Raw genomic sequence first — 144,179 nt, forward strand, 5'->3', positions numbered from 1 at the left:
GTGGCCCATGTTAGTTGTCGTTCGTTTCCTTTAAATTAAAGCTCCATAGCGGGTAATGATGCTGTAGCAGTCACAGGGTTCCATATCATTAACTGAATAACTAATGATGAAAACATTGTGAGCTGTTAGCAACATAGGCTTAAAGGGCACCAGTGTGTGGTGATGTTACTTGGTTGTGAGATCTTAATGGTAAATGTCAGCAGTATCACCTGTAATCTCCCTATTGAGGCTCCAGAAAAGGTGGGTTGTTAAATTGTGCCATTGTGGGCAGTGATGACACAAAGGGCTTTGGCCCTGTTTTTGAGCACCAGACCAGAGCTACCAGACAGCATGATTTCTGCAACTAGTGCAGTGAGACCCCTAGAGGGAAGGCGTGAGGATGGAGAGGCTGGGAATGGTGGTGGAGGCCCCTATGGTGGTTGTGGTCCTCACAATGGCAACCCTTCTCCAGCGCTCCCAGAGACCGCACGTGCAGTGGTTGGAGGGGCTCAACCCTTCTTCATCTAAGGGCTCACCCTGGACTCTTATGGGGCTTCTGCCTGGTGGTGTCCAGGGTGCCCTTGATGTTAGGTAGCTGGGTACTAGGCAGAAGAGCAGCGGTAGGGGCTGGTGGATGGATGATAGAGTCAATTGCCAGGCCTGTTTGGTTGCAATAAACCAAGACTTTCTTTACTGAATAGATAATGGGACTTGCAGTACATATAGCAACAATAGGCGCAGTTCTGAGGTATATCACAGAGTAAGCTTTTTCCAATAGCTGCGTATAGGCAGCAACGATGATGGTAGTAAGTCTCTCTTTAAATACACTTTGTAATCTTCTCAAATAACCACAGGTGTGCAATTCCATTCTGATTTCTGCAATTTCCAAACTGCAGGGTGCAGTTCTCAGTTCAGGTGGCCAGTCCATCTCCAAAGTGTGTTGCTGAAACAATATACCCTTTTACTAAAGTCCTTTGTCATAAAAAAAAAAAGTGTGTTACTGTACCTTACTGTCTTTCTTCTACGGCCTTGATGGTTCTAAACCTTCTGTTTGAATTTCAGGCTTTCTTTCTCTGAGGGTTAGTCTCTCAGTTTAGTTGCATTTCTCTGGCAGCTCTTCCGAGACTAGGTTTCTCCTTGAGGCTACTTTGTAATAGCTCACACATACACATGTTGCCTCTAGTTCTGCTGGCTAGACAGTCTCTCTACTCTACAAGCCAGGGGCAGGCCCAGCATGTCTCCCGGAAATCCAACCCAGACTGACAGTGTTAATTATTTACTACCCACAAGCAACCATTAGAGATACATAGTACAAAAAGAAATGATTACTTTAACCAACATTTAATCACAACATTAACTCTTTAGCATAAGGTTAACTCTTTAGCAATGAGCCCAGATGACGTTAACCCTTTTGCAGTGATCCTGTGGGTCACTGCTCTGGGAACAAAGGTTAACTGTTATAGAGTTGTGGTATGTTGGGGTTAATGATACTATTGGTGTGAGATTACCTCCTCCTCAGATGACATCATAACTGATGACATCATAGTTAGCCATCAAGGAAGTCAATACAGAAAGGGGCACTACTAGCCCTGATAACCTGAGTACCCAGGACTTGAACCACTTGGTGCTTGCATCTATGAAAAATCAGCTGCACAGGGTACAGCTTCACTTCAAAGCTCATTTATTGGGTAGTGCTATTTGATCACTTTTATGGACAATGTGGGCACTATATGCCACATCAAAGTCACATTATCAACTACCAACAGTTGTCTTCTCCAGTTTCCCCATTAACATTTCCATTCTGTCTAGCCAAACTGGAACCTTATTTCTAGAGAGGTATTCCCAGCTTGAATGGAGTTCTGGTTTGTGGCTACACATGTCCAGCTCTCTTTTTTCACTTCTGATTACTTATTCAGAACTCTGATAGAAGAGCGAGAACGACGCATGCACAGACACCTCTCAATTACCAGTGGTCTAATACATATATAATATAAAGCTGCTTTGTGGTCCCAGATAATTTAAAGATCACTTTTGGAGTAAATGACTCTGCCTGTGCCCCCTTCCACCCTCCGCAAGACTGTGGTACCCCGCCCCCATTCACAGACACACCCCAAATAAAGGTTCGACCATTCACCCTATATGTCTGTCAAACAGGTCACCAAAACAAGATACAGTTTAACACCTTCTACACTATAAATATATGGCACTGGTGCTATATCGATCCCAACAATTTAACTCCACAGGTGCCATGATCAACAGTGACCACTGCATATAGCAGTTAGAAGTAGGAGTCTTCCTCTGTCACTCCATTGATGCCCTACGATGTGACTGTGAACAAGTATTGCTGTACTATAAAATTAACTCATTATTTATCCCACAGGATAAATACCATGAAACAGTGCCAGAATTGCTGTTTGCTGTTTATCCCATCTGCCTAAAAACAGAATAATGGTAAAAAAAAAAATGTGTACCACAAAATGACAAAATGGTACCAATGAAAACTGCAGCTCATCCCACAAAAAAAGCCTCACACAGCTCAACAGAATAATAAAAAAAAAGCTTTCGCTTTCAGAATAAAAATCAGGCTTTCTCTAAAAAAAGAGAAACATGCAAAAAATGGAAGGCTGGCATGGCAGTGGATCAGCCATCAGATTTATTTCTTGTTACCCATCAATAAGGCCTCTTTTGCACGTCAGTGAATCACAGATGTGGGCTGTCAGTACTCTCCAGTATATATATATCCATTGACTTTAAGGTGTGTATTAAAAGCAGGGGCGTTACTAGGGTTTTAAAAGATCCGGGGCCCAAGACCCAATGAATATGGCCCAGTTCTCTAAATCGACCCTCCTCCCGCACTTTCCTGTACTATACAGCAGCACATACCTGTCACATCCAGTGCCTGATATGAAGATAAAATATAAAAAAGTGTGCTGTGGGGCTTGCCCAAGGGTAGTGGGCAGTTGCACAGGGGCGCCAAGGTGAAGTGAAGAAAAAAAAAAAAAGGTCAGGGCGGCGTAGTCTATGCAGGGTTGATACTTTGCTAGTTGGATTAGTGCTTCTGCTACACAGTATCGATATATTGCGGGGGCATATATATCACTGTGTCTGTATAGTTAGCGGTTCTATTACGCAGTCTCAGTGTATGGTAGGCCTATATATCACTGTGTCTCTTTATATTTTGTTATGATGGTTCTATTTCACAGTATCGATATATGGCGACACATGTGTCACTGTACGGGTATTTAAAAGATAATAAATAATATGAATAGTAATAAATAATGTTAAAAGGTTTATATGAGAAAGAAACGGAAGGCGACTTACTTCACCAGGGAGGGAGATATAGGATAAGCAAAATACACCTATACCTGCTCCTCCCCCGCCGAGATCGCTTGTCAGGTAGTATAAACTTTCCTCCACGTCCCAAATGATGGTAGTCAGGGTTCCAAATGGAGAGTTTTTTATTGCATAAATAGATAGAAGCTCAACGCGTTTCGGGGTGTCTTCCCCTTTCTCAAGAGCAGTGTTGGTTAAAAACACATAACATAAAGTGCATGTAGCCAGGAATATATATAGGTATCTTAATTAAACAATCAAAAAACAATTTACCAAGAGTTTTGGCGGGGACCGGAAGTAGGCGGAGCGTCACCTCCGGTCCTCTGATCCCCCCCAGTCATCCAAAATACATCGTCCGATTAAGTATAGTGCTTTAATGCATTTCAGAGTATTTTAAGAAGGAAGTTATGAAGTGCCTAGCAGGGTTCTTGTAGCCTGAGAACCTCTAACATGCTTAGATCGCTCCTGGTGCGTTCCACTGTGGAACGCAAACACCCTGGTGAGGAGGCGGGGTCTCGAGCGGATGTGCGCCATGCGTTCCACCAGTGGAACGCATGAGCAGGAGGAGGGGAAGGAAAGGTGCCGGCCGGAGGTGGGGCCGTTTGAAGATGCTGTATGGAGCGCACCAAGGGGCGGGGCGTTCGAAAGGGCAGGGAGGAGCAAACGTCTGTGCGTTCCAGGCTGGGACGCAGAGGCATCGGTTGGGGTCAGGAAGAGAAACCCGAACGGGAATGGAGAATGGGGAGTACATAGGGACTATAGGCATTTAGGGATGGGCTCACATGGAGTCCTTATATTAAATAGAAAGCCAAATATGTGTAAATAAAAGTCTGAATATGTATAAAAGGACAAATGACATGAGTTCTATACCAAAGGATATTATAAAGTATTATAATGGGAAGGGTATAATAAGTATTCACATATGGAATGTTCCTGGGAAATTACATAGTGGATGGTGGTTGTATGAGTATAGTTACAATATAATGAATATATAATTATTGAGGAAAATTGTAGAATAATAAAATAAATAATATGTAAATATATATAAAAAAAAAAATATATATATGTATATATATATAAAAAAATAAATAAATAAATAAATAAATTACTGAAATATATTAAAAATATATATATATATATATATATATATATAAAGAAGGAAGTATATATAAAAAAATAAATAAATATATAAAAAAAAAAAATATATATATTTTTTAAAAATAATTAAGAAAAAATAAAAATAAATAAAAAAAAAAAAAAAAAAAAAAAAAAAAAAAAGGATTCCCAATTTCCCAATGTTCACTAATAATTATTATGTTCTAGACATTCATTAAGGCCGAGGGGGGTAAGAGAGTTAAAACGGAAAATCCAATACATTTCTTTGCGGCACAGTAGTGAAAAGGAGTTGGGGACCCATTCGATAGGGGTCAATTTCAGAAGGGATGCATCGCCGGAGTGGATTTCTGCAAAGTGTCTCGATACACTATGTTTTGTATATTTTTTGGTGATGTTGGAGCGGTGGGAGTTTATCCGGTCCCTCAAGTTCTGGGTTGTCCGGCCCACATATTGAAGTCCGCAGGGGCACTCGAGCATGTATACTACATTGGATGTGCCGCAATCCATGTAGCTCCGAAGTGTGATTTTTTCCTTTTCGGCAGTGATCTCAACTTCCTGCAGCCCGTCACTAATTATTAAACAGCATTTGCACCGTTTATGCCCACATTTAAAGGAACCCCTGCTCTTGGCCCTCATGGTGGTAGTAGTATCAGTGGGTACATTAAGTTTGGGGCAGGATGGAGCCACCATCTCTTTTAGTGACTTCGCTCTACGAAAGGTTAAATTTGGTTGGCTGGCCACTGTTCTGCCCAAGATGGGGTCCTTCTGTAGGATGGACCAGTGACGGTTTAATATTTCCCTGATTTTGTGGTGTGCTGAGTTGTAGCGAGTTATGAAGTTATATTTATATTTATTCTCATCCTCTGTTTGTGGCGTTGTAGACAAGTTATTACTTTTGGATTGTTTGTTCCTAGGTATCAAACAGTCGGCTTGATTTTCTTTTTCTATTTTTTTAAAAAACTTTCTACACTATAAATATATGGCACTGGTGCTATATCGATCCCAACAATTTAACTCCACAGGTGCCATGATCAACAGTGACCACTGCATATAGCAGTTAGAAGTAGGAGTCTTCCTCTGTCACTCCATTGATGCCCTACGATGTGACTGTGAACAAGTATTGCTGTACTATAAAATTAACTCATTATTTATCCCACAGGATAAATACCATGAAACAGTGCCAGAATTGCTGTTTGCTGTTTATCCCATCTGCCTAAAAACAGAATAATGGTAAAAAAAAAAATGTGTACCACAAAATGACAAAATGGTACCAATGAAAACTGCAGCTCATCCCACAAAAAAAGCCTCACACAGCTCAACAGAATAATAAAAAAAAAGCTTTCGCTTTCAGAATAAAAATCAGGCTTTCTCTAAAAAAAGAGAAACATGCAAAAAATGGAAGGCTGGCATGGCAGTGGATCAGCCATCAGATTTATTTCTTGTTACCCATCAATAAGGCCTCTTTTGCACGTCAGTGAATCACAGATGTGGGCTGTCAGTACTCTCCAGTATATATATATCCATTGACTTTAAGGTGTGTATTAAAAGCAGGGGCGTTACTAGGGTTTTAAAAGATCCGGGGCCCAAGACCCAATGAATATGGCCCAGTTCTCTAAATCGACCCTCCTCCCGCACTTTCCTGTACTATACAGCAGCACATACCTGTCACATCCAGTGCCTCCCAGGTGACGTCTCCTCCACTATAGATCTTCTCTGTCATCATCTTCTTTATTTGGTCCATACAACTTCTTTCAGCCGCTCTTCGTCTCTGCAGAGTGTGACACACAGACATCTTATCTTCCTCACTTTTCTATCATCCCCCAACTTCGAGTCCCAACAGTGTTATCCTGCTGCTCGCTGTGCCCCCCAATACCCCAAATACTATCATGAAGAAATAATAGTACTCCCCATAGTAATAGTCCCACCAATAGTAATTCCCTTATAGAATGCCCTCATTAGTAATACTTCCCCCCCACAGTGCCCCCAACAGAGATAATGCTTCCCAAGAGTGCCTCCATTAGTGGAAAAGCCCTCCAGTATTAATAATACCCTCACAGAGTCCCCACTAGAAATAAGGCCCCCTATTGTTCCTCTAGTGGTAATAAAGCTATCTACAGACCCCTAAGTAGTAATAAGGCCCCCATAGTGCTCTTAGTAGAAATAAGGCAGATCGATAAGTTCCTCCTTTAGAGCCCCCAGTAGTAATAAAAACACCTCTAATGTCCCCTGTATTTATAATACCCCTACAGTGCCCCCAGTATTTATTCTGCCCCCTGCAGTGCCACCTGTAGCTATATTCCTCCCTCCACCATACAGTCCCATGTAAATAACATCACACCATCTCTCCTGCTCCCTCCAAAATACAGTCCCATGTAAATAACATCACTCCGCTCTAATATATAGTCCAATGTAAATAACACTATTTCACTCCACCGTAGAGTCCCATGTAAATAACATCACTCCGCTCCAATATATAGTTCCATGTAAATAACACTATTCCCCTCCCTCCACCGTAGAGTCCCATGTAAATAACATCACACCATCTCTCCAGCCCCCTCCAATATACAGTCCCATGTAAATAACATCCCTCTCTATCTACAGTCCTCTCCAAAATACAGTCCCATGTAAATAACATCATCTCCTCCCCAGCCACTTCCAACATGCAATCCCATGTAAACATCACCCCCTCAACTTTCAGTCCCATTTAAATAACATCACTCCCTCCCCAGCCGCCTTCAACATACAGTCGCATGTAAATAGCATCACTCCCTCCCAGAGCCACCATCAACATACAGTCCCATGTAAATAACATCACTCCCTCCCACAGCTTCCTCCAACATACAGTCCCATGTAAATAACATCATCCCCTCCCACAGCCGCCTTTAACATACAGTCCCATGTAGATAACATCACCCTGCCCCAGCCCCCTCCAACATTCAGTCCCATGAAAATAACACCACCCCCTCAAACACACAGTTCCATGTAAATAACATCTGTCCCTTCAGCCCTAACATACAGTCCCAGTTAAATAACCACATCTCCCAGCATTGCTCTGCCTCCCCCTTCACTTACCTCTCCTCATGTACAGACCTCACCACAGGACTTCCCCAGCACTTCTCCTCTTCACTGCTGTCCTCTCCTGCACTGGTCACATGATGGTGACATCATGGCAGGTCCTTCTCAACCTCCTGTTTTACTGGTCACATGACCTGTGATGTCATCACAGGTCCTTCAGATCTTCCAGTGCATTTGATTCAATTGTATTGCCGTCCTGAGGACAGCAATACAGTTGTATCTAGCAGGCAGGCAGGACATTCGGGGCCTGGGAAAAACCTTAAGGGGCCCAGACCCCGAATGTTTTAACCTAGCAATACACTTGATTAAAAGATTTAACTATTTGTGTCAGTGATTATGGAACCCTCTCTCATGTTATGCATGCGCACATGGAACACAGATGCCATCTGAGTTTAGTCCATGGTTAGGATAACTGTCACATTTAGACCCTAATTTCAATTTTCATATATGTAGTTACTAATAACATGATATTCCAGAATCAGTTACTATTAGACTGAGTTACCCCATATTTAGCAACCAGTCTGCATAAAACTGCAATTTCACTATTCAGTTAAAATGGCCGCCACTGCCCTCACCCTGAGGCTAATCCCGCCTGCCCTCACTAGCCAGTAACAATACCCCCCCAAAAGTGTCAGTAACCAGAGCCCTCCCCCCTAAAGGGTTAATCTCCTGCAGCACAAAGGGGTCCTCTTACCACATGTTGCTTTCATTTATACACTGAGCAGATGGCAGATCTCCCTTCCCTGGTCTGCGCTGCTTCCACTCTGCATTCTCCAGCTCTGCTGAGTGAGGGAGCGTCTGCTAAGCGCAGGGAACTGGGAGAAGTGCACACAGCCCAGGCACTGTTATCAGCTGCTGGGGAGGACCTGGCTTTAATCATTTACTTACAGTCCCTGGCTGTCAGTAATGTGACCCTGCACGCTGTGTGCTCCGTCCCTCAACAGATAGACGGACCATGCCTAGCAACCCTATTTTAAGCACAGGTAAAAGTAGGCAGTACAGTGAACAAAAATTTGAAATTAAGGGGTAATTGAATACACAGTGAAAAGTTGAAATAGGGCCACCAAGGTGATATTAATCACCACAATCCAATACTCAAAAAAAATAAAAAATACGACAGTTATCCTTTAAAGTTATCAGAACATGCTCTGGAAACTAATTTTCAGCCTAGCATTGTCCATTGAATACAGACAAAAAAATGAAAAATTTGGACCAAACATGGATTGTTTTTGGACATCTTTGCAGATGAACCATTGACCATCCGATCACTGACGTCATCATGGACATGTGAAAGAGCCCATGTACTCTCAGCTGAGCGTTCGTCGGTATGGAGGAGTTGAATGAGAACATCTGGTCGACAATATGTAAAGTCTATGGGAAACTTTAGACTACATTTACACTAAAAAGACAGCAAAACGGTCCCCATAAATTGTATGGGGGCTATCAATCTGTGAAATCAGGCAAAATAGAATATGTCATACTGTATTTTTTGATGGTCGATATTCATGGGCTATAAAAAAAAACATCTGTGTGAATAACCCCAAAGATAACCATTGTTATCAAATCGCCGTGCGACAGATGTTTAAAAAAAAATTGCGTGAATGTAGTCCTACATAGTCTACTTTCACATTAGTGCTTATATTGTCCAGCAGTCTGTTCTGGCAGAAGTACAGCCTGCCGGAGATTATCACTTCTGGCATAGCCAGAAACTTCCGGAGTACTGCAAGGCCCCATTGACTATAATGGGACCCAGTGGAGATCCAGCCTGTTTCTGGCATTAGCGCCGAGATATGGCCGGACAAATTCCAATGCAAGCAGAGGTCTTTGTCCAGCCAAATCTCGGCACTAATGCTGGAAACAAGCCGGGTTCCGGCGAGAAAAGGTAGTATGCCGGATACGATCATCTCCGGTAGGCTGTTCCTACTGCCATCCGATGTAAGCGCTAGTGTGAAACTAGCCTTAGCCTGACTCACGAATCGGGAATATGAGTATTCAGGCAGCAGTACTATGCTGGTTGTTAATAAAATATGTTTTAACTCCTTTTTCAGAAAAATCATGTAGGCATTATCAATCAGCAATGAGTGAGCACTTAGTACACTGCGCTTTTGTCCAAATCTCAAATGCATTTGGGCTGTGGCCCACCATATCACAGTTGTGGAGTGGCCACTATGTTGGATGTCACCCTAAGGTATGTTCACCTGTCCGACTTTGTCCATGTCAAAATTCACTGCAAATCCCATGGCAGAACTGCTGCACTTACTGCAGTAGTTTTTCATTTTCAATGGTGCACTCCCAGCACAGCTTCCCAAGGTGTCCATGCGGTAACCACGCTAAGAATGTGCATGTACATGAAAAATCCTCGGCTGCATGAACTGCAGCGCGGCCTCCCATTGAAGACAATGAGAGGCAGTCTCATCACAGATTTGGCGTGATTTTCTGTGCCAAATCCGTGCTGAAACCCTTGCCAAAAATTCAGCATGTAAACGTTACCCTAAAAGTGCCTAGGGCAGCATGAACTCTAAATATGCCCTGATGGAGCATAGTTTTTAAAGATAGGTGTGGATCCTAGAACTGAGACCAGCACCTATTGGACATTTATAGCATATCCTGTGGATATGCTCTAAATATTCAGATTGGAATGCATAGGTTCTGGGTTCAGTTTAAATAAGCTTTTCTTTTGTGTGAATGAGATTTTTCTCTTTGAGGATACCAGAAAGATGTTCTCATCCAAAAGTGTTTTTTTTTTTCCAGGTATAGACTACTTTTTTTAATCATGTTTTATGTACTGATTGGTGAGACATAAGTTACGTGCTGCTATCTGTACATCCCCATATTTGTATTAAATTACTCCTACATAGGAATTCTTCAGGGCTTTAGGTAGATTTATTTCCCTTAGAGATATGACCATAAAAAACAATAAATCTGAACTCTACAAAAACATGGGTTCTCTTCTGCACAATTTCTGTTTTGGTTTTTGTGCTAGTAATTTGTGGACTACTTTGACAGATACACACTGATTTATGTACAGTGCACAGTATTAAGAGAGTCCAAAAATACTTCAGACACAGGGAGTAAAGGTATTTTGATAGCTCTCTCCCAGAATATCTTTACTTCTGATCATAAATGTTTTAAGGAATTTTTATAGAATCTCTGCTACATGATTGTCCAATAAAGAAATGTCTAATGAAAATGGTAAAATCTATGGTAATTATTACAATATGTGTGGTGAGGATGCACTAATAAGTTTAATTAAACAAGGAAAATGTTTGTACTACTAATGTCTCTAAGATGCAGCACGTTCCAGAACTTTAACTTGAGGCCAAATAACACATCATATGAAGAAATAGCATAAACTATCTGCCTAATGTTGTGTAGGTCCCACTTTGGCCACCAGCAGTTGTGACGTGTCAAGGCATGGACTTTGAAGGTGTCCTGTGGTATCTGGCACCAACACTATAGCAGCAGATACTTTAAAGGGGTTTTCTAGGTTTAGGTAACCATGGCAGCTTTCTTACACAGCAGAGCAAGATCTGTCCATAAGGTGTTTCTGAAATTGCAGATTAGTGATGAGCGGCAGGGGTAATATTCGAATTTGCGATATTTCGCAAATATTTTGTAGAATATTTGTCATATATTTTGTAGAATATTTGTCATATATTCGTTAATGTGAGATTATATTCTTGATTGCGAAAATCGGCAATGTATAATTCACGTAATGCGCGCGAAATTCCGGCGTGGAGTAGGCAACTTTCTATTGGTTGCTAGGGATGTTGCTAAGCTATGACAAAGCCTTCTCATTGGCCCACAAGCTAGAAGAAGGGAGGGATGATCACCTGATGTGTACTGTGTTAAAAAACAAAACAAAAAAAACAAATATTCGTCATTACGAATATATAGCACTATATTCTAAATATTGCCGATATTCGCGATAAAAATTCGCTATTCGAATATTAGCGTTTAACACTAGAGTTGAGCGGACACCTGGATGTTCGGGTTCGACGGGTTCGGCCGAACTTCAGAAAAAAGTTTGAGTTCGGAACCCGAACTTGAACCGAACTTGACCCCGAACCCCATTGAAGTCATGGAATGTCATGGAAAGGGCTAGAGGGCTGCAAATGGCGTCAAAATGTGGTTAAGAGCATGGCAAGTGCTCTGCAAACAAATGTAGTTAGGGAAATGACTTAAAATAACATTAAATACGTAAAAACTAAAAATAATAATCGTGATCTAGGAGGACCAGGTCCATATGGAGAAGGAGGTTGAGGAGGCGGTGGATGTGGCGGTGTAGGTGGAAGTGGCGGTGGAGGAAGAGGAGGTAGCCTACACTGCTTTTTGGTTTTAAATTTATTTATATATTTTTTAATTAGGGTACACCCCAAAACATTGGGAAATATAACCCTCCAGTAGTGCTAAACACACGTTCAGACAATACACCGGCTGCAGGGCAGGCCAGCACCTCCAAGGCGTAAAGGGCAAGCTCAGGCCATGTGCCCAATTTGGAGACCCAGAAATTGCAGGGGCTGACCCCTGTCAGTTAGTTTGTGTAGGCGTGTGCATACTTACTGCCCCACCCACCATGTCGCACGTCCCTGTGATGTTCACGATCCAATTTGATATCTGCTCTATCAACTTTCGATGTTCTTTTATGCGCCTACCATGGTGATTACGGGTGGCGAGGAATCAGGGTTCCAGGTCGGAGAGGGAGCGTGAGAAAAAGAGACCAAATTTAAGGGAGATTACTTTTATTAAAAAAATGTGGGATCAAGAAGAAATGTGGGAAAAGTTATTGAGGCGCAAATTTGGGACAAATTACAGAAGCCCAAATGTGGGCCAAAAGAGTCAAGCGGAATTGTGGGAAAAGCTATTGAGGCGCAAATGTTGGCCAAAAGAGTATAACGGAAATGTGGGACAAACTATTGAAGCTTAAATGTGGTACAACTTGCTTAAGTTTAAGCATTGAATCAAAGGAGGTGGCGCGCATCAATTTCAGAATCATTTCATAAATTTTATTCCCTGTCACCTATGCAGAGCAGGGGTTTATTCACGTCTAAAATTGTATAATGTCAACCCAAGAATATAACAGAAAAATTACAGAAATTAATTGACCTGTCTACTTGGTAGAGCAGGGGTCTATGACAGAAAACAATTGTTTATTGTCACCCAAAAATGTAAAATAAAAATTATTGAAATTTATTAAGCTGTCAACTAGGTAGAAGAGGGGTATATTACACCCAAAAATTTGTGAATTTGACCCTAAAATGTAACTGACAAATGTTTTTTTTTTTACTTGTCTAATAGGTATAGCAGTGGTACAAAAAAATTGCTGAATTTCACTATAAAATGTAACTGCTAATTTAGTAATTTTTTACCGGTCTACTAGGTATAGCAGTGGTACTTCACACAAAAAAATTGTTGAATTTTACCAGAAAATGTAACTGACAAATATTTTTTTTTTTGTTAACCGGCCTACTTGGTATAGCAGTGGTACATCACACCCAAAAATTTGTGAATTTCACCATTAAGTGTAAGAGACAATTTTTTTTATTGTTTAACCCATCTACTAGGTATAGCAGTGGTACTTCACACCCAAAAATTGTTGAATTTCAACTGAAAATGTAACTGACAAATATATTTTTTTTTTGTTAACCGGCCTACTAGGTATAGCAGTGGTACTATACACCCAAAAATTGGTAAATTTCACCAGAAAATGTTAATGACAATTTATTTTTATTTTTTTAACCGACCTACTAGGTATAGCAGTGGTACTATACACCCAAAAATTGGTGAATTTCACCCGAAAATGTTAATGACAATTATTTTTATTTTTTTAACCGTCATACTAGGTAGGGCAGTGGTACATCACACCCAAAAATTGGTGAATTTCACCATAAAATGTAAGAGACCAATTTTTCTATTGTTTAACCTGTCTACTAGGTATAGCAGTGGTACTTCACACCCAAAAATTGTTGAGTTTCAACTTCAAATGTAACTGACAAATATATTTTTTTGTTAACCGGCCTACTAGGTATAGCAGTGGTACTATACACCCCAAAATTTGTGAATTTCACCAGAAAATGTTAATGATAATTTTTTTTTTTTTTAACCGTCATACTAGGTAGGGCAGTGGTACATCACACCCAAAAATTGGTGAATTTCACCATAAAATGTAAGAGACCAATTTTTTTATTGTTTAACCTGTCTACTAGGTATAGCAGTGGTACTTCACATCCAAAAATTGTTGAGTTTCAACTTCAAATGTAACTGACAAATATTTTTTTTTTGTTAACCGGCCTACTAGGTATAGCAGTGGTACTATACACCCAAAAATTGGTTAATTTCACCAGAAAATGTTAATGACAATTTTATTTTTATTTTTATTTTTTTAACCGGCCTACTAGGTATAGCAGTGGTACTAATGTTAATGACAATTTTTTTTTTTTTTTTAACCGTCATACTAGGTATAGCAGTGGTACTATACACCCAAAAATTGGTGAATTTCACCATTAAGTGTAAGAGACAATTTTTTTTATTGTTTAACCCATCTACTAGGTATAGCAGTAGTACTTCACACCCCAAATTTTTTGAATTTCACCATTAAGTGTAAGAGACAATTTTTTTTATTGTTTAACCCATCTACTAGGTATAGCAGTGGTACTTCACACCCAAAAATTGTTGAATTTCAACTGAAAATGTAACTGACAAATATATTTTTTTTTGTTAACCGGCCTACTAGGTATAGCAGTGGTACTATACACCCAAAAATTGGTTAATTTCACCAGAAAATGTTAATGACAATTTATTTTTTATTTTTATTTTTTTAACCGGCCTACTAGGTATAGCAGTGGTACTAATGTTAATGACAATTTTTTATTTTTTTTTAACCGTCATACTAGGTATAGCAGTGGTACTATACACCCAAAAATTGGTGAATTTCACCAGAAAATGTTAATGACAATTTATTTTTATTTTTTTAACCGACCTACTAGGTAAAGCAGTGGTACTATACACCCAAAAATTGGTGAATTTCACCCGAAAATGTTAATGACAATTATTTTTATTTTTTTAACCGTCATACTAGGTAGGGCAGTGGTACATCACACCCAAAAAGTGGTGAATTTCACCATAAAATGTAAGAGACCAATTTTTCTATTGTTTAACCTGTCTACTAGGTATAGCAGTGGTACTTCACACCCAAAAATTGTTGAGTTTCAACTTCAAATGTAACTGACAAATATATTTTTTTGTTAACCGGCCTACTAGGTATAGCAGTGGTACTATACACCCAAAAATTTGTGAATTTCACCAGAAAATGTTAATGATATATATTTTTTTTTTTTAACCGTCATACTAGGTAGGGCAGTGGTACATCACACCCAAAAATTGGTGAATTTCACCATAAAATGTAAGAGACCAATTTTTTTATTGTTTAACCTGTCTACTAGGTATAGCAGTGGTACTTCACATCCAAAAATTGTTGAGTTTCAACTTCAAATGTAACTGACAAATATTTTTTTTTTGTTAACCGGCCTACTAGGTATAGCAGTGGTACTATACACCCAAAAATTGGTTAATTTCACCAGAAAATGTTAATGACAATTTTATTTTTATTTTTATTTTTTTAACCGGCCTACTAGGTATAGCAGTGGTACTAATGTTAATGACAATTTTTTTTTTTTTTTTAACCGTCATACTAGGTATAGCAGTGGTACTATACACCCAAAAATTGGTGAATTTCACCATTAAGTGTAAGAGACAATTTTTTTTATTGTTTAACCCATCTACTAGGTATAGCAGTAGTACTTCACACCCAAAATTTTTTGAATTTCACCATTAAGTGTAAGAGACAATTTTTTTTATTGTTTAACCCATCTACTAGGTATAGCAGTGGTACTTCACACCCAAAAATTGTTGAATTTCAACTGAAAATGTAACTGACAAATATATTTTTTTTTGTTAACCGGCCTACTAGGTATAGCAGTGGTACTATACACCCAAAAATTGGTTAATTTCACCAGAAAATGTTAATGACAATTTATTTTTTATTTTTATTTTTTTAACCGGCCTACTAGGTATAGCAGTGGTACTAATGTTAATGACAATTTTTTATTTTTTTTTAACCGTCATACTAGGTATAGCAGTGGTACTATACACCCAAAAATTGGTGAATTTCACCAGAAAATGTTAATGACAATTTATTTTTATTTTTTTAACCGACCTACTAGGTATAGCAGTGGTACTATACAACCAAAAATTGGTTAATTTCACCAGAAAATGTTAATGACAATTTTTTATTTTTTTTTAACCGTCATACTAGGTATAGCAGTGGTACTATACACCCAAAAATTGGTGAATTTCACCAGAAAATGTTAATGACAATTTATTTTAATTTTTTTAACCGACCTACTAGGTATAGCAGAGGTACTATACACCCAAAAATTGGTGAATTTCACCCGAAAATGTTAATGACAATTATTTTTATTTTTTTAACCATCATACTAGGTAGGGCAGTGGTAGATCACACCCAAAAATTGGTGAATTTCACCATAAAATGTAAGAGACCAATTTTTCTATTGTTTAACCTGTCTACTAGGTATAGCAGTGGTACTTCACACCCAAAAATTGTTGAGTTTCAACTTCAAATGTAACTGACAAATATATTTTTTTGTTAACCGGCCTACTAGGTATAGCAGTGGTACTATACACCCAAAAATTTGTGAATTTCACCAGAAAATGTTAATGATAATTTTTTATTTTTTTTTTAACCGTCATACTAGGTAGGGCAGTGGTACATCACACCCAAAAATTGGTGAATTTCACCATAAAATGTAAGAGACCAATTTTTTCATTGTTTAACCTGTCTACTAGGTATAGCAGTGGTACTTCACATCCAAAAATTGTTGAGTTTCAACTTCAAATGTAACTGACAAATATTTTTTTTTTGTTAACCGGCCTACTAGGTATAGCAGTGGTACTATACACCCAAAAATTGGTTAATTTCACCAGAAAATGTTAATGACAATTTTATTTTTATTTTTTTAACCGGCCTACTAAGTATAGCAGTGGTACTAATGTTAATGACAATTTTTTTTTTTTTTTTAACCGTCATACTAGGTATAGCAGTGGTACTATACACCCAAAAATTGGTGAATTTCACCATTAAGTGTAAGAGACAATTTTTTTTATTGTTTAACCCATCTACTAGGTATAGCAGTAGTACTTCACACCCAAAATTTTTTGAATTTCACCATTAAGTGTAAGAGACAATTTTTTTATTGTTTAACCCATCTACTAGGTATAGCAGTGGTACTTCACACCCAAAAAAAATTGTTGAATTTCAACTGAAAATGTAACTGACAAATATATTTTTTTTTGTTAACCGGCCTACTAGGTATAGCAGTGGTACTATACACCCAAAAATTGGTTAATTTCACCAGAAAATGTTAATGACAATTTATTTTTTATTTTTATTTTTATTTTTTTTAACCGGCCTACTAGGTATAGCAGTGGTACTAATGTTAATGACAATTTTTTATATTTTTTTAACCGTCATACTAGGTATAGCAGTGGTACTATACACCCAAAAATTGGTGAATTTCACCAGAAAATGTTAATGACAATTTATTTTTATTTTTTTAACCGACCTACTAGGTATAGCAGTGGTACTATACAACCAAAAATTGGTTAATTTCACCAGAAAATGTTAATGACAATTTTTAATTTTTTTTTAACCGTCATACTAGGTATAGCAGTGGTACTATACACCCAAAAATTGGTGAATTTCACCCGAAAATGTTAATGACAATTATTTTTATTTTTTTAACCGTCATACTAGGTAGGGCAGTGGTACATCACACCCAAAAATTGGTGAATTTCACCATAAAATGTAAGAGACCAATTTTTTTTATTGTTTAACCTGTCTACTAGGTATAGCAGTGGTACTTCACATCCAAAAATTGTTGAGTTTCAACTTCAAATGTAACTGACAAATATTTTTTTTTGTTAACCGGCCTACTAGGTATAGCAGTGGTACTATACACCCAAAAATTTGTGAATTTCACCAGAAAATGTTAATGACAATTTTTTTTTTTTTTTTTAACCGTCATACTAGGTAGGGCAGTGGTACATCACACCCAAAAATTGGTGAATTTCACCATAAAATGTAAGAGACCAATTTTTTTTATTGTTTAACCTGTCTACTAGGTATAGCAGTGGTACTTCACATCCAAAAATTGTTGAGTTTCAACTTCAAATGTAACTGACAAATATTTTTTTTTTGTTAACCGGCCTACTAGGTATAGCAGTGGTACTATACACCCAAAAATTGGTTAATTTCACCAGAAAATGTTAATGACAATTTTATTTTTATTTTTTAACCGGCCTACTAGGTAGAGCAGTGGTACTATACACCCAAAAATTGGTGAATTCCACCTGAAAATGTAAATGAAAAAGTAGTGAAATGATATAAAACACGTACAAAAAAAAAAAATGGATTTATGAGGTGGAGTTCCATATGGAGTAGGAGTTTGAGGAGGCGGTGGACGTAGCAGAGTAGGTGGAAGCGGCGGTGGAGGTGGACGAGATAGCCAACACAGGTTTTTGGTTTTAATTAAATTTTGTAAAATTAAGGTACACTCCAAAAGAGTGGGAAATATCAAAAATACAAACATGAGCAATTGCGCTGCAGTATAACAATGGCTGCTTAGTGCCGGTATACATGTCTATTCTGCACAAGGTACGGACAAGTCCTGAGGGATCCATGCCTGGTTCATTATAATGAACGTGAGCTTGTCCACATTGGATGTGGACAGGCGGCTGCGCTTGTCTGTGATGACGCCCCCTGCCGTGCTAAACACAAGTTTAGATAATACACTGGCTGCAGGGCAGGCCAGCACCTCCAAGGCGTGAAGGGCAAGGTCAGGCCATGTGCCCAATTTGGAGACCCAGAAGTTGAAGGGGGCAGACCCGTCATTCAGTATGTGTAGGCATATGCACACATACTGCTCCACCATGTTGGTGAAATGCTGCCTCCTGCTAAGACGTTCCATATCAGCTGGTGGTGCTGGTTGTTGTGGCGTGCTGACAAAGCTTTTCCACATGTCGGCCATGCTAACCCTGCCTTCTGAGGTGCTGGCGGTGCCCCAGCTGCGTTGGCGACCTCTTCCTCGTCCTCTGCCTAAGCCTTGTGCTTCCACTGTGCCCCCGCTGTCAGGTGGGAATGCCACCAGCAGCACGTCTACCAGCGTGCGCTTGTACTCACGCATCTTATGATCACGCTCCAGTGATGGAATTAAGGACGGTACATTGTCCTTGTAACAGGGATCCAGCAGCGTGGCCATCCAGTAATCAGCACAAGTTAGAATGTGGGCAACTCGGCGGTCGCTGCGGAGACACTGCAGCATGTAATCGCTCATGTGTGCCAGGCTGCCCAGATGCAACGAAAAGCTGTCCTCTGTGGGAGGTGTATCGTCTGTCCTCTGTATCCCCCCATCCACGTACCAGTGATGGCCATGAACTGGTCTAGTGACACCCTGCTGTGAACATGGTTCCTCCTCCTCCTCATCCTCCACCTCCTCATCCTCCAGAACTGTGTCCTGGCTGGACAATTGTGTACCTTTGGGTTTGTGGGTGCAGGAACCCACCCTCAGAGCCACTTGGGAATGACTGGCCGGAAACCCTACGAAATGATCCCTCTACCTCCTCCTGTGCCACATCCTCTTCCATCATCGCCAGGAGCGTTTTTTCAAGGAGGCATAGAAGTGGTATAGTAACGCTGAGAACGGCGTTATCGGCACTGGCCATGTTGGTGGAGTACTCAAAACAGGAACACAGGTCTCGCATGGAGGCCCAGTCATTGGTGGTGAAGTGGTGCTGTTCCGCCGAGCGACTCACCTGTGCGTGCTGCAGCTGAAACTCCACTATCGCCTGCTGTTGCTCGCACAGTCTGGCCAGCATGTGCAAGGTGGAGTTCCACCTTGTGGGCACGTCGCATATGAGGCGGTGAGCGGGAAGGCCGAAGTTACGCTGCAGCGCTGACAGGCGAGCAGCAGCAGGGTGAGAACGCCTAAAGCACGCACAGACGGCCTGCACTTTATGCAGCAGCTCTGACATGTCGGGGTAATTTTTAAGGAATCTCTGCACCACCAAATTCAGCACATGCGCCAGGCAAGGGATGTGCGTCAAACCGGCTAGTCCCAGAGCTGCTACGAGATTTCGCCCATTATCGCACACCACCAGGCCGGGCTTGAGGCTGACTGGCACAAACCACGCATCGGTCTGTTGTTCAAGGTCCATCCACAGCTCCTGCGCAGTGTGTGGTTTGTCCCCCAAACAGATACGTTTTAAAACTGCCTGCTGTCGTTTACCCCTGGCTGTGCTGAAGTTGGTGGTGAAGGTGTTACGCTGACCGGATGAGGAGCTGGTAGAGGATGAGGAAGCAGAGTAGGAGGAGGAAGCAACAGGAGGCAAACTGAAGCGCCCTGCAATCCTCGGTGGTGGAAGGTCATGTGCCAAACTGCTATCCGCCTCAGGCCCAACCGCCACTGCATTTACTCAGTGTGCTGGTTTGGAGATATAACGGCTGCTGGGCACGACGTACTGTGGGACAGCCACCGCCATAAGGCCTTTAAAACTATCCGTCTCCACCAGACGGAATGACAGCATTTCAAATGCCAGTAATTTAGAAATGCTGGCATTCAGGGCTAGGGATCGCGGGTGGGTAGGGGGGTACTTCCTCTTCCTCTCCAGCGTTTGGGATATGGAGAGCTGAACGCTTGCGTGGGACATTGTGGAGATGCTTGGTGACACAGGTGTTGGTGTTGCTGGCAGATCCTCTGTTTGCGGGGTGCCAGGTGGCACTGTCACTCCAGAGGTGGATGAAGAGGCCGCGACTGCAGCAGAAGAGGAAGCAGGAGGAGCCAGAGACCTTTCTTGGTTTTTGATGTGTCTACTCCACTGTAGCTCTTGCTTTGCACTTAAATGCCTGGTCATGCAGGTTGTGCTCAGGTTGAGAACGTTTATGCCTCGCTTTAGGCTCTGATTGCACAGCGTGCAAACCACTCCTGTCTTGTCGTCAGCACATTGTCTAAAGAACGTGGCAGTGGCCAGGGAACTCCTTGGAGCTGGCTTTTGTGTGCTCGGTCCCTTGCTGCGGTGGGCAGTAGCAGGCGTACTGTCTAGAGGACGGCCGCTCCACTTTTGCACCATGCTCCCTCTTCTGCTGTGCTGGTGGCTCTGTGTGACCACCGCCTCTTCCTCCGAACTACTTAGGTCACTCGCATGACCTTGATTCCATGTGGGGTCGAGGACCTCATCGTCCTCCACATCATCTTCCACCCAGTCTTCACCCCTGCCTTCCTTGTCAGTCTGCACACTTTCGAAAGCCCCAGCAGTTGGCACCTGTGTTTCGTCATCATCCGAGACGTGCTGCGATGGTTCTCCCATGTACTCATCTTGACAGAAAAGTGGTTGGGCATCGGTGCACTCAATCTCTTCCACTTCTGGGGCAGGGCTAGGTGGATGTCCCTAGGAAACCCTGCTAACAGAGTCATCAAAAAGCAGAAGAGACTGCTGCATGACTTGGGGCTCAGACTGCTTGGCTGATTTGCAAGGGGGTGAGGTGAAAGACTGATGGACATCGGCTGCAGGTGCCAACTGTGGTCTTTCAGCAGGAGACTGGGTGGGAGACAATGTGAAGGAACTGGATCCACTGTCAGCAACCCAATCTACTATCGCCTGTACTTGTTCAGGCCTCAGCATTCGTAGAGGAGCATTAGGCCCAACCAAATACCGCTGTAGGTTTTGTCGCCTACTCGCACCTGAGGCAGGGGTTTCACTTGTGCGTGTAGCTGGCACAGATCGACCACGTCCTCTCCCTGCAACAGGAGCTCCACCAGCAGCACCACGACCTGGGCCACGTCCCTTATTTGACGCTCTCCTCATATTATTTTAATTTAGGATCTTGCCCTAAATGGGTGTTTAATTAATAGTAGAACAGAACGACAGTATGTAAAGGGTGTATCTCACACGGCCTGAACCAGACTAGGCCTCAATAAAAGATTGTTTTGCCCAAAATGGCTGTATTTTAAATGCCTAATTCAACCCCCTGTATGAGTATCTCAGAGGGTCTGAACCTCTGTAGGCCTAAAGTAAATATATCTTTGCGCAAAAAGGCTGTATTTCAAATAGCTGTATTTCAAATGCCTAATTCAAACCCCTGTATGTAGAGGTGGTATCTCACAGGGCCTGAACCACTGTAGGCCTGCAGTAAATATATCTTTGCACAAAATGGCTGTATTTCAAATGGCTGTATTTCAAATGCCTAATTCAAACCCCGTATGTAGAGGTAGTATCTCAAAGGGCCTGAACCTCTGTAGGCCTGAAGTAAATATATCTTTGCACAAAATGGCTGTATTTCAAATGCCTAATTCAAACCCCTGTATGTAGAGGGGGTATCTCACAGGGCCTGAACCAGTGTAGGCCTGAATTCAATATTAGTGCACCAAATGGCGGTATTTAAAATCTCTGAATGTAACCCAAATGTATTAAGGGTGTATCTCACAATGACATCTGCATCAAAGGCTGCCAACTAAATTTTTTGTGCCCAAATGAGTGTTTGTTTAAAAACTGAATTTGACAGAAGTATATAAGCCTGTAATTTCACACGTGCTGATGCTGCAAGGCCTGAAAATAGTGTTTTTTGTCAAAAGAGTGTGTTTTTCAAACCCCAGAAAATGGTGGGTGTATTAATACCTTAAATTGCACACTGACTAATACAGATGTTGTAGATTGCCAAAAAAGTCTTTTTTTGCTAACAGAATATGAAAGCTGTATATATTAAACTCGAATTTAACACTTGCAGATCTGGAAAATACTGTTTTTTGAAGAAAGAAAAAGTGTTTTTTTCAAACCCCAGAAAATGATGGGTGTATTTCTACCTTAAATTGCACACTGACTAATACAGATGTTGTAGATTGCCAAAAAAGTCTTTTTTTGCTAACAGAATATGAAAGCTGTATATATTAAACTTGAATTTAACACTTGCAGTTTTGGAAAATACTGTTTTTTGAAAAAAATAGTGTGTTTTTAAAACCCCAGAAAATGATGGGTGTATTTCTACTTTAAATTGCACACTGACTAACCCAGGTGTTGTAGATTGCCAAAAAAGTCATTTTTTGCTAACAGAATGTGAAAGCTGTATATATTAAACTTGTATTTAACACTTGCAGATCTGGAAAATACTGTTTTTTGAAAAAAAATAGTGTGTTTTTAAAACACCAGAAAATGATGGGTGTATTTCTATTTTAAATTGCACACTGACTAATCCAGATGTTGTAGTTTGGCCCAAAAAAATTGTGATTTGCAATGTCCCAAAAACTCAGATGCAGTGCTGGAGCACTGAGCATGCATAAAATGTCCGCCGCCGCCACCCACCTAACTAACAGAATTCTAAAAGTTTGTATTTTTTGGTCAATGAGCTCAGGGCAGGGTAAAACGATAGTGCCCTGCACCCACACAACTATTTGTCTGTAGATCGCTGAGTTAGATTCTCTCCTATGCTCTCCCGGAAATCACAAGTCCAGCAGCATCCTCTCCCTACACTAGTAACAGCAGAGTGACGTGCAGCGCTATGTGACTCAAGCTTATATAGAGGCTGGGTCACATGCTGCTCTGGCCAATCACAGCCATGCCATTAGTAGGCATGGCTGTGATGGCCTCTTGGGGCAAGTAGTATGACGCTTGTTGATTAGCTGCTGTGCAGCCTTTCAAAAAGCGCCAAGAAAGCGCCGGACACCGAACCCGAACTTTTACGGAAATGTTCGGTTTCGGGTCCGGGGTCCAAAAATCCTAAAGTTCGATACGAACCCGAACTTTACAGTTCGGGTTCGCTCAACCCTACTCAACACTATTGCAGATCCATTGAAGTGGGTCGAGCTTAGTTCCAATAACACACACAATTTGTGGCAGGGGCGGACTGGGAAATTAAAGTGGCCCTGGAAAAAATCCTAAAAGTGGCCCCATATTGTAGGCAGGTCCAAATTGACAGAAGGCAGGGCAACACAAATAGGCAGGGTCAGCAATACCATAGCGCAAAATACCATCCCACTAGAATCATATACCACAAAGCAGCACAATATATTGCCCTAAAATGTGTCCCTCAATATTTGCCATTTTCTGTCCTCCTCCCCCAGTTCTCTCTTTTTAAGATATGGAGCAGGGGGCTTTATAGGTTAGAATTGGGCCAGAACAGTTAAATTCAGAAGGACATGGCGGTTGTGGCAGAGAGGAGGGCTTCAGCGGCCCTCTGGGCATCAGCCCACTGGGAAATTTCCCTGTAAGGTCTATGGCCAATCCACCCCTGACTTGTGGACAGGGTTGGCACTGTTTTTGGAAGAAAGGAACCATGTTTTTTTTTTAATTCTGAACAATTCTTTAAAGGTGTTGTCTCACTTCAGCAAATGGCATTTAACATGTAGAGAAAGTTAATACAGGGCACTTACTAATGTATTGTGATTGTCCATATTGCTTCTTTTGCTGGCTGGATTCATTTTTCCATCACTTTATACACTGCTCATATCCAGGGGTTATAAGGATACAGGAACAACCATCCTTCGGTGCAAACGAACCGACCAGTTGGAGGTAGTAGTAATTTTCAAAGTTTTTATTGCAGAATCACTTCACAATGCGTTTCGGGGAACACTTCCCCTTCTTTAGGTGAACACAGTTGCTTAGCTTATAGAACATACATACAGCTATATATACACATGAAAAGGCGTCTAAAACAGAGGTCACAGAGAGGAGTAGGGTCGCCCCTAGGGTTTAGAAGTAACCCCAGGACAAAACCCCTAGAAAACAACACAAATTAAATATTAATTAATAGAATTGAAGATCTCTTGGACAATCGGATGTTATGCATCTATTTGCACCCTATTATGGAAGAATTCAATGATGGGAAACGTCTTTTTTAGCCCTGGCGATTGTCAGGGCATTTATTCCACAGAGCGGGGTCACATGATCACACTCATGAGTCACGTGACCGCGATGCGACCATGTGATGCCGCTAGCTCCATTGAAACATGACGCTCGAGTGTCGGGAGACACAGGAAGCCCGCCGCTCGAGTGGAAACAGTGGCAGAGGATGCAGAAAGAACGGAGCATCCTAGGGGGCAATTGCACAGAAAAATTATATATACATTATTAACTAAGATTAACTAAGAAAAACATAGAAATGACATCAGCTCCATAATAGAGCCCCTATCTATTGAGTATTAGAATGCTACCACAAATAAATAGGGCAGAAAAATCCCATATACACATATTTTGACATATTATGAAATAAATTATTTTAAATATTATAAAAAAGGAATTATTAAAAATATGATTATATGAATGGACAAGGAATGACTTAATTAAAATTACCTAAATAAAAAATTATGTTGATAAAGTTAAAAAAGTTAATAAAAGTTCCTAAATATATATATAAAATGATATATATAATGATATCCTTTGATTGCATCATTAAATAAACAAATAAGCACTTGCATCGTAGAACCAATGTTTTCCAATGAGACTAACGTTGTGTCCCATAAATATAAAAACCAGAGAGAAACACCCATTCACTTGGCGGAGTATACACTGCGTGCAGAATTATTAGGCAAATGAGTATTTTGACCACATCATCCTCTTTATGCATGTTGTCTTACTCCAAGCTGTATAGGCTCGAAAGCCTACTACCAATTAAGCATATTAGGTGATGTGCATCTCTGTAATGAGAAGGGGTGTGGTCTAATGACATCAACACCCTATATTAGGTGTGCATAATTATTAGGCAACCTCCTTTCCTTTGGCAAAATGGGTCAAAAGAAGGACTTGACAGGCTCAGAAAAGTCAAAAATAGTGAGATATCTTGCAGAGGGATGCAGCACTCTTAAAATTGCAAAGCTTCTGAAGCGTGATCATCGAACAATCAAGCGTTTCATTCAAAATAGTCAACAGGGTCGCAAGAAGCGTGTGGAAAAAACAAGGCGCAAAATAACTGCCCATGAACTCAGAAAAGTCAAGCGTGCAGCTGCCAAGATGCCACTTGCCACCAGTTTGGCCATATTTCAGAGCTGCAACATCACTGGAGTGCCCAAAAGCACAAGGTGTGCAATACTCAGAGACATGGCCAAGGTAAGAAAGGCTGAAAGACGACCACCACTGAACAAGACACACAAGCTGAAACGTCAAGACTGGGCCAAGAAATATCTCAAGACTGATTTTTCTAAGGTTTTATGGACTGATGAAATGAGAGTGAGTCTTGATGGGCCAGATGGATGGGCCCGTGGCTGGATTGGTAAAGGGCAGAGAGCTCCAGTCCGACTCAGACGCCAGCAAGGTGGAGGTGGAGTACTGGTTTGGGCTGGTATCATCAAAGATGAGCTTGTGGGGCCTTTTCGGGTTGAGGATGGAGTCAAGCTCAACTCCCAGTCCTACTGCCAGTTTCTGGAAGACACCTTCTTCAAGCAGTGGTACAGGAAGAAGTCTGCATCCTTCAAGAAAAACATGATTTTCATGCAGGACAATGCTCCATCACACGCGTCCAAGTACTCCACAGCGTGGCTGGCAAGAAAGGGTATAAAAGAAGAAAATCTAATGACATGGCCTCCTTGTTCATCTGATCTGAACCCCATTGAGAACCTGTGGTCCATCATCAAATGTGAGATTTACAAGGAGGGAAAACAGTACACCTCTCTGAACAGTGTCTGGGAGGCTGTGGTTGCTGCTGCACGCAATGTTGATGGTGAACAGATCAAAACACTGACAGAATCCATGGATGGCAGGCTTTTGAGTGTCCTTGCAAAGAAAGGTGGCTATATTGGTCACTGATTTGTTTTTGTTTTGTTTTTGAATGTCAGAAATGTATATTTGTGAATGTTGAGATGTTATATTGGTTTCACTGGTAAAAATAAATAATTTAAATGGGTATATATTTGTTTTTTGTTAAGTTGCCTAATAATTATGCACAGTAATAGTCACCTGCACACACAGATATCCCCCTAAAATAGCTAAAACTAAAAACAAACTAAAAACTACTTCCAAAAATATTCAGCTTTGATATTAATGAGTTTTTTGGATTCATTGAGAACATGGTTGTTGTTCAATAATAAAATTAATCCTCAAAAATACAACTTGCCTAATAATTCTGCACTCCCTGTATAAAACAAAACTCAAAGATGTATAGTACACACTGAAACAAGTTATGACGCCATTTTAAAATCGCCACTAAAGGATTAGATGCTTTATGTAAATATATATTCATCCAGACCTCATTATCACAAATTTATTTCAAAGGCTTCATTCAGGCCATTTGGATTCAAACAATTCAGCTTGAAAATCCAAAACATCTCCCGTCTCATTAGGGTCTGGCTAATATTACGACAATCATTCACTATTTGTTCAATGGGCGTCACTTTGAAGCCCAAGAAACTCCCCTCATGTTGTTCAGTGGCGTGGCGGGAGACACTGTGTTGTAAAAACTTTTTCTTGATGTTAGACCTGTGTTTATGTAGCCTATTTCTAAGGGTCTGTATCGTGCGGCATATATATTGCAATCCGCACGGGCACTCCAATAAATATATATTATTTTGTGACCCGCAATCATGGTGATTTTTAATCTGGAAGGATTCTCCAGTAGAATTGCTGGAAAAAATGGGAGACAAGCTTATAGTAGTGCAACAAAGACATCTGGATAGGTTACATTTGAAGCTACCTACAGTCATTAAAATCTGGCCCCCTCAATAGATCTTAGTAATCTGGCCCCTTACAATAGAGCGCAGTTGGGCCGGTAGAATTTTCCTCAAATGGGGGTCCCTTCTTAATATATACCAGTGTTTGGATAATATACTTCTGATGGTGTTATGGTTATCACCATATGTTGTTATAAAGTTCATATTATAACATCTCTTACTGGTATTCAGTGTGTCTTTTTTTGTTTTTGTGAGTTAACCTTCTTGGGATAGGCTACTAGCCTTTTTGTAAGCGGCTTCTATGACCATTGGGGGGTATCCCTTTTGAAGAAACCTAGTGCGGATGGTCTCGCTTTGAGATATGAAGTCACTGTCCAAAGTGCAATTTCGTCTAATCATTTTGAACTGGCTAAAAGGAATATTAACTTTCCATTTTTTATAGCGTGTACTCGAAAAATCTAAATAACTATTACTGTCCACTTTTAAAAAAAAAAGGATTGTGTAATTATTTTGTGTCCTATGGATCCCAATTCAAGGTCTAAATATTCAATTTTATGTGTGTTGTGTGACCCTGACAGTTTAATATCCCAAACGGTGCTATTCAAATCCTCCATAAAGGAAGTAATAGAGGTATCATCACCATTCCAAATGAACATCAGGTCATCAATGTATCTCCGGTAAAAAATTATATTATTTGTTCAATACTTGGATCCGTAGATACATTGGTCCTCAAACCGCCCCATGAACAAATTAGCAAAACTTATTTTGTAGATACAGTGTGTCCTCAAAAGTAAATATATTGTCCGTCAAAATAAATCTGATGCATTCAAGGACAAAAGACTTTTGTTCCTCTGGTATTACAGGGTCATTTTCTAGGTACCATTTTGGGCACTCAATGCCCAACTCATGCGAGATGTTGGAATATAAAGCTGTGACGTCCAAAGTGACCCAACGATATGTGTCCCTCCACTCAATTTCTTTCAAAGATTATATCAAGGACATAGAATCTCTTAGATAAGATGGTAATTCCACCACATATTTTTGTAAAAGGACATCCACATATTGATATAAGTTGCAGGTGAGGGAGGAGATACCCGAAATGATTGGTCAGCCAGGGGGATTTTTATTGTCTTTATGGATCTTTGATGAATGATAAAATAGCGCTGTTACTAGATCGGATATTTGAATAAATACTTTCTCTTTTTTATCTAATATATGGGAAGCGGATTCAATTAGCGCCCTAAATTCAGATTTATATAGTTTTTTGAATCACTATCCCCCCTCCTTTGTCAGCACTACGGATAATAATACTGGTGTTATCTTGGAGTTTTCTGATCGCTGTTTGCTCCTTGATGAATACTATGAAAATCATCCATCACCACATTAGAAAAATTGTCAATAAAATTCCCTTTATGTTGCACAGTATACTAGTTGGAAAGTGGTTTTAAACCTGTGTGTACATATGGGGGGTGCAAATCATCAGCAGTGTCAATCAAAACTGTTTTTTTTTTCTTTTCTTTGAGATTTCTCCAATATTTCAAAATGCCTTTTTTTTTTTTTAACTCGTTTTATTGAACGAATCATTCGAAAAGTACAGACCATGGTATACATGAAGGTCAATGAAACATTCAAATGCAAAATAAAACAAGAACAGTACCATATTCATACTGACATCAGTTGCAATAAGTTACACTTCACAGTTGTAATGAATGTACAGAGCAATCGTGACGGGCAGGACACATGTTTACAGTGTGTACACAAGCATTTTACCCTAACACTGCATTAAGATTATCTGAAAATCTGGGAGCTGAATACATCGTATGTATGGATGAACACCAAGATCCCCATACTTTATTGAACTTCTGGGGACAACCTCGGTTTTTAAATACAATATTCTCATAGGACACCACGTTGTTCACAAGTACTTTCCATTGATTAATAGAAGGTCGTCTATCACCCATCCAGCGAATCGCAATAGCCTTTCGTGCGAGAAATAATGTTTCTCTTAAGAATATTCTACAATGGTGGGGATATACTTCCTCATCCAGAATACCAAACAAACATACCTGTGGAGTCAATGCCACAGAAGGATGCGTGAGTGTATTAAGGAAATTTATAATGTCAGACCAGAAGTTTTGTATATATGGACATTCCCATATAAGGTGCCAGAAATTTGCCCCTTCCGCGTCACATCTGTGACATCTAGAGTGTGTCAATTTGCCTATCCTTTGTAGCCGCACGGGTGATAGATAACTTTGGTGAACAATACATAACTGTATAAATTTATTATTAATAGATGGGGAAACCAATACAGAGGATTCTAATATATCATTGATTTCCTCATTAGTAATACCTGGCATTAGTGTTTCCCATTTAGATAACACCAAGAGGGGGGTTCCATGCATTTTAGTATTCAGCATGTGGGTATAGAGAGCAGAGATGAATCCCTTGGGACCTTGGGAGCGTATGACACCAATCAGTGGGTAATCAGAAATAGATATTATAGTATTTCCAAAGTGAGTGCTCATTGCATGTCGTACCTGAAGATATTTAAAAAAGGATGTTCTAGGGAGATCATGGCGTTCCTTCAGTTGCTCAAAGGAATTAAACACATTACTGGTGTATAAATCTCCCAGAACACCAATCCCATGATCCCTCCAGAACCGTCCATCTATTCCTGTGCGAAGGGAAGGAAACATAGGGCTATCCCATAAAGGTACCTCAGGTGTCAGTCCTGTGTGAGAATGCAGTTTCTTGCCGGCTTCCCACACTTGTGCGGCTAGCTTGTGTATAGGTAGGAGCAGTCGACCAAACAGTTTTGGTTGTTCCAGCACTGACCATAATGATGGAATATCTAAGAACACCGCTAACTGCTTTTCCGCTCTGGTCAGAGTACCTTCCGAGGAAATCCATGACTTTAACTGCCTCAGCTGCCCCGCCAGATAATACAGATATAGATCAGGTAAGGACATACCTCCTTCACCTCTAGGTCTGCACAGCACATCAATGGACAATTTACGTCTATTATTACCCCATATGAATGGAGATAGAAGAGACTTGAAGCGTTGAAATATTTTTTTAGGCACTATGCAGGGAGCATGCTCCAAAACATATAACCACTTAGGCAAAATAATCAGTTTAATCAGGTTAATTCGCCCCGGAACAGACAGGGGGAGCCCACTCCAAATCCTGAATTTGTCTGCACTGTAATTCAAGAGAGGCTGTATGTTAAGGGTGTGGAAAGATGTTACGTCTTTGGTAATATGAATTCCCAAATATTTAAACTCAGATACTATAGGGATTTCTGTATTCAGAGAGGATGAGGATAAGGAATACAGTGGAAATAGAACAGATTTAGTCCAATTAATCTTGAGACCAGAAAACTGACTAAATGTTTCAATGAGATGAGTGGCTCGAGGTAGTGTGGATTCCACATCTGACATGAACAGTATCATGTCGTCCGCGTATAGACCCACTCTGTCCTCTTGATCTCCTATATATATCCCCTGGAACAGGGCATCAGATCTGATTCGAATAGCTAAAGGCTCAATCGCCAAGGCGAATAATAATGGTGACAGCGGGCATCCCTGTCTGGTCCCACGGCCCAGGTCAAAGTTCGCGGAGCACATACCGTTCACCAGAATACCAGCCGAGGGATGCTTATATAGCACTGAAATCCATTTAATAAATGCTGGACCTATCCCAAAACATTCTAAAGTCGCCAATAAGTAGGGCCATTCCACTGAATCAAATGCCTTAGCTGTGTCTAAAGAAGCAAGGGCCCAATGCTTCCTCCATTGAAGGCCAATCTGGGTGACCACCTGTACTCTACGTATATTATCTGTCGTAGATCTACCGGGCAAGAAATCAGACTGATCGGGGTGAATAAGATTTACTATGACCCCATTCAGCCTCTGTGCTAAAATCTTAGCTAGAATCTTATAGTCTAGATTCAATAATGATATGGGTCTATATGATCCGCAATCAGTCGGATCCTTGCCCGGTTTGAGCAGTATTACAATAGTAGCCTCATACAGTGAAGGTGGTAGGACACCCTTTGAGAAGGAGTCATGGTACATTTTCAATAAGGGATTTACTAACTGATCAGCATATCTAGAGTATATTTCTAATGGTAGCCCATCCGGACCAGGGGATTTTCCATTCGCTAAAGATTTGATGGCGTCCACTATTTCCCTTTCCAATATTGGACCTTCCAAAGATTGAGCTAGGTCCTGTGAAAGCTTGGGGTAATCTAACTCCTGCAGGTAAGTATTAACTGTCTCTGCAGTATAATCAACACAAGCCTCATACAGATCTTGATAGAATTCCCGGAAGCGCTGAGCTATAGCCTCTGGCTCCACTACTATAGTACCCCCCCATCTCTAATACGCAGGATAGCAGGAGACGCTTGGTTCTGGTGAACGATATGAGCCAGCAACTTACTAGACTGATTGCCCAGTTCAAAAAAAGATTGTTTAGTGAAAAACATTTTGCGCTGAGCCTTTTCCTGTAACAACGTAAGATAACGCCTCCCAACTTGTAGCCACTCCTCCCTATTCTGAGACGTTGGGTCCGCAACATACAGCCTCTCCTTCCCAGCACATTCCTCAGCCAGGTCTTTTTCTTGTTTAGCAGAATTCCGTTTAATAAACGAAATAGACGATCTCAGGCACCCCCTCAAATAGGCCTTCAACGTCTCCCATACTATCGACCTGTCTGTATAAGCGGTATGTTCAGACAGGAACATAGATAATTGGTCTGGGATACGATCTGAGGGCGGGAACAATGTTAGCCAGAAGGGGTGCACCCTCATGGAACGACCCACTCCCCTAGCAGACATTAGCAAGGACAACAGGATAGGGTTATGATCTGATACCCCTTTGGCACCATACTCCACCTGATAGGAGAGTGAACTCACTGTGGAGCTACCAAAGGCGTAGTCAATGCGGGACAGGGAATGATGACTTGCTGACTGGCACGAGTAGACCCTGTCATCTGGGTGCTTAAGGCGCCACAGGTCCTCCCACCCCACTTCCGTCATCAATTTGGACAGCGGTGATTCTGTCTGAGATACCCCGTGGGACTGTCCCTGCCCTTGAAATCGATCCAGCAGGGGATGTAGGGTCATGTTAAGGTCCCCCATACATATGACTCGTGCTGTGGGGAATGAGGCTGCGAAACATATCGCCTGGTGTATCACTTGGAGGGAAGAGGGGGGAGGAATATAAATTCCCAGTATAACATATAATATGCAGTTAATGTATGCTGCCACAAAAATGAACCTTCCCGCATTGTCCACCTGTAGCCTCTCCACCTCCCATCTCAGAGATTTATGAACCATGAGAGAAACTCCCCTTGCCAAGTTGGAATAGCATGAGTGGCTAGACCATTGGACCCATGGCCTACATAATCTTCTAGTCTTATCATGGAGTAGATGGGTCTCTTCTAAACACAGGATATGAGGATTAAACCTTCCAATCGCTGAAAACACCATCTTGCGTTTCCTGACACTCCCAAGGCCCCTGACATTCCAAGACATCAACCGTATTTCTGCCATTGTGACATAGTGAAATATACATTTCTCCCCCCACCCTCTATCATACACATCCGTCTCCCGCCATATCTCTGCAGATCATTCACATAATGTAATGGTACATAGATAAGCATGAAATGGTAGCTATGAACTAGTAAAGACCAAACAATTAACATTGGTTTCAAAAAGAACATCATAAAGATGGATCCAGCGCCAAGCATCCAGGGCATTGTAAGTATGCAGCGAGATGCTCGGCGGTAGATCCTGTGTGGCACACAAGTACACGGGGTGTGCTACTGGTTAGCTTAACCTTTCGCACTGTAAATATGTAAAGAAGGATAGGAGCTTATGCCCCAACTTTGTACTATATAGGCACAACTATCTGAGAGGAAGGCCCCTCAATCTTGTACCAACAATCACACCACCTTTTTTCCATAGTCAAGGGATTATAGGATACTGCATATCACCACTAAGATAAACGCTGCGTACAGCCACTAGAAGACCATAGTATTACACAGCAGTGTCATGCTGTGAGCACATGTGACGCAGAGAGTAATACATAGCAAGTGATAAGAGAGAAAAAAAAAACTAACATGAATAGCATTACTATAAAATGAGTAAGGCACATAAGCGATGCATAAGAAAAACCTGGATAAGTAATAGCATCGAAAAGGAGCAGAGAGTGTTCATCTCTGAGGTCTTGCTGGGCGCGGTTGTCCGTCCAACCAGGCCGCGGCTTCAGCAGGATTGTTAAAGAACTTAATGGAGTCCCCATCCACTACCCGTAGCCTGGCTGGGTAGGCCATAGAATATGGTATGTTTAGATCACGAAGACGCCTCTTGATCACTGTAAACGTTGCTCTGCGCTTCTGGAGTTCTGCAGAGAAGTCCGGAAAGAGCATGACCGTTACATTCTCAAAGCGGAGCTCCTGCTTGCATCGGGCCAACTGCAGAATGTGGTCACGATCCGCCGATGTCAGGAGGCGCGCCAACAATGGCCGCGGCGGTGCTCCAGGCGGCAGAGGTTTGGCAGGTACCCTGTGCGCTCTCTCTACAATAAAGGCAGTAGAGAAGACGGCATCCGGGAAAGTGGCTCGCAGCCATGTTGCCACAAAATCGCATGGGTTATTACCCTCCGCACGTTCAGGGAGCCCCACTATGCGCAAATTGTTGCGACGTGAACGATTTTCGTAGTCGTCACACTTTTGCTGCCAATAATCCACCTTCTTTTCCAATTCGGTTAAACGAGCTGGTAGTGGGTTCAGTTGATCTGCCGTGGATACACGGTTCTCCACCTCCGCAATACGATCTCGCATGTTCTGCATGTCATGTCTCAGGAGGCCGATATCTATCTTCACCTCCTCCATCTTCCCAGACAGAGAAGAGCGGCAAGTAGCTATCGCCTGAAGTAACTGATCGGTCACTTGTTTGAGTGAGGGCTCAGCATCCGGTGAACCGTCCTCACTAGGAGCAGGTGAAGTACTCCGGGAGGCAACCGCTTGTGCACCCGGTTCAGAGCCGGCGCCATCTTGGGAATCGGCCCTGGCAAATTCTCTGAGCCTTTCAGTCGCGGACTGCGCCTTATTGCGTGCCATCCCTGTTTTACGGGGACGTCCCAATCTCCTCTCCTCCGTGGGTGATATGATTGCGGTCAGTAAGTTCAGGATAATGACAAAGTCAGGGCTTCAGTGACGGAGCTCAGTTACACACTCAGTTACACACGTCCGTCCATGTTGCGCTCAGGCCACGCCCCCTCAAAATGCCTTTTTAAAGTCAACTTTCTAATGAAGTTATGGAGGTCCAGAAACAGATCATTTGTCTTGGGCCCAAAGGGTGAAAGTAGTTGGTAATTGTTACTGTATTTGGGCTCTTTAATATTGGATATACCGAAGTAGGGGTCAATATCGAAAGTAGGGATAAAAAAGAAATTGGGTCAGTAGTGGATAAAGTAGTGTTATTTGATGGGTCCATGAGACCAGGACCCATCTGTAGCTTAATTGATCTGGAGGCGGACTCTCTTATCACAATTCATGCCATCTCACCAACTCAGTCTCCAGCACCATCTACAAAACATTCCATGGATCCATACGATCTCAATACATTATCTCCCGTTTGCCAATACATTATTCCATATGTGAGTGGGTAGCAACGGAATTCTTTGCAGGTCATGTACCTGAAGTCTTCCAGCGCTTTGGCCGGAAGCCACTCTAGCACTGTTGCCGGAAACTCCTACCACGTTGATGCACATGGAGGGGAGACGCCGACTAGTGCGGCCATACATCGCCCGCCTCTGAACGATCTCCTTCAGCCCTAAGTAAGTGAATTATATGTTTAACATTGGTTATTGTTTTGTCAGTATTATGTGTTGGTGATGACATCTTTGCAGGACATATGGGTTAACTCATAATGGGAGAGGGGGGGGCACCCTAGGGATAGACCGCCCACCCATTTAACTTTAGGGGATGTGTATATATTCTGTTCATGTATTGTATCACACTATGCTTGATAAAGACACAGTGGAGTCGAAATGTTGCACGCTGAGTGAAAAAAAAACACGGACTTGATTTGAGAAGTTGGAGTGCCGCAGTTTTTCCTTTTATTTCTGCATCCTGGGATCCCTAGAGGCTAGGATCCGACACCGCAGGCACCGCCACTGAATGGACTCAGTGAGACAACTCAGAAGGTAGTGCTGTTCTACTTCATTTTTTCCATACGATAAATCCATTAAGCTACAGATGGGTCCTGGTCTGGTGGACCCATCAAATAACACTACTTTATCCACTACCGGCCCAATTTATTTTTTTAGACCTTGATTTTGGATCCGTAGGACACAAAATAATTACACAAACCCTTTTTTTAAAAGTGAACAGTAATAGTTATTTAGATTTTTTGAGTACAGTCGTGGCCAAAAGTTTTGAGAATGACACAAATATTAGTTTTCACAAAGTTTGCTGCTAAACTGCTTTTAGATCTTTGTTTCAGTTGTTTCTGTGATGTAGTGAAATATAATTACACGCACTTCATACGTTTCAAAGGCTTTTATCGACAATTACATGACATTTATGCAAAGAGTCAGTATTTGCAGTGTTGGCCCTTCTTTTTCAGGACCTCTGCAATTCGACTGGGCATGCTCTCAATCAACTTCTGGGCTAATTCCTGACTGATAGCAACCCATTCTTTCATAATCACTTCTTGGAGTTTGTCAGAAATAGTGTTTTTTTGTTTGTCCACCCGCCTCTTGAGGATTGACCACAAGTTCTCAATGGGATTAAGATCTGGGGAGTTTCCAGGCCATGGACCCAAAATTTCAACGTTTTGGTCCCCGAGCCACTTAGTTATCACTTTTGCCTTTTAGCACGGTGCTCCATCGTGCTGGAAAATGCATTGTTCTTCACCAAACTGTTGTTGGATTGTTGAAAGAAGTTGCTGTTGGAGGGTGTTTTGGTACCATTCTTTATTCATGGCTGTGTTTTTGGGCAAAATTGTGAGTGAGCCCACTCCCTTGGATGAGAAGCAACCCCACACATGAATGGTCTCAGGATGCTTTACTGTTGGCATGACACAGGACTGATGGTAGCGCTCACCTTTTCTTCCTCGGACAAGACTTTTTACAGATGCCACAAACAATCGGAAAGAGGCTTCATCAGAGAATATGACTTTGCCCCAGTCCTCAGCCGTCCATTCACCATACTTTCTGCAGAAGATCAATCTGTCCCTGATGTTTTTTTTGGATAGAAGTGGCTTCTTTGCTGCCCTTCTTGACACCAGGCCATCTTCCAAAAGTCTTTGCCTCACTGTGCGTGCAGATGCGCTCACACCTGCCTGCTGCCATTCCTGAGCAAGCTCTGCACTGGTGGCACTCCGATCCCGCAGCTGAATCCTCTTTAGGAGACGATCCTGGCGCTTGCTGGACTTTAATGGACGCCCTGAAGCCTTCTTAACAAGAATTGAACCTCTTTCCTTGAAGTTCTTGATGATCCTATAAATTGTTGATTGAGGTGCAATCTTAGTAGCCACAATATCCTTGCCTGTGAAGCCATTTTTATGCAACGCAATGATGGCTGCACGCGTTTCTTTGCAGGCCACCATGGTTAACAATGGAAGAACAATGATTTCAAGCATCACCCTCCTTTTAACATGTCAAGTCTGCCATTTTAACCCAATCAGCCTGACATAATGATCTCCAGCCTTGTGCTCGTCAACATTCTCACCTGAGTTAACAAGACGATTACTGAAATGATCTCAGCAGGTCCTTTAATGACAGCAATGAAATGCAGTGGAAAGTTTTTTTTGGGATTAAGTTAATTTTCATGGCAAAGATGGACTATGCAATTCATCTGATCACTCTTCATAACATTCTGGAGTATATGCAAATTGCTATTATAAAAACTTAAGTAGCAACTTTTCCAATTTCCAATATTTATGTAATTCTCAAAACTTTTGGCCACGACTGTACACACTATAAAAAATGGAAAGTCAATATTCCTTTTAGCCAGTTCAAAATGATTAAACGAAATTGCATTTTGGACAGTGACTTCATATCTCAAAGCGAGACCATCCGCACTAGGTTTCTTTAAAAGGGATACCCCCCAATGGTCATAGAAGCCTCTTACAAAAAGGCTAGTAGCCTATCCAAAGAAGGTTGTCTCACAAAAAACAAAAAAGACACACTGAATACCAGTAAGGCTTAGTTCACATCAGCGTTCAGCCTTTCCATTCTCTTGCTCCGTTATAGGAGAAGGAGAACGGAAAGGACGGATTCTGCACATAACTGATCCTACGGACCTCATAGACTATAATGGGGTCCGTTAGGTTTCCGCTCAGAAGATGATTTTGGAGCGGAGACAAAAGTCCTGCATGCACAACTTTTGTCTCCGCTCCAAAATCATCTTCTGAGCGGAAACCTAACGGACCCCATTATAGTCTATGGGGTCTGTAGGCTCCGTTCGGCTCAGTTATGTGCCGAATCCGTCCTTTCCGTTCTCCTGCTCCTAAACAGAGCAGGAGAACGGAAAGGCTGAACGGTGATGTGAACTCAGCCTAAGAGATGTTATAATATGAACTTTATAACAACATATGGTGATAACCATAACACCATGAGAAGTATATTATCCAAACACTGGTATATATTAAGAAGGAATCCCCATTTGAGGAAAATTCTACCAGCTCAACTGCCCCTTACATTCAGGAGGGCTAAAACCCCAAAAAGTTTTTTGGCACCTAGTAAGCTAAGATCTACTATGCAAAATAATAAATATAAAAAAAGATCTATTGAGGGGGCTAGATTTTAATGACTGTGGGTAGCTTTAAATGTAACCTATCCAGATGTCTTTGTTGCACTACTATTAGCTCGTCTCCCATTTTTTCCAGCAATTCTACTGGAGAATCCTTCCCGATTAAAAATCACCTTGATTGCGGGTCACAAAATAATATATATTTATTGGAGTGCCTGTACGGATTGCAATATATAGGCCGCACGATACAGACCCTTAGAAATAGGCTACATAAACACAGGTCTAACATCAAGAAAAAGTTTTTACAACACAGTGTCTCCCGCCACGCCACTGAACAACATGAGGGGAGTTTCTTGGGCTTCAAAGTGACGCCCATTGAACAAATAGTGAATGATTGTCGTAATATTAGCCAGACCCTAATGAGACGGGAGATGTTTTGGATTTTCAAGCTGAATTGTTTGAATCCAAATGGCCTGAATGAAGCCTTTGAAATAAATTTGGGATAATGAGGTCTGGATGAATATATATTTACATAAAGCATCTAATCCTTTAGTGGCGATTTTAAAATGGCGTCATAACTTGTTTCAATATGTACTATACATTTTTGAGACTTGTTTTATATACGCCTTCAAGTGAACGGGTGTTTCTCTCATTGGAAAACATTAGTTCTACGATGCAAGTGTTTGTTTGTTTATTTAATGATCCAATCAAAGGACATCCTGATAAATATCATTTTAGATATTTTTTTATGTACTTTTATTAACTTTTTTAACTTTATCAACATAATTTTTTTATTTAGGCAATTTTAATTAAGTCATTCCTTGTCCATTCATATAATCATATTTTTAATAATTCCTTTTTAATAATATTTAAAACAATTTATTTCATAATATGTCAAAATATGTGTATATGGGATTTTTTTGCCCTATTTATTTGTGGTAGCATTCTAATACTCAATAGATAGGGGCTCTATTATGGAGCTGATGTCATTTCTATGTTTTTATTAGTTAATCTTTATTTCCCCCCGGTCTACAGAATGGTAATGCTAATAATGTATATATAATTTTTCTGTGCAATTGCCCGCTAGGATGCTCCGTTCTTTCTGCATCCTCTGCCACTGTTTCCACTCGAGCGGCGGGCTTCCTGTGTCTCCCGACACTTGAGCGCCATGTTTCAATGGAGCTAGCGGCATCACATGGTCGCATCGCGGTCACGTGACTCATGAGTGTGATCATGTGTCCCCCGCTCTGTGGAATAAATGCCCTGACAATCGCCAGGGCTAAATAAGACGTTTCCCATCATTGAATTCTTCAATAATCGGGTGCAAATAGATGCATAACATCCGATTGTCCAGGAGATCTACATTTCTATTAATTAATATCTAATTTGTGTTATTTTCTAGGGGTTTTGTCCTGGGGTTACCTCTGAACCCTACACCTCTCTGTGACCTCTGTTTTAGGCGCCTTTTCATGTTTATATATAGCTGTATGTTTGTTCTATAAGCTAAGCAACTGTGTCCACCTGAAGAAGGGGAAGTGTTCCCTGAAACGCATTGTGAAGTGATTCTGCAATAAAAAGGTTTGAAGATTACTACTACCTCTAACTGGTCGGTTCGTTTGCGCCGAAGGATTGTTGTTCCTGTATCTGTAAAATAATTCTCTGTGAGTTTCCAGGCATAGTCATTCAAGGAGATCTACATCCGTGGCTGCACATCGAATGCTCTCTGGGGCAGGGGTGTTGCTAGGGTCTGAAAACATCCGGGGCACAATCCCACTGTGTTGAAATTGCACATTAAACGCATGCTTAAAGGGGTGTTCTGGTTTACGCAAATGAAGTGCAGAACTGCAGACTGCAGTCATTATATAATACAACATTCGGTAAATTTCCAATATCTGTCATGTTTCATTTCCTCACCACTGTAGAAATCTTTGCTTGGGCCCTTTAATATTGATGGGAGTGGACCTTGGGAAACCCCACAGATTATCCCCCCACCCCCCTTGTACTTGTTCCGCAGATCTGCTACTTGCGGGCTGCGCGGGCATGAGTTCAGTCACTTTGGTGCGCAATCCCGTCCTGCGGCGCGTGATCCGGTGAGACCCGTGACCTTCTGCAGCAGGTCTCGCTGGATCATGCGCCGCAGGACCGGATTGCGCACCAAAGTGACTGAACTCATGCCTGCGCAGACCGCAAGTAGCGGATCAGCGGAACAAGTTCAAGGGGGGGTGGGGGGATGATCTGTGGTGGGTTGCCCAGGTCCAATCAATTTTAAAGGGCCCTGGAATAGCCAAATAAATAAATAAAATGCTACCAGGCCAGCATAACAGAGACACTGGACAAAACATCCGGGGCTCAAGCCCCGAATGTTTTGACCTAACGACGCCCCTGCTCTGGGGACTAAATTTATTCCTAACATGTCTTCAGTAGTGTTGTGCTCGTATTACTCGCACAACCTTTTAAGGTGAGCCTCCAATTGGAGTAATTTTCCTAATTACGCATATGTTTTTACCCTATAGTGCACCATTTTCTCAGTTTATTTAGTAAACAACGCCTGAGAATGCGATATCCAGGGGTTATGACCACCCCGTAACCCAGCAATAGTGGCTGTGCTTGCACACTAAAGGACAAACACCATCCTATGCACACTCCCGCTATCTCAGCCACCTGAAAGGGCTGCTCTTTTTTCTACAGTGTGCAAGCACAACAACTGCTGATGGATTGCAGGATGGGATGGTCGTAACCCCTGGAAACGAGCAGTGAATAATGTAATGGAAAAATTAATCCAACCAGCAAAGGAGGCAATATGGACAATCACAGTACATTTAGTAAGTGCCTGGTATTAACTTTATCTACATGATAAAGGCCATTTGCTCAAGTAAGACAACCCCTTTAATGTTTTAAAAGTTTTGAGGTTGTGCTTCTATGGATTGAACTTTATTTTACAGCACATCTCATAGATGCTTGATTGGATTGTGATTTGAGGAAGATTGAGGCAGTCAACACTTTGAACTCTTTGTTCTTCAATCCATTCCCAAAATTTTTTACATTGTGCATTATCCTGGTGAAAGAGACCACTGCCATTAGGGCAGTGGCGTAGCTAGAAATGACTGGGCCCCACAGCAAATTTTTAAAATGGGGCCCCCCTCCCCCAGTAATTTTTTGCAACCCCTTCCATTCATGCCGCCCCCATTCCTGTGGCTAGTAAAGATCGCTCTCTCAGACCAGGCCCGGCAGCTGTTCCATCCGTTTTCTACACTGTCTATACTGTCACTGTATATAATTTCATTGAGCAATACTGTTGAGGGGGCCCTGATAAAATCTTTTAGTCCTCCTCTTCCTGGATGGGCCCCCTTCTGGGTCAGGGCCCCAAAGCAGCTGCTTCCCCTGCTTCCCCTATAGTTACGCCCCTGCATTAGGGAATATAGCTGTTAATATGGTTGGTACTTGTTTAGGTATGTCAAATTAATATCCACATGATTGCCAGGACTAATATATGCCAGAGGAACAATTGCACAGACCATCACATTGCCTCTGCTGGCTTTGTTTCTTCCAATATTGCATCCTGGTGCCCTCTCTTTCCCAGGTAGATGATGCACACATATATGATCATCTACATGATGTAAAAATAAACATGATTCAATAAACCAAGTCTTCTTCTTCCATTGTTTCATAATCCAGATCTGATGATGTTTACATGTCCGTTACAGGCGCATTAGGCTTTGGGGAGCATGGGTACTCTGACCGATCAAAAATTAAACAGCCCCATCCAAAAATCTGTATGTTTTGACCAGTATTAACCTGTTCAGCAATTTGTGCATCAACAAATCTTCTGCTAACCTTTGCTTCAAATAAGTCTTGGGAGCCCATGATCCTGTCTTAGGGTTCACTGGTTGCATTTCTTTTTACCAGTTTTGGGAGTTGTTTTGGAGATGCTCTGCTCCAGTCAAGCTAGCCATAATACTCTGGCCCTTTTTTTTTCACAGTCCTTCAGATCCTTATACACATTTTTCCTGTTCAACTTCAAAAACTGACTTCTTACTTGCTGCCTAACCCCATGGAAGGCACCATTGTATCGAGATGATCAATGTTATTCATATCACCTTATTCAGTAAATAGGAATATGGTTAAAAATTATCCTGCCTACTCTTTCCATAGACCCCTTTAACTTAGGCTTAGATGCTCTATGACAATTACATGCTGGAGGTAACTGGTGAGTTGTTTGTGAGTCAGCCTCATGCTCCTGTAATTTGCCCACTGGCTCCTGGTATTGCCCACATGGCACAGGTAGGTGAGTGTTAGATCCCGAGCTACTTAAGAAACCTTGGCGCGGTGCTCGGGCTCAGACATGTCCTACACCATAGGATATGTTGGCTAATCTCTCAATTTTAAAATCAGTTTGAGGGTTTAGTTAGACCACAGAGTGCACCTGTCTTTGCTATTATTTTTGTTATATTGTTATATTGATTATCACATCCACATAATTTCTATCTTGTGTAGGATGTCTATTGTGGTACTTGTGGTTCGCTGCGGGCATCCTCCACTGTATGCATTTTTGCTGGGGATCGTCATTAGCAACGGGCCACAAGTGCAGGATTTGCTCCCCTATATATACAGTTGCAAGAAAAAATATAAGAACCCTTTGGAATGATATGGATTTCTGCACAAATTAGTCATAAAATGTGATCTGATCTTCATCTAAGTCACAACAATAGACAATCACAGTCTGCTTAAACTAATAACACACAAATAATTAAATGTTACCATGTTTTTATTGAACACACCATGTAAACATTCACAGTGCAGGTGTAAAAAGTATGTGAACCCCTAGACTAATGACATCTCCAAGAGCTAATTGGAGTGAGGTGTCAGCCAACTGGAGTCCAATCAATGAGATGAGCTTGGAGGTGTTGGTTACAGCTGCCCTGCCCTATAAAAAACACACACCAGTTCTGGGTTTGCTTTTCATAAGAAGCATTGCCTGATGTGAATGATGCCTCGCACAAAAGAGCTCTCAGAAGACCTACGATTAAGAATTGTTGACTTGCATAAAGCTGGAAAGGGTTATAAAAGTATCTCCAAAAGCCTTGCTGTTCATCAGTTCACAGTAAGACAAATTGTCTATAAATGGAGAAAGTTCAGCACTGCTGCTACTCTCCCTAGGAGTGGCTGTCCTGTAAAGATGACTGCAAGAGCACAGCGCAGACTGCTCAATGAGGTGAATAAGAATCCTAGAGTGTCAGCTAAAGACTTACAAAAGTCTTTGGCATATGCTAACATCCCTGTTAGCGAATCTACGATACGTAAAACACTAAACAAGAATGGATTTCATGGGAGGATACCACAGAGGAAGCCACTGCTGTCCAAAAAAAAACATTGCTGCACGTTTACAGTTTGCACAAGAGCACCTGGATGTTCCACAGCAGTACTGGCAAAATATTCTGTGTACAGATGAAACCAAAGTTGAGTTGTTTGGAAGAAACACACAACACTATGTGTGGAGAAAAAGAGGCACAGCACACCAACATCAAAACCTCATCCCAACTGTGAAGTATGCTGGTGGGGCCATCATGGTTTGGGGCTGCTTTGCTGCGTCAGGGCCTGGACGGATTGCTATCATCAAAGGAAAAATGAATTCCCAAGTTTATCAAGACATTTTGCAGGAGAACTTAAGACCATCTGTCCACCAGCTGAAGCTCAACAGAAGATGGATGTTGCAACAGGACAACGACCCAAAGCATAGAAGTAAATCAGCAACAGAATGACTTAAACAGAAGAAAATACGCCTTCTGGAATGGCCCAGTCAGAGTCCTGACCTCAACCCGATTGAGATGCTGTGGCATGACCTCAAGAAAGCGATTCACACCAGACATCCCAAGAATATTGCTGAACTGAAACAGTTCTGTAAAGAGGAATGGTCAAGAATTACTCCTGACCGTTGTGCATGTCTGATCTGCAACTACAGGAAACGTTTGGTTGAAGTTATTGCTGCCAAAGGAGGTTCAACCAGTTATTAAATCCAAGGGTTCACATACTTTTTCCACCTGCACTGTGAATGTTTACATGGGGTGTTCAATAAAAACATGTAACATTTAATTATTTGTGTGTTATTAGTTTAAGCAGACTGTGATTTTCTATTGTTGTGACTTAGATGAAGATCAGATCACATTTTATGACCAATTTGTGCAGAAATACATATCATTCCAAAGGGTTCACATACTTTTTCTTGCAACTGTATATGCACAACTGCATGTGGGTTTGAGCACTTCCTGCCTGTTTAATACCACGCCATTCTTTTCAGTTTGTATATATTTAGATGCTCTATGAAATACAAGCAAGCAAGTGATCCTATACCTGGTATGTCAGGTGGCTTGTATGCAACCATGGTAATCTGCTCTGAAAATCATTTGTGGATAATATTTTGTGTTCACTTGTCTATGTTACATTCCACCAACATATTCTCCAGTGCTATATAAAGATTATCATCAAACACTTCAGTCCCTGTCTACAATCTAATTCCCCTGTCTAGAGATGAGCGAATTTCATATTTTGAAACTTGTTCACACTTCGTTTGTTGGTAAAAGCAGAATTGCGTTATGGATTCTGTTACCACGGACCATAACGCAATTCTATGACTGAATGCATAATGGAATGCCTTTAGAGGCATTTTGTTATTTATTCTGTCATAATAGAAGTCTATGCGCTGCATAACGGATCCATCCGGTTTCTGTTATGCAGGGAAGTCCTTCCCTGCATAACGGAAATGGGACGGATCCGTTTTGCGACCCATAGACTTCTATTATGACAAAAGGCATTCCGTTATGCATTCCATCATAGAATTGCGTTATGGTCCGTGGTAACGGAATCCATAACACAATTCACCTTTAACCAACAAACGAAGTGTGAACAAATTTCAAAATATGAAATTCGCTCATCTCCATTCCTGTCTCAAACATACCCACTATAACTCACCAGTATTTTTTAGGATTAAAGCGTGCCTGAGTTAAAAGAAAAAAAGTTTGTATAATGGTGTTGCTTCTTTGTATAATCATAATTGTGAAGGGACAGTTATTTTTTGGCCTCGCTAATGTTTTGTCAGCCATATTATTCCCTGTTTGGACTGCACAGCTAGATGCATTTCACTCAGAACCAAGGGACGTATCCCTTCTGTGAAATATGCCAGCACTTTACTGCTGTGATGTCCTTTCCCTTATTTTCCACTATATTTGTGTTCAACTCTAGAGCTCACAGAACAGATAAGGAGGGAGAAATCACACTGACAAACACACAGTGATGTTCAGAAGCCTTTTAGAACCAATTCTTTTATCAGGCTCACAATCTCAGCTAGCCCTGACATGCCCCCATTTTCTTCTTGTCATGTTCTGTATCTCTGTTACCAGGGACAGATCTTGCCTGACAACATGCAGTGGACTGCAACTTAGTTGGAAGTGGGACCCCTATTGTCGTTTACTTTACAGCCTTTTTTTAAGTGAATGCAGGTATATTTTTTTAAATGAAGTGATTTAGAAATGTGCTATTTACACAATTCTTTATTAAATTAAATGAAATTGCGTAAAAGTACAGTGACTCTTTAAGGGCAGAAATCAAGGAACCCAGAGAAAATCCATACAAACACAATTATAAGGCTGGGGAAACATGGTGATTTTGGGCACGACACAGTCACTCAACCAAAGATTGTCGAGTAGCTGCAACCCCATTCAGTTCGGTGGCTGCGCTGCTACACAGAAATCTGTGGTCGTGCAACGGGTGTCAAGGTCAAGACTGCTGTGTAGCCCCAGCCTAAAAGTCACATCTGCCAAATATGTCTTAGCCACTCTGCTACACAGGGCAACCAATGTCATATAAACCAATTACAGCAGCAAAGCAGACATATTTTTATCCGGAATCGCTTTAATGACATTTGATGGCATAAATCATGTACATTTTGTACATGTACCACATGCTGTCTGGAACTAGTGCCTATAGATTAAGGAAGTTGTTGAGAAAAGTAACTTAAAGGGGTTGTCCAACCTTGAGTAAGTGATGGACTACTCTTAGGATAGGCCATAGGTAGCTCATCATTGTGGATCTGGCACCTGACACCCCCTGTCCAGTGTAGCTCCATCACCAGAAGTTAGCACCAGAACTACATAGCACTCTCAAAACAGTAATTGAGGGAGCTTGCTATTACAGCCCTGCTCCCATTGACTTCAATGGGAGCAGCGCTGTAGTAGTGAGCAACCTCTACTACAAGGTTGACGGTGCTGTGTAGCTCTGACACCATTTAAGAATCGACACCAAACAGCTGATTGGCGGGGTGCAGAGTGTCAGACCCCCACCGATAAGCTACTGATGGCTCCTGAAGATAGGCTATCCCTTACTAAAGGCTGCATGACCCATTCTATATAGATATAGCAGAATGTATTAAGCTATTAATACAGCATAATGCAATGTAAAGCTAATTACTCTATGCTCAGAGTGCCAAAAATGACCCAATTTATGCAAAACCGCAACCTTTATTTACCTTGCTAATCCAGGAAGTATTTCTGTGGCAATAAAGTCAATGAAGGCAGCTATAACTCCCCACATCTGGAGACCTGATACTACAGCATGCACTTCTTTCATATGCTCCACTAAAATGAGTAAAGAAAATTTGCAATTTGCAAGAAAACAATAGTGTTTTACATTGCTTGTTATGCTGGCCATACTTCAGATAAAAGTTAACTGGAATAGATGATTTTAGAAGTTTTCAGCCAACTTTCATCTGATGGCCAAAGGCAGACTCTTGTCTGCCAAAGATGAAATCAGCCATGCTAGAAATCTTTGTCCGTTGTTGGACTAAACTGTTCGGCCTATCATTTGCAACTGCGATCAAGGAACAGGGAGTAAGCTTTTTTAAAAACTGACTCCCTGGTCAGCCAGTTTAGTCTGTTATGAAGCTGATCGTTGTCTGAAATGTATGGCCAGCTTTGATGTTGATCTGACGAGCAGAAACCATGAGAACAGATACAAATCAATCTCTGGAAGTAAATATTTCTTTTTATTAATTAGACAACTGATGAGGCACTTTGATCATCGGAATAAATCTGGTCTCCATGATGACGTGTTGTTCTAGATCTCCTTATTACTCCTGGTCTTTCTCTTCACCATGGGTGATAACATAACATAGATTCTTGTAATCCAGGTTACCAGCAACATCTGGACGGAATGATTTAAACATCTGGCTGATCTAGAAGATAAATGTGAAATAAGGTTACGTTAAAACTCAGTAAAATCTTTATAATATCTGGTTTTCGTGATTTCTGCAACTTCAGTTGTGCAATCCCATCCAATGTGGGACACATGTGTGAAGCTGGCAAATATTGCTTGTGTTCCATTGTTCAAAGAAATATCTCTCTGGCACCAGTTTTATTGTCCATGCAATCAAAGTTTACTGTCTCCCATGCTAGAAGAATTCTACTCATCATCATCTTCATCAAAAAACAACATGTATTAAATCATAGTTAATACATATGTAGTACAGTGCATTTCTTTAGATGCACAGTCCAAAACTTGGCTTGCCTGTTTGCATCAGGGGCATAACTAGCGATAGACTGGTAAGACATGTGCCTTGGGTGCTGAGTGCCCAAGAGAGAAATGCCAAAAAGCAGGGCTGGCATTGTGGGGAGAAAACTGAGCAATTGCCCAGATCCACCATTCCCTAAAGGAAAGGGCACTGGTGTTCCAGATCCTGGCGAAGCACAATTTTCAACTGCATTTATGTCCCCAGGGCACGGATACAGCTGAAACCTATGTTAAAGCAAAGATCCATAAACTCCTGACTTTATCTATGTGATGGCTAACCTCCGGCACTCCAGCTGTTGTAAAACTATGACTCCCAAGATGTACACTTGCTTTGCTGTTCTCAGAACTCCATAGAAATTAATAGAGCATGCTGGGAGTCATAGTTTCACCAGAGCTGGCGTGCCGGAGGTTATCCATAGGCCAGGTCAGATATGTTATTAATGATCAACTTGCAGGATAACAGGCTGAACTGGATGGACAGATGTCTTTTTTCAGCCTTCTAAACTATGTTACTGTGTTTGGCACTTAGGCCCCTTTCACACGGGCGAGTATTCCGCGCGGGTGCAATGCGTGAGGTGAACGCATTGCACGCGCACTGAATCCTGACCCATTAATTTCTATGGGGCTGTGCACATGAGCTGTGATTTTCACGCATCACTTGTGCGTTGCGTGAAAATCGCAGCAAGCTCTATATTCAGCGTTTTTCACGCAACGCAGGCCCCATAGAAGTGAATGGGGCCGCGTGAAAATAGCAAGCATCCACAAGCAAGTGCGGATGAGACCCGATCTGTATTATTTTCCCTTATAACATGGTTATAAAGGAAAATAATAGCATTCTGAATACAGAATGCAAAGTAAAATAGTGATGGAGGGGTTAAAAAAATAATAATTTAACTCACTGAGTCCACTTGATCGCGTAGTTGCGGATCTCTGTCTTCTTCTGTAATGTTGAGCTGCCGGGTAAGGACCTGTGGTGACGTCACATCACATGATCCAATCACATGGTCCCTCACCATGGTGATGAACCATGTGATTGGACCATGTGATGAGCACAGTGACGTCATCAAAGGTCCTATTCCTGTGCACAGCAAGTGGATTAAGGTGAGTTAAAAAAATTTATATTTTTTTTAACCCCTCCAGCCCTATTTTACTAAGCATTCTTTATGAAGAATGCTAATATTTTCCCTTATAACCATGTTATAAGGGAAAATAATACAATCTACAGAACACCGATCCCAAGCCCGAACTTCTGTGAAGAATTTCGGGTTTGGGTACCAAACATGCCTATTTTTCTCACGCGCGTGCAAAACGCATTACAATGTTTTGCACTCGCGAGGGAAAGATCGCGCATTTTCCTGCAACGCACCCGCATCTTATCCGGGCAAAAAACATGACGCCCGTGTGAAAGAGGCCTTTGGGTGGCTGCACACGTTGTGGATTGCGCATGGTTCTTCCGCTCGGATTTCGTGTGGAAAAACCACAGGGTAATACAGTACTAGCAAAGTCTATGAGATTAGACAAATCTCATGTACACCTGGAGTAAAGGAAAACTTGTTTAGTTGCCCATAGCAACCAATCAGATTCCACCTTTCATTTTCCAAAGGAGCTGTGGTGAAATCTAATTGGTTGCTATGGGCAACTAAGCCAGTTTTCCTTTGCACCAGTTTTGATAAATCTCACCCTTTGCTATTTTCTTATGTGCAGATATTGACCTGTTGTGCGGTTTTATAATCTGCAGCATGTGAATTGTATTCTTTTTTTTATTTTTTTATTTTTTTTTAATGTGTGTGGATTTCACAAACACAGAAATCTGTATCAAATCCCCACCAAAAACGCACCAAAGCCGTGTTGTGGATTTTTGAGTTTTTTTGTGCAGTTTTGGTGCAGATTTCTTTCACATTTTCTACACACAAATCTGCACCATGTGCAGGTACCCTAAGGGGCATTGAAAAAAAAAAATCACTGTTTGGGGTACAAAAGGTGACGCTATTACTTTGTGGGCACTTTTGCTGTATGGTATAGTATTATGATCTGGGCCACAGATAACATCTGGGGCACAATATAAGGAAACTAACTGTATGACACTATTATATTTGGGGGCAATATCTGGCACAACAGTTTTCAGAGGTATTGTCTATGCGGCACTCTTGTTTTGGGGGTAACTATAGTTCTGACACTATTATTTCTATAATACAGTAGTTAGGGACACTGGGCAACACAGTATGTAAGGAAGATGTAATATACACATGTTTACTGCATATTGGGGCAGAAGATATATTAAGATTATCTTTGATGTTGTTTTAGAAAGTTGTAAAGGGAAGATGCGACAAGACGCTTGCCCTGGAAACTATGCCCATAGTGTAGTGGGCATGCCAGGGTACTGCCAGCTCAGCGACCACTCAAGTGAATGAAGCTGAGCTGCAGCACATATGCACCAAACCCTAGACAGTGGACAGAGCCTTCCATTTAATGTATAGTTTCTAGTGCCGGAAGCTGCCCCAAACAGCTAATCAGTGAGGGTACTGGGTGTCTGTCCTGAGGATAGGCCATCAATATCATGGAAACCTGGTTTAACTCTGTGTTATAAAAACTCTTGTCAAGGTTAGGCTACTTTCACACTTTCACACTCGCGTTTTGTGCGGATCCGTCATGGACGGATCCGTTCAGATAATACAACCATCTGCATCCGTTCAGAACAGATCCGTATTCTCTTTATCATAGCCAAGACTGATCCGTCTTGACCACCATTGAAAGTCAATGGAGGACAGATTGTTCTATTGTGCTAGATTGTGTCAGTGAAAACGGATCCGTCCCCATTGACTTACATTGTGTGTCAGAACGGATCAGATCGTTTGGCTCAGTTTCATCAGACGGACACCGAAACGTTTTGGTGTCCGTGTCCAAAGTGGAATGGAGACTGAACTGATGCAAACTGATGCATTCTGAGCGGATCCTTTTCCATTCAGAATGCATTAGAGCAAAACTGATCCGTTTTGGACCATTTGTGAGAGCCCTGAATGGATTTCACAAACGGAAAGCCAAAACGCGAGTGTGAAAGTAGACTTACTCAGTTATAGAGTGCTTTTGGGTTGTGACAGCATTTAAAAATTCATTTAGCACATTGCTAGCACTTCATGCTACATCAAGTTTCTTACCAATTTAGAAATCAAACCACTGTGCTCTTCTCTCCTTTTTTGAGTTTGGCATAGCAGAAGGGGCGTGTGACTTAAAAGGGGTTCTGTACCTTTTTATTACTGATGATCTATCCTTTGGATTAGTAAATCTGCCCACTACTATAAAATATATTATAGTATACTCTATAGTATATTATACTGTACTATTACATAGTATATTTAAGAGTTATATGAGTGTTTTGAATAAAAATGTTGGTTTTGTAAACAAGAGATCTATAGCATCACAATAGATGATTCATGGCCTATTCTATATCTAGTGGTAGATAGAATGTGTCGGCAGATAAGAACCTTTTGGCCCATCTAGTCTGCCCAATATACTGAATACTATGGATAGCCCCCGGCCCTATCTTATATGAAGGATGGCCTTATGCCTATCCCATGCATGCTTAAACCCCTTCACTGTATTTGCAGCTACCACTTCTGCAGATCCGTTAATAAAATATGCCAGATAATAAAACCAAAAAAGAATCATACCTCTTCCTGGCTAAATCTATCCGCTTGAGTTGTGAGCATTTCTCTGATACTAGAACATAAAAAAGACAAATCAGATTACCAGAAATATGAAAAAAAAACATGGCATTTCAGTACAATTGTGTAACGGACAGGGTGTGTGGAACCACTGGGCCAACTAATTGGTTTCACTTCGGTCTAGACTTAACATCTTTAACCTGACACTCTCCTGGTTTTCGCCCTTTAACCCCTATACAGAAATCTGGTCTTCACTACCTATTGGAATAGTCTCGGAATAGTCTAGATGGCAGCTGACCTACAAGGGTCAAAGACATTGGTGTGAAGCACCAAGAGAGTAGGACAGAGGCCAGGGCAAGCAGTGTTTGTGCGTATCCATGAAACAAGTCCAAGGTCAGAGCAGGCAGCTAAGGGTCAATATCGTAAAAAGGCAGTAGTCAACACAGGAGGGTCGAGGGGAAATAACTGCAACAGTGCAGTGCGTATATATTTTTCTTGTTGTACTGAAATACGCCCCTATATGCTTTCACCAGAAATAACTGCAACAGAGCAGTGCGTATATATTTTCTTTTTTTTACTTAAAAAACGTCCCTATACGCTTTCACCAGAAATAACTGCAACAGTCCAGTGCGTATCTATTTTTCTTGTTATACTGAAATATACCCCTATACGCTTTCAACAGAAATAACTGCAGAGGTGAAATGCGTATATATTTTTCTTGTCGTACTGAATAAGATACTAAGACATAAGCCACTAAAGGCTTTTCAACATAACACTTGCAGCCCAATAACAAAAAGCTGCAATGACAGAGCTGTCTAATGACTATTTGGATCCCCAAATAATCTTTCCCTTCACTTGTAAATCACTTTCCTATCAATGTCCCTAGCGCCTTCTGACGTCTCTCCCTGCACTAAGATGCTGTGAAAAGATTACTATCCTTTCCCTGCACTTATACATAATTTTTTCTGTCTTTTTTTTTTCACATTGCGAATTGAATTGTTCCTGAAATTCAGATCGAATTCCACTTTGTCAGCTTCAATTCTCTCATCTCTAATAGAGACCACTAGATGGTGAAGCTCTGCATCCTGAAAACCCATGGAGCAGAATCTGGCAGAATAAAAGTTCATATTCTCATTGCTCTTGATGATAAAAGCTTCACAATAGGTATGTTGGTACTGCTCTGACTAGCCCCTAACTAGCTCATTCAACAGTTTAGCATAGTCAAAACTGCTGACAGATTCTTTTGAAGAAAATATAAATCTTCGAACTTGCCCTTTAGTCACTATTCAAAACGCATAACAATCTGTTAATGGTTATATTCCAATTATCATTAGAAAAATGACTGCAATACAGGTGCTTTTATCTGCTCCAGGTATTGTAAGCCTAAGTCATATAGTAACCTTTATCTACGCTGGTTCTTAGTCAGGAACTTGCAAACTAAAGGGTTCATTACTGTTGCTTTTCACAATAACCTAGGGTATATGACCTAAGTTCCATTCAGACAAGCTTAATGCAACCACGTATTAGCAACTGTTACAAGTCTAATGACTCAAACAGTACCAGGGAACTTTGGCATGCTGTTATTTCGGGTCATTAGATCCGCAGCTGGGCTGGGATTTTTGGTGGTTTGAATGAGCCCTAATTGTCATATTTCTGACTTCAATTTCCACATTATTAAATTTTTTTAAATATCCACATAAAATACTCAAAATAAAGTTATTTACTTATAATACTTTGTATTAGTATAAAAGAAAATGAATGAATGGTTACTGATTCATTAGCATCATGTAGTAAACATTGCATACTTACTAATCTGCTTTTATATGACCTTTACTATCAGGATCAAAAATCTTGAAAGCATTTAAGATAGTTTCTTCTGGGTCTGTTCCTACAATAGACATAATTCATGAAACATATGTCTCACATGTTCACATGTGTTCACATCATTTTAACGTCAAGCTAGTCAGTTCCATATCTATCACTCTCCCCAGATGTCTTAAGAAATGAGTTATCTTTGACTAAATGCTCTTCTGTCCGATTTGGCCCAGCCTAAAGAGTCCACAACCATAAATGACTTTAGCACCTTGAAAACTTTAAATTACTGAAAGAGTGGCAGGGCCTGGGGAAAAGCTGTCAAGAAGCAAGGAGTGAAATGAACTTATTAGACAGCCCTATCATTGATGTCTCCCTCAATATTTCCAGTCACTCTGTTTGTTACCTGGAGGGCAATATCATTATTACTTTTTTTTGCTGGATATTGATATGTGTGTGTAAAAGGCAGCTGTAGAGTTAAATGGTTTCTTAAGATGCCAATTGTTAGAGTTGTAATAGCCATAATGTATAGAAACAATTACCTGTCAACCTTAGTCATATAGAAATAATGTAAAAATATATCATAATACTGCATAGCAGATACAGTATGTCATACTAAAATGATTCTGTAGGCCAGAGATCAGCAACCTTCGGCACTCCAGCTGCTGTGAAACCACAACTCCCAGCATGCAAACTTACTCGGCTGTTTTTGTAACTCCCACAGAAGAGAAAGGCAGTTTTGGCGAGAGACAAAAAATGGGGAGAGGCGCTCATAGGGTGGTGGGTATCGATGATACGGTTTACAGAAATGGATGGAGTGTGCTCACCTTTTGGTGTTGTGCGTGTGTGCGCACAACGTCCGTAGGGGCAGGTCCACAGAGAGAGGGAGGGGGGGGTCGGTGCCGCCAGTACCCGTTCGGTCCCTTTGGATGGAGTTGCCAAAACTCCTAGGAACTGTGAAGGAAGTTGTGGGTGGTTTGTGTGCCGGCACACGGTAGGGTACTTCTTTGGCGCACAAAAGACGACCTCAATCGGGGAACGTTTGGTTTAATAGCTGTTTATTGTGCAGTAGACAACGCGTTTCGGAGTTTATAACTCCTTTCTCAAGTCTTAGGGGCGTCGGCAGCAAGAGTGGCCAGAAGGCTGGGAGCCTCTTCTGGTGCGTGCTTGCTGTACAGGGCGCCGCTCTCCACGTGTGTGTCACACACACGTGGAGATCGGCGCCCTGTACAGCAAGCACGCACCAGAAGAGGCTCCCAGCCTTCTGGCCACTCTTGCTGCCGACGCCCCTAAGACTTGAGAAAGGAGTTATAAACTCCGAAACGCGTTGTCTACTGCACAATAAACAGCTATTAAACCAAACGTTCCCCGATTGAGGTCGTCTTTTGTGCGCCAAAGAAGTACCCTACCGTGTGCCGGCACACAAACCACCCACAACAGAAGAGAAAGGAGGATTCTGGGAGTTGTAGATTCAGAACAGCTGGAGTGCCGGAGGTTGCTGATCCCTGCTGTAGGCCATATATAAAATAATAGCAAAGAAACTGTGAAGGCTACTTCATCTACATTGAAAACAGCAGTGTATACACATATACTGTAGTTGAAAAGTATCTACTTTATTACTTTATGAATTTTTTGAAGGCTGCTTTTAGCCATTCATTCTTCTGTGTGTTATAGGCCCTCCTTTTGGCTTCCCTCTGCCCAATGCATGTTTCCAACCAGAGTTTCACTGCTACTTGACTTCTTCTTGTCCAGACTATGGAAGTCAACTAGTACACACGTAGAATTCGAGTATGCATCCATGGTTACTGTAGGCTATTTCATGGGCTATTCCCAGTTCACCTCTTGTTTTTGTTAGATAGATTCCCTCTCTCCAGCCTAGAAGACCATATTGCAAACTTTTTTTTGTCAACTTATCTAAATTCTATCTACAGAAACATTTCCAACCAAGGACTGAGATCCATCTTCCATAATTTTTGCTTTTCAAACAACTGCTCTGGGCGGTCTCCTCAAATAGCTGATCAGTTCCTAGTGTTGGACCACCAGCGATCAGATATTGATAACCTATCCTAAAGATTGGTCATCAGTAAAAAAAACTGTTGGAAAACCTCTAAAGAAAAATGATAATTGAAATATCAGAATAGTAAAACAAAGGGTGTACAATAAGCATAAATAAGGATCACCCGCTAGGTATAAAGGAATAATGGCATCAATAAGAAAATTATTAGCAGTACCATGATCTTATTAAAGGTTTGCCAATTTGTAGATATTAATGAACTATCCATTCACTTGAATGGGACCTGAGCTCCAGTACCCCGACACAGGCACTACACAGTTCTATTGTGTTGTTTCCAGAGCCTACAGTTGCTGTAAACAGCTGATCGGAGGTGGTGTTGGGTGTCATACCCCCACCAATCTCATATTGAAGACCTATCCTGAGGGTAAACAAAAAGGGGCGGATCAGCACATCCCAATGCGCAGGTGCACGTTGCTTGTGGCTGCAAATATATATCTGAAAAACACATAGTGCAACAGCACTCTACAAACCAAATAGAGTAAAAAAGTATATTACATTGTAAATGCTATGCTATGCTAATAACTTAGAGATGCTTAGCAAATACATTTTGTACAAAATCATTTGAGCCCGTCTGCCGCACGCCAAGGCGATCTCTATAAGACGGGTCCTAACACTAAAGCTCACCTGTTATGTGCCATGACAGCGACCATGAAATCCAGGAAGTGCAGGTCCCACATGCATGCTGGGCCCCTTTTGGTTTATATCTGTGTGGTGCCAAAATGGCCTTCATTGAATCCAGGGACTGCAAATACCAGCCTGCATGCTGAGCAGACTATGTACTCATGCTAATTAAAAATCAGCCTGTGAGACAGAAGAGGGGCTACAGGAGTGCACGACCATAGGAGTCACCACAACTCCTATATATAATACTACAAACAAAAAGGGGGGGAGGGGTCAGCACATCCCAATGCGCAGGTGCACGTTGCTTGTGGGACCTGCACTTCCTGGATTTCATGTGTTTTTCAGATCCATCCTGAGGGTAAGTCATCAATATCTACAGACTGGAAAACCCCTTTAATAAGATCATGTTACTGCTAATTATTTTCTTATTGATCCAACGAAAACTCTACTATTGCATACAGTACATCTATATGTTAATAATTAGAGAGAATCACCTGCTAATTACCTTCAGCTACAAGCACAGACGTTGTTACCAATAATCCAGATCAGAAGCAGTGGAGGCAAAGTGGGGGCCCATTTGCATGACCACATCATTGGGCCAATTATGCATGTTCCTACGATTGCTTGTTTCCAATAATGGCCTGGTCTAAATATGCCATTGAACACCCAAAAAACGAGCAAAATGCTTGTTAGTTGGGTGATCCATTTTTTATGCGGCTTATAAAATCATCGCTTGTTAGCAGCACATCATCCTGTTTAAACAGGAAAGTGCTGCAAATAAACTATGAATCTCTATGGGGACGAATGATTGCAGCAGCCATTATTCATCCCAATACAGAATAAGCAATGGAATTTGCCTTATTTGGATCCAATTAATTATTGTTTTCACTAAAGAGGTCATGTATAGTTGTGTAAAGTATAAAGTTCATAAAATGTGTTGGTTGTAGTTTAAACTGTGATGCTGTTTGTGGGGGGTGGGGCAATGTTACCTAAATTACTTTTGTGATTGTACATTGTACCCATCAGATGCCACGTTCATAGCTGATCGCGGCATCTGACATTAATATTACAGTGTAAAATTTTTAAAAAGTTTAAAAAAATCATACTTACCCTCATCCATTTAATTGCGAAGAGCCAGCCGCTGCCATTTTGATTGAAGATCCAGTGAGAAATCTCGCACGGCCCGTGATGACATCATGACGTCAGCCATCATGACGTCACCGTACACGAAATTTCGCGCCTGATCTTCAATCAAGATGGTGGAGGCCGGCTCTTCGCGCTCAAACGGATGATGTGAGTATGATTTAAAAAATTTTTTTTTTACTGCCATTCAGGGAAAATCAATTCATTACCACAAAGCACGAGGAAATTTTGCTTCGTGGAGAATAGAATTTTCCCTGAAATTCGGATCGAATTCTACTTTGTCAGGTTCGATTCGCTCAACACTAATCATATCATTATATCATTTGACAAATTCAAAATAGTTACTAACTGGCATTACAAACAAAACTGCTTTAGGCATCTAAATGCTTGTCATTAATCAGACTAGCCCACCAGAATGTCAATGCACTTTCCCCAGGTTCTGAAAAAAACTCATTTTGAGCTGATTTCATTTCAGACTCATAATTTTACCAAGCTCAACTGTTCCTGATCTCTACAGTCCTAGTCTTTATACACAGTTGAATCACATTATGACCACCAATCAGGGGTGCACCTAGCCTTTCTGCTGCCTGAGGCAAAAACTGAAAGGGCACCCCAACCCCCGATGCCACAAATTGGGTTCGGGTACGGTGCTCAGGCACTGGAGGAATCCTGTTATGGATTCCGTTATAATGGAATATATCGGAATTATATGACGGAATGCAAAATGGAGGCCTTTTAGAGGCATTCTGTTTTGATCCGTCATAATAGAAGTCTATGGCCAAGCATAACGGATCCATCTGGTTAACGTTATGCAGGACTTTGTTTTTCGTCTTGCATAACAGAAACCAGAAAGATCCGTTACACTTGACCATAGACTTCTTTTATGACGGATCAAAACGGAATGACTCTTAAAGGCTTCCGTTTTGTATTCCGTGATAGGATTCCGTTTTATTCCGTTATAACAGAATCCATAACAGGATTCCTCCACGGCCGCAGGGTTTCTTAGTGGTTTGATGATTAGTCTGATTATAAAATACTGGCTTGAAAGTTCTATTTATTTTGTAGCCCTACAATATGTTTATCTAGGCCTATCAAGAGAACAACATAGCTGTCATTCTGTCAGCCATTCCAATCTTCTACCTACTATTATAATGGGATTATACTGGAGATAATCTCTTCCCTTTGCAGCAGTGTCAGAAACTGATATAATTCTCCTGTCCCTTTTAGAGCTTTATATCTCTCTGACCTATGCTTAAGAAGAACAATATTTTGTTTTTAATTTTAATGGCATAACTTTTAAGAAATGAAATAGCAAAAATTATGTTTTCTATGAACAATATGTTTAAAAATTACTCCTTTCTGATTGAAGTATCCTTTTAACTACTAATATGCTTTTGTTGAAATCCAGCACTGTCAGTGATGACATATTCATATGAGCTACAGGCACTTCTAGTTCAGCTGCATATGAGAGGAAGAAGGTGGTCAGAACCCATTCCTAGATTGTGACTTTCTAGGTTCTTTTTTTTTTTTTTTTGTGTGTGTGAATGTTTATTGCAAAAATGTATGTCCTATATATTTTCTGTTATTTTAATGGTATAGCATTGGTAGTAAATTGCAGCTGTAAATGAAAAGTACTGTGTTTCTGGAAAAGATATAACTGATATTTCTGAAAACTGCTACAGCCAAACAGATATGAACTAGTTATCAGCAATAACAGCACTAAAAGTCTGTAATTGGGCACTTAATGGGCTACAGTACTGTTATTAGAGCTAAGCACTACCACTATACTGCTTCCTATAATGACACATTGCTTCTGCCTATTCACTAGCCTGTTGAGCTGGTCAGCCATCATTAATACCAGGAAGGGCAAGAAACATTAACATTTAAAGGGTTTTCTGCTTTAAAAAAAATCCAATCTAGCCTATGGAAAAATCCATACTCACCTGTTCCATATCTCTATCTGTAAATTTCCGGATGGACAGGGTTATATGAACTACAGCAGCCAATGGCAGGCCTCAGTGGTAATGTGTCCCCATGCAGCACATGACCCAACAGTGACATGCCACTTGACACAAGTGGTCCCCTCCATCCAGAAGTTTACAGATGGGACCGAAAGACAAGTGAAGAGAGCCAGAAAGCTGGAATGGAGCTGCAGGGAGTAGGCAATGGATTTTCTCCAGGTACCGCAGTCTGGGGTGACCATATCTGCCTTAAAAAATACTGGATATTTAGAATCATAATTAAATAATAAGCACAATGTTAACTATGTTGCATAATGGTACATGAATTCAGATAGCGTCCATTACCAATAGTCTCATATTAAATCTAGAACCCTCAGCTAGTAACGATATCAAGTTGTTTCCATTGTCAAAATTGCAAGAACTAATTCAAATTGCAAAACCGATTCACTATGTTGTACCTAGACAACTAGGTGCATAGGTAGAGTGGTACTTGTTCCCTTGGGTACACATGCATTCCCGGCTATTAAAGGACCAGCCCAAGCACGAGCTAATCTGATTCCATCCAATGACAGCATTTTATGGAGTATATAGGGCACCTGCCTCTTGGCAGATGCCTGAGCTATAGGTTCCTAGCTTGTCTAGTCCTGCAAAGGTGTGCTGTTGAATTGTTCTGACCTCCTGTGCCCAACTTCTGTCTATTTACCGGATTGACCTTTTGCTGCCTGTTACCTGAATACCTTATTGAACAAACTCTGCCTGTCCTGATCTCATCTTGTCCCCTAACTAAGCTTTTGCCTGCCCCCTTGGAAGCACTGTGAGGATCATGTTTTTTTATTTCTCCAGTGCTTTTAACACTATCCAACCTGGACTTCTGAGGGACAAGCTGGAGATGGCAGGAGTGGACCACCACATGTCACATTGGATACTTGACTACCTCACAGAACGCCCACAGTTTGTTAAATCTCAGGGTTGTGTCTCTGACAAGCTGATCTGCAGTACAGGGGCACCACAGGGAACGGTGCTGGCACCGTTCTTCTTCACCCTCTACACTGCAGACTTCTCCATCAACTCCCCAGGCTGCCACCTACAGAAGTTCTCTGATGACTCTGCCATAGTCGGCCTTATCACAGGTGAGGACGACTCAAAGTACAGACAGGGGACACAGGATTTTGTGGACTGGTGTCAGCAGAACCAGCTCCAGATCAACACGGGCAAAACCAAGGAGCGGGTGGTAGATTTCAGCAGACACAGGCCCTCTGCTTTGGTTCCGGTGAACATACAGGGAACGGACATTGAGGTGGTGGACTCTTATAAGTACCTGGGTGTTCACCTGAACAACAAACTGGACTGGAGCCATAACACTGATGCTCTTTTCAAAAAGGGTCAGAGCAGACTCTATCTGTTGAGGAGACTGAGGTCCTTTTGAGTGCAGGGGACGCTCCTAAAGACCTTCTTTGACTTAGTGGTCGCATCAGCCATATTCTATGGTGTGGTTTGCTGGGGGAGCAGCTTATCTGTGGCTTGGCTGAGAGACAGAGATTAGATAAGCTCATTAAGAATGCCAGCTCTGTCCTAGGTTGTCCCCTTGATCCAGTGCAGGAGGTGGGTGACAGAAGAATTCTAGCAAAATGAACATCATTGTTAGACAATGTCTCCCACCCCATGCACAAAGCTGTTGTGGAGCTGGAGAGCTCCTTCAGTGTTAGACTGCTGCATCCTAGATGCACGAAGGAATGTTATCGGAGGTCCTTCCTCCCAGCAGCAGTTAGGATTTATAACCACCACTGTTCCCAGAAACCCAGTGGTGAATTTTTTAAGTAAATTCTGTGTTATGTTTGTAAGATCCTCACCTGCTTTGCACTCCAGGGGAACCAAGAGGGGTCCTCGTGGAGTTGCGGGACAGGTTATGCGTGTCTCTGATGCACCAGCGCTGACCCCTTTGCGAGCCAGTGCGGGGATGCGTTCGCGTGGACATCGGAGGGGAGGACCGTCGGAGTCCCGGGGACAGAGTGGCCAGGCGAGTGACAAGACGCCGCGGCCAGGGTTGTCTCCGGTGTCTCCTGCGACTTCCGTTTCCGCATCTGGGTCCACGCGCTCGCATACTCGCGCTGAGTCAATCATGCGTCCGTGCGTACGCACGAGGGCAGGTTCGCAAAGGGATACACGGTCGCGAGTACGCGCTTCTTATGCGCTTCGTCGACCAGTGGCGCATAATATACTGACTCACAAGAGCAAAGTGGATTAGGGAGCCAGCCATGGGTTAATCAACTTGTGATTGCCTTAGGCCATGTACTCAGGTGCAGGGCAATTTGTTCACCTATGGTAGTGGACACTTGGCACCCTGGGATTGGTCAGCAGGCATTTAAAAGGAGGTCTCTCAGGGTGATCAGTGCCCACTGTTATTTTCCCTCAACCAGGTATAGGTCACAACTGCTAGTGACTGAAGACTGCCAGGAACTTTGTCCTTTGCAGCGGACCCAAGATCTGGAGTGACTCGACTGCCAAGTGCACAGCATCATTCAGCACTGGTTGGGACTATTCCTGGAATCTCCTTGCCTGGTTTTTGTTATTATTCTTTGTTACCAGCAAGTGTCCTGGACGTTTATGTTTCTGGTGAATAAACACCTTTTTGCTTTCATCACTGGTCTGTTTGTTGGTGCCTTGCATTACAGAACAGTGGGCCCAACTAACAGTTGCCATGGACAAGATCCAGCAGCAGCTGAGTGAATTAACGGGAGCCGTTAACCTGCTGTTCCAACGACGCCCAAATATACCAGCAGCCGCTGCAGCGCAAATCCAAGAGCAACTGACAACTGTGATGGAGGAGGTTCAGCAGCTGATCCAGGGAGCCTCAGCACTACCCGTCACTATCGCAAGGCATCAAACAGAACCTAAGATCCCTCTGCCTGACCCCTTCACAGGAGAGCGACAGGAGTTCTTAAACTTCAGGGACTCCTGTTTCCTTTATTTCCAGTTGCGTCCGATGGCTTCTGGCACTCTCAGGCAGAGAATTGGGATTGTAATGTCACTGCTACGTGGAGACCCCCAACGTTGGGCATTTAATTTGCCTCAAGACCATACAGCTTTTTCATCAGTGGACGCCTTCTTCGAGGCTATGGCTGTGATTTACGATGACCCGGATCGTACTCGCACCGCAGAGACCAATCTTGAGCATATTCAACAAGGCCGCCGCCCAGCTGAAGAATACGCTGCAGAATTCAGGCGATGGGCAGCTTTCACCACCTGGGGCGACGCAGCCCTACGCCATCGCTTCCGTTTGGGACTTTCGGATGCGGTCCGGGATCTTCTTTTGGCCTTGCCTACCCCCTTCTCGTTGGAAATGGCTATCTCTCAGGCAATCGATGCCGACAGGCGAATCCGTGAGAGGCGAGTGGAACGGTCGTCTCGGTTTTCATCCTCTCGACCACATCCAGGGCCTCTTAAATTGGCCGAAGAGCCAATGAAGGTTGGATCCTCCCATCTCACACAGGCAGAACGAGCTCGTCGCCAACAGAAAGGCCTGTGCCTATTTTGCGGAAAGTCTGGACACCTCGTTAAAACCTGTCCCCTCCTGCCGGCGGGAAACGAATGAACCTAGGGGGCATAGAGGAGAACCCCCTAGGTGCTATTATCCCTCCTCCAAGCCGGGTGATGGTATCCATATCCTTACGGTGGCAAGACAAGGTCCATGAGTTTTCAGCACTAATCGATTCTGGGGCCGCTGGGAATTTTGTGGACTCAACCTTGGTTCGTCGACTTGGCATCCCGTTGATCCAGCCGAAAACCACCATGTCAGTGACCGCGATTGATGGTTCCCCTCTTCAAGATGGTCGTGCAGTGTGGATGACTCCGGGAATACAGGTAACGGTGGGGGCTGATCATCGGGAGACCTTAAGCCTTTTTGTCCTTGACATGCCATCCACTCCCGTGATTTTGGGTCTCCCTTGGTTAAGGCTCCATAATCCAGTAGTGGACTGGCGCTCGGGTCTTATTTGTCAGTGGAGTACGGAATGCCTTACTAAGTGCATTCGTCCCGACCTGTCACTAGCCTCCATGGAAGTATTAAGTACTTTACCACAGCAGTATCATAATTTCCGAGATGTGTTCAGTCCTCAGGGGGCTGATGTGTTACCTCCCCACAGGTCATATGATTGTCCTATAGACCTGTTGCCAGGTACCATGCCACCACGAGGGCATCTTTATAATCTCACTGGGCCTGAGGTTCAGGCTCAGCGGGAGTATATTAAAGAGAACCTTGAGAAGAATTTCATTCGTCCATCCACTTCCCCTGCTGGAGCTGGATTCTTCTTTGTGGAGAAGAAGGATGGAGGCTTGAGACCTTGCATCGATTATCGTGCCCTTAATCGGATTACGGTGAAGAATCGGTATCCACTGCCTCTGATTGATGATCTGTTTTCTCAGGTGGCAGGGGCCCGAGTCTTCACCAAACTCGATTTAAGGGGTGCTTATAATTTAGTTCGCATTAGAGAGGGTGACGAATGGAAGACCGCATTTAATACCAGAGACGGGCATTATGAGTATCTCGTGATGCCTTTCGGTCTCTGTAATGCTCCCGCGGTCTTCCAGGAGTTCATCAACGATGTTCTCAGAGATTTCTTGGATACATGTGTTGTTGTCTATCTAGATGACATACTAATCTACTCTTCGGATCTGGTCTCTCATCGGAGACACGTGTGTCAGGTTTTCCAGAAGCTGAGGGAGAACCGCCTCTATGCCAAACTTGAGAAGTGTCTGTTTGAGGTGAAGGAGTTGCCTTTCCTGGGATACATTATCTCAGAAAAAGGATTGGCTATGGACCCATCCAAACTTTCTGCTGTCTTGGATTGGCCTCAGCCTAAGGATCTTAAGGGGGTGCAGCGTTTCTTAGGCTTTGCCAACTTCTACCGCAAGTTTATTAAGAATTTTTCTGCGATAGTAGTACCTCTCACCAACCTCACTAAGAAGGGAGCTAATCCTTCTAAGTGGACGAGAGAGGCAGTCAGAGCCTTTGAGACGCTGAAACAGGCCTTTTGCACGGCACTAATTCTTACTCATCCAGACACCTCCAGACCTTTTGTTCTCGAGGTCGATGCCTCAGAGGTCGGTGTAGGGGCAGTTCTCTCACAGTATTCTGGGGACCCTGAGAGGTTACATCCCTGTGCCTTCTTCTCTCGGAAGCTCTCTCCAGCCGAGTGTAATTATGATATCGGCAATAGAGAGCTTCTGGGAGTAAGATTGGCTTTTCAAGAGTGGAGACATTAGCTAGAGGGTTCAGAACATCCCATCACGGTTTACACTGACCACAAAAATTTGGAGTATCTAGAGAGTGCCAAAAGACTCAACTCCCGACAAGCCCGGTGGGCATTGTTTTTCACCCGCTTCAATTTCCGCCTCACTTATAAACCAGGTTCCAAAAACGTGAAGGCAGATGCCCTGTCCCGCTGCTTCCCCGAGGCTGCTTCCGCCCTGGACTCTGAGCCAGAAACCATTCTCCCAACTAAATGTTTTCTTGCTGCCCTGGGGGCCGCAGAAGTAATGGAGGACTTGTCCTCTCTTCTTGAGCCTTCACAGGCAGAGAGTCCACCTGACAAACCCGAGGGTCGATGGTTTGTACCCATTAACCTTCGATTGAAGGTCATCCAACAGCTTCATGACTCAAAGTCTGCCGGGCATTTGGGTGTTAAGAAAACACTTGCCCTTGTTAAACGTCACGTGTGGTGGCCCAACATGTCCGTGGATGTTAAGGCCTATATCCAGGCATGTACTGTTTGTGCCAGATGTAAACCGTCCCGGTCTGCCCCTTCTGGGACTTTACTCCCACTGCCAATTCCCCAGGCTCCATGGACTCACATTTCCATGGATTTCATCACAGATTTGCCAAGGTCCTCTGGAAGTACGGTAATCTGGGTAGTGGTGGACCGTTTTAGTAAGATTGCCCATTTTATCCCACTCCCTGGATTGCCCTCGGCCAGAGAATTGGCAGATCTGTTCTTGAATCATGTCTTTCGATTACACGGAGCGCCGGATGACATTGTTTCAGACAGAGGAGTGCAATTCATCTCTCGCTTCTGGCGTTCTTTCTGCTCCCGATTGGGTATTAATTTGTCTTTTTCTTCTGGTTTTCACCCAGAGACCAACGGTCAGACGGAAAGGACTAACCAGACCCTGGAGCAATATCTCCGGTGCTTCGTGTCAGACTGCCAGGAGGAATGGGCAGCGTATCTACCCTTTGCGGAGGTGGCTTATAACAACTCTGAGCATGCTTCCACTAAGATGTCTCCGTTCAGGTGCGTGGGGGGCAGGGATCCAAGACTCTCTTCTTTGGCCGGACCCTCCACTGACTCACCGGTGGTGGATCAATGGTTCGAGGATAGACATCCCATTTGGTCGTCGGCCCAGCGGAATCTCCGCAGTGCGGTGGCGCAGCAGAAGAAGTTTGCTGATCGTCATCGCACCGTAGAGCAAAAGTTTAAGGTGGGAGATCAGGTGTGGGTCTCCACCCGGAACATTCCGCTGCGTCAGCCATCTTCCAAGTTGGGTCCTCGATTCATTGGCCCATACCCAGTGACACAAAAGATCAACCGAGTTACGTACAAGGTTGCTCTTCCACCGTTGATCCGAGGAGTGAACACCTTTCATGTTTCACTTCTCAAATCGGCAGCCGACTCCGCTCCCTTCATTCAGACCCCATCCCCGCTGGAGGTCCAAGGGGTACCGGAGTTCGAGGTGAACAGAATTTTGGACTCTCGTTTTGTCCAAAGGTCTCTTCAATACTTGGTGGACTGGAAGGGTTTTGGTCCAGAGGAGAGATGTTGGATACCTGCTCGCCAGGTGCATGCGGATGAGTTGGTGGCAGCCTTTCACCGGGATAATCCGGGGAAAGCTTGCTTGGAGTCTTCAGAGCCGCCTCCTCGAGGGGGGGTAATGTAAGATCCTCACCTGCTTTGCACTCCAGGGGAACCAAGAGGGGTCCTCGTGGAGTTGCGGGGCAGGTTATGCGTGTCTCTGATGCACCAGCGCTGACCCCTTTGCGAGCCAGTGCGGGGATGCGTTCGCGTGGACATCGGAGGGGAGGACCGTCGGAGTCCCGGGGACAGAGTGGCCAGGCGAGTGACAAGACGCCGCGGCCAGGGTTGTCTCCGGTGTCTCCTGCGACTTCCGTTTCCGCATCTGGGTCCACGCGCTCGCATACTCGCGCTGAGTCAATCATGCCTCCGTGCGTACGCACGAGGGCAGGTTCGCAAAGGGATACACGGTCGCGAGTACGCGCTTCTTATGCGCTTCGTCGACCAGTGGCGCATAATATACTGACTCACAAGAGCAAAGTGGATTAGGGAGCCAGCCATGGGTTAATCAACTTGTGATTGCCTTAGGCCATGTACTCAGGTGCAGGGCAATTTGTTCACCTATGGTAGTGGACACTTGGCACCCTGGGATTGGTCAGCAGGCATTTAAAAGGAGGTCTCTCAGGGTGATCAGTGCCCACTGTTATTTTCCCTCAACCAGGTATAGGTCACAACTGCTAGTGACTGAAGACTGCCAGGAACTTTGTCCTTTGCAGCGGACCCAAGATCTGGAGTGACTCGACTGCCAAGTGCACAGCATCATTCAGCACTGGTTGGGACTATTCCTGGAATCTCCTTGCCTGGTTTTTGTTATTATTCCTTGTTACCAGCAAGTGTCCTGGACGTTTATGTTTCTGGTGAATAAACACCTTTTTGCTTTCATCACTGGTCTGTTTGTTGGTGCCTTGCATTACAATGTTTTTCTTTTTACTCTTTCTAATTACTCTTTTTTTGCTCTTGTTGTGAATGTGATTGCTGCTGTTATGCCAAAATTTCCCCACTGAGGGACAGTAAAGGAATTTTCTTCTTCTTTTTCTTCTTCTTCTTCTTCTTGGTTCCACACACCGGAGTCTCTTAACCTGCCTGGGTCAACAGCCTATGAGCAGAGACTATTTTTAGTTAGCAGCTTGGTGGTCCCGATAGCAAATTCCAGATCCCTATATGGCATAAAAGGGTAAAAAAAGGTACACCTTGACAACACCCTCAGGAGTTTCCTCAAGCCAAATCCATTCAGTTGCACAATGGGTCCACACCTGCTGTGCTACACAGGGAGAATGTACCTGTTTCATGCTGACTGTGGTTTGCTAACCATGAAAATCCAAAAATGTTCCCGTAGAAAAGCCTTAAGTTAAACAATTTGTTATATAAGTTTCTGCAACTTATCATGGCCCAAAAGTTCCATACTTTGCAACAACAAAAAATTGAGAGGGAAAAGATGTGCAACCAAGTTGAATCAAAGTTGCCCTCAAGGTCACATCTATGATGCCCAAGTATGGATGGTGCAACCAAAGTCGTAATGAGGCCCTAGTCTAACCTATGACCACCCCATCAGAGCCTGCAGTAGGCATAATACAGTATATTAATTTAACATGTGCTGTTCCTTTAAAAATAGCCCAATAAGCAAGTAAAATTTGATAATTCAGTTCTAGTACTAGAAGACGGGCAGCAGAGGTTTTTACAGCAATAATTTTAGCAGCATTAGGTGTAAATTGGAACTTTATCTAGGTAGAAAAAGGTAGGAGAAAGGGGCATCATAATTGAATATTATAGCATTGGATTTATTGACTGAAATCTCTGCAAACCCCATGTGCCGCATATGCTCTATTTCCATGGCTAACAATTAATATTCTTCTACGCTTTATCTGCTATATTACTTGTTACATATTTATTCAGCTCTTTTTTTTGTTATGCTTAGTCAATAAAGCAAATGCATTTTCCTTGGGATTTACTTGTTCAATATCCAAGTGCATCACTTAAGTTTCACTTGAGCAGACTGTCGATAAAGGAAATAAAAATCTCCTGAAATATACTTAAGGGCAGATAGATGCATTATTGTAGTTGGAAGATTGTGTGCTATGTGCCTTCAAGGGATGACTGAGCGTCTTTCCTTTTCAATCAATATCTCTTTACGCTCAGTTCCCTATTGTCAATCATACTGCCGGTGGCAAACATGAGGCATTTCACAAAGCTTGGGTTCCCACCATTTCATGCAGTGTTCTACATTTGTCTCTCACTATTTCTTCAGGCTTTGTCTGAAACAATGTCACATATAACTCATCCTTTATTGATTAGTTGGTAAATAAAGTGCTCCTTTTCATGTGTGTCAACGTTATTTTCTCCACAAGCTGCAAATGCATTTTTCTAGCACTCAATAGAAAACATCAAGCGGTTAATACTACATAAATAGATACGAGCATTTGGGATAACTCTTATTATTACGGAAGCTCTCAATCTTTCCTGTATCAGTTACTGTTCATTAAATGTAAAGAAAATAAAAATAAAATTTGAATTTCCGCTAATTTTGAAACCATTGTCTTAATAGAAGGTAAACCATTATTAAACTACAAGAACAAAAAGATTCATCCTGACCTTGAAAGAGAGCTAGCAAATGTAAGATATAAACAATAGAATTAGGGGTGAGCGAATCGAAGTCCACAAATAGGATAAATTCGATTCTCCGCAAAGCCGAATTTCCTCGTGCTTCGCGGTAGCAAATTGATTTAACCTGAAATAGTGTAAAAAAAATGAAAAAATAAAAATCCTGTCACTATATTGTTCTAGACATAGTCATGTGATGGAGTTTTCACCAGTTCAGTAATTTTCTTTTGTTCTTCAGACCTGCAAAGACATTTGCTTTCTTCTTCCAATCTCGTCATTAAAAACTCAGCCCTACTCACTTGAAAAGAACAATACAATGAAAATGACAGCCTAATCCAAGGAGAGTGATTGGCAATGGTCGATTATAATAGAGGTCATTATCCTGGTACCCCAGGGGCCCAAACCTGTTCAATGTTATCTCTGTGGCACCATTATGACCTTGACAAGAGATGATATGGTCATGTTTGAAACCCAGTAAAGGAAAATCAGTTGCTTTGACAACAGCAGACATTGCTTTGGTGACCACTTTCAGGAAAGCTGAAATATTAAAAAGTGTGCAGGAAGTTAAAAAATAAATGTCAACATTTGTAGAAGTGTGTGGTGGCGCCTAAAGGCAAGAAGCAAATATTTTTGGATGTGTGGAGACTCCTAAAAGCAAGAAAAAGCAAGCATTTTGCATTTGTGGAAATGTGGTGGCTCCTAAAAGCAAGAAGCAAATGTTGTTGTTTTTTTTGTCTGTAGAAGTGTAGAGCCACCTAAAGTCAAGAAGAAGCAAATATTTAGCATTTGTAGAAGTGTGAAGGCTCCTAAATCTCAAGAATAAGCAATGTGGTAGTTCCTAAAGTCAAGCAAATATTTTTCATTTGTAGAAATGTAGAGCCCTCCTAAAGGCAAAAAGAAGCAACTATTTTGCATTTGTGGAAGTGTGGTGGCTCCTAAAGGCAAGAAGAAGCAATGTGGTAGTTCCTAAAGGCAAGCAAATAAATACATTGAAAAATATGGTACTTGGGCCAAACGCCATATTTATAAAACCAACCCCCTGTGGCATGTTTTCATAAGCTGCACTGGAGGAGATACCCACATAGTGTCCACATGGTGTGCCACTACAGCTAAATCTCCCCACTGTCAATTTTCTGGTTTGTGTCTCCTTCTAGTAGTAAATTGTCCTGAGCGCTGTTCATTGTATTCCTCTCACTGACATAAATATCCAGCAATAACCATATGATATTTCCGCAGCCACGGTCGACAGAGTTTTATAGTTCTTCATTGTACAAGGACTCTGCATATGCCATTATGGTTCTCATTATTTTTTCCGTATTGACTATGAACAGTTTTATGAGCACGTAGACTTCAAGAAGTATTAAACAATATGCATATTATAATTAAATTTGTTATCCTTTCTAAATGGCATCCCTTCCTCCTGCTTTAAAGAAATCACTGCCAATTCTGAAGCCAGCTAATGATCTGTGTTAAATCATGTAAGAAGATTATACAACAAGCTTCTTACATTTAATTCAGAATTGACAAAGCTGGATTGAACCAAAAACACCTGTCTGTGCTTCAGAGCCATAGTGGTCATCACAGTATATGAATAACCCGAGCATTCATCTAAGAAATGCCAACATCTCCATGCCATATAGTCATCTAAGCCAAGCTTGAAATGCACATATAAGTTTTTTTTTTCTCCTTCTTTTTCTCCTTTTTTCTCCTTCTTTGACATATAAGTTTGGGCCTGAAACTATGACTAGATATTGGAAACATCATCTTGTGGTATCATAATATATAATGCACTGATCTTGTGCATTTAAAGAATGGTGCATCACCTGGAAAATTGGTGGCATATTCCTAGTAGTGTTGATCACGAATATTCGAATTGCGAATTTTAATCGCGAATATCGCCACTTCGAGAATTTGCGAATATTTAGAATATCGCAAAATATATTCGTAATCGCGAATATTCATTTTTTTAAAAAATACCAGTTCATGCAAATTTTTTTGCAAATTTTAGGCGAATTGTATGCAAATTTTCGCAATCAAGAAAATAGTGCCTGGAGATCATGAATCCGCAAATTCTCGAATATATGGCGAATATTCGCCCAAATATTCGCGAAATATCGCAAATCCGAATATTGCCCCTGTCGCTCATCACTAATTGCTAGAATACATCACCAATGTCAGTTAGGTGCGAGCCCTACTTCAGGGAACTGCAACTATCTCTAGAATAGAGCTCCCAAAGTTCAGGAGAGTGCACTGCACATGCACGGCCGCCTTCTATTCTTTTTTATGGGTGTGCCGAAAATAGGCGAGCATAGCCACAGCTATTTCTCGCAATTCCATAAAAGTGAATGGAGTGGTGACCGTGCTTGTATTAATTTCTATGGGACTTTTGAACTTTTTCAGTGCTCCCATTGAAATGAATGGAGAGCGGCCGCATATGTGCAGTGCGATCTTCCGAATTGTGGATGCTCCGTTCTAGAGGCAAGTGCAGATCCCAGAGCTGGGAACTTCACCTACATGACTTTGGTGACATATCCTAGCAATATGCCACTAGTGTTGGGCGCGAATATTCGAATCGCGAATATTAATCACGAATATAGGCATTTAGAATATAGTGATATATATTCGTAATTTCGAATATTCTAGATTTTGGTTTTCACAGTACACATGATCCCTCCCTGCTTCTAGCTTGAGGGCCAATGAGAAGGCTGCAATATCTCTGTCACAGATTAGCAACATCCCTAGCAACCAATAGGAAAGTTACCTACCCCTTACTATATAAGAACCTCCCCAGCAGCTATTTTCCGAAGTCTAATGCAGTTATGAAAGAGACAGCAGTGTCATTGCTGTGCTCTGTGCTTTGTATTACATTACAGTTAACTTATATATATAATTCAGATAGGTAGGGGGAGATAGTGTAGGTTAGATTGATCTATAGTGTAGGTTAGATTGATCTATAGTGTAGCAGGTTCCAGTGCAGGGTGTTAGGTAGTGTGATAGGTTCTGATGTCCATACATACATGCTACAGACATAGTGCTGTGATGTCACAAGTTGCACGTATTGTGAAAAAATATGCGCATCCTTAATTGCAAATTCGCAAATTGGAGCAATCTATCTGCATATAAAGCTATTCTAATGTTCTGCCGTGCCGACCCTTTTCTCCAGTCTCTGGAAACTTATACAAGCTTGAAAAATGTAGCATAAGTGACCCACGCCTGTATTTCATGAGCATTACGCGAATATTACATTGCTGATTTTCGCAATGAAGAATATAATCTCGAATTCGTGAATATATGACGAATATTCTACAAAATATTTGCGAAATATAGCGAATTCGAATATTGCCCCTGCCGCTCATCACTATATGCCACTAGTGTTGAGCGTGAATATTCGAATAGCAAATTTTTTTAGCAAATATCGGCACTTCGCTAATTCGTGAATATTTCGAATATAGCACTATAAATTCGCTATTTCAAATATTCATTTATTTTTTTTACTTTTTTTATTGTTATATTTTTTTCTTTCCCACTTCCCAAAAGTAGTTCTTACCTGTCCTGAGGATTCCTGGCTTCCTGGCTGCTCCAGTGAGTGCCCGTTGCCGCTTCTGCCGACTTCCATGCTCATGGAGCGTCCCCATCACCATGGGAACGCCTCCATACTAGAATGTACTGTCGGATGTGAGAATTAAGTTGAAATCGCAATGCAATTACTTCAAGTTATATTAATCGAATTGCGATTTAAACTTAGCACTGCTATATTCCATATTTGCTAACTTCGTTAATTCTAGCAAGCTCTAAGCTGAAATCGCAATTCGATTAATATAACTTGAAGTAATCACATTGCGATTTTACTATGGTTGGCTTGGTAGAATTAGCGAAGATGACGAATATGACGAATGTATTCGTCACATTCCTCAAAACGAAAATAACTAAGTATTCTCCATCTTCGTTTTAGCTCCATATTCGTCAACTTCACTAATTCTAGCAATCAAATAGGAAAGTTGACTATAGAGACATCTGTGTTTAATTCGCTATGCGATTATATTACTTAGCTTTTTTTTTTATAAATAGAATAATTATAATAATTATCAAGTATTATAATTATTTTATTTATTTTAAAAAAAAGCAAAGTAATATTATCGCATAGCGAATTAAAAACTTAGCTGTCTCTAGTCAACTTTCCTATTTAATTTCTAGAATTAGCGAAGTTGACGAATATGGAGCTAAAACGAAGATGGAGAATACTTTGTTATCTTCGTTTTGAGGAATATGACGAATACATTCGTCATATTCGTCATCTTCGCTAATTCTAGATATCAAACCAATAGGAAAGTTACCTTAAGTGAAAATCGCAATACGCGATTATTTAACTCCTTAAGTACCAGGACATAAGGGCGTACCTGTACGCCCTGTATCCGCAAGAGGTTAAATCGCATATTAATCGCGATAACTAGAATAATGACGAATATTCGATTTCGAGGAATATGAGACGAATATTCAAGCAAATATTCGCGAATTTCGTCGAAATTTAATATGGCACCTCCCGCTCATCACTATATGCCACTAATGTTCCAGGTGAGACAATCCATTTAACATTGAAAGGGGGCTACATCATAGAAAGGATGGGAATGTTGAAATCCAACCGAATGCACGATCAGCCTCACTACAATAATTTGCTGCAATGTGTATGGCCAGCTCAAAGTGAATCTTCACCTTTTATAATATTTTATGCTTATTTCATTATAGTAGCCAGAATTAATAAAACATGGCTGCTTTCTTCCAAAATCAGTGCCACAACTGTCCATCCCTAGTATTGCAGCTCACCTCTATTGAAGTGAATACGAAAAGAAAACAACCATGCTTTTCTATTCCTGGAAAATCCAAGAACAATAACTATATTTGGTCTCACTATTTGTCAGTCTGCAGCACTTTCTATCCAGCCTTGTAGAAATCCTGCAGAGAACAAAGGAGTTCATCACCTGTTGATCTGTTCTATCTTCAGCTTAAGACCAACTGAGGGGGCAGTTATTTTTTTGTATTACTGCTGATTAGACAACAGGGAGGTTCCTGCTCCAACCACTTGTCCTACAGCTTATCCCAGGACTGTGAGGAGCAGGGAAACATGGCTGAGCTCTTGAGAAATATAGATAAGATTCTTTTATATATTTCTCAGTTTTAACCGTAATACGAGAAGATAGGACCAAAGGAAAGTTTTGTGTTCCTTAAAGAATATACCCAATATTATTACAATTATTAAACTGATTCTTTTCATAGTCTTCATGCTTTATGTCAGAAGACACATCAGGTATAATCTGAAAAAAATGCAAACCCAAGGAATGACCTGAACAAAGAATTTATTTTTCTTTTGGAGTGGTGCCATATGCTACTTTCAGGCCTCTAGACATCTATCAATGACATCAGGTGATCTAAGGGCCACTAGAGAAACTGTGAATTTAGAGTAAATCTGGGTCTGGTTCTGAGTGTCTTGTAATATGCATTCATAGTATAATGTAAAGCTATGGACGTGGTTGTGAGTCCTACCAACTGTTTTAGAAGATTGAATGCACATAAGTAAGTTTAAATGCTTAGAAGTCTACATTACCTGATGTAAAATCAATTAAGAAACAGATCCATAAATTATTGTGCAATGCATTGTTATACATGTTATCTGCAATTACCGGTAAGTATCAAAGATATTCGAAGGGCACATGGCCGTGAGATACTATAATTTGCTTATGTCGTCTACCACTTTGGCATGGGGCATCATGTAGATGCTTCCTTACTTGTTTCAGCAAGTCCTATCTCAAACAATCCCTTATAAAACCAATTCATGTTCAGACGTATTTTATCGATAGTTTACTTATAGAATTAATCCTGGGTATGCATTCAAGCATTTTCCTAAATCGGACCCACTTAGCATTGTCTTTTGTATGCTTATGGTCGTACCTTTAAGTTTTTCACCAAACATTGTAAGGAAGATAGTAAAATTAATAGGCCCAGGTGCTTCCTTCACCATGTCATCCAGTTCTTCACTCTTTACATTGATACGACCTGAATAAAAAGAAAGGAATGAGTAAGAATTATATCAAGCTTAGTACTTTTCTAAGGCTAAATTCACATCACATTTAGCCCTGTGTGCCACTAAATGTATGCTGCAAACCTACAGTATGTCTGTCATTAAAGGGGTTGTCCTGTTTCCTGAGATTTCTTCATCAGGATAGGTCATCAACATCTGATTGGTTGGGGTCTGTCGATGTGTTTAATAGGGCATAGAAGTTATGACAGCTGGGGGGAGAGAGCTGCAGTAGAAAGTGCATGTCCCCTGAACTGCAGCAGAAGGGACGCACATCCCGAACTGCCAGCCTTAAATAAATCTAGCAGAGCAATTGGAGCAATGAATGGGAAGATCTGTTGGTCCATGTGAGGTACAGGGCTGGTTCTAGCTTTGTTAGAATGAGATTGTCATGTACTATATGATGTCTGATTTTCATTTTACATCAATCATGGCATAACCCCTTTAATTTTCAGTGGCATGGTACTTCTAAAATAAAAAAATAAAAAAATATTGAATATTGAGTTTCTTTTAATAATCTTTTCTGATAGATGCGTCCCTTTAAAAGTATCTCTTTTTTCAAATACAAAGCCCTAAATCATTTACATAAATGATTTGCAAGCTGGAACTAACTACATACTGTTAAGGCCCCTTTAACAATGTACCAAGCGATTGTCGGGAAGGAAGTGTTCCTTTCTGACAATCTCTTGCTTGTCAAGGGAGGAGTAAGTTGAATTTACACACAACAAACTTAGGTCACTCCATGTCTTCCACTTCCTGTCTTGTCTCTTTAACTTCCTCCTTTGTTTGGACTTTTAGCATGGCGGACAGCCTTGCTTGACTTTCTCTGTCAGACAATACATTGTGGCCAGACAGTGGGCGATTGATTTACTCAAATAGATTATCACACATTACCCTGATAAGTGCAGTGCTCGTCTGTGGACATATTTATCTAGGCCTATCAAGAAAATAATAGAGCCATCATACCAGGCTTGGCAACTGTCCATATATTCCTGGACAGTACATAAAAATAGACCACTTTTTTTCTAGTGTCCGTGAAGAAAATATGTGTTTGTGAAGTTTTTCTTTTAGGCTGGTGGTACTTAAGCAGATCATTATGAGTGTAATTATCATTTTACGGCTCACACTAAAGACTGCTAATACTTTCATATCAGTGCACTGAGCTATAGGCACATATTACTTATAAATTTCATCATTCTTTCTGGTTTTCCAATTTGTTCGTAAAAAATATTGTCTGTCAGTAATTTTTTGATACATTGTCCAGAAAAAAGAAAATTTCAGGTTGCCAACACTATATATTATTGTTATCCAAATTCTACATTTTCTTTACACTAACAGATAACATCTTCACTGAACATCAGCAGTAAACTGACATGTATGGCATATGTGAGGTCTTTAAAGATTGAACCTGCTCAGGACCTGAGCAGTCACCATAGCCACCAGGTTTCTGCTGTTCTACACAGCAGACACCTAGAGGCAATATCTATTGGCGTTATTGTTACTTTTAACTCCACACATGCTGTGGTCAGTTGTGACCACTGCATCTGAGAGAGCTTTCCCAAGGAGCTTTTAGCGGCTACCTCTCTCCAAGATCTAAGGAGCTGTTTGATTGCTATGGCATTCTACAGCCCTCTAAAGGATTCGAGGCCTGCCACAGCGATGTTCCTAGGAACATAGTAAATCTTCCATTAGACTGCAAGGGTAATTCAAAAGTGAAAAAAAAATATTCAAAAGTTATTAAAAATGTAAAAAATATTTAAAATATAAAAATTTTAATCACCACCTCATTATCCATATTTAAAATAAATATAAATAAAACAATAAAAAAATAAAATCATAGGCATTACTGCTTCCCTAAATACCTGAAGTATATAAATGTATTTATCCTGTATCCTGTGAACATTGTAACAAGAAAATTGACAATTTGCTGTTTTTTTTTGTTGTTGTTTCACCACCTAAGAAAAATAATAAAAATTTATAAAAATGTCATACACTCTCCAAAATGGTATAAATAAAAAGGATAGATCTCCCCACTAAAATGGAGCCCTAATAAAAATCCATAGACATAAATATGAAAAAGTTAATGAGGGTCAGAATATGGTGATGCAAAGAAAAAAATTGTTTTTTTTCCCAAGTATTAAAACACAAGAAAAACTATAAAAATTTGGTATCCTTGAAATCATACTGGACCAGAGATTGAAGAGAACAGGTCAGTCACTGCATATGGAATGCCGTAAAAACAAAAACCCATAAACTGTGGAGAAATTGCATTCTAGTTTTCATTTTATATATTTTATGCGAGCTCTACTATACCATATGGATTATTAAATCGAGCCATTAGAAAGTACAACTTGTCCCACAAAAAGCAAGCCCTAATATGGCTATGTGAATGGAAAAATAAAAAATTTATGGCCCTGGGAAGGTTGGGAGTAAAAAATCAAAACGCAAAAATGGAAAATTGCTTGGTTAGGAAGGGGTTAATATTTGTCTGCTTATAAGACTGTCTGCAGGCAAATGCTGACATAAAATAGGTACTGTATAAGCCATGGACTTTGTTTAGTTAGAGCATTAATCTACATGAATTTCACATTAAACTAATGAGATTTATCTGAGAATGGAAACACAGCTAAGAATTAAAGTCTGTTTTTGAATGTTTAAAAGCCTTTGACACTATATAAGCTGATGTACCGGAGGGAGACTGACACATTGTAAAACTGGGGATGGGGCAAGGCATCCATATAGCACTGTCATATTGTACTTAGCATATATGGAGAACTATTTTTGAAAAATCTTGAGGGTGCATTCACATGTAGCAGAAAATTTGCTGCAGAAAACTTCTGCAGCTGAAAACCAGCTCCATTGATCTGATTGAGGCTTGCAGAAATCCATGTGCTTCCCACTAAAACAACCCCACTCAGATGAATGGAGCAGATTTTCAGTTGCAAAGATTTTCTGCCACATGTAAAAGAAACTTATAGGAGTTGTAGAATAGGTCATCAGTATGTAATTGGTGGGGGTTCGACTCCCTGCACCCACGACGATCAGCTAGGACAGTGACCTCATATCCACTGATCACATGTCCTAGACGCAGCTCGATCCTATTCAATGTGAATGGGGCTGAGCTGCAATACCAAGAACAGTCACTATCCAATGGAGTTGCTGTGCCTGCTAAGTTGTGAGGAGACTGTGGTGCTCCCAAGAGCACTGCGGCCTCTTCATCAGCAGGGGAGCTGGGTGTCAAACCCCCACCAATCACATACTGATGATCTATCCGGACCCATTCAACCACGGAAAGAAACACCACAGACTTTGTTCCGCATCTCTGGAATTGCGGACCCATTCAAGTGATTGGGTCCACATCCGTGATGCGGGGTGCACAACGCCGGCGGCCGCGGATTGCCGTCCCGCCGTTTGTGGGCCGCAATACGGCCGCGGCCGCCCAACGGCCGTGTGCATGAGGCCTAAGAATGCCATCCATGATCTAGACCAGACTTTTCTGTATCCTATGTACACTGAGCAAAAATATAAACGCAACACTTTCGGTTTTGCTCCCATTTTGCATGAGCTGAACTCAAATATCTGAAACACTTTCTACATACACAAAAGACCCATTACTGTCAAATATTGTTCACAAATCTGTCTAAATCTGTGTTAGTGAGCACTTCTCCTTTGCCGAGATAATCCACCCCACCTCACAGGTGTGGCATATCAAGGTGCTGATTAGACAGCATGAATATTGCACAGATGTGCCTTAGACTGCCCACAATAAAAGGCCACTCTGAAATGTGCACAGTTTTGCCTTACTGGGGGTGGGTCAGAAAACCCATCAGTATCTGATGTGGCCACCATTTGCCTCACGCAGTGCAACACATCTTTTTCGCATAGAGTTGATCAGGTTGTTGATTGTGGCCTGTGGAAGGTTGGTCCACTCCTCTTATATAGCTGTGCGTTGCAGAATATTGGCAGGAACTGGAACACACTGTCGTATACGCCGATCCAGAGCATCCCAAACATGCTCAATGAGTGACATGTCTGGTGAGTATGCTAGCCATGCAAGAACTGGGATGTTTTCAGCTTCCAGGAATTGTGTACAGATCCTTGCAATATGGGGCTCTGCATTATCATGCTGCAACATGAGGTGATGGCTGTGGATGAATGGCACAACAATGGGCCCCAGGATCTCGTCACGGTATCTCTGTGCATTCAAAATGCCAACAATAAAATGCACCTGTGTTCGTTGTCCTTAACATACGCCTGCCCATACCATAACCCTACCGCCACCATGGGCCACTCGATCCGCAACGCTGAAGTCAGCAAACTGCTCACCCACACAACGCCACACACACTGTCTGCAATCTGCCCTGAACATTGAAAACCTGGACTCATCTGTGAACAGAGCACCTCTCCAACGTGCCAGATGCCATCGAATGTGAGCATTTGCCCACTCAAGTCGGTTATGATGACGAACTTTTGTCAGGTCCAGCCCCCGATGACGAGCATGCAGATGAGCTTCCCTGAGACGGTTTCTGACAGTTTGTGCAGACATTCTTTGGTTATGCAAACCGATTGTTGCTGCAGCTGTCCGTGTGGCTGGTCTCAGACGATCATGGAGGTGAACATGCTGGATGTGGAGGTCCTGGGCTGGTGTGGTTACACGTGGTCTGCGGTTGTGAGGCCGGTTGGATGTACTACCAAATTCTCTAAAAAAGCCTTTGGAGACGGCTTATGGTAGAGAAATGAACATTCATTGCACAAGCAGCAGCTCTGGTAGACATTCCTGCAGTCAGCATGTCATTTGCACGCTCCCTTAAACGTTGCGACATCTGTGGCATTGTGCTGTTAGATCAAACTGCACATTTCAGAGTGGTCTTTTATTGTGGGCAGTCTAAGGCACATCTGTGCAATATTCATGCTGACTAATCAGCACCTTGATATGCCACACCTGTGAGGTGGAATGGATTATCTCGGCAAAGGAGAAGTGCTCACTAACACAGATTTGTGAACAATATTTGAGAGTAATGGGTCTTTTGTGTGTGTAGAAAATGTTTCAGATCTTTGAGTTCAGCTCATGCAAAATGGGAGTAAAACCGAAAGTGTTGCGTTTATATTTTTGCTCAGTGTATATTATCCTCCTTTTTTGGTTTTATTGTATGTAAATAATTATATAATAATTATTATTGTTATTTATTTTAAAGTGGCAGTAATACCAGGGTGTTGTACAAATGCCTGCTCATATAAAAAAAGGCGTCTAATATACCTCAAGCTGTATTTTGTAGGTGGTTTCACATGCTGTCACAACCAGACAGCTGAGAAGCTCTGACAGGAGCCGTCCAGATCCTCCTCCTTGAGTTTCTTTGTTTTGGTTTCTGTTCCTCACCTCGTTAGTCTATCTCAGCTGTCATGCAGTCGGACTGATTACTTCCCTTTAAATTCCTACCCATAAGGCAGTAGTGTGCGGCTGATACAACTTCCTGGAGTGTGTGTGCATGCTGTCCTAGCTCCCAGTTCCCTGTCCACAGTCGTCCGCAAGATAAGTTCTGTTTATGTATTTATGATTTTCTGTTTTCTGGATCCAGGTGACCCTGACTCCCTCCGTGTCTGTGTAGGGAGCCGGTGGTCGTGTCCCCTCACTATTGTAGGGCCTTCAGGTCTAAGATAGCCGAGGTACGTGGATATGCGCCCATCCACCTTTGGGGTGGTCGCATAGGCTGAGCAATAAGGGAGAGCGGCAGGTCGATTGCAGGGGTCTCCCTTTTGTTCCTTAGTTGTGGGTCCAGTGAGTCATTGTTTGTATTGTATTATCTTGTTTCCTGTACACCATCCGTGACATTATCAGCCGCCAAAACCGTCTCAAGCATGGATCCGGTTACACTTTTGGCTGAACGCTTTCAGGGTCTTGCTTTGGAGGTAGCTGATCTCCGTAAGACTTTTTCTCAGTTTCAAGTGACCGGTTCAGCTTGCGTTCATGGAGTTTGTGCTGAGCCTAAGATTTCGCTCCCGGATACGTTTTCCGGGGGTAGTGAGAATTTTGTACGTTTTAGAGAGGCTTGCAAACTCCATTTTCGCCTTCTTCCCCATTCTTCTGGTGATGAAGAACGAAGAGTGGGTATCATTATATCGCTGCTCAGGGGTAACGCTCAGTCCTGGGCCTTTTCGCTGCCGGAGGGGGCACGGCCCCTCCGTTCAGTGGATGAATTCTTTTTAGCCCTGGGTCAGATATATGATGATCCGGATCGTATTGCTCTGGCTGAGTCTAAACTACGTCTGTTATGCCAGGGTAAACAATCCGCAGAGATTTACTGCTCAGAATTTCGGAGATGGGCAGCAGATACGGGTTGGAATGATGCTGCACTCCGAAGTCAATTTTGCTATGGTCTTTCAGAGGGATTGAGAGATGCATTTGCCTTTCATGAAAGACCTACCTCCTTGAATTCTGCTATGTCTCAGGCTGTTCGTATTGACAGGCGTCTTAGAGAGAGAGGAGAGATCTCTCCTTCCTGTCATACTCAGTCCCGGGACAGTGCAGCGGTCTCATTCTGTGCACAGGGGTCTCAGTCGCTGTCAGCCCCTTCTGAGCAGGAGCCCATGCAGCTGGGGTTGATTGCCTCTGGCAATAGAAGATTCAGCCCGCAGGGGAGGGTTTGCTTTTGTTGTGGAGGTATAAATCATCTGGCAAATGTTTGTCCCTCTAGGAGATTCAGGCAGTTTTCTGGGAGTAATAAAGAGACAAAAAGGAAGAAATCTTTTAAGAATGTTCCGTCTGTTACTATTGGCAGGGTTGAGGCGGAAATTGAAGGTTTTCCTTTTGCTTGTAGTTCCCGTTTTGTCCTGCCTGCTAGGGTGGCGCTAGAGAGCAAGAGCATTTTTTGTGAGATTTTTGGGGATAGTGGAGCAGCTGTCAACCTCATTGATAATCAATTTGCAATAACTCATGGTTTCCAGGTATGCACTTTGGGAAGAGATATTCCTGTTTTTGCTATTGATTCAGCTCCACTTTCTCAGAAATCATTAAAGGGCATAGTTCACAATATCCGTTTAATTGTGAATGATGCTCATGTTGAGGATGTGTCATGTTTCGTCCTTAGCGGTTTGCCTACTCCTCTAGTGTTGGGGCTACCCTGGCTCACTAAACATAACCCCACCATTGATTGGCAAGCGAGGCAAATAAATAGTTGGAGTAACTTTTGCAGAGAGAATTGCCTCATAACATCTATTTCTGAGGTTTCTACTAAAACTGTACCACCTTTCCTCTCTGAATTTTTGGATGTCTTCTCTGAGAGTGGAGTTCAGGGTTTACCTCCGCACAGGGAGTATGATTGCCCTATTGATCTCATCCCAGGCGCCAAGCTGCCTAAATCTCGTTTATACAATCTTTCCCAACCTGAGAGGGTCGCTATGCGTGCTTATATCTCTGAGAGTCTGAGAAAAGGACACATACGACCCTCGAAGTCACCTGTTGCCGCTGGTTTTTTCTTTGTTAAGAAAAAAGATGGTTCCTTAAGACCTTGTCTGGATTTCAGGGAGCTGAACAGTATCACTATTCGTGATCCTTATCCGCTTCCTCTGATCCCGGACTTGTTTAACCAGGTTGTTGGGGCGAAAGTCTTTTCCAAATTAGACCTAAGAGGGGCATACAACCTGGTTAGGGTCAGAGAAGGAGACGAATGGAAGACGGCTTTCAATACCCCTGAGGGCCATTTTGAGAATTTAGTTATGCCTTTTGGTTTGATAAATGCCCCAGCCGTTTTTCAGCATTTCGTCAACAGCATTTTTTATCATTTAATGGGAAAATTTGTATTAGTGTATTTGGATGACATTTTGATTTTTTCTCCTGATTTCAAGACTCATAAGGAACACTTATGTCAGGTCTTACTCATCCTGCGGGAGAATAAATTATACGCGAAACTGGAAAAATGTGTGTTTGCGGTTCCAGAGATCCAATTTCTGGGGTTTCTTGTCTCCGCTTCTGGTTTTCGCATGGACCCCGAGAAGGTTCGCGCTGTGCTTGAGTGGGAGCTTCCTGAGAATCAGAAGGCGCTGATGCGTTTTTTGGGCTTTGCTAATTATTACAGGAAATTTATTTTGAATTATTCCTCTGTTGTTAAACCACTCACTGATATGACCAGAAAGGGGGTAGATTTTTCTTCCTGGTCGGTAGAGGCGCGTAAGGCCTTTTCTAATATCAAGGAGAGTTTTGCTTCCGCTCCCATCCTAGTACAACCTGATGTTTCGTTACCCTTCATAGTTGAGGTTGATGCTTCTGAGGTAGGGGTGGGTGCGGTCTTGTCTCAGGGTTCCTCTCCTGCCAAATGGCAACCGTGTGCCTTTTTCTCAAAGAAGCTCTCCTCCGCAGAGAGAAATTATGATGTGGGAGATAGGGAATTGTTGGCCATCAAGTTGGCTTTTGAGGAATGGCGCCATTGGCTAGAGGGAGCCAGACACCCTATTACCGTGTTTACTGACCATAAAAATCTGGCCTACTTGGAGTCAGCCAAGCGTCTGAACCCGAGACAGGCCAGATGGTCTTTGTTCTTTTCAAGGTTTAATTTTGTTGTTACGTTCCGCCCTGGGGTTAAGAATGTGAAGGCAGATGCCCTATCACGTTGTTTCCCGGGAGGTGGGAATTTTGAAGACCCGGGTCCCATTTTGGCTGAAGGTGTGGTGGTCTCTGCTCTTTTTCCTGAATTGGAGGCAGAGGTGCAGGCAGCTCAGTCAGAAGCTCCTGATCTTTGTCCTCCTGGGAGGTTGTTTGTGCCTCTCGCTTTGAGACACAAGATTTTTAAAGAACACCACGATACGGTCCTTGCTGGGCACCCGGGGACAAGAGCCACACTGGATCTCATTGCCCGGAGATTCTGGTGGCCTGCGCTTCGTAAGTCGGTTGAGGGTTTTGTGGCAGCTTGCGAGACTTGCGCTCGTGCCAAGGTCCCTCATTCACGGCCATCAGGTCCTCTCCTTCCTTTGCCCATTCCTTCCCGTCCTTGGACACATCTGTCCATGGACTTCATAACGGACTTGCCTCGTTCCTCGGGGAAGTCTGTGATTCTGGTGGTGGTGGACCGTTTTAGCAAAATGGTGCATTTTATCCCTTTTCCTGGTTTGCCCAATGCTAAGACGCTGGCGCAGGCATTTGTTGACCACATTGTCAAATTGCATAGGATTCCTTCAGACATAGTCTCTGATAGGGGCACGCAGTTTGTTTCCAGATTCTGGAAGGCCTTCTGTTCTCGCTTGGGGGTTCGCTTGTCATTCTCTTCTGCTTTCCATCCGCAGTCGAATGGCCAGACAGAGCGTGTCAATCAGAATCTGGAGACATATCTGCGCTGTTTTGTGGCGGAGAATCAGGAGGATTGGTGTTCTTTTTTGCCCCTTGCTGAGTTTGCTTTAAATAACCGTCGTCAGGAGTCCTCTGATAAGTCACCATTTTTTGGTGCATATGGGTTTCATCCGCAGTTTGGGACTTTCTCTGGAGAGGGCTCTTCTGGTTTGCCTGATGAGGACAGATTCTCCTCGTCTTTGTCATCTATTTGGCAAAAGATTCAGGATAATCTAAAGAACATGAGTGAGAGATATAAGCGTGTGGCGGATAGGAGACGTGTGCCTGGTCCGGACCTGAATGTTGGTGATTTGGTGTGGCTGTCTACCAAGAATATCAAATTGAAGGTTCCCTCCTGGAAGTTGGGTCCTAGGTTTATTGGGCCTTACAAGATCCTGTCTGTCATCAATCCTGTTGCCTACCGTCTTGATCTTCCTCAGACTTGGAAGATCCATAATGTTTTCCATAAGTCCTTATTGAAACCTTATGTTCAACCTATTGTACCCTCGCCTTTGCCTCCTCCTCCGATTATTGTTGATGGAAATCTTGAATTTCAGGTCTCTAGGATTGTGGATTCTCGTCTTGCCCGCGGTTCCCTCCAGTACCTCGTTCATTGGGAGGGTTATGGTCCTGAGGAGAGGATGTGGGTCCCAGTGACGGACATTAAGGCCTCTCGTCTCATCAGGGCTTTCCATAGGTCCCATCCTGAGAAGGTGGGCCCTGAGTGTCCGGAGTCCACTCCTAGAGGGAGGGGTACTGTCACAACCAGACAGCTGAGAAGCTCTGACAGGAGCCGTCCAGATCCTCCTCCTTGAGTTTCTTTGTTTTGGTTTCTGTTCCTCACCTCGTTAGTCTATCTCAGCTGTCATGCAGTCGGACTGATTACTTCCCTTTAAATTCCTACCCATAAGGCAGTAGTGTGCGGCTGATACAACTTCCTGGAGTGTGTGTGCATGCTGTCCTAGCTCCCAGTTCCCTGTCCACAGTCGTCCGCAAGATAAGTTCTGTTTATGTATTTATGATTTTCTGTTTTCTGGATCCAGGTGACCCTGACTCCCTCCGTGTCTGTGTAGGGAGCCGGTGGTCGTGTCCCCTCACTATTGTAGGGCCTTCAGGTCTAAGATAGCCGAGGTACGTGGATATGCGCCCATCCACCTTTGGGGTGGTCGCATAGGCTGAGCAATAAGGGAGAGCGGCAGGTCGATTGCAGGGGTCTCCCTTTTGTTCCTTAGTTGTGGGTCCAGTGAGTCATTGTTTGTATTGTATTATCTTGTTTCCTGTACACCATCCGTGACACATGCCAGTCTTAGTAAAAAAAAAAACTTGACGGAATAAGGTGGCTAATTTATTAAGAGGCGCAGCTTTCTTAATAAATTTGTCACATCTGTGATGTCTGGGAGCAAGAAACTAAAACCAACGCTAGCTAGGAGCTGGCATGGATTGCATTTATATTTTAGGCCACTTTTCTAGTGCAGATTATTGTAAATGTGTCGGACCCCCACCGGTCAAATATTGATGGCCTATCTCGAGAATGGGTCATCAATATTAAAATTCTGGAACACTCCATTAAGGGCTAATAGCTGATGGTATCTACAGCATTAATGCCAAAGTGTATGCCATCATCAGCATTAGTGGCTGGTTTCAATACAGCTTTATTTCAGAAAGTATCCTCCAAAAGGTATCAGTTTGCTGTTTCTTAGCATACATAAGTGAAGCAGATTTTGCCAAATGAAATGTATCATTGTCCAACGGTATATAGTGAGAATTATAGGCAGCGGCTACTCTCCTCTAGTTACAAAGAGTCACAAAATATAACTAGTATGTAACTGTATTGTAGCAAAATGTAACAAGTTAAACTGTGCTTCACTAAACACTTAGAGGTTCCAAGTCCATAAACAAGAGGATCACGTTAAATCAGTTTGGCAGACTTCCCTTTTGGCTCACTGACTTTGACATATCTCCTTTGACTCACGCAGCTTCAGTTTAAGTATAATCATTTCCTACATACTTGAGCATGTGAATTTGATTTAGATATCACTTTTCTTTTACCCAGAGCAGCAAATGTGTCTCTCAGGTCTCCTTTATCAATGAAGCCATCTCTGTTCTGGTCCATAATGGTGAAGGCCTAGTGACAAGGAAACAGCACAGCATTAGTAAGATCCGCAGGATCTCCCATCCTCTCTGATCCTCGCTTACACACTGTGACACATTTCACTTTCACTTAAAAATAAGCAACAAACAAAGCCTCTGTGAATTACCCACGTTTAGTATGGTAATGAATCCTGACAAGGGGTTTAATTAAAATACAATTAACCCACCCCAAGTTCCTTCAACTAAATTAATACTAGGCACAATATGCTGCTGGATGGGTTCCAATATACGATTAGATACAGCCAGCATTAACTCTCTACTGGAGTTGAATAGACAATAATACCCAAAGCTATAATGACACAGTGCAGTAAATGTACATCACAAAATTATTTCTCTCATTAGCCCAACGGTTTATGAACATAATCTAGAAACACATTCGCATCTGCAGACTAAAACCTTATGTGATCTGAATAAACTATAAAATGGTTGCTATAATCTAAGAAATAATTTTATGTAACACGCCATTATAGCTTGAAATACTTGGCCTCCTCAAGTCCAGAGTCAGTGCAGGCTGTATATACTTCTTTACTGCAGCCTATTCAGCATTCGATAAAACGAGCCAAAATTCCACCAAACATACGATTCAGAGAAACTCTCCCTAATAATTAAGGTTTTTACATGGTTTTAGGCCTCTTTAATGCAAATATATTTTTCATCAGTATTACATTCATACTTTGAAGTGCCTAATTACCAAGTTACTCTATGGCCCTAGTCATACAGACATATAAAACAAATGCAAAAAAATAAAAATGCAGCATGCTCTACTTTCATTTTGCGCGTGGAAATGCTTATTGAAGTCAAAATATGGACGTATCTGTATATATTCTCTATGGCACCAGTAGTTCTTCACTATTGCATCCATTTTCATTGAGGCCGACTTATGTAACTAAATTTTCTCTTTGGGCTCATCTACACTGTCCTATTATGTATTTGTTTTGTACAGGGCAAGGGCTGCCATTAAGGTACCTGGGTCCTCTAACTCTGCATGTTTATGCAAAGGTTTTTTTCTTATAGAAATGAGTAGCCTATTTTACGAACGTCGCCAATGTTACCTCTTTAAATTCCTGGATCTGGCTTTGATCAAACATGGAGAACACATTGGAACCAGCTCCATCAGTTTTCTTTTTTGCTTTCTTGGGAGACTTAGGGGGGAAAAAAAAGAAGTTATTACATCCAGTGATGAATAAATTCATCTATATTCTGTTCTATATGTTTTATAAATTTCAACATTGTACCATGACAGCAATGTTAGTTTCAGCATTTTGGTTGGGTTGTTTTGTTCTATGGAACCTCGAAAAATGTCATACAGTACTTGTTGTCTACAATGTTGAGATTTGCAAACTGATATACCAAGAGATTGCCTGCGACCCGAAGCACTGTGGAATATGCCCCCACGTGTATCGCTGTCTTACAAATGCAGCTTTGTAAAGGTTTTTATTCTGTTGGTCCAAAAATTATTTACATTCTGTGCATCATTGGTCGGCACCATTTTTGCATGTGTCTGATTATGGACATATATAATGGAGGTCTTAACATGCAGTTGCACCAGCGTTGCCAACCATCTAAATATTTCAGAACAGTTAGGCTTTTCAACAGAGATTAACAAAATGCTCAAAATTAAATTTAAGTTCAATTTGGCCAAATCAATTGACCAATTTTATTTGGGTCTAAGGCTACTTTCACACTGCCGTTTCTGGGTCCGCTTGTGGGATCTGTTTCAGGGCTCTCACAAGCGGCCCAAAACGGATCAGTTTAGCCCCAATGCATTTTGAATGGATAAGGATCCGTTCAGAATGCATCAGTTTGACTTCGTTCCGCCTCCATTCCGCTCTGAAGGCAAACACCAAAACGCTGGTTGCAGCGCTTTGGTGTCCGCCTGGCGTTGCAGAGCCAAACGGATCCGTCTTGACTTACAATGTAAGTCAATGGGGACAGGTCCATTTTCACTGACACAATATGGTGCAATTGAAAATGGATCCGTCCCCCTTTGACTTTCAATGGTGTTCAGGACGGATCTGTTTTGACTTTGTTAATTTTATGCAAACAGATCCGGCTTATGAACGGATACAAGCGCTTGCATTATCAATTCGGATCCGTCTGTGCAGATACAAGACGGATCCGCACCAAACGCATATGTGAAAGTAGCCTAAATCAATTCTGCCTGAATAAAACATGCCCCAACTGGCCTGAAAATGTTTGTATAATACACAGAGGTCTCCTAGGACTTATCTCTCTCTTGATTCTCACTTTTGTTTTAAATGTATTCATTATTTTTTTTTTTTATTATTTCTCTGTCTCTCACCGAAATTTACCCAAATTGAATCACAAAAATTCGGATTCAGATCCACCTCGAATTTTTACTAAACTTGAGACAAATCCAATAAGTTTTACTTTTCATTTTAACTTTATGCAGTCTTCTGCAGATGCACGTCTGCGGTACGAGTTAAATGGACCAACAAGTGTCATTAGCAAATGTAATACCTAACATCGTGGCCCTTCAGGCCTTACCATTTTTATAGTGGTAGAGGGAATGGTTATAAGTAATATCTCATTGTTCTTTTAGGGCCCTTCAGTCATAGTTACCTGGTTGACATTACAACCCCTTTTGTCACACAATTGCTCCAGAAATTAAGACAACCTGGAAATTTCACCCAGAACCCCATTTTTACTTCTTGGGCCGAAATTCCCATTTAAACTGGATAATTTTAGGCTGCAATATGTTCTCCATTTTCGAAGTGAAAGCTTGCTTGATAGATTCCCACAAATCTAGGCTCAAGGCAAGTTTTACAAGTTCACAGAAGAACCATTAAAATTCCAAATGCAACCTCTTTTACACCCTTGTACTTTTGCCGCTATAGGCTCAGATAATGACACCACCATGCATTTCAAGTCTTGTGCAGAACACACACGATCTGTGATTTCAGCTGTCTCTCCTAATACTTTGTATCAACATCTTTTTTCTTAATAATGAATCAATTACACGGCAGTGCAAAGTTCAACACTCATTTCGGTTGTGTGACTGATTTTAAAGAATTGTATGTTGAATGGAAATGGAGGCGACTTTTAATAACCAATACTACAGAAGAAGTGCTGAGCATTATTTGGTTCACAGGTTAAAACTGTGAAAACGCAAATGCTTATTAAACAACATAAATTAAGATAACACATAAACCAGTGATAGATCTGGGTGTGACCTCACTTTCTCATGCAAGCAAGAGCCTAAAAGTCTCCCCATGGTGCTCCTAATCTCTAGACGAGAAAATCATTGAGGGTGGCTTGAGTTTTATAGGATATTGTTCTGCTGAACTATGTAATGACTTAGACTTCTATTTTATAATTCCTCAGCGTCTACAGGAGGAGTTCTGGCTTGATATATGATTATGTGTAAAATAATTATGAGGCCTTCAGTCTAAGGGATAGAATTGTAAATGTATTCAGTTCCTATCATAAAATTAAAGAGACATACAAATATACATATGGTTTACGTTATACGGGGCCAAATAGAAAGTTCATAATTTCTATTTGATTTATTCATTAGGAGTAAATGTTGACAGACTTTTGATTTATTGACTGCTTATATGCTTCATTTCTTATCTAATGTATAAGTTACATATAACCTTGTGTCATAGCTATATAGTTAATGGGTTGAAAAAAAGGTTGTCCCATTACAACAATTTATCCTCTATCGCATAAGTGTCTGATTGGCTTCCAGCAGCTGGGGCCCCTGCCGATCATAAGAACGTGGAGCTTGTCCACTCATTTTAATGGAGAGGCAGACAAACATGTATGGCTGCCGCTCCTTTAAACTCTTTGGGATTGCCAGAGATAGCTAAGTACAAACACTTGGCTACTTTACAGAATTCTCTTTCATCATATGCCCAAGTAATGAAAGTCTATGGGCACATTAAACATATGGATCATCAGATAATGACTAGTGATGGACGAATATCGGCCGGGACGATTCGCGAACGCGATCAAATGTTTGCGAACCGCAAGTTCGCGGCGGGTCCCATTCACTTTCATGGCAGGCGAACCTGAAAAAACTTCAGGTCATATTTGCAGCCACCAAATACTTACTAGAAGTGTGCAAATCACCCCACAACACGGACAGTGACATACCAGAGGGGGATCAGTTGCAAAAATTCCTGCTAGAGCCTAGAAATTTTTTATTTTAGACCACGGGAGTACAGGCCCCAAAGAACAAGTTATTATGTGGCTGGAGGTATATTAGACGGTCAGTGCATAACAATTTTACTGTAGGCTAGTGGAGTACAGCCCCCAAACATTAGGCATTCACCGGACAGAAAGCATCAAGTAATTATGTGGCTGGAGGTATATTAGACGATCATTGGATATCGATTTTACTGCAGGCCAGTGGAGTACAGGCCCCAAACATTAGGCAATCACCGGACAGAAAATTGGCTAATAAGTTTTTGTGGTTAGAGGTATATTAGTTGGTCAATGGATATTAATTTTACTGAAGGCCAGTGGACTACATAGTAACATATTAACATAATACATAAGGCCTAAAGAAGACATTTGTCCATCCAGTTCGGCCTGTCATCCTGCAAGTTTAACCAGAGGAAAGCAAAAAAAAAACAACTATGAGTTAGAAGCCAATTTTCCCCACTTTAGGGGAATAAAAAATTTCTTCCCGATTCCAATCAGGCAATCAGAATAACTCCCTGGATCAACGACCCCTCTCTAGTAGCTATAGCCTGTAATATTATTACACTCCAGAAATACATCCAGGCCCCTCTTAAATTCCTTTATTGTACTCACCATCACCAGTTCCTCAGGCAGAGAGTTCCATAGTCTCACTGCTCTTACCGTAAATAATCCTCTTCTATGTTTGTGTACAAATCTTCTTACTACAGGCCCCAAAAATTATTCATTCACCATACAGAAAAGATCAAGTGATTATGTGGCTGGAGATATATTAGACGGTCGATGGATATCAATTTTACTGCAGGCCAGTGGACTACAGGCCCCAAAAATTATTCATTCACCGTACAGAAAAGAACAATTGATAATACACTGCGTGCAGAATTATTAGGCAAATGAGTATTTTGACCACATCATCCTCTTTATGCATGTTGTCTTACTCCAAGCTGTATAGGCTCGAAAGCCTACTACCAATTAAGCATATTAGGTGATGTGCATCTCTGAAATGAGAAGGGGTGTGGTCTAATGACATCAACACCCTATATTAGGTGTGCATAATTATTAGGCAACTTCCTTTCCTTTGGCAAAATGGGTCAAAAGAAGGACTTGACAGGCTCAGAAAAGTCAAAAATAGTGACATATCTTGCAGAGGGATGCAGCACTCTTAAAATTGCAAAGCTTCTGAAGCGTGATCATCGAACAATCAAGCGTTTCATTCAAAATAGTCAACAGGGTCGCAAGAAGCCTGTGGAAAAACCAAGGCGCAAAATAACTGCCCATGAACTGAGAAAAGTCAAGCGTTCAGCTGCGAAGATGCCACTTGCCACCAGTTTGGCCATATTTCAGATCTGCAACATCACTGGAGTGCCCAAAATCACAAGGTGTGCAATACTCAGAGACATGGCCAAGGTAAGAAAGGCTGAAAGACGACCACCACTGAACAAGACACACAAGCTGAAACGTCAAGACTGGGCCAAGAAATATCTCAAGACTGATTTTTCTAAGGTTTTATGGACTGATGAAATGAGAGTGAGTCTTGATGGGCCAGATGGATGGGCCTGTGGCTGGATTGGTAAAGGGCAGAGAGCTCCAGTCCGACTCAGACGCCAGCAAGGTGGAGGTGGAGTACTGGTTTGGGCTGGTATCATCAAAGATGAGCTTGTGGGGCCTTTTCGGGTTGAGGATGGAGTCAAGCTCAACTCCCAGTCCTACTGCCAGTTTCTGGAAGACACCTTATTCAAGCAGTGGTACAGGAAGAAGTCTGCATCCTTCAAGAAAAACATGATTTTCATGCAGGACAATGCTCCATCACACGCGTCCAAGTACTCCACAGCGTGGCTGGCAAGAAAGGGTATAAAAGAAGAAAATCTAATGACATGGCCTCCTTGTTCACCTGATCTGAACCCCATTGAGAACCTGTGGTCCATCATCAAATGTGAGATTTACAAGGAGGGAAAACAGTACACCTCTCTGAACAGTGTCTGGGAGGCTGTGGTTGCTGCTGCACGCAATGTTGATGGTGAACAGATCAAAACACTGACAGAATCCATGGATGGCAGGCTTTTGAGTGTCCTTGCAAAGAAAGGTGGCTATATTGGTCACTGATTTGTTTTTGTTTTGTTTTTGAATGTCAGAAATGTATATTTGTGAATGTTGAGATGTTATATTGGTTTCACTGGTAAAAATAAATAATTGAAATGGGTATATATTTGTTTTTTGTTAAGTTGCCTAATAATTATGCACAGTAATAGTCACCTGCACACACAGATATCCCCCTAAAATAGCTAAAACTAAAAACAAACTAAAAACTACTTCCAAAAATATTCAGCTTTGATATTAATGAGTTTTTTGGGTTCATTGAGAACATGGTTGTTGTTCAATAATAAAATTAAACCTCAAAAATACAACTTGCCTAATAATTCTGCACTCCCTGTATGGCTGGAGGTACATTAGGCGGTCATCGTATAACAATTTTACTGTTGGCCAGTTAGATTACAGGCCCTAAAAATTATTCATTCACCGTACAGAAAACATCAAGTGATTATGTGGCTGGAGGTACATTAGGCAGTCACCGTATAACAATTTTATTGTTGGCCAGTTAGATTACAGGCCCTAAAAATTATGCATTCACCATACATAAAAGATCAAGTGATTATGTGACTGGAGGTATATTAGACGGTCGATGGATATCAATTTTACTGCAGGCCAGTGGACTACAGGCCCCAAAAATTATTCATTCACCGTACAGAAAAGAACAATTGATAATATGGCTGGAGGTACATTAGGCGGTCATCGTATAACAATTTTACTGTTGGCCAGTTAGATTACAGGCCCTAAAAATTATTCATTCACCGGACAGAAAACATCAAGTGATTATGTGGCTGGAGGTACATTAGGCAGTCACCGTATAACAATTTTATTGTTGGCCAGTTAGATTACAGGCCCTAAAAATTATGCATTCACCATACATAAAAGATCAAGTGATTATGTGACTGGAGGTATATTAGACGGTCGATGGATATCAATTTTACTGCAGGCCAGTGGACTACAGGCCCCAAAAATTATTCATTCACCAGACAGAAAACTTCAAGTGATTATGTGGCTGGAGGTATATTAGACAGTGATTGGATATCAATTTTAATGCAGGCCAGTGGAATACAGGCCCTAAACATTATGCATTCACCGTACAGAAAACATCAAGTGATTATGTGGCTGGAGGTATATTAGACGGTCAATGGATATCAATTTTACTGCAGGCCAGTGGAGTACAGGCCCCAAATATTATTCACCAGACAGAAAACATCAAGTGATTATGTAGCTGGAGGTACATTAGACGGTCACCGTATAACAATTTTACTGTTGGCCAGATAGATTACAGGCCCCAAAAAATATGGATTCAACGTACATAAAATATCAAGTGATTATGTGGCTGGAGGTATATTAGACGGTCATTGGATATTAATTTTACTGCAGGCCAGTACAAATACATGTCAAATACATATGTTTAAAAGAACTAAAAATATAAAATTGGATTAAAAACATGGCTAACTAAATCCCCCCTCTTGAAAAAACCCCAAATGATAATAGTTGAAATTCGATAACAAGTTGTCGTCACAGGTATTGAATTCCTCCGTGGCCCCAAACATTAGGCATTCACCGGATAGAAAAGGCATTTTTGCCACTGTATTTACAGGGAGTGCAGAATTATTAGGCAAGTTGTATTTTTGAGGATTAATTTTATTATTGAACAACAACCATGTTCTCAATGAACCCAAAAAACTCATTAATATCAAAGCTGAATATTTTTGGAAGTAGTTTTTAGTTTGTTTTAAGTTTTAGCTATTTTAGGGGGATATCTGTGTGTGCAGGTGACTATTACTGTGCATAATTATTAGGCAACTTAACAAAAAACAAATATATACCCATTTCAATTATTTATTTTTACCAGTGAAACCAATATAACATCTCAACATTCACAAATATACATTTCTGACATTCAAAAACAAAACAAAAACAAATCAGTGACCAATATAGCCACCTTTCTTTGTAAGGACACTCAAAAGCCTGCCATCCATGGATTCTGTCAGTGTTTTGATCTGTTCACCATCAACATTGCGTGCAGAAGCAACCACAGCCTCCCAGACATTGTTCAGAGAGGTGTACTGTTTTCCCTCCTTGTAAATCTCACATTTGATGATGGACCACAGGTTCTCAATGGGGTTCAGATCAGGTGAACAAGGAGGTCATGTCATTAGATTTTTTTCTTTTATACCCTTTCTTGCCAGCCACGCTGTGGAGTACTTGGACGCGTGTGATGGAGCATTGTCCTGCATGAAAATCATGTTTTTCTTGAAGGATGCAGACTTCTTCCTGTACCACTGCTTGAAGAAGGTGTCTTCCAGAAACTGGCAGTAGGACTGGGAGTTGAGCTTGACTCCATCCTCAACCCGAAAAGGCCCCACAAGCTCGTCTTTGATGATACCAGCCCAAACCAGTACTCCACCTCCACCTTGCTGGCGTCTGAGTCGGACTGGAGCTCTCTGCCCTTTACCAATCCAGCCACAGGCCCATCCATCTGGCCCATCAAGACTCACTCTCATTTCATCAGTCCATAAAACCTTAGAAAAATCAGTCTTGAGATATTTCTTGGCCCAGTCTTCACGTTTCAGCTTGTGTGTCTTGTTCAGTGGTGGTCGTCTTTCAGCCTTTCTTACCTTGGCCATGTCTCTGAGTATTGCACACCTTGTGCTTTTGGGCACTCCAGTGATGTTGCAGCTCTGAAATATGGCCAAACTGGTGGCAAGTGGCATCTTTGCAGCTGCACGCTTGACTTTTCTCAGTTCATGGGCAGTTATTTTGCGCCTTGGTTTTTCCACACGCTTCTTGCGACCCTGTTGACTATTTTGAATGAAACGCTTGATTGTTCGATGATCACGCTTCAGAAGCTTTGCAATTTTAAGAGTGCTGCATCCCTCTGCAAGATATCTCACTATTTTTGACTTTTCTGAGCCTGTCAAGTCCTTCTTTTGACCCATTTTGCCAAAGGAAAGGAAGTTGCCTAATAATTATGCACACCTGATATAGGGTGTTGATGTCATTAGACCACACCCCTTCTCATTACAGAGATGCACATCACCTAATATGCTTAATTGGTTGTAGGCTTTCGAGCCTATACAGCTTGGAGTAAGACAACATGCATAAAGAGGATGATGTGGTCAAAATACTCATTTGCCTAATAATTCTGCACGCAGTGTACATAAGATAGGGACTATTATTTGTTCTGGGTGGTGGCGGATATGTGTGGGCTGGCATGAGGAAATTCAATTAAACGTGGTTGTCACAGGTGTTGAAATCCTCCAAGATCCATGCCTCATTCATTTTTAGAAATATGAGGTAGTCCACACTGTCGTGAGCTAGGCGAGTGCGCTTATCGGTCAGAGGACAGGACACTCGACGAGGGGCAAGCCAAGAGTTCCATGGCAAATTGTGCCAGCTCTGGCCACAGGTCAAGCCTGCACACCCAGTAGTCAAGGGGTTCCTCGCTTCTCAGAGAGTCCACATCGGCTGTTAACCCGATGTAGTCGGACACCTGTCGGTCTAGGTGTTCCCTGAGGCTGGATCCGGAGGGTGGCTGTCGATGGGTTGAATGCAAGAATGATCTCATATCCGAAGTGACCAACACATCTTCAAACCGCCCTCTTCTTGCATGCTCTGTAGGATTAATACCCGCAACTGTTTCTCTGTGGGTGAAAATTCCTCTGCCAGCGCCCGCAACAGTTCATTCAGCATTGCGACTTCCTCATCTTCCAGCTCCTGCTCCTCGATGGCTTGATCAATGACACAACTCAATGCACACTCCAGAAAGAAGACGTAAGGTACAATTTCACTGATGGCGCCCTGGCTGCGACTGACCAGTTTGGTGATCTCATCAAATGGCCGCAGAAGTCTGCATGCGTTGCACATGAGCAGCCACTGGCGCGGTGAAAAAAAACAAGCTCCCCAGAACCTGAGTTCGTACAGGTAGTCGTTAAAGGCACGTTTCTGCTGGAGCAGACTATCAAGCATATACAAGTTGGAGTTCCAGCGCGTCGGGCAGTCACAAATCAGACGTCTGACGGGCGCGTTCAGCAGATTGGCACTGTTGTCGCACCTCACTTTACCAACTGTCAAATTGAGTGGGGTTAGCCACTGATTGGCCTGTGACCGCAGAGCTGAAAGGAGTGCAGGACCGCTGTGGCTCTTGGCTTCCAGGCACAACAGCCGCAGCATAGTAACGTCTCACCTGGCACGTCGAATAGGTTCTGGGGAGCTGGGGAGGTGCAGTGGAAGAGGCGGCAGCAGTGGAAAAGGAGGAGTCAGCCGAGGAGGAGACGGATGATGGAATAGGAGGGGAGAAGAAGAGGCAGGCCTGCATGCAATCCGTGGCAGTAAATCCACACGGGTGCCAATGCTTGACAGCCGTCAAAAGGTTCACCCAGTGAGCAGTAAAAGTTATATACCTTCCCTGCCCGTGTTCGCTATACCACGTGCCTGTGGTCAGATGTATCTTGGCACCGACACTGTGTGCCAGAGATACATTCACTTGCCGCTGAACATGGCCATATAGCTCTGGGATGCCCTTCTGGGAGAAATATTTCCTTCCGGGGACCTTCCATTGCGGTGTGCCAATGATCACAAATTTTCTAAAGGCCTCTGAGTCCACCAGTTAATATGGCAGTAGTTGGCAGGCTAGCAGTTCCGACAAGCCGGCGGTCAGCCGTTGGGCAAGGGGGTTATCCGGCGTCATCAACTTTTTACGTTCGAACATTTGGGCCACGATAGCCTGCCTTTTGCCAGATGAACATGACAACGGTGTGGTGGAAGGTGGAGTGGAGAACAAATGAGAGGAGAGATGAGAAGAAGAAGAGGCAGGATGTGGAGCGCCGGTAGTGTGGCTTTGTGGGCTCTGACGGTGTTGCTCCCACTGGGCTCGGTGATGGGAGGCCAGATGCCTTCTTAAGGCGGTCGCCCTAGGTGAGGGCTTACCGCGACTTATGCGTTGACATCACAGGCTACAGATGGCAACACTATTGTCAGCAGCTGACACTTCGTAGCCATGTGCCAGCATCCTGGGAGCGCCAGAAGTGACTGTGCATGGTGGATGGCTCGCTTCAGATACATTTGCAGTCTGCTTTTTGCCTCCTGTGCACTGCGAGTTCTGCCTGCGTCTCCTCCTTCTCCTCCCTATCTGCTGCTCTGTCTCTCTCTCTGAACTCTCCTCCTCTTCCTCTATTGTGGGCACCCACGTGACATCCATCGACAAATCATCATCGTCACCTTCACCACAACTGACATTAGAGATCTCGGAGTAGGCAGCAACAGCAGGGACCACCCTCCTTGGGCTGATCTGGGTACTGTCGTCAGACTGCTGGGTGGCGGCCATTGCTACCTCCTCTTCCTCATCTGATGACAAGAATGGCTGCACATCGGTAAGGTCTGGGAGTGGATGGGAAAATAATTCCTCTGACTCGAGTTGAGGGGCTATGGTGGTGGTGTCTTTGGGGGTGCACACAGCAGAGAACAAGGAGGGTGCTGATACAGAGGATGAGGAGGGTACAGAAGTGGAAGGCTGAGTGAGCCACTCAACCAACTCTGGTGCATCCTTTGACGTAATTGCATGCACCTTCTCCAGCTTCCCACTTAGGCTCCAGCCTAGTGCACCTGCCCGATCTCTACTACCCCTGCGGAATGGCCTGCCTCTTCCTCTGCCTGTCATTTTCAAAATGACCCTGTGACAAAGTCCCTATAGAAGAGCACTATTTGTTGAAGCAGGTATATTGCAGGCCTCAATCAATATTTGGTGGAAGCCGGTATATCTATACCCTGTATCAATATTTGGTGTAAACAGGTATATAGAACCCAATAATGAGTATTTGCTGGAAGCTGGTATATCAAACCCCTTAATCAATATTTGGTAGAAGCGTTTGTTGCTCTATATATCTGCAAAACCGCACACAACTGCTGCACAATACAAATGCACTATAATATACTTTCTGTGTTAGAAGGTATATTATAAGTATATCACACCCCTCAATTATTATTATTTTTTGGGGGGGGGGGGGGCAACAGGTATATCACACCAGTTGCAATTACTTATTCCAATAGCGTTTGTCCCTCTATCTAGCTGCGGTATCTCGGCAGAACTGCACACATTTGCTGCACAATACAAATGCACTATAATATACTTTCTATGTTAGAAGGTATATTATAGGTATATCACACCCCTCAATAAATTTTCTTTTTAGGGCAACAGGTATATCACACCAGTTGCAATTAGTTATTCCAATAGCGTTTGTCCCTCTATATAGCTGCAGTATCGCAGCAGAACCGCACACAACTGCTGCACAATACAAATGCACTATAATATGCTTTCTATGTTAGAAAGTATATTATAAGTATAATACAGCCCTCTGTATGTCACACCTATCGATAGCACACCTATACCAGTCCTTAAAAGGACTTTTGTGGCCCTATTAGCTAGCGTTTGGTGTCCCTAACAGTCTGTCCCTGCTCCACACAGCAAGCTCTCCTTACACTGGCAAAAAAAGAGAATGTAAAATGGTGGCCAGATTGGGTATATTTATAGGGTAGGGGTTGTGTCCATGTGCTGAAACGTCTCAATTGGCTGTCCTGTCCCACCGGATGGATGTGTCATGGGTCAAAGTTCTTCACAATGCTAAGAATATGGCGTCGGTGGACATCGCCATATGTTTGCCTATTCGGCGAACTGCAAACAAGCACAGTTCGCTGCAAAACGACCGCCGGGCGAACCGCAAGGCCATCTCTAATGATGACCAAGTGTATACACTAAATATCACCAAATGTATGAAATTAGCCTAAAATAGTAATAAGAGAGTGAACTAAAATTGTGGTTTAAATGCTGCCAAGTTTACCATTTCTTCAATCCAATTTAGCTCCAATTTAGCACTCAATGTTATCTTTTGGTCAAATTATAATGTACATAAATGGTAGTGCCATTAGTTTTCCTAACAAGTGCCTTATTTCTATTTATCAGGCTCTGCTTTATTCCTTTATTGTAACGCGTGACCACATTTTCACTAGCCGAAAAACGGCATCTTTAGTTTGGAACAAAAGTCAGTCTCTTTGTGGATTCCTGTGAGAGTCCCAATGTGAGTCTCATGGGAATCCAGAGTGACTGACTTTTGATCAATTGCACACTGAAGACACACTGGAGAAAATTTCTCACGAGGAGAATTTTTGCAAAAGTTAGCATTGTCAGAATTTGCAGCAAAATGATCTACTGTCACACGATGTTTCATAAATTTGGTGCACCTTTAAGTCTACATCCGTCTTAAGATGTTATTCCACATTCCGCACCACCCCTTTACTGAAGTAAGATTGCAACAATATTTGTAAATATTTAAAAAGTTGCATTTGATAAATCTGGCGGAAGTCAGCTTGACAGGATAATGATTCCTTTTTTTCCATCCACTTTGAAAAACTGGAATAAGTCGGACTCGTGAACAAAATACAAAATGTTACAAATGCATAAATAAACCCAATAAATTGCAAAGCCCATATTTTGTGACTTTTTTGAAGCCAGAATACGGGAGTGCAGGACTTGATAGATTCCCCCAAAAATTTTCAGAGAGTCAAAGTGGGGTCACTTGGTACAACAAAAGAAAGGAATGATTGTGATGAAGCACTTGGTAGGATATTTAACGGCACTACTATTTGCATGATTTTAATTACAGTCAGTTCATATCTGTGCTTCTTTTACCAGTTCAAGACCAGGCTCTTTGTGACCAGACGCATTCTAAGTTTTTTGTACATTTGTCCTTGAAAAAACCTTTTTTTTCCGTTCATTTATATAAACTAATTTAGTTGCTTTTTTCGGTAATACAAGTGGCTTCATTTTTGTTTTTTTATTTTAGTATTTTTTATTTATATCTGTGAAAATGTAAAAAAAAAGGATAAAATAATCTTTCACATTTTTTTCAGTAGCACAAAGTGCAACTGCAGTACTGTTTTGAATTATATCCTCTTTTCTATAGCAGTTGTTTTGTTGGGGATGTATGGATTATGGTCACTTGGGGCGAGGCTAGAAGCTGGCGTGTGGTTGTGTTTTAATAATTTTTATTTACATACAAGACCTTTTGGGGGGACATTTAAATTTTTTTTTATTTTTGATTCTTAATGTAACTGGGGCTGAAATATTATCCCAAGTTACAGATAGAATACAGCCCCCAGAGAGGTTGTACAAGGCTGTTCAACCTCACTGCAGAGCTGATCTGGGTCTGCTAGTACCCAGCAGCTCGTGCAGTCACCCAGACCCCTGTGATCACATGATCACTAGGACTGATGCAGTATATACATAGCAATAACTGAGCACTGTGTATACAGAGATGGAGAAGGCAAGGGCAGTAAATAATGAGATTTAAACTATAAGCGATAGCCACACCACCTTCTGGAATCACCTGAGACTGATGTATAAATTGTCTAAGATTTGTTACAACACAATGGATTACACATAAATGTCCTAAAAAAAACTCTAAAATTGCTTGTTCACACACCTAAAAAAATCACATAAAAGAATCGCATAAAAAAACAATGTAACAGCGCAAAATTCATTAATGATACATTTAGGAAGCTGGAAACTTTGTTGCAAAGGCAACTTAGAGAGAGATGGGAAATCAAGTCCCTGAATCAATATTTAGCAAATTATATGGTACCCAAGGGTCTCACCCTCATCAAACATCCATCACAAGACCTATGTGGGGATGGATTTGATGAGGAGTGGAATTCTTTCCTAAAAATTCAATCAATGACATTGACACAGATGATCATAAAACTCAGAACACATATTTTAGAACAATTAATGGAACAAAAACACTTTGAAAAATACTGTAGAAAACTTTGTACAAGACGAGGAATTCCACAAATGGCAAAAACGGATTTGTAAGGGGCTTAATGATTTAAAACAGGAAATTATGAGCAAAAAAGTGAAAAAAATCAGTGACTTCTACATCCGGAACAAAATCTGCAAGAACCATCGCAAAAACGAAAATACGGAGGGGACAGAGAAAACTAATCCAACAGAAATGTCAGACAGGCGATAAACAGATAATGGAAACAAATTCCATTATAAATTTAAGTCAATGTACACTTACGGAAGCTCAAGCAGCATTGTTAAATAAAGGACTCAAATTTGCCCCAACAACCCCATTCAACAAATTTGATACTTATATTGGTATATAAAAATTTGTAAGAAAGCTGTGTTTAAAAAAATAATTTTTTAAAAATCCAGTGAGAAAGGTGATAATTCAACATCTAAAAATCAACATACACAATTAAAATTGAAGTCAAATATGTATCATAGACAGGAAACGGGATATGATATTGGAACCTTTAGGAAAAATGTAGAAATAGAATTAAGAAAAATTAAAAACAAAAGAAATTTATCACCTTAACAAGATAGGAAATGGATGCAATAAAACAATTACAAGAAAATAAAAATCTAACTATACGACCAGCAGATAAGGGGGGAGCTATAGTTATACAGGACACATTGAAATATGATGAAGAGTACAGAAAACAATTGGGAGAAGGGGATACATATAAAAAACTTAAGAAGGATCTGACAAATGAGTACCAATCCCTGTTGTTTGACTTGTGTAACAAGGGAAAGCAAAATGGCATCTTATTAGAAAGAGAATTCCAATTTATCATAGGAACACAAAAAAAGAGTTCCTGTTTTTTATTAGATACCAAAAATTAATAAAAATAATGAAAATACCCCAGGCCGCCCAATTATATCAGGCATAGGATCAGTTACATCTAACCTATCACAATACTTAGATCAAAACTCCAACCATTGATCAGAATTACACCATCATGCACTAAAGACACAACACAGGTCATAACAATGGTGGAGGGCCTACATTACCAACCCCACTGGATATTGGGCATGCTGGATGTGAGCTCTTTATATATCATCATAGACCATAAACAGGGCAATGAATCACTAAATAAAATTTTACTTAGAGAAAGAACGTTGAGTAGGGAGCAGATACAATTCACTATAGAGGGAATAGAACACATCCTTACACATAACTACTTTTGGTATGAATCAGATTTCTACCTTCAAATACGTGGAACTGCCATGGATACCAGATTCGCCCCCAGCTATGCCAATCTGTTTATGGCGCAGTGGGAATACGATACCATTACCCCCCCCCCTGACTGGGGGCGGGTCTGGTACTATGGCACCGCTTTATTGACGACATTCTGTTTGTCTGGGATAAAGGAGAAGTAGAACTGGAGCGATTTTTACTTGATTTAAATGATAATTCAAGAAATTTGAAATTCACATCAAATATCAGTAGGGAACAGATAGTTTTTCTGGATCTTGTTATTTCAGTCCAAGATGATAAATTGGCTTGCAGTACACATCATAAGCCTGTATCAAAAAACTGTTATATACTGTATACCAGCTGTCACCTTCCTAGGTGGTTGATTAACATCCCTATGAATCAGTTTCGTCATCTAAAAATAAATTGTAGTATGGACACTCAATTTGAGGAAGAAGCCAGTAAAATGTCTAATGAATTTATAGGCAAAGAGTACCCACAAAAGATTATTAATATGTCATTGGAATGGGTAAGAAAAAAGGACAGAAGTGTTTTTTTCACCCCTAAGGATTCAGTGAATCTAAAAGATGAGGAAATAGGGATTATCCTTCCATTTAATTCCCAATATAAAATAGTGGAGAAGTTAATAAGGAAACATTGGTACCACCTACTTAAAGATAAAGCAGTAGGGACCTTACTATCAAAAATTCCCAGTATCGCCTACACTAGAGCCCCCTCAATTGGCATGAAGGTAGCCCCAACGGTAAAAAGTCAAGGTAGAGCCACCTCTATTTCAGAGTGGGTGGGTTTAAAAGGCTTCTTTCAAATGTGGGAGATGTGGAAATTGCCCAAAAACTACAGGCCCAAAGATAACAAGTACAGTATATTTCACACAGAATTCATATAGATGGAAAATTAGAGAGTTTGTAACACGTAATACGTCTAATGTGATTTATTTAATTCAGTGTCCCTGTAACAGACAATATATAGGGATAAAAAAACTCCCTGGGTGTGACGCTCTGCGCTGCGATTGGACAGCGCTGCAGCCAGGGGAGAAGGAGATGCCCACGGAGTCTCCTCCTCATTGCTCCGATGCTCAGTATTAGCATACTGAGCGGGAGAAATCCAGTGGGGCACAGCGGGGCATAGGAGGCATATTTTTAAAAAAATCAAGCAGGGTGGCAGCATCAGCAGGGGGTACCCGGCAAGTACAGGTATATCTTTCCCTTAATAAAATCACATGAAAGGTCCTCTTTAAGTACGAGTTCCCGGACATTTATAGTCTATTGGCCAGGGTCCTCCAGTGGGCTCAAGTTCTGACAATAATGAATCCCTCAGAATAATTTCCTCTGGTGGGCCCAAGGGACTTCAGTCCAACACTGCTACTGCAGGCTAGAAGTGGTAAAATTTGAACTAACTGACTAACCAAATCATGGGAGACTACCTGGTTGCTAGAGACATACTGCCAGACAACCACACTTCAGACAGTAGTTATTAGGCTGTGTCTTCATAGCAATTTGTCTGTCTCAAATGATTATGTAGTTCAAATCTGAAACCCAGTGTCATTCCCATTATTTCCTACATTAATTTTCAAAAACTAATTTAAATGAAGAACATCTTGAGGATCTTCAAAGGGTTTGTCCCACAAAATTACTTGTCAACTATCCTCAGGATAGGTGATAAGCATCAGATTGCAGAGGATCAGTGGCGTACCGCCCATATAGGCAGACCACGCAGCTGCTATGTGGCCCATGACAGGGGGGGCCCGGAGCGCATGGAAGGCCCCACCCCCTACATCTGTATTATGTACTATGATCGCTGCCTACTACTAGTTATTAGTGATGAGCAGCAGGGGCTATATTCGAATTTGCGATATTTCACGAATATTTTGTAGAATATTTGTCATATATTTGCGAATTTTGAGAATTCGAGATTATTTTATCAAATGCGAAAATCGGCAATGTAAAAATCGGCAATGTAAAAATCGCGTAATACGAATTCGTAATGCAAAATTCAGATGTGGTTCACTTTGGCTACATTTTTCAAGCTGCTAAAAGTTTCATGAGTTTCTCCTGAGACTGGAGAGAATGGCTGGCACGGCAGAACATTACAATAGCTTTATATGCAGATAGAGTCAAGTGCGCCAATATATTCGCGATTGTGCTAATCGGCAGTGATTAGAATATTTTAGCAGGTCTGACTACAGATTACTGATTGGTGCACTAAGTATTGTTGTGAACTTGACATTGCTTCCTTCTCATTGGCCCACAAGCAAGAAGCAGAGAGGAATCATGTGTTCAGATGGAAGAAAATGCCAAATATTCAATGTACAAATACATAGCACTATATTCAAAATATTCGCAAATTCTCGAATTTGCAATTCAAATATTCGTGCTCAACACTACTAGTTATATCAGGCATTGAGGCAGCCCACTTGTCTTCCATCCCGGGCCCTGCTTTCCCTCTGTTCTAGGTAGTAAGGTGTGCGGGCCCCTTCATCCTCCCTCCCCCTCCCTCGCTCCGTGTTCTGCCTGCAGTCACAGTTGCAGAGCGCCCTATCTGCAGCGCGCCCAGCAGGGAAACTTTAGCAGACATGCCGCGGGACTGTTCTGCTGCCGTCCGCCCCCTGCTGCTGCCTGACCTGACTGTGACTGGTCTGGTCTCACCCCCAGAAACCAGTCACCCTCACCTGTGCTGCAAAGAGAGGGGCTCAACCTCCAGGCTCAATGTAAAGATCTGCCATGGCCTGCCTGCCCCTCTGCCACACACACAGCAAGCTGCAGTGGAGTGCACAGTAAGTGAGCACAGCAGCAGTGCACTGCAACTTTAAATTAAAAGTTCATGGGTTGGGTTGGGTTTTGTTGGATTGGTTTTTGTTGGGTTGGGGGGGCTGTCTATTACCCAGAAAATGCACACCTATTGAAGTGTGCATGCTGAGACCTTGAGCAATTTCATGAGGGTAGTATTCACTATAAGCAGCACGCAGGCACAGTTCATAAGGGGGCCTGTTGGCACACAGAAGAGCAGACACAGTTCATAAGGCAAGGGGGGCTATGGTGGCACTGTTATACTATTGTGCCAGCGCCACCATAGCCCCCCCTCCCCCATGAACTGTTCCTGTGTGCTGCTTATAGTGGACAGTGCCCTCAGACAATGAATGGGGCCAAACGGAAGTGTTTTTTTTCACGGTATTGAGACCCTATGACGGAAATAGAAATGCAAGTCTGAAAGTAGCCTAATATGTAACCCGCTCCCCGGCACCCGATTCGCTCCTGATGCCTACACGGCTGCCTCTGCTGGGAGTATGGAAGGGGAGGAGCCAGTGAAGGTGGTGGGATGGGCCAGTGGTGGTTAGTGGGCGGAGTTAGTGGGGCCCCATTCAGATTCTTGCTATGGGGCCCAATGATTTCTATGTACGCCCCTGCAGAGGATGTACCACAGGCAAGGGCAGGCTGGGAACTTAAAGTAGCAATGGAAATTTTTATTTTTTTTAAAGGGGCCCCAATTTTGTAGATAGCTCCAAACTGACAGAATTTGGGTCAACACAAGTAGATGGGGCCAATACAAGTTGGTGGGGTCAGTAATACCACAGTGCAGCACAAAATACCTCCACAGAAGCTGTCCCTCTGTTTTGGCCATCAATAGCTGCCACATTCTGTCCTCCTCCTCCTCCTCCAATTTCTAAGGAGTAGGGGGTTCAGGAGGTGAGATGTGGGCCACAACACCAAGCCAGAGATCCCCAGAATAAGGGACCCCTGATCCTCCTCTCTTAACAGAGTGGTAGTGGTCAACTGTTCCATTTTTAAGAAATATGATACCGTGATATAAATCATTTTCATTAGATAACCTTGTTAGAAGGAGAGCTGCCATACAGTGTGACAAAGAAGGATATTACTGAAACAGAAATACAAATGAAAGTTTAGAACCAGACTGAATGTGAGCTTTGTGATGAAAATGAACAAAAAAAAGTAATTCCTCCTACAGCTCACAAATGTCTAACATCCCAGAACTAAGCTTCAGACTGTCTCAGACTTCAAGGATTTTTCCTAGAAAATTCTGCCATGAACTTTCTTTTGCTGCGATGTCTATTATTTTTACAGGGACATGTTGATTTCTCAGCTCAGGTGGTAAATTCCAGACAGTTTATCAGGAGAGCATCTATTTTCAGACATATGAATCATTGGCCCCAAAATCCTCCTGCATACACAGCTCAGTCCGAACTGTCGCCAAGCTCAATAAACCCTCCCTGGGCTTACGGAATATAAAAATAGAGAATACTTTTATGTCACCCTCAGTTACATTCCACCGTTCCACTTAAAACAACACAGCCTGCACTCAGTAAATTTGTGTGGTCTCATTGCAAACGTCATTACTGTTTGTCAGTATCCAACAGCTCAAGCTAAACGTGTAATTATTTTCACTCTGCCGCTTTTGTGCGGACTAATCCTTTGAAAGTAGATTTACCAACCATTTGAAATATTACGATGCCTTCAACATTTCTGTAATATTGAAGAATCCCTTCAGACATCAGAAAGAACAAATTCCCAGCAGCGTTCATTTGGCATAATTACTACTTGAACATTTCTAGAGGATTATAAAAACAATTATCAGCTTTTTCCACATCCTTCTAATGCTAAGACAAATACACTTATTTCATTTTTGAGCATTGTAGACATTTTGGTTCATCAGAGTGGCACAAAAAAAAAAATACTTAAAAAAAAAAATGGCTAACTCACCCAATTAAATCTGACCTGTGGAACAAAATCAGATTTAGCTTTAATCAAGGAGGCTAGACTAGGTCAGCAATTTCATCTCAGTAGACGTTTTACTACTTGCTGTCAATAGATGTACCATAGAAACCAACATGCAGATATTAGAAGACTGATTACTAGAAGGGCAGATGGATAGAAGGTGGATAAGAATATAAACCTATATGGACTGTAGATATGTTGAAGAGTTATAGCCTATCCACAGGATCCCAGCAGTAAGACCCCCACTGATCAAGGGAAGAGGTGCAGGACCCCCGAAATGAACGGCGCAGCACTTGGCTATTTCCAGCAGGTCCCATAGAGATAAATATAGCAGCAGAGTGCATGGTCGACCTGTCACTCCATTCATTTGGGAAGGGGGGCCCAGAGAACGTGGCGCCGTTTTTGTGATCGATAGGGGTCCCATTGGTAGGACCCGCAATAATCTAAGGCCTCATTCACATTTCTGTGTCTATTTAACATCCGTGAAAAAATCAGTCTGTGTTTCATCTGTGAAGATGACCGCGGAGGATCCGTGTTTGGTCCGTGTGTCCTTTTTTTTGCTCGCCATATGTCATCTGTTTTCCACTGCTCAGCTGAAAATTAATTTCAAAAGCATCGCCTCTCAGTGGGCAGTGAAAACGGACCAGACATGGATGCCATCTGTGTTGTGTCTGTGAATTTCACTGACCCATAGACTTCAATGGGCGTGTTTGGTCCGCATCATGGACCAAAGTAGTGCATGTAGACATGCACGCCCATTGAAGTCTATGGGTCCATGAAAATCACGGACATAACATGGATGGCATCCGTGTTGCGCTTGTTTTTCACTAACCACTGATAGGAGATGCTTTGGAAATTAATTTTCATGGAATGCGAATGACACGCGGAGGGCATAAAATGGACACACGGACCAAACAGATCCTTCACAGACAACTTCACAGATAAAACACGTACAGATTTTTTTTACGCCCGTCAAAAAGACACGGACATGTAAACGAGGCCTTAAAAGGATATATACTATATAAATATATATGATATAGTATACATATATAGTTATATATTTAGTAATGGAACTCAAAACGATAAGAAGTATTGGTCAATTAATTCGCCGATCTTATGAATTTCAATTCCACCTCTATGATTGCTTGCCAAAATGTGTGGCGCAAATTAATTGATCCTTGTTTGCTGCTCTACATCTGGGGTGTTATTGCCTTCTTCTGAAGTTGTATGGAGGTCTGCGATCAAGAGTGGGTGTAACTAGCACCCAAATTCAAGCTCCATTGTGCTGATAGGCCCACTTGGTTTCGCCACAGATTTTACTCTGTGCACTGCAGTAAAATTCCATGACGAATCCAAAGCAGAATTAATATCCTTCAGATTACAAAATCTGCAGTGTGCTATAATTCCGCATGGATTTTTTCCACTGCAACCTGTCCACATGCTTTGTACTGTAAATTGCTGCAGATTCTGTCGCAGAATCCACAGCAAAAATTCCATTACAGAACACAGACTGTCCTAAATGGCAAACTAATATCCTTCAGCCTGTCAGTGTTGCGTGCTCATTAATAAGGGTACTTGAAAAACTAGAACCAACCCACTGTACGAAGGGTGCATACTGTTACCGCGAACGCATACATGACATGTTTATATGACAGGGGCCTATTATCTTTATAAATTATTTCATTATCTCTTCATATGATCTTGAAACTGAATGAATTATCCTATACCAGGAGAACTAGGTCATGGTTGATGGTATGTGATTGTCCGTCATGTATGTTAAGCATACGGCATCGGGCTGCACTAAATAGTAATTACTTTTAATTAAAAAAAAGTATCTAGACGCTATATAGTGCAGATTTACACAGGCATTTCCTCCCTATATGTCAGATTTAAGCCCCAGGGTTCAATAAAACCTGTTGACACACAGACTGAGTTTTGTGTAGCTTACCGGTATATTATTTGATACATTTCTTATCTATTAAATATATCCACTAAACGTAAAGTGGCATCATTATATCTCAAAGATAGATGAAGTCATTACCGGTAATTATAGGTAACACATCTAGGGGAGTCGGAATGGTTATTGCAACGTTTATTTCAGATTTATTGCAAACACACATTACCCAAATCCCTTTCCCACACAATTAATACGAAACTGTGATATGAATTTGAAACCTACTTAGGCCATTGGGTGTTGAACCTGCTTTATTTAAAAGCGCAAATATACACACTCCATATCAAGAAAAAATGTAAAGTACGTACACCAATTCCCATTGCCTTCTACTGAATTACGTTCTACATAGACGGTCCGGACAAATCAACATACATAAGATTGAGAGTTCCCCAGAGTGAGGTTAAGTAGAGGGGGCCCACTTGTTGGCCACCCTGCCATCAGCTATAATTGATGGGGAAATCTGTATGTAAGCCCCAGTTCTTCTGTGTCACTGTATGGTGCTCCATTGGAATTAATGGGTGTAGTCATTGCTTTAAATAGTTATGAGATAAGATTTACTTAATGGGGTTGTCCCATCTTGGATATTGAGGGCATATCGCTAGGATGTGCCCCCAATGTCTGCTAGGTGCGCACCTTTACTTAGAACGGAGCCTGAAAAATGTTAGAGCTAGAGAACACACCGAGCATGCGCAGCCACCCAATATTCATTTCTATTGCAGTGTGCTTGGCTATTTTTGGCAGTCCCATTGAAAAGAATGGAAGCTCATCAAGCTAGCGTGGCGACAGCTCCATTTACTTCTATGGGGCTTATGGAAATAACTGAGCCAGCGCCCTACTATTCTCAGTAGTTCCATAGAAATTAATAGAGGGAGGCAGCGCATGCACACTGCGCCATCCGGCACTTTGCGGACTCCGCACTAAGTATATCAGACATTGGGGACATATCCTAACTATATGCCTCCAATGTCTGAGATGAGAATACCCCTTTAAAGCAGACATTTCCTTTCCTACCTATAACATAGTGCTAGAACAGTCTGTTTAATAAAGAATATACAAATTACAGATATTTATCAGAGCTGTATTATTCAATGTAATATTCACAAACACTATGAAAATTATTAGATGACTCTTGTCTCGGGCATCTCCTACCAGTGTCACTGGTGCCAGTGACAAGCTAAAATACACCTAGATTTAATAATGTATAGGAGTTTAAATGATAAGCATTATTAGACCAGATCCTACACCTTAGGTCTCAGTATGTTACTTAGTATGGTACTCAAAATTAATGAAAACTGTGTACATGTAAATAGACTTGCAAACAAGTTAAAAGGGGTTATCCCATGAAGAGTATTCTGCATACTTTTGTAATTGCATGCAATTGAACATTAAGTATAACCACTGAGTTATTCAATAAAATGCATCTGTATAGCGCCACCTGCTGTTTATTCTTTTCCTTCTTTCTCTGTCCACCTTAGTAACATCTCTGAGGTGGACGCCTATGCTCAGTTCCATCTTTTAACTGCCTCTAACCACATAACTGTTAGAAGTTGTGACAGTTATACAGATAGAGCTGCAGCAGAAAGGACACCTTACTGAAAAAAGAAAAGCCCCTGAACTGCAGCAGAAAGGATACAGAAATTCTAACCAGACAAAACCGGGCATCTTCCTTTGGCTTTATGTCATGGCTTTTGTTTATAATGGAGCCATGGCAGATGTGACTAAATATTTTGCCAGTGGATCCAAACAGATACTTCCTTTGATGCCATTTATTTCAATGGGATCGATAAGGTTACTGGCGTTTTGAGCTGTAGAGTGAACTAGTCTTGACAAAATACTGGAAAGTAGTATATGTCAAGAAATATCCCTGGCGGATGCATCGAATGGATACATAGAGTGTCTTTATAGCCTACATCTGGGCAAAACTCATTGAGATGTGTGTATATATATACAGTATATATATATATATAATTTGATCCTGCAGATTGTTGCATACATTGGGAGATTTATGTATCAGACATACACAATAAACATGATATAAACTATTTTGCTATAAAAGCACATCATTTATCATACATTACCAAGAGATATCACCAAACATACATGTCAGAAAAAAATATAATATCAACATAAAACTGTGGCAGAAAATATAGAAGTTAAATATTGAACTATTCGGTCTTACCATCTTGCTGCTGCTCCCTTGACCCCCTCAGTGCCAACTACAAAGCCAGCCCAATCCATAGTGGTTGTCTTTTTATAGCGTCACTCAGAATTAATACGTTTGTTCTAAGTTTAGACAATAGATGTAAGGTTGGAAAAGTTCAGTAACTGGATCTCAGAATAATCCAAGGCACTTGTCCCAGGGGCCATTGTTTTTCAGAGAAATATTAGGTGCGGGAAGCTCTTTTACATTTCACACAGAAGGTTTTAGGACCTGTAAACATTTTATGGAATGGCAGCTGTGGATGAAAGCCTTCCTGGTATGTCATAGACACAAATGGTGCATCTATAATATAAAGCGACCAGTGTGATCTTCTGCTGTATCTGACACTGACATAGACAGATACTGATATTAGCACAACGTGAACCTAGAATTGCTGATGTTCTCCTGTGACCTAAACATGATAATGAAATTAATTTTTGAGTTTAGTAGGCAGTCAACCCCAATTCAAACTGTGTGTCCTTGAGTCATTAGTTTTTGCATCATTGTATTGATGTATCGCACTATTTATCTTTATTGAGAGCAAAAAAAAAGTCTTACATAAAGGCCAGGTCAGTCTTGGCAATGATATTTTGTATTGACTCAATGCATTTAAAATGAAAAATGAATATTTTCAGTCTACAGCTCCTTTGCAGACATCTGTATCAGCAAATCCTATGTAGTCCATTCCTACAGTCCTATTTTTTTTCTTTTGTCCACTACATTTTTAAAAGGTCTAGAGTCTGAGTTGTTTACCTCATGTACATCTTCTCCATGCCATTTCCCCCCCCCCCAATTAGGACTCTCTTGACCCCTTTTCACCATGTAACCAAATCTGGTTTGTTTCCCTCCTCTATGTAGAACTTCCTTTTGCTATGTCCAACCAACCCAATGATTCACTTCTGTGCCGCACCCCTGGTTTATATTTCCTCCCACCCAGGTAGTTACACAGACACTCCTTTATCACTGACACGCCCATGGACAGGACATCCCAGGAAATAAGAAAGAGCTGTATGGACATGATCATGTGACCACAGTCCAGAACGAAGGGTAGGAACAATAAAGGTAAGAGAAATACATTACAATATTACAGTTACATTCATAAATTAATATTTTAAATGAGGTTGATACAAACCAGAAAACACCTTTAAGTTGCCCATAAATAGAGATGGCCTTGCGGTTCGCCCGGCGATCGTTTCGCGGCGAACTTTGCGCGTTCGCGATTCACGGAACATGCGAACATATGGAGAAGTTCGCGCCCGCCATATTCTTTTACATTATGAAGAACTTTGACCCATGACACATCCATCAGGTGGTACAGGACAGGGACAGGCTGTTAGGGTGCTAGCTAATAGGGCAACAAAAGTCCTTTTAAGGACTAGTATAGGTGTGCTATCGATATGTGTGATACACAGAGGGGTGCGATATACTTATACTTTTAGGCCTCCTGCACATGACCGTATTTTTCCCCCGTTTACTGGCCGTTTTTTGCGTTCCGTATACGGTCCGTATACGGAACCATTCATTTCAATGGTTCCGCAAAAAAAACGGAATGTACTCCGTATGCATTCCGTTTCCGTATTTCCATTTTTCCATTCCGTTTAAAGATAGAACATGTCCTATTATTGCCCGCAAATCACGTTCCGTGGCTCCGTTCAAGTCAATGGGTCCGCAAAAAAACAGAACACATACGGAAATGCATCCGTATGTCTTCCGTTTCCGTTCAGTTTTTTGCGGAACCATCTATTGAAAATGTTATGCCCAGCCCAATTTTATCTATGTAATTACTGTATACTGTATATGCCATACGGAAAAACGGAACGGAAAAACACAACAGAAATGGAAACACAACGGAAACAAAAAACGGAACAATGTATCTGTGAAAAACAGACCGCAAAACACTGAAAAAGCCATACGGTCGTGTGCAGGAGGCCTTATAATGAGTCAAAAACACATAGATCTATATAGTGATCACCTGGAAGTCAGGGGCCTAGGGGCTTACTAGGGCCATTTTTATATAGGGTAAGGTTCCGGACGGGGTCGCTCTTATCAGGACGGGTGGTCTGTGGTTAGGCTATCAGGGCCAGAATAGCACCCCCCTGAAGGGCAATATCAGGGACAGTTCTTTGCCAACCCTGTCCTTCAATACCACATCACCATCTAGCCCAGGGATAGATGGTTTTTGCTTTCCCTCCAGAATTCATGGATGTGCACTGGTACCCCCCGGATTGTGGTAGGACATATGGTTTCTGATTTGGTGCCGCCGAGCACTTGTTATTGCCTACCACATCTATGCTTTTTGCTTAAAGGGGTTCTGCACTTTGTTTTAACTGATGATCTATCCTATGGATAGATCATCAGCATCTGACGGTGGGGGTCCAACACTCGGGACCTCCGCCGATCAGCTGTTTGAGAAGGCCGCGGCGCTTCAGCAGCGCCGCAGCCTTCTCGCTGTTTACCGCTGGCCCAGTGACGTCACGATTAGTATCAACTAGTGTGGGCGGGGCTAAGCTCTGTTCACTTGAATGGAGCTTAGCACCACCCACGCTAGTTGATACTAGTCGTGACATCACTGGGCCAGCGGTAAACCGTGAGAATGCCGTGCCACTGCTGGAGCGCCGCTGCCTTTTCAAACAGCTGATCGGCGGGGGTCCTGGGTGTCGGACCCCCGACGATCAGATGCTGATGATCTATCCAGAGGATAGATCATCAGTTAAAACAAAGTGCAGAACCCCTTTAACTTTAATAATTTAATTTATTTTCCTTTTGAGGGATATCTTTTCCATTCACACGTCCGCAAAATGGGTCTGCATACGTTCCGCAATTTTGCGGAACGGGTGCAGACCCATTCATGTTCAATGGGGCCGGAATGTGCTGTCCGCATCTGCATTTGCGGATCCGCATCCGCATTTGTGGATCCGCACTTCCGCATCTTTGCTTCCGTCTGTAATTGCAGACAAGATTAGGCATTTTCTATTATAGTGTCGGCGATGTGCGGTCCACAAATCGCGGAATGCACATTGCCGGTGTCCGTGTTTTGCGGATCTGCAAAACACTTACGGACGTGTGAATGGACCCTCACAGTAAAATTATTAAAGGTTACGTTTTATCTTTATGTATATTCTAATGGATTGCCTTCCTTGTACAATGTTATAATATACTTTCTATGTTAGAAAGTATATTATAGTGCATTTGTATTGTGCGGCAGTTGTGTGCGGATCTGCTGCGATACTGCAGGTATATAGAGGGACAAGTGTTATTGGAACAAATAATCTCTACTGGTATGATATACCAGTCGCCCCCCAAAAAAACGGATTGAAGCGGGGGTTATATACCAATATACTTTCTTTATAGTGCATTTGGGTACTGTATAGTGCATTTGCGCATGCGCATACGCAAAAAATATATTGCCGAAATTTAGCATTGAAAAAAATTATAAATGGAGATCGCTAATTCGAATAATACATCTGGTATGTCACTGTCCATGTTGTGGGACTATTTGTGCACTTCTAGTAATAATTTCTTGGCTGCAAATATGAGCTGAAGGTTTTTCAGGTTCACCTGCCATTAAAATGAATGTGACCTGCCGCGAACTTGCGGTTCGCGAACATTTAATTGCGTTTGCGCAATCGCGTTCGCGAACCGTCCCGGCAAATGTTCGTCCATCACTACCCATAAACCTACACTAGCTTTTGGCCAAAAGCTCATTTGGCCGACAGCTATTTTTGGCTATGCCTCTATGTTTTGCTCTTTTCCTGTGCATTTTGTTTGACACTTGGATCCTTGATATAGTTCTTTATGCTGTTATAAGTTTCCACTGGCTATTTCATGCAGATTGTAATGCCTGTGGTCAGGGGCGGACTGAGAAGCCTCAGGGCCCCATGGCAAAATAAATCAAGGGCCCCCTTACAGGCCCCACCCATGTTCTGCTGCAAGCCCCACCCACGTGTACAGGACCAGGCCCCTCCTGAGTCCTATCCTATACAGGTAAGTATTATGATTCTCGACTAGGGTGGCCACTTGCTTCACCCCAAAAAGGAGGACATTTTAGGCCACACCCTCAACCTGATAAACCATGCACCTCTCGCAGTAAGTGCCCGGCAAAAAATAAATAAATACGTCACTATAGCGCTTTTGCTTTACTGGACTCTGCGGGATGGAAAAGCGCTGTATTATTAACCTAGTTCAGCAGTCCTGAGTCCCCCATTCACAGTAGTTATTAACCCCTTTCACTAGTTCCCTCTTCAGTGAAGAGGGGACTGCTGAAGGGGTTAATAAATACTGTGAACAGGGGACATTTGAAAGGGGTTAATAATTACTGTGAAGGGCCTTCAATAGTTATTAACCCCTTTCAGCAGTCCCCCATTCACAGTATTTATTAACCCCTTCACTGAAGAGGGGACTAGTGAAAGGGGTTAATAAATACTGTGAATGGGGGACTGCTGAAAAGGGTTAATAACTACTGTGAAGGGCCTTCAGTAGTTATTAACCCCTTTCCACAGTCCTTCATTCACACTGGTATTTATAAGACTTTTTATAACTTATTTTTCTCCCCTTTTCACCCCGGCCCTGCCACAGCCCACAGCAACAGCAGCGCCGCCAGCCCAGCACAGTCTTTCAATTTCTTTCAGACCAGACACGGCTGAGACGTAAAGCTGCCTAGGCTACCACTTAACCCAAAACCACTACCTCAGCGAACTTAGTGCCCATGCTCCTCAGAGTTCCCTTCCTTCTCCTGCAAATCCTGCAGCTCCAATGAGTGCGCGAACAGCGCTGCGGTGTGTGTGTGACGTCAGTGCGGTGCAGAAGGAACACAGTGACGACTGACGTTATGTGCACTGCTGCGGCGGGCCCCCATCCCGGCCGGGCCCTCGGACCACGTCCGAAGTGCCCAACCGCTCAGTCCGCCCCTGCCTGTGGTCTGTGGCAGTCTATATATTCCCGCTTAAGGCTGCTGCAGTCACCCCCTCCTGCAAGCTCTGAGGTTCATTTCCACCAGCATCTCTCTGCTTCCATGCTACAGGCCTCCTCTGGTCATCTTCTGCTTGCCAGTTCCTGCTCTGTTCCCTTAGGGCACAAGGACATGCTTTCCCTCTCTTTCATAGAGCCAGCAGACGAGCCTAATCTGTTATCACCACATGGCTGCATTCCTTGGGTTGTTTAGGTTGCCTTCCCCTAAGGGTAGATGCCTGAGCAATAATGTCCTTAGCTTCTGTAGTTCCTGTTAAGGTGTCTGCGTGTGTTGTGACCTCCTGTGTCCGACCACTGCCTGTTTACCTGATTGACCGGGCAGAATTCAAATACAGAGGCAGGTTCAAAACCAGGAGAGAACTACAGAAAGAGTGGCAGGCAAAAGAAGTTAAGGTTAGGAAAGGTTAACCAGATGAGTAGTCAAGAAAGTCGGATCAGAAATCAGGAATCCAAAATAGATCCAAAGTAAACATACACCAGGTTGTAGGATAACATATATGGCATAGGCATCAGGGCTAGCCTTCTTGGAACAGAATATTGGTCCCCCTGCCGGTTCCCTGATGGATCCGCTGTTGGTCCTTTTAAATAGCTGGCTGATTAGACATCACGACTGGTGGAATGGCTGAGATTTGCACAGGTGCAGACCAGCAATTAGTGGTGATCCACATGTAGATCCTAAGGCCAGGGTGTACTGTACATCTGCAGTCCAAACTGGAAGACACTATACCTGAAGAAATGTTTGGTTCATATAGAAATAATAAAAACTTGATACAAATTTATATCGGCTTAGAGATTGCCGCCACATCAAGGCTGCTGGATTTTTTTTTAGCCTATGGGCTCTGAAAATTGTCAAGACAAATAAATTGTTGAAAAAGAAAATTTGTTTTCCTTGCACATGTCACAAACTTACCCAGTCTCTGCGGTATGGTCCTGAGTAGAGAACATGGGTACCGTTTTAGGACGTTCATGCTCCTCACCTAATTAGGAAATTCCATTTAAAATTTCCATTGTAGCCTTGCGGGAATGGTGGCCCCTCTTAAGATGTGGGGTAATTTTGCAAACTTACTTGTCAGGTTTCCAGCGCTGCAGTCTCTGGCTTCAGCGTGGCTGTGTCGGATGAGACGCGCTGCCAGGTCACGCCCTGCAGTAATGCCGATTGAAAACAGTCCTATGGAGTGCTGAATCCATGGACCTATCAGGTTCTGATCCAGGGACTCAGTGCTCTATTTAAATCCCCTCCTGACAATACAGCTTTGCCAGTGATAGTCATTGACTCCCTAGCTGTGCTCCCAGTTCTGGTTCTGTGTGTGTTTTTGGATTGTTCATGTATTTGACCTTGGTTTTCTTTTGACCACTCTCTGCCACTTTCTGGCTTGGTACTATGTTATCTGTCTGTTTCTGATCTTGGCTTGGCTATTTGATTACCCTCCATTTCTCATTTTGGCACTGTATCATCCGCCTGCTTCTGACTCATTTCTGTCCGACTCTGCTTTTGTGTCTTTTTGTCTCTGTGTGTCATCTGTCTTGCACCTAAGTAGAGTAGGAAATGTCAACCAGTTGTGGACTTGCTACCTAGGGCTTGCACTGCAAGTAGGCAGGGAAAGCAGGCGGGGTTCCATTTAGGGCTCACTGTCCGTCTTCCCTACCGCCTGCCATCACATTATTACTGGCCCAAATATGAGACTGGTACCTGCACTATTATGGACACTTTGGCAGCATTGGACCTCTTGGATAGTTCAGGACCTCGCAGAGATGGTACAGCAGCAAGAGTCCTGTGTCCTGGTTGTTTCAGCTCCATCACCGGTAGACAGGGACAGATTGGCCATAGCCCTTACAGGAAAATTTCCTGGTGGGCCAATGCCCAGTGGGCTGCCTGGACCCTGCTCATGGCCAGTGGAAGTTTTTGGGGAAGTATTTTGAGCTTCTGATGGTATTTTGGCTGTGTTGGTGTGGTATAATGTGTCACAATATGGTATTACTGGCCCTGCCTACTTGTGTTGGTCCTGCCTTCCATCAATTTGGACCCGACTACAAAACGGGCCACTTTTAGTATTTTTTCCAGGGCCACTTTAAGTTCCCAGTCCGCCCCTGCTGGTAGAACCTAAAGTAAAGCTCCCTGACTAGTTTACTGATGATCATAAAAATTTTCTTACTTTTAAGGAGAGCTGAAAACTGTATTTCTCACTTATCGGGACAGAGGCCCAGAAGGTTAGCATTATTATGTCTCTGCTTCATGGGAACCAGCAGAAGTGGACATTGTCCCTGTCGCCCAATTCCCCTGAATTATTTTCTGTGAAGGGACTCCTTTCCTCATTAGGTCTCCTGTATGATGAGCCAGACTAAGCAAATGTGAGTTTGGTGCAAGAGAAGTCTCTTTCCTGGCTTATATTCTGTCTCCCCAAGAATTTTGTATGGATGCCGTTCTTCCAAACTTTCACCTTAAAATTTTGGAAGAATCTCATTGCTCTGTTCTGGCAGTTCATCTTGGTATTGCAGGGACTAAACTCTCCTGAGCCTACTGGTGGCCTTCTTGGTCACACGATGTGGGTGCCATTGTTTCTGCATGTGATGTGTGTGCTAGGGCCAAGGTACCCATCACAGCACACCTACAGAATAGTAAAATAAATATATCAGGCATTCTATGTTATCTGTCTGCACTCCATGATCACTGGAATCATTACTTGCCATGGGCAACATTTGCCAAATGAATCATGTTTGCATTGTCAGCAAAAAAAAAAAGCTTACTCATTACTGGTATGTGTCCAAGAATAGCTTGTTTTTTTTATGCTGGTATACTGATTTCCAATGTTTAACACTATTATATAAATAATCAGTAACAAAAAATCCTTAACTATCTCATAGTCCTATTAGTAAATGATATCCATTTTGGGGTGGGCACTTTTATGTCAAAATTGAGAGGGCAGGAATGTTTCAGACAGGAGACTATTGTCAGTGTCAGTTACTTTTAAGATGCCAATTGCACCCTAGACCCCCCCCCCCCCACACACACACCATTAAATAATTTGGCTGCAGCCCTTGCAATCGTACCCCCACATGAGCTCTATACCAAATACTTTCCATGCATCTATTTTTGCAATAAAATAATATTTGATGCCATATATTTCTAAACCACTTAAAAGGGAACCTGTCACCTGAAAAACGCATATTAAACCGACCGCATGCGACCGCGAATATGTAAGGCTGGCGGGCGCATGGGCTGTAGCGAGACGAAAGCTGGCTGAGTGTACGAGCCGGAGCCGGGATCGCGCTACAGCAGCCCTTTACTGCGCATGCGGCTGAGAGCATGGTCCCGGCACTGAGATGCGGCGTGTCAATCAAGGCGGCGGGAGGCGGGGAGAGCAGGATTGGAGACGCCTAGGCCGCTGCCCCCCTTGACTCCAAGCCTGACTCGGAGACAGCGCCAACCGACATCAAAACATCGTTTTTAACAAGTATGAAGAAACACAAAGAGGCAAGATAAACATGATTAGCAACACACTGGGGGATACTGTAAGGTACTGTGGTCAGTTTAATATGCGTTTTTCAGGTGACAGGTTCCCTTTAAAATGACATACTATATCTACTAATACCACAATTGTTATCTATCTGCACTCCATGATCACTGGAATCATTACTTGCCATGGGCAACATTTTCCATAATCAATCAAGTATGTTGCACTTTTTTCACATTTTGTTACATTGCCGCAACATAACAAAATGTGAAAAAAGTGAAAAGATCATTTCTCATTAATGCAATTATCTAGTCAACCAATCACATGGCAGTTGCTCCAATGTATTTAGGGGGGTGGTCCTGGTCAAGACAATCTCCTGAACTCCAAACTGAATGTCAGAATAGGAAGGAAAGCCGGAATTAGACTTACCGGTAATTCATTTTCCACGAATCCACCATGACGGCCCAGAGAGATTGACCCCTGACCTCTGTAGGGGCAGGAACAGAGATAGGTTTAAAAGGACCCCTCCCACCACCATTCACCAGTGAGTTCCAGATTATAGTGCTACAACCACCGGTTACCAGTGAAACAACTCCAAGTGTTTTTTTTTTTTTTTTTTTCCTTGGTATTAACTCATACCAAGTCATTGGAATAATATATATATATATATATATATATATTTTTTTTATTTTTATTTTTTTTTATATATAGGGCGGGATATCATGCCGTCATGGTGGATTCGTGGAAAATGAATTACCGGTAAGTCTAATTCCGGCTTTCCACTTCACCACCATGACGGCCCAGAGAGACATAACAGATAATATACGTCTTAGGGTGGGGCAACGGCCTGAAGGACCTTGCGACCAAAAGCGAGGTCGGAAGACCTGGATAAGTCGAGACTATAATGATTAATGAAGGTGTTTACATTAGACCAAGTTGCAGCCCGGCATATTTGATCTAGGGAAGCGCCTGCCCTTTCAGCGAAAGAGGCAGATATAGCTCTTGTGGAGTGAGCCCGAATGACTTCTGGACAATTGATGCCTTCGATTTTGTAGCAGTCTGTAATAGTCTGTTTTACCCATCGGGCAATGGTAGATCTGGAAGCTGCCTTCCCTTTATTTTTACCACAGAAGAGCACTAGTAAGTTGTCCACCTTCCTCAGGTCTCTAGTGACCTCTAGGTATTTCAGTACTGTTTGTTTGACGTCCAGGGTATGGAAACGTTCCTCTCCAGGATTTTTAGGATTCACACAAAAGGAGGGAAGAATGATCTCCTGGTTTCTATGGAAGTCTGTTACTACCTTTGGCAAAAATGTCGGGTCTAACCTCAAGGTAATACGATCCTCCTGTATTGTGAGATATGGTTGTCGTATTGACAGTGCCTGGATCTCACTCAGTCTTTTTGCCGATGTTATGGCTATAAGAAAAGCCACCTTCTGAGAAAGATTCTTCAGGGAACATGCGTCCACGGGTTCATAAGGTGGACCTGTGAGTCCTCTAAGGACAATGTTTAAGTCCCAGGTAGGCACCTTTGATTTGAGAGATGGTCTTAGTCTGGCTGCGGACCTCAGGAATCTTTGGATCCATCTATGGCTGGCTAATTCGGAATCTAAATAGGCACTAAGCGCTGAGACCTGGACTCTCAGGGTGGAAGGACTTAACCCTAACTCTAGTCCCTTTTGAAGGAAATCCAGAATCTTCTGTATATTTGGTCTGGTTTTGTCTGGGGCCTCGTCGCCTGACCAGGTGCAGAATCTTTTCCAGATCTTAAAATAAATGGCGTTAGTCACCTTCTTTCTGCTGGCCTTTAAGGTAGATATAACACCCTCAGAGAGACCTCTCTGTCTCAGGAGGTTAGACTCAGGATCCAGGCCGAGAGTTTGAAGATTTCCGGATGAGGATGGAGAACCGGCCCCTGGATCAGGATATTCTTTCTCCCTGGGAGAATAAAGGCTTCCTGTGGGGAGAGCTTGGTTAGAATCGAGAACCAGCTCGTCTTGGGCCAGTAGGGGGTGACCAGGATAACTCTGGCTCTGTCCCTGATGTTTTTTTGGAGAACCCTTGGGATTAATGGGAACGGAGGGAAGGCATATGCAAGGTCCCAGTCCCAATGCAGGGAGAACGCGTCGATCGCTAGGGGCCTGTCCCTTGGGTTTAGGGAGCAAAAGGTTGATACCTTTGCGTTTTTCCTTGTAGCGAAGAGATCTACCACTGGAAGGCCCCATCTCTGGACAATTAGATTGAAGATCTCGATGTTTAAGGACCATTCTCCCTGGTCTATGGTAGTCCTGCTGAGGAAGTCCGCCGCACAGTTTAGGCTTCTTTTTAAATGAACTGCCGATATTGATCTTACATTTTTTTCCCCCCAGAAGAAGATTTTTCTGGACAGACCTTCCAGTTTTTGAGACCGTGTGCCCCCCTGATGCTTGAGGTAGGACACGGTCGTTACATTGTCTGAATAGACCTTTATATGTTGGTTTCTTAGTTTTGGAGCGGCTGCTCGTATAGTTTCCCAAACTGCCCTGAGCTCCCTGTAGTTGGAGGACTGAGCTGCAATTTTCAGAGGCCAGTCTCCCTGGTAGAGATCGGAGTAGATTTTTGCACCCCACCCTTTTATGCTGGCATCGGTCTGAATATGTACTGCCGGGGTCTTGAACCAGACCATGCCTTTTTTAAAATTTTTTGTTTGAAGCCACCACCGGACTGAAGATTTTACGTGGCCCGGGATCAGGCTCTTCCTGTCTAAGGAGGTCAGATTTTTGTCCCACTTTCTTAGAAGCCAGGACTGAAGGGCTCTGTAATGGGCCTGGCATCACGGGACTGCTACGATGCAGGCTGTCATCTGACCTAAAAGGCTCATCGTTTCTCTGAACGAGAAGGAGCGACGTCTCAGGAAGGCCCTGATTGATGACTGTAGGTTCTGGATTCTTTCTGCTGGAAGGAAGGTTGTTTGTTTTTCCGAATCCAGCAAAACCCCCAGGAACTTTACCCTGGTATTCGGAACTAGGGATGACTTTTTTAGGTTTATAACCCAACCTAGATATGTCAGAAGGGAACAGAAGGTTTCTCGATCTGCTATAGATTGATCCACCGTGTTTGAAATTAGTAGAAAATCGTCTAGATAAGGGATGACCGTCACCCCCTGAGGTCTCAGGGAGGCGACCATCTCTACCACCAGCTTCGTGAAAATCCTTGGGGCTGAGGCCAGCCCGAAGGGGAGAGCCACGAACTGGAAGTGGTGAACAGACCCTCTGTGATCCCTTACTGCAAAACGCAGGAACTTCTGAGACTGGGAGTGAATGGGAACATGATAGTATGCATCCTTCAGGTCGACTGTACAGAGGGACGCGTCCCTTTGAATTAAGGGGATGGTAGAATTTAAAGATTCCATCTTGAACCTTTTGTAGATCACAAATTTGTTTAGCCTCTTGAGGTTTATGATCATGCGGAAGGAGCCCCCCGGCTTTTTTACCAAGAAAAGGCTGGAGTAGAACCCCCGCCCCCGTTGAGGCACGGGAACCGGAATTACTACTCCCAGGTCCAGGAGATTCTGGACCTCCTTCCAGATCTGGCTGTGCTGAAAAGGAGAAAGGTGGCGAGAAATCAGAAATACATCTGGAGGGGGGGGGAGATAACTCTATCCTGTATCCTGACTTGACAAGATTTTGCACCCAGAGGCTCGGAGAAGTCTGCTGCCACTGAGCAAAATGTTGGGATAGTCTTCCCCCTATCCTGGCGTCACTGTTTCTCGCCGCCCTTGTTTTGGGGATTAAGGAGGTACCCTCTACCCCTCCCCCCTTTTGGGTAACTCCAACGTCCGGTCTTTCCTTTACCACGAAAGGAAGTACTCTGGGTATATTGACCACGAAAGGAGGGTTTCTTTTTAGGGGTCCTATCCTCAGGGAACCCCTTCTTTTTATCAGTAGCCTTCTCGAGGATCGTGTCTAATACGGGACCAAACACGTATTCACCCGAGAAGGCTATAGAACACAACTTCATCTTGGAAGAGATGTCTCCCGACCAAGATTTCATCCAAAGTGCCCTCCGGGCCGCATTGGACAAGGCTGCATCCTTGACTGAAAATCTAATTGTCTCTGCAGAGGCGTCCGCTAAGAAACCCGTAGCAGATTTTAGTAAGGGAATAGAATCTAGTATCTGTTCCCTGGGAGTTTTACTGCTTAGATGACCTTCTAACTCATTCAGCCACAGGTACATAGACCTGGCGACTGAAGTAGCGGCTATGTTTGTCTTGACACTAAACATAGCTGCCTCCCAGGACCTTTTTAATAAGCTGTCAGCCTTCCTTTCCATAGTGTCCCTTAACTGACAGGAGTCTTCAAATGGAAGTGAGGTTTTCTTATTGAGTTTCGCCACCTGGACGTCAATTCGAGGGACCTCGTCAAAAATTTTTGAGTCTGATGGGTCAAAAGCAAGGCGGTTTCTGAATTCCTTGGAAATTCCCAGCTTCTTTTCAGGATGGGCCCATTCATCCATCACCATCTCCTTAATGTTCTCGTTTATAGGGAATACCCTGGAGCGTTTGACCCTCAATCCCCCAAACATCTCTTCTTGAACGGTATGGGGTTGCTGAATGTCCTCCACCCCCATGGTATCCCTGACAGCCTTTAAAAGGTCACTCATTTCACTGGGAGTGAAGAAAAATTTTCTAGAGTCCTCCACGATCTCGCCTTCAGATAAGGGGTCGTCGTCCTCTTTTTTTGAGGATGAGGCCACGTCCTCTAAATCCTCGGAGTCAGAGGGAATGTCCGCCCCCCTGGGTCTTTTAGGTGGGCAAATCCCTCTGGTATCCTCACGGAGGGAGGCCAGTGAGGACCTAACCTCCTCCTGAATCATGGATATAAACTCCTGCATAATTGAGGGCTGTTCGTCTCTCACTATTTTAGAAATGCAATGCTTGCAAAGCTTTTTAGTATAGTCCTCAGGAAGCCTGACGGAGCACTGGATGCATTTGGCGGTCCTTTTTCCTTTTTTTAAAGTAAGTTTGGCCTAAAGTGAGAGAGGCAGCCCATTAAATTTTGTCAGTCTAGTATAGGAGCATAAATAGATGCAGTATACCAGCAGACACACCAGGGGGAGGGGAACAGTGGTTACCTCTAAGCACCCCCCCCCTTGCCCCCAGTGAAGCTGCCGACTTGCCCAGGTGGGCTACTCACGCAGGGGCGCTCGGGAGCGGTCTGCTCCTGCTGCTGCTGTGGCTCCTTCTCCTGGTCCGACATGTTCCGGTCAGAGCACGATGCAGAGAGAGCGCAACGGGAAGGTGCTTGTTAGCATTTTTTATAGGAGCTCGTCTACTTCCGGGTTCCGTCCGGCGGCCCGGAAGTGACGTCAGACGCGCGCGACAGAGCAGAGCGTCTTTCCGGTCGGCTACTTCCCAGGAGGCAGGCGACTCAGCGGCAGCACAGGGCAGACTTCCCACAACAGGGAGTGTGACCCTGGCGTCTCCCTGTCAGCTTTAGAACGAAGTCCGCCGGAGAGCAGGGGACGCAGCTCTGGGTGAAAGGACCCGCAAGGGAGGCAAGAAACACCACCGATGCGGTCACCCAGGTACTTAAAAATAATACAACGAGGTCCACTTCACCTCCCTGAAAGCCAGAGAGGACTTTTCTCTGTCCTGGCCGCTATAGGGGCAGGAACACACTGGTGAATGGTGGTGGGAGGGGTCCTTTTAAACCTATCTCTGTTCCTGCCCCTACAGAGGTCAGGGGTCAATCTCTCTGGGCCGTCATGGTGGTGAAGTGGAAAGGTGATTTAAGCAATTTTGAGCAATCTCCATCAACTGCAAGATGCTATCCTATCAATATGGGCCAACATTTCTAAAGAATGCTATCAGCACCTTGTTGAATTAATGCCACGTAGAATTAAGGCAGTTCTGAAGGCAAAAGGAGGTCCAACACCGTATTAGTATGGTGTTCCTAATAATTCTTTAGGTGAGTGTATATGCTGAGTTCTTCAAATAAATTCAAAAAATGTTAATGTCCATAAATTTCATCAAGCATCCTCCCCTCCAGCTGCCAAACACAAATGGACTCCAATCAAATGGGGTTTGTGTAACATTATATTGGCCCTTCAGTGGCATCTGCAGGGAAATTGGTATCCACACAGAGCTCTCCCAGGTGACAGCAGCTGATTGCTGGGGGTTCGAGAAGCTATACTAGGGAAGGGGAGGGGCCTGCTTCCTTGGGCATCATGCACACGACTGACTTTTTGGTCCGCATCCAATTTGCATTTTTTGTGGATTGCTAGTGGATCCATTCAGCATCCGTGTGGCCTTTCTACAAATTTTAGAACATGTTCTATTTTTGTTCATTTTGTGGACAAGAATAGAAAGTTCTAGTGAAGGCAGTGAGAAAATTGGGGAAGTACACAGCCGATATCCATATTTTGCAGATCCACAGTTTGGCACTGCAATTTGGATACAGTTGCGTGCATGAAGCCTAATACAAAGGGTAAGCCCGAGTTAAACAAGCGCTATCAATATAGGTCTATGTAGATATGAATATTGCAGAAGTATGTTGATATATACAAATAATACAGGCTGAGATAATTAGCAGCGTATATTCTGATATGCTGTTTTTCAATGGCAGTCAAATTAACTGCAGTCTGGTGAACTTATTTTTGTTCATTTTTCTAAAGGAAAAAAAAATATAAAAAATATGTATATATGTAATACAAAGACTCCAGCGTATGATATAGAAAAAATAGATTCTTTTATTATTTTCGGGTTACTGCGGCTTTTAGCGTAACGTTTCGGCCGGATGGCCTTCTTCAGACTGCAGTAATAAATGAAGCAACATACAGTTAGGTCCATAAATATTGGGACATCAACACAATTCTAAATTTTTTGGCTCTGTACACCACCACAATGGATTTGAAATGAAACTAACAAGATGTGCTTTAACTGCAGACTGTCAGCTTTAATTTGAGGGTATTTACATCCAAATCAGGTGAACGGTGTAGGAATTACAACAGTTTGCATATGTGCCTCACACTTGTAAAGGAACCAAAAATACTGGGACAATTGCCTTCTCAGCTGTTCCATGGCCAGGTGTGTTATTCCCTCATTATCCCAATTACAATGAGCAGATAAAAGGTCCAGAGTTCATTTCAAGTGTGCTATTTGCATTTGGAATCTGTTGCTGTCAACTCTCAAGATGAGATCCAAAGAGCTGTCACTATCAGTGAAGCAAGCCATCATTAGGCTGAAAAAACAAAAAAAAACATCAGAGAGATAGCAAAAACATTAGGCGTGGCCAAAACAACTGTTTGGAACATTTTTAAAAAGAAGGAACACACCGGTGAGCTCAGCAACACCAAAAGACCCGGAAGACCACGGAAAACAACTGTGGTGGATGACCAAATAATTATTTCCCTGGTGAAGAAAACACCCTTTACAACAGTTAGGGAGATCAAGAACACTCTCCAGGAGGTAGGTGTATGTGTGTCAAAGTCAACAATCAAGAGAAGACTTCACCAGAGTGAATACAGAGGGTTCACCACAAGATGTAAACCATTGGTGAGCCTCAAAAACAGGAAGGCCAGATTAGAGTTTGCCAAACGACATCTAAAAAAAGCCTTCACAGTTCTGTAACAACATCCTATGGACAGATGAGACCAAGATCAACTTGTACCAGAGTGATGTAAAGAGAAGAGTATGGAGAAGGAAAGGAACTGCTCATTATACTAAGCATACCACCTCATCAGTGAAGCATGGTGGTGGTAGTGTCATGGCGTGGGCATGTATGGCTGCCAATGGAACTGGTTCTCTTGTATTTATTGATGATGTGATTGCTGACAAAAGCAGCAGGATGATTTCTGAAGTGTTTCGGGGAATATTATCTGCTCATATTATACAAAATACTTAAGAACTCATTGGACGGCGCTTCACAGTGCAGATGGACACTGACCCAAAGCATACTGCAAGAGAAACCAAAGAGTTTTTTAAGGGACAGAAGTGGAATGTTATGCAATGGCCAAGTCAATCACCTGACCTGAATCCGATTGAGCATGCATTTCACTTGCTGAAGACAAAACTGAAGGGAAAATGCCCCAAGAACAAGCAGGAACTGAAGACAGTTGCAGTAGAGGCCTGGCAGAGCATCACCAGGGATGAAACCCAGCGTCTGGTGATGTCTATGCGTTCCAGACTTCAGGCTGTAATTGACTGCTGTAACGGTCGCGTACACACACACACAGGGGAGAAGGGAAGTGACCACTGCGCTCCACCCTTACCCCTGGCCCTGCCTACTTGCCTCGCGAGTCCTAATGACAGGGGACAACTGGACGGCAATCCTTAACTTGGAATAAGTGCAGGGATGACAGACAGACAAACAACAGGACGTGAACGGACCGAGTCAATACCAGGAAAGCTACAAAGTACAAAGGATTAAGCAAAGAATGGTCAGGAGAAGCCGGGGTCAAATACCAGGAGAGCAGAGAAGTACAAGAGGAGTCCTAAGAGAGTAGTCAGGTGGGAGCCGAGGTCACAATACCAGGACGGATGCGCAGTACAGGAGGATCAGGCAAAAGGATGGTCAAGGAACAGGATCAGGTAAGTATTCAGCAGTCCAACAAATAGCCAGGAACCTAGAAATTAACAGGAAACCTGTAGCCAGCAGGCTGCCTGTATTTATAGTGGGGAGTGAGGGTCATGTGACGTGGCCAGCGTCACATGACCGACAGACCAACCAGTCGAGCACCGAGTGATCAGCTCGGCGCTCAAGGCAGACTTAGGAGCAGGGAGCCACCCAGCTAGTAAAGCTGCCCTGGGAATGAGGTCAAACACAGATCCTCATTCCCAAAGCTAAGCAACAGGTCTGCGGGCGATGGGGGACCGAGTGCACCTTCGGAACCCCGTGACAACTGCAAAGGATTTGCAACCAAGTATTAAAAGGTGAAAGTTTGATTTATTATGTCCCATTACTTTTGGTCCCTAAACAAGTGGGAGGCACATATGCAAACTGTTGTAATTCCTACACCGTTCACCTGATTTGGATGTAAATACCCTCAAATTAAAGCTGACAGTCTCGAGTTAAAGCACATCTTGTTTGTTTCATTTCAAATCCTTTTTTGTATTGGATCTGCATGCTTGATCCAAGAATCTCACGGCAGGTCTTATTATTCTTGTCCATTTTTGTGGATGAGAATTGCACTTTGAATTGATATGAATAAGAAAAAAATGAACTGCACACAGAAGTTATCTATTTGTGTCACGTTGGTGGCCAAAGTCGGCCACTGTCCCACTTCCCCAAACTGGCATGGGTACTGCTCAACTCACCCTGCTGCTGGTCCAGTTGTCCGAACCCACTGCTCCTCTGACTGCAGTGGGCCTGGCCACCGGAGTCTCATCTTCCTTCTTCCACTGCAGGTCGCGGCCTGCGCTTCTCTGCTTGCCCCTGCCACTCTGCCCCTAGGGCACCCATGCATGTGCTCCCAAGCTCTTAAAGGCTGGCTAATGTTTGGTCACCCTGTGGTACTTAAGGCACAGTACTGTACTTGAGAATTAGATGTTCCTAGCATGCTAGACTCTGCAAAGGTGTTTTGTTCCGTTTGCCTATGTACCGACCTCTGTCTGATTTCTGACTCTGACCCGCTACTGCTTCATCTGACTTGTGCCTGATTACTGTATTGATTATTTGTGGCCTGCTCTGACCTTGGGCTTTTTTTCACAGATTTGCACGAACTCTGCGTACCATGACCTCATCCTGTTGCTGACTACAAGTTTGCCTAATCCCTTAGTGCCCCACATCAGTTTCTCTGATCCCCAAGGGTGATCTAACAACCACACCTAGACTACTTCAGGAGGTAGTAACCTAGTGGCTCCTTTGCTGCAGTCCAGATCCCTGTAAAAGGGTTAATGGGTGTACTGTATAAAAGGGGACTGCCAGTATAACATGGTGTACATGAGTGTGCAATGCACCAACATGCATAGCTAACCAAATAAAATAAAGATATGGAGGCAACCATAGTAAAGTAGGGGACAAAAAAGTTGTTCTTTTAATCCATGTTGTCGCAGTAGAAACAAATACTTTTGAATACCTTCTGTTAGCTGTAGAATGACTGTGCGTCACTTTAGGCTCAGTTCACACTTCAGTTATTTGGTCAGTTATTCTCATTGTTTATTGTCAGTCAAAAGCAGGTGCAGGTCAAACCCACAGAACCGGTGAAGATCCATTCATAATACTTGATCCGAGAGTAGGCTTGTGTCCTGAATTTGGCGCACAAAACCTGATGCAGATAACTGACTAAATAACTCAAGTGTGAACTCAGCCTTACAAGTCAATGTTAGTGTCAGGTCTAATTTATCGGCATGGTCTTAACCGTGCAGTGACCCAAGATTCAAAGTAGTGGCCCCATGACAGTGAGGAGGGTGTCAGCAGTAAGGTTATGTTGACGTCCCTGTTTATTTTTCCCTTCTTCTGATCCATCAGAAGAACAGCCAAAAAAAAAGCAGATCCTGTATTTTGAGCATCCTCCTTAACATGGTCAGAACTCTGTCAGCATTTGATCAGTATTTGTAAGGCAAAAACAGGAGTGGTCCAAAACAGAGATAAAATGTGATGGAAATATGTGCATCTGTTCTCTGTTTTGGACCCACTCCTGCTTTTGGATGCCAAATCATGATCAAATCTTAATGCAGAATACTGACTATGTGATAGAGGCCTCATGGTCAATTTGCATGCATTTTGGCTATTTGTGTCTGAAATCGGTTTCATTCAGATGGAAAAGAAGTATTGCATGCAGGACTTTAATGGCTTCTTTTACACAGTCAGTATTTGGTCAGTTTTTTGCATCAGTATTTCACCAGTATTGGTAACGCAAAAACAGGAGTGGGTCTAAAACATATGTTGGAAATATTTGCATGTTTTCTGTGTTTTGGACCCACTACTGTTTTTGGCTTCAAAATCATGATCAAATCCTGATGCAAAATTCTGACCATGTGATAGAGGCCTTATAGATGCTCAAACGACAGGATCCGCTTTTGTTTTGTTCTTCAGACGGATCAGAAGAGCGTAACAATAAACAGTGATCTCAACATGGCCAAACAGGGACACTAGTGGCCCCGTAACAGACTGGTGAGGGTGGCAACAGAATGAAGAGTTACAATAATGGCCCCGGAGCAGAGTGGTGAGGGTGGCAACAACATGAAGAGTAATAGTGGCCAAATTGACTGGTAAAGAGTCACAATAGTCGCCCAGAACAGAGTAGTGAGGGTGTAAACAGCATGGAGAGTCAAAATAGTTGCCCCAGAACAGAGTGGTAAGGGTGACAACATCAAGAAGAGTCAATAGTGGTCCTTGAACAGAATGGCAAGGATGACAAGAGCATAAAGAGTCACAATAGTTGCCACAGAATACAGTGGGGGGGGGGGGGCAACAGCAGTGGCAGTAACAGCACAAGATGGTGGCAGATCACAATAGGAGCAGATGGCAGTAGGTGCAGCAGAATGTGGGCAGAAGTAATGGGCCATTTATCCCAATGTTCCGGTGTGGCAGCACACTCCAGTCAGACCATTACTGCCAGAATTATCTAGTCTATTGCTCCACACTTAATTCATGTTTATAAAGGTTAGTCACTCAACATTTTGTGTTGAAAGGTGAGTTCTCTTTGGGGTAACTATGCCCCCTGCCGCTCTACACAGTCACTCTGATACTACTGGCTGGGCAGGGAAGCTTGCCCATGGCAAACTCGACAAGTTCCAGCCACAATTCAAGTTTGGATGCCCATTAGTCCAGGGGCTCTTGGATCTGAGGTGACAGGGTGCAGTCCAGTTATGCCACCACCTGTTTGTTCAGGTTGTGCTCCATGTCCTGCTGCTGATAGGTGGTTTCTTCAGTAGGCGGCTGAAGAAAACTGCTCTTCAGAGACTCAAGACTTAAATTGCTGCTGATGTTATTGGTGCTGCTCCTGCCTCCCCTTCCAGCAGTCATGGCAGTGGAGCTCAGAGGGTGCCCCTGGTTAGACCTTTGTGAGGATGGACGATGTCACATGTAGAAAGCAACCAACCAACTACAAACGATGTCTCAATAGTAGCTTAGTTTTTAGTACAAGAGAAAGGTAGCCAAGCTCACCTGCACAATTCATGGAAGCACAGGTGCTGCCAGGAACAGACAGAAATCCATAAGGAAAGAAAAAATGTGATATCCAGCTTCCAAAATGAAAAGTAAAAACAGCCTTTATTATCCCATCAATATAAAATCCAAGAAGCCACCAGGTCTACGCGTTTTAGGTCTCGCACGGACCTTTACTCATGACATAATGGTAACATATTCCACAGTTGTTTAAATCTGACCACCCACCAATCACAACCAAGTAGGGTGTGTATAAAATGCAGGGTGTGAATATAATGCACCTGTGGGTTAATGAAAACATGCAAGTACAAAAACAACACTGCACTACCAAAAAGCAAAGACAATTATACAGATGTATAATAGTGCAAAATTATATCCTGTCTCTTATTCAACCGTCTTGGTATACGAGTGTCGAGCTGAAAATTCCAAAAGGATTCACGATTCAAGAGCTTCAGTCTTCCGTTAACTCCCTGTACAATAAAAAGAATGGTATTACCCTGATGAACTACCGCGAAATGTAAACTAGCCGCTGACACATTCCTGCTCTTGAAATGAGGTATGTCAGACAAATGCTTCCTGATTCTAATAGTGTTCATCGAGCATGCTCAGCCGGACACCAGTTCGGCTCGAGCATCGCGATGCTCGGCTGAATATCGCATGTGCTCATATCTAATTTAGCCTCTATTTCTGAAAAGTTTCTGGCGGGATTCAAACTCACAACCTTCTACATTACAGCCAAGAATGTTAATCACTACGCTATGGATTTGCATGGCCAGTTACTTAAAAAAAAAAAAAAAAAAAGAGACTTCTGTATAGGAATACTTACAGTAGTAAGTATTAGTATACAGCAACAGTCTCATATATATATATTTTTTTAGTAACTCGTCATGTAGCTCTATAGTGTAGTGGTTAAGGTTCTTGGCTGTAATGTAGAAGGGCGTGAGTTCAAATTCCGTCAGAAGCATTTCAGAAATAGAGGCTAAATTAAATTTATATATTTTATATTTTTTTTGTAATTGTAAAAAATTTGTAATTACTAAATATATATATTTGTGGTCATGGCTACGGCCAAGAGATATCCGAAGAACCCTAGGGAGCTAAACCACGGGAACAACCTAACCCAGCTAGGCGTGTCTTAGCTAACCTGACTAAATGGCTTGTTGTGTGCCCTAAGCCATGATCATGGGTAGGCCTATAAGTAGGCATACCCTGTGGAAATGAGAAGATAAGGGAGGGAGGGTAGGGCACCTGAGAACACACGCCTGTGAGTGAGGCTGTGGCTCGTATATGAAGAGCCTCCGCCCCTCCCACAAATGCAGGCTGACTAATCAGGCTTACCAACTTGTAGTCATGTCTACGGCCAAGAGATATCTGAAGAACCCTAGGGAGAGAAACCACGGGAACAACCTAACCCAGCTAGGCGTGTCTTAGCTAACCTGACTAAATGGCTTGTTATGTGCTCTAAGCCATGATCGTGGGTAGGCCTATAAGTGGGCAAAAACCAAGTCAAGTAGGGTAGAAAAGGAACTCGAATGGCATGTGCAAACTAATCCCCAAGCCAACTGCGAGGCGTCAGGGATCTAGAGCAAAAATTCGGGGTGTATGAGGCAAGACCAGAAGGAGACCTACAACCCATCTTGTGGATGACAAGGCCAGAGACATGATGCTCAATATTGCGGATACTGCCCCAAAGCGGAATGGAGGAACGGGAATACGTTGTGAAATGGATCATGAAAACCAACTGAACCTTGTAAAGTTTTGGTTCTAGTGCGAGTACTGGCAATGGCCTAGCCTCAGGAGATCGTGGGACCAAAATCTAACTGCTTAGACTATGCAGGAATGAGGGCCAAAAAGAACTATGTAGATAGGAAGAGAATCCTTGAATAGTTCCCCAGACAACAGCTATCTGCTAGCCGTGGTCCACGCATTGTTCTACTGTGTGCCCCTGAGAATTGTTTTAACGCTTGAGACGTGAAGACCAACCTACTATCTGAATCTTCTACCATGAGGAAATGCTGGACCTTGTCCAAAACCCGATTCAAGGTGGTTGTAGGGAGTTTGAGGTTAGTGCGGCAAGTAGCTACGAAGCCATAATATACAAGATTCTGTCTATGCCCTCCCATGAGTGAGCGAATGCAATTGCAATGAAGCTACTGGCGAAAATGAATTCTTGGTCGTGGTAAAAAGGCAAAGACTTTGCGCGGGGACCTGGTTGACAAGATATGATCGACTACGATCAGAGACTGAAATGCTAGAGGGAATTGCCCTACTTGACGAAATTTCTAAAAACGAATATATAGCACTATATTCTATAGTGCTATATATTTGTTTTTGACCCACACCTGTATTGATTGCGTAATATTCGATCATTACCTTGCCGATTTTCGAGTAAAAAAAAGAAAAGAATGTAGAATATAACGAATATTCGAATTTGCGAATATTCGATGAATATTCTACAAAATATTCACGAAATATCACAAATTCGAGTATGACCCCTGCCGCTCATCACTATCGGTGACCATGGTTCCTATCTTCAAATGGCGAGGAGACAGCCAGGATTCAATTTCTTGGCTAATGGACTTCGATTTCTGTGGCTGCTGCTACCACCACCTCTTCTTCTGCTTCTACTTGTGCCAGCTACAGCAATGTTTTTGCCACTGCCCATTAATTTGGAGGACCCAGGCAAATGTCTGTTGGCCATAGTGTACAGTAACTGAATCAGTAATTTAACTATGTAACTAAGTATGAATGGGGATGCAGGTGAACTAGATAAACGCTCCTATATATTAGACCACCTATTGTTGCTGAGTCTGATGCACAGTAGGTATATGTATAACAGAACAGATTAAATATAAATGCCTACGATCTCCCTGCACCCTCCATATCCAATATTCTACAATTAAAAGCTTTGTGAAACACTGTCCCTAGCACTTGATATGCTCAGCTCACAGTAAGATGGCTGGGCTTCTTACTTTCACTTTGTAACACGTGTAGCCGCCATTTTAGGAAAATAAATATTTGTTACCATTAAGCGTGATGAAATTTGGATTTGTTGGAAATCAAATTTTTCCTAAACTTCAGATCAAATTCCACTCTGGATGCCTCAATTCGCTCATCACTACTTTTAAGTGTAACGACAACACCCTTATTGATCCTCGAAGCTCATTTGCATATAATAAAACATTTTTCTTAGCAATGCGGGCACATATAAATATGGGACCAACACAGATGCCTTCAACTGCCAAATGCACATACACAGGTCAGCCAGTTTCATAGGTAACAAATCTGCTGACAGATGCCCTTTAAGAAGCACAAGCCTCTAAATGAATTTGACACAGTCTGTGTGCCAGAAGTATGAGCATAGCTCGGTTAGTACTCGGTTACTACAGTATACTTGGATTGTATAAAAATATCTAATAAAACAGCCCCTCAAAGTAACCTCCAAGGAGTTAAAGTAGAAGTATCATAGAGTCCACTACATCACATAATCCTCTATGGGACTTTTAACTGGCTTAGAGTGGTCTACACATGGAGGGAAATTTATTACAAGGGTAATATTTGAAGTCAGTTTTGCATGAGTCTGCTCTGCACCAAATTTATCAAATATTGCATGATGTTAAATTTGGCACATCATTAAACCTAACTTTGTCTAGAAATGCTACTCCAGTTTTTTTTTATACGCTCCCCCTACTGAAGTGAGTTTGATACTATAAAAAAATTAATAAAGTTGCAGTGGTAAATTTGGAGTGAAACTGTTTAACATAGCTAACCACGCCACTGCCTCACACAATTTTTGGTGAAAATAGGCCCAAAAAGTCGTAAAAAGCCCAGAATTATGAAGTGCAGGTCTTCAAAAATTTCTCTTATAGTATTTTTTGTTATCTTGACTGTTTTTACAGTGCATTTTATGACACTATTTTTGCATTACGTTTGAATTTTTTTTTGCGTTTCTGTCATTTTTTCAAAGAGCAGCATGATCTAGGTGTGGCGTTTTCCTAGGTGTTAGGAATTTATATAGGAATAAAAAAAAAACACATAAAATGTTTGTTTAAAGTGTTACAATAAAAGTTTAAAAAACACAGCAAAAATGTATAAAATATGTACCAAAGATGTTTAGAACACATCATGTGACTTTACAAAACATATTACAATACATATATGTGATCCAAATCTTTATACCCGCATACCGCAATAGAGTTTCCAAATATCCTATAGAGTACCCAAATATGAATGTCATGCAATGCTAGAAATTGCCCATTCTTTGTAAAACAAGTCCCGCTAAGCACAGATGGCAAGTTACAATAGCAGTGGTGGAAGCCATTGCCGTTACAAGGAACCAGTTAATTCCTAAATGGTTAATGTTTCTGCTCTGTCCCTTACATATAATACATCGGAAGTCCTTATATATTTTCCTTTCTTTGATCTCAAAATATGCGCTTAATTTCAACGTTAATTATTTTCAATGAAATATTTTCCTCATCATCTTTATTTCTAAGTGAGCTAAATAAATAATTTAGAAGTAGATACATTGACCCTGAAATCTTTAACTTTATTTTCCTTCAACTATCAATTACAAGATGTAAGAATTAACTATGGCCATCTGGGTGGTCCTCTTTTATCAATAGCAAGATACAGTCAAGTAGATTGTTGTGAAGGCAGATCCTGCCAACTTCACAAATAATCCCCACTTAATCCTTCAATGTTCCTGTTTGCTTTTAATTTTTTATGCTCCAGAAAGTATTAGTGATTTCTCTTCTTCTATTTCCATCAGTTTAAGACACGCCTGCTATACAGAAGTGAAAACGTGCACTGGATTTAGTGGGAAGAAAAGTATTGATATCTAATAAAATGTGTGCCAGTAACATGAATTGATTTAAACTCTTTTGGGTTCTGGTAGTTAAGCAATTTTTTTAACTTGTGTTTTGTTTTCTTTTTTTAGAAACTAAAAATCTACAGAAGACAGTACAAGCTTGAATACAGGAGCTCAATGTCAGAACCCTACTGCATCTCAATAAATTAGAATATCTTCAAAAAGTACATTTATTTCAGTAATTCAATTCAAAAAGTAAAATTCATATATTATATAGATTCATTACACACAGAGTGATCTATTTCCAGCTTTTATTTTATTTATCATTGATGATTATGGCTTACAGCTAATGAAAACCCAAAAATTAGGGTACTTTCACACTAGCGTTAAAGTTTTCCTGTATTGAGTTCCGTCATAGGGGCTCAACACCAGAAAAAAAACGCTTCAGTTTTGTCCCCATTCATTATCAATGGGGACAAAACTGAACTGAACACAACGGAATGCTCCAAAATGCATTCTGTTCCGTTTAGTTTCGTTCCAGATCGGAGAGCAAACCGCAACTGTTGTATTTTGCTTTCCGTCCTGGGAAAAACGAAACCGGCATTACCCCCTATGCAAGTCAATGGGCCGGATCCATTTTCTCTGCCACAATAGAAAACTGATCCGTCCTCCATTGACTTTCAGTGGAGTTCAAAACGGATCCGTTTTGGCAATGTTAAAGAAATGTTAAATATAATACAACCGGATCCGTTCATAACGGATGCAGATGGTGGTATTATCAGTAACGGAAGCCTTTTTGGTGGACCCTGCCGGATCATCAAAAACGCTAGTGTGAAAGTAGCCTTAGTATCTCAGAAAATTTGAATATTATATACAGTAGGACCAATTAAAAAATGATTTTTAATACAGAAACGTTGGCCTACTAAAAAGTATAAACAGTATATGCACTCAGTACTTGGTTGGGCTCCTTTTGCATGAATTACTGCATCAATGCTGCGTGGCATGGAGGTGATCAGCCTGTGGCACTGCTGAGGTGTTATGGAAGCCGAGGTTGCTTTGATAGCGGCTTTCAGTTTGTCTGCATTGTTGGGTCTAGTGTTTCTCATCTTTCTCTTGACAATACCCCATAGATTCTCTATGAGGTTTAGGTCAGGTGAGTTTGCTGGACAATCAAACACAGTGATACTGCATACTGGTACCTTTGGCAGTGTGGGCAGGTGCCAAGTCCTGCTGGAAAATGAAATCAGCATCTCCATAAAGCTTGTCAGCAGAGGGAATGATGAGGTTCTCTAAAATTTCCTGGTAGATGGTTTCGATGAATCTGGGCTTCACATAACACAGTGGACCAACGTCAGCAGATTATATGGCTAACCAAACAATCACTGACTGTGAAAGCAACATACTAGACCTCAAGAAACTTAGATTGTGTGCCTCCCCACTCTTCTTCCAGACTTAGGGACATTGATTTCCAAATGAAATGCAAAACTTACTTTCATTTGAAAACAGGACTTTGGACTACTGAGCAACAGTCTAGTCCTATTTCTTATAAATGATATTGTCTTTTGGTCATGATGGGCTTGACACAAGGAATTTGACATTTGTAGCCCATGTCCTGGATACGTCTGTGTGCGGTGGCTCTTAAAGCACTAACTCCAGCCGCAGTCCAGAAATTCTTGAATGGCCATTTTTTGACAATCCTTTCAAGGCTATGGTTATTCTCGTGCACAATTTTCAGCTAGCTTCTTTAGCAATGACCTTTTGTGGCTTACCCTCTGTAATGCTGGTAGATAGGAACAGACAAGGACAATGAGGCCTGACCTGGAACACAGCTAGTGAGTCAGATACTATCTTGGGCACTGGTGTATGGCCAGGAAGGAGTTTAAATAGAGCACAGAGTCCCAGGCTCAGAACCTAATAGGTCATGACTCGGCACTCCATTAGTCAGAAATGCTAGCACATAGGAATAGAGCAGCTGCGCTGTGGGTAGAAACAGGGCATTGCATCCTGTTGCGTCACCAGGGGGGTGTGGATTAGCAGCACGTCTTTTCAGCCACGCTGAAGCCAGAAAAGGTTCAGGTAACCTTTGCAGATGTTTTGTGTTTATTAGCCGATTAGAGGGTGACACCATGAGTCTACAATATTGAACTTTTTCACAATGATCTAATTTTCGGAGATGTGTCTCTTAAAATCTAAGTCATACTCGTCAAATATTAAAGAAGTAAGCGCTTTGAAATAGATCACTCTGTGTGTAATGAATCTATATAATATAAATATAATATATATATACTTTTTGAATTGAATTAGGTTGAATTACCGATTCTCTCCCTTCCCCTGTGCTGCATCTCACAGGGGAAGGTAGAGAATCAGTAATTCAATTAAAAAAGTATATATATATATATATATATATATATATATATATCATATTTATATTAAGGACGAGAAACAGACAGCACTCCAGGTAAAAAGTAGTGGTGTTTATTCACCCATGTGGATGGCAACGTTTCAGCTCATACAAGAGCCTTTTTCAAGTCATATTTATATTATATAGATTAATTATTCATTGTTTATATTTTTTTGACTTCTAGGTGGAGGTTTCCGCTTAGCAGTGTTCCCTGTGACATCACCAACACTGATGGGCGGGCGTTAGCGCTGCCCTAGATGTTTTACAGGCTAGTGCTGATTATGTCACTGGGCTCACTGCTAGGTGGAAGCCTCCACCTAGCTTTACCCATGGAGAGCTCAGTATGTCACTGGATATCCGCGATTCAGATCCAATGCTCATATCAGGAGGCCGGCCTAGGTGAAAATGGGTTTATGTCTGGATTCAGCTGTGAACCCAGACAACCCCTTTAATGTGTTCCAGTGAAAGCAGGACCATCCTGTCTTTTTATCAGCAGATATTTTACAGTAGAAAAAAGTCAAACCTTTCTAAAGGCATTAAGCTCAAGGTCAGGTGGCAGCTGTATATGATTTACCAACATGCAGTTCCACAGTGTTGTGCCTATGTTCTGCACCACCCTGCCATGGGAGAATCCAGCACTCCCTGAAGTGCTGGACTTGTCTCTTTTCCTTATTTTTCTTTATTTGCTTTTTGTTAGTTGCATTCTTGAAGAAGCTTTGCTGTCATATTATTGTTCAATAGTAGAAATTTATTACAGATTAACATTGCATGTTTATTTGTAAAAGGAACATGTTTTTTGTTCAGCCAAGGTGTCTGTCATTTTGATGGGAAAAATAACACTGCTTGCAGTGTTATTTTCTCCTCAAGAACAACTGAATGAGGCGCACGTGCAGATGTGAACACAGCCTTAGGGAATTATAAATACAGTCTTCTCCTAATATATGATCTTGATTGTTTCTTAAAGGAATTTTTTCCATCATAGAAGGTGATGGCATATTACTAGGATATGTATTCACTTCCTGATCGATAGAGATCCAACTGTTAGTCCCATGATCCTCAGAATAAAAGAGCTGCAGGCTAGCCAAATCTGAGCCTCTATAACAGTAGCTCTATGTAGAATGCATTTTATTACAAATGGATATATAAATTTGCAAAAAATCCTTACTGTTCTGGGATCCTCTTATTCCCAGCTTTGTCTTATAAATGTGAGTAAGTTGTGCAATTCCATGTGACACTGTCCCACTCTCCCAGCGCAGCGATCTACGCGCCCATGTGACCTCCTCAGTTGATTCTCACAGTGCCCCCTGTTCCACAGTGAGCATGCAAAGGACAGATATTTTCAGGGACCAGGCAGAGACAGCCTGATCACCAGATTTCAAAAACACATTCTTGACATGGGGTACTTTTATGAGAATAATTTTGTAGCCATTAATTTTCAAAAACACAAATAAAATAATGGATTTTATAATTTAGCAAGATTTAAGTATGAGCTATGCTTTTGTTTGTGGGAAAACCACTTTAAAGGGCATCTGTCAGCATATTCTGACCTATGAAACTGGCTGACCTGTTACATGAAACATAGAAAATGCAGCAGAAGAAGGCTATATTTGTAGGTGCCATATAGTGATCTTACATACACATTGATCAACAGTAGCTAGAAAGTGATCAACCCCTTTAACCCCTTCAACCCCAGGCCGATTTTCACCTTCCTGCCCAGGCCTTTTTTGCTAATCTGACATGTGTCACTTTATGTGGTAATAACTTTAAAACGCTTTTACTTATTCAGGCCATTCTGAGATTGTTTTCTCGTCACATATCGTACTTCATGACAGTGGTAAAAATTAGTAAAAAATAATAATTTTTATTCATAAAAAATACAAAAGTTACCAAACATTTTGAAAAATTTCCAAATTTCCAAATTTCAATTTCTCTACTTTTATAATAGATAGTAATACCTCCAAAAATAGCAATTACTTTACATTCCCTATATGTCTACTTCATGTTTGGATTTTTTGAAAATGACATTTTATTTTTTGGGGAAGTTAGAAATCTTGAAATTTTTCTGAAAATTTCCAAAACCCACTTTTTAAGGACCAGTTCAGGTCTGAAGTCACTTTGTGAGGCTTACATAATAGAAACCACCCAAAAATGACCCCATTTTAGAAACTACACCCCTCAAGGTATACAAAACTGATTTTACAAACTTTGTTAACCTTTCAGGTGTTCCACAAGAATTAATGGAAAATGTAGATGAAATTTCCGAATTTCACTTTTTTGGTAGATTTTACATTTTAATCCATTTTTTCCAGTAGCAAAGCAAGGGTTAACAGCCAAATAAAACTCGCTATTTATTACCCTGATTATGCAGTTTAAAAAACACCCCACATGTGATCGTAAACTGCTGTACGGGCACACGGCAGGGCGCAGTAGGAAAAGAACGCCATATGGTTTTTGGAAGGCATATTTAGCTGAACTGGTTTTTAGTTTCCATGTCCCATTTAATGCCCTCCTGATGCACCCCTACAGTAGAAACTCAAAAAAGTGACCACATTTTGGAAACTACGGGATAAGGTGCCAGTTGTATTAGTGCTATTTTGGGGTACATATGATTTTTAATTGCTCTATATTAAATTTTTTGTGAGGCAAGGTAACCAAAAAATGGATGTTTTGCCACCTTTTTTATTTTTTATTTTTACAGTGTTTACCTGAGGGATTATGTCATGTGACTTTTTTATAGAGCAGATTGTTACGGATGTGGCAATACCTAATATGTCTACTTTTTCTTATTTATTTAAGTTTTACACAATAATAGCATTTTTGAAACCGAAATAATGATATTTTAGTGTATCCATAGTCTGAGAGCCATAGCTTTTTTATTTTTTGACCGATTCTCTTAGGTAGGGTCTCAATTTTTGCGGGATGAGGTGATGGTCTGATTGGTACTATTTTGATACGCCTTTTTGATCACTTGCTGTTGCAATTTTTGTAATGTAATGTTACAAAAATGGATTTTTTTTTACACAGTTTATTTTTTTTTTTACGGTGTTCACCTGAGGGGTTAGGTCATGTGATATTTTTATAGAGCTGGTTGTTACAGACGTGGCGATACCTAATATGTATATATTTTTTTTATGTATTTCGCTTTAGCACAATAATAGCAGTTTTGAAACAAAAAAAATGATGTTTTAGTGTCTCCATGTTCTGAGAGCTATAGTTTTTTTCTTTTTTGGGCGATTGTCTTAGGTAGGGGCTCATTTTTTGCGGGATGAGGTGATGGTTTTATTGATATCATTTTGTGGGGCATACGCCTTTTTGATCGCTTGGTGTTGAACTTTTTGTGATGTAAGGTGACAAAAATGGCTTTTCTTTACACCGTTTTTCTTTTTTCTTTTTATGGTGTTTATCGGACAGGGTGGATCATGTGATATATTTATAGAGCCGGTCATTACAGACGCGGCAATGCCTAATATGTGTGGGTTTTGTTTTGTTTTTCAGTTTTTTTATTATATTCATTTTTTACTTTATTCATTTTATTAAAAACACTTTTTTTTTACTTTTTTTTCTTTACTTTATTTATGATGTTCACTTTTGGGGTTCTGATCCCCTCTGCAATGCATTACAATACTTCTTGTATTGTAATGCATTGCCTGTTCGTGTACTACAGTGAGTAGTACACTAACAGGTTGCCTTGGAGACCCAGCCTGAGGCTGGATCTCCAAGGCACCAGTAGAAGGCAGTATGCACAGCATCGGGCTGCCTTGTGACGCATCAGGTCCCCGCCACAGCAGCGCAGGGACTCGATGCGATCACTCACCCGACACAAACCCCTTCTATGTCGCGGTCAGCAATGCCAGCGCATACAGCAGGGGCCCGGCTACCACGGACTGCCGGGCCCCTGCAGTGATCGCGCGTGCAACGCACAAGTGCCCGCGTGATCACTATGACGTAGTGGTTCCGTCATAGGTCGGGAAGGGGTTAACCACTGTGGCTGTCACAGTTTTTCTCTGCACCCACCATGTAGAGAAGTACAACACTGTCACATTCATGCTACAGTTCCCATGTAATATTCCTGAGACATATTATAAAATTTTAGGATGTGCAGTCATCTTCTGGTATATCATTGTTAGAGACGAGCAAATTTCTTGAAAGTTCGATTCGGCTGATTTGCCGAATTTTACAAAAAAAAATCGCTTTGTGACTATCTAGTTTGTCACGAAGCGCGTTTTTTTGTAAGTAGCGGGTGCAATGACAGGGAGCTGCAATAGCGCCGCCCCGTCATTGTACCCCTCAGATGCCGCGTTCATACATGAGTGTAAAATTAACAATAAAAAATAAAACTAAATTAAACTTACCACCCCCATTTGCTTGCGACGGGCCTGCTGCCACTATCTTGCTTGAAGATCACGGCCGAAATCCCATGCGGTGCGAGATTACGTCATCGCGCTGGCTGGCGTGGTGATGTATGACATCATCATGCCGGCGTGACGATGTAATCTTGCGCCGCACGGGATTTCGACTGAGATCTTCAAGCAAGATGGAGGCTGGCGGCCTGTTGCTAGCAAATTGAGTAGAGAAGTTTGAATTGTTTTATTTTTTATACTATTTCAGGTTAAATCGATTCGCTGACACGAAGCACAGGGAAATTCGGCTTCTAGGCGAATCCAATTTATCCTGAAATTTATTTATCCTTCGTGGAATTCGATTTGCTGATTTCTAATCATTTAAAATAGCTCCAGGGTTCAAATGCTGCGTACTCCATAGGTTTCTCTTCTACCATATTTAGACTTTCCTGTGAAAATAGGTTTTGGAAGTAAAATGAACATTAGAATTATACAATTCATAGTATGTCTTTTACTTCTTGATAACTATTTAGCACACATGGGAAAACTGCCTGGTGCTTCTAAGATTTGCTGTTTGCTTTTAAGCAAATGGCATGATTGTGCATTCTCCACAGAATAGAAAAGTCAGCATTTTCTGACCCAGCTGGACCACTTCCATTCACAAATCCTAACCTGTTCAGTCAGCAAATATACATGTTGGATCGTGATAGAGTTCTAAGACTTTATGGGAATTTTTTTTTAAAAAGCCACAGGGTCCCTGCTGGCTAGTCAGGGCAGAGGCTCCTTTTATCAAGTTTGCTGAGTTGTTGCCTTTGGACCAATTTGTTAATAGTTCATTTTGCAGAAGACAAATGTCAACATATAAATTGACCTGGAATACAGCACAATCATTCTAACTGCTAGGCCCAGTATTAACTTACATTACCAGGCCAGTGCCCAAAACTCACTCAGAAATGGCAGAGGAAATAAGATCTGTTTGTACGGTGTGAATACACTGACCGGTTAATGTTTTATAGGGCCAAGTTCTCATAATACCGTCACTATAAAAGGAACTTGCATAATACACAGCAGTATATCATTAATTGAAAGGTATAAAATGTATTACAATAAAGCAC

At 42.1% G+C, this 144,179-nt stretch overlaps 1 protein-coding gene across 1 annotated transcript; it reads right to left on the reverse strand.

Annotated features, from left to right (window-relative positions):
- Positions 1-47,009: 47,009 nt before the first annotated feature.
- On the reverse strand, positions 47,010-111,021 carry MYL10 (myosin light chain 10). Its single transcript, XM_040421813.1, has 7 exons — positions 110,985-111,021; positions 86,858-86,947; positions 85,704-85,779; positions 74,212-74,316; positions 53,024-53,102; positions 51,221-51,269; positions 47,010-47,217 (listed from the first exon to the last, which is right to left on the reverse strand). The coding sequence occupies exons 1-7, from the start codon at positions 110,985-110,987 to the stop codon at positions 47,113-47,115; spliced, it is 507 nt and encodes a 168-aa protein (XP_040277747.1). The 5' UTR covers positions 110,988-111,021; the 3' UTR covers positions 47,010-47,112.
- Between the last annotated feature and the right edge of the window lie 33,158 nt (positions 111,022-144,179).

The sequence above is a fragment of the Bufo bufo genome, chromosome 3 (genome assembly GCF_905171765.1).
Source record: "Bufo bufo chromosome 3, aBufBuf1.1, whole genome shotgun sequence".
Lineage (NCBI taxonomy): Eukaryota > Metazoa > Chordata > Amphibia > Anura > Bufonidae > Bufo > Bufo bufo.

What these genes read in the sequence shown, in the direction of transcription:
- MYL10 (XM_040421813.1), bottom strand. An exon ending in AGATCCAGGAATTTAAAGAG is followed by an intron (nt 85,780 to 86,857) that starts GTAACATTGGCG and finishes CCTTGTCACTAG; the next exon opens with GCCTTCACCATTATGGACCA. An exon ending in GGTCATATAAAAGCAGATTA is followed by an intron (nt 51,270 to 53,023) that starts GTAAGTATGCAA and finishes TTTATGTTCTAG; the next exon opens with TATCAGAGAAATGCTCACAA.